At 47.2% G+C, this 144,179-nt stretch overlaps 1 protein-coding gene and 2 pseudogenes across 1 annotated transcript; 1 reads left to right on the top strand and 2 right to left on the bottom strand.

Annotated features, from left to right (window-relative positions):
* Positions 1 to 43,640: 43,640 nt before the first annotated feature.
* On the bottom strand, positions 43,641 to 45,468 carry LOC149337213 (uncharacterized; annotated as a pseudogene).
* A 169-nt stretch (positions 45,469 to 45,637) lies between these two features.
* Positions 45,638 to 49,782, top strand: LOC149337212 (uncharacterized; annotated as a pseudogene).
* A 3,947-nt stretch (positions 49,783 to 53,729) lies between these two features.
* Positions 53,730 to 115,437, bottom strand: LOC149337211 (uncharacterized). The gene is made up of 9 exons (XM_089554350.1): positions 115,419 to 115,437; positions 93,355 to 93,574; positions 88,954 to 89,110; positions 87,894 to 88,000; positions 87,253 to 87,379; positions 80,292 to 80,492; positions 70,303 to 70,422; positions 54,835 to 54,947; positions 53,730 to 53,793 (listed from the first exon to the last, which is right to left on the bottom strand). Exons 1-9 carry the CDS (start codon positions 115,435 to 115,437, stop codon positions 53,730 to 53,732), a joined length of 1,128 nt encoding a protein of 375 aa, XP_089410476.1.
* Positions 115,438 to 144,179: the final 28,742 nt, after the last annotated feature.

Below are 144,179 nucleotides of genomic sequence, written 5' to 3'. Positions count from 1 at the left end.
ATGTAAATCTCCGTCGAGCATGCCAGTGTCGCGTAGAGTAATGCATCGCAGCAGCTCTTTGTCCTACCGCTCGCGTCGAACATATCCTTGATATGGACCAGTTTGCGATACGGTGCGTTTCTTTGCCTTTTTTGTCGCATTTAAGGGATTTTCGCTGCCGTCAATCGAAATTGCATTCCGTCAACAGCGTCGTCTGCGCCGTCGTCTGCTAGGACACCCGGGGATGGGATCACAGGATCGCAGCTTCTACAAACGACATGTCAGCAAAAGTATCTAAAAGCGCTTTGGTACTCGCATTTACTAAAGAAATAAAATGAAAAAATATAATTTGTTTTTGTTGCGAACACAATTCAAATATTAATAATAAAAAAAGCGCATTTGTAGGTTTTTTTCAACGAAGCAAAACTGCAGCCGTCGTCACGTTTTGTGTTATTTGTTTTTCGTAGCATTGTTTGAGTGCTCGTGCGGTGGACGTGTATGAAGAACACAAGTGTGTTTTGGAAACCAACGACGAGAATTACGCCCTGTCAACACTGGTGATTTTGAACGGGTAAAGCCGTGAAGAAAGGTAGCGCTACGACTTCTTGTCATCTGGAGAGGCAACGAAGAAGAATGTGCGGTTTTGCTAAGCCTTGATGAGCCGTCTGAACGGTGAGTCCCGTGTACGTTTCTTTTCTTCTGATCTCTATTCGCACGCGTTATTAGTGTGCGCCTATATAGGGATGGCAGTGCAGGCAGTCTGCGTGCGGTTGCCTCAGCTATAATGCGTTAACGCCGATTCACACGACGGTCCGTTCGCCCGCGGCCCGCGCACTACGTATTCATGCGTCACCACATTGAGAGGCGCGCTGTCGGCCGCGGCAGCGGGCGAACGGACCATGGCAACTGTTGCTCCATAGTCTCTATCTGCGTTTAGTACTCGGGTGCCGCGGTAAATAAAAATGCCACCAGCTATCACAACAGAGTTATGCGGTCACTTGCTAGCGCTGCGAAAAACAACAGACAATGTTTATTACATTCCAATAGCATAGATTTGTGCTACGTAGGAGATGATGATGAGCGTTCAGTGCCACGTTAGAGAGCGCTCTTGCTAGGCCAGCTGCGGACAGACAAGGGAACTGACAACGGTCGAGTTGCCTCGCGGCTGGTGCCCGTCGGATTGATTTGTGCTACTTAGAAGATGACGATGAGCGGCAGTGCCGCGCGACAGAGCACTCGCGTGTCTTGGCCAATCCCCCGCAGTGGGCACGCGCCATTATCTAGAGGACAACAACAACAACAACAACTCGCGCTAGACCAGCTGCCAACAGACAGTGCTCAGTGTGTGTACTCGTCGGATTAGTGCTTACGCCTTAATATTTGTCATACAATTTTTTCGGGGACAATGATCGCGTGTAAAAGGCTGGGGCATATCCCTTGCCTAGTCATTTGTAAATTTTTATCTATGCTTCCCCATGGAACAGAATTTTACACAGTATTATGTCAAAGTTAGATCGTTCTTGCGTCTGCCCTGAGATGGAGATGTAGGTGTCGATGCTTCCTCGCCTTCAGATTTTGAGAACTGTTTGGGATGCAACTGCGCACTTATTTAGGATTTCAAGCTTTTTGCTATATCCCTCGTTTGTGCGGCCCGCTTTCAAGTCGTTCGCTATATCGGTGATGGTTTGTTATTGATTTTCACTTTCTCTTATTTATTCTTGGTTGACTGCCACCAGCTGTGCTGCCGGCAATTCTCCGCGCTCGGAACTATTCCCAGGCACGAGACCCTACCCACAGACCTGCCTTCACCACACTCACCAGTTTTCTTCGGTATTTTTTTCCCTTGCTCTTACTTGCATTGCCACTAGGCAGTTTTTATTTCTGTGCAGATTTGTTAAATGCAATACCAATTTTTGTTTCATGCTGTGATGTGAGATATCGTGCTTCTTGCTAATGAATGCATGCCTTTTCCATCCTCTCGTCATTTGTGCAAAGCAGACGGGTCTACTGGTCGCTACGTTCAATTTAAAAATACCTTCAGTGCTGCTGCAAAGCACCCTAGTAGTAATAATTAAATCCTGTGCATGCTATATTCGAATAGTTACGCTCTTTTCGTCATGCATAAAAATAGTGATATTCCAGCCTGCTCATCTTTCTATGCGGTTGTGACAGTCATGTAAATCTACTGAAAAAATGTAAATCGGTGCATCACATACAATCTGTTCATTTCTTTTGTCATGGGCCATCTCATTGCTTTTTGTGTTCCTATGTTAATACCTTATTCTAATTTATGAAGCAGTAGACAATTTCTTCTCTTGTCATTCATGACATTGTTACGGCCACTGACAACAGTTGCTGGATGGATGGATGGATGGATGATAATGGCTTTACCCTTTGTACCGGGCGGTAGCTTTCGCCACCTAGCCTGTACTTCCCCCATTGTTAATTTAATTTTCTTTTCTATTTCTTTCCCTTTCGCTCTTACAATATCTAATCTGTCTATCCTTTTACCCTCGAAATTCACGCCTCCCTTGATTTCCGCCACCAATCCTCCAACCTCCCCGTCGTCAATGTCACGCTTTTCCCATCCACTCGGCCGTCCTCCCCAGTAAACCCCAGCGCTATCTCTATGGTCGTTGCTGTCCCCTCTGGAAGGGCTGGGCGGAGTTCTGCGCACCTCAGAACCAAGTGTTCTATGGTCTCCATTTCCGTTTTACAAGCAGAGCACAAAATATCCACTTCTTCAAATTTGGACCTATACGTTTTTGTTCTCAGAGTCCCTGTCCTAGCCTCAAAAAGCAGTGAACTGCCCCGCGAATTATCGAATAATCGCTCTTTTTTGATGTCCTGTTTTCGTGTCCTATATATGCCTAGCGCCGATTTTTCCTGCATTCTTTCTTTCCACATCTTTCTTTCCGTCTCCTTTACCTCCGCTTTCACGTTAGTCTTTTGTTGCGTCCCATCCCTCACCCGTAAATACCTCGTTCTTAGCTTTCGGGCTCTATTAGTCCATTTTGTGTTAATACTTTTCATGTACAGATACTTGTACACCTTTTTTGCCCACCTTGTTTCCTCCATTTGAGTTAGCCTCTGATCATATTTCAGTTTGCTGATGGCCTCCCGAACCTCGAACGACGCCCAACCCATATCTCCCTGGACTCCCTCATTCGGAGTGTTCCCATGGGCTCCCAAGGCTAGCCTTCCTACACTTCTTTGTCTGACCTCTAGCCCTGACTGTACTTCTGATTTCATGCACAGGACTGCATTTCCAAAAGTGAGGCCCGGTACCATGATTTCCTTCCATACCCCTCCAACCACTTTATACCTATTATAGTTCCATAGTGCTCTATGCTTGATAATGTCTGAGTTCCTTTTTCCTTTATCCTTCAGAATCCTCTCATGCTCTTCCAGATATTTTTTTCCTTCACTTAGCCATACACCTAGATACTTATACGTTCTCACATGGTCTATCATAGTGTCTTGTATTTCTAGTGGGTCTCCCTTCTCATCATTATAGACCATTATCCCTGAATTCTCTCTACTGAACTGGAGTCCTAGCTTGTTGCCCTCCTCACCACAGATTTTAACTAGTTCCTGCAGATTATCTCGCTTGTCTGCCAGTAGAACAATGTCATCCGCATACATTAGTCCAGCCAACACTTGGTTTACCCTCTTACCATCCTGCATATAACTCACGTCAACTCCTACCCTACACTCTTCCAACCTCTTTTCCATTTGGCTCACATATACCATGAAAAGTACAGGTGATAGTGGGCAGCCCTGCCTTAACCCTCTCTTAATTTTAGCTGGTTTTGTAGTTTCTCCCTCCCAGGTTACTACGACCTCATTGTCTGAATATATACGTTGTAGATGTTCAACCAGATTTCCATCAGCGCCATATCCCTTCAATTGGTCCCAAAGTTTTTCCTGATTCACATTGTCATATGCCCCCTTAATGTTTAAAAATGCCATCCATAGAGGCCTCCGACTTGCCTCAGCTATCTCTATACACTGCGTTATGACAAATAGACTGTCCTCCAACCGTCTGTCCCTTCGGAAACCGTTCTGCAACTCTCCCAAGATCTCCTCACGCTCTGCCCATTCTTCCATTCTCATCTTCACCATCTGCATTGCTAGCCTGTAAATAACTGATGTGACCGTAATTGGTCGGTAGGATTTAATGTTGTCCCTGTTTCCCTTGCCTTTGTATATTAGTCTCATCCTGCTCACTTTCCAGTCCCCTGGAACGTCTCCTCCCTCTACCACTTCTTCAATGATCTGTCGTAATTTCAGTTTGCTTTTTTTGACATATTTATTTGCAGTTGCCAGCTGCCAGTATCTACTGGGCCATTCGTGCTTCCAGCTTTTGGCTGTGCTATCTCTCCTCAGCTGTTTGTGGTAGGTATTGTTTTCAAGTGATGCATACCTTACCTGCCTATTTAGAAAAATTTCGTAGACATAGGCTCACAGCCGGGTTTAGAAATGCATGCAGAGCTCTACGTGCACTTAGCAGCAGTACCTCCCTGTATAATCACATGAATCTGTTCCTGAATTACATAAATGTAATTGCATGATCTGTATGAAATAGTCGCTCATGAAGCTTTTGACTGCTGCTGTTAACATAATGGAGTTTCCACTGCTTCAGGTGCAGTGACTATTTCACACATGTTGCCTGTTATGCATATGTGCCCTCTGAAAGGGCTAACATATTCCTTTATTCCTTTAAAAAACATTGTGTTCTATCATGATGCTTTACCGGTATTTCTGGTGTATAGACCAAAATGTCACTCAGTATTGTAACATGAAGCGGGAACTCAGTTTGTCCAGTGTTTTAGAGGTAACATGAAGCGGGAACTGAGTTTGTCCAATGTTTTAGGGGTCCTAAAACATTGGACCAACACAGTTCCCACTCGAGTTATTGATCACTTCGCTCTCGCCCTACCATAAGCTTGCCGTCCAGGTTGGACAAATTGGTAGAGCGACTGCTCCAGTGAAGTGGTGGTTCTGAGTTCGAACACCGGACCAGGAGGAATCTTTCTTTAACTACGAAGTTTCTGTGAAAGCTGTATAGCTTTCCTTTGTAGCCATTTGGCTGTGCTCGAGTGGATGTCAATGAGTAATTACTCCTTATTACAGATCTTTTGTCAACGCCAAACTGATTCAGTAGCAACAAATAGTAGAAGGGTAAAAGCATGCTGCTCCCAAAAATTTGTTAACCATGTTATAAAATATATGCTGTATTGTTTTAACTGCTGCAAAGAAATAACAGTGATGTTAGATGCCCAGCCCCTATTAGGTAAACATAGCTCGCAATTAACACAGTGGATGGAAAAGAAATATGGACTTCAACCCTCACGACGACCCTCACCCCAGTAAAACAAAAAGTGCCAGTGTTGCCATACTTGAGAGCTTTGCTCTTTAAAAGTGCAGTAGACTGCTACTCAAAGTTGACAAAAAAATGCGTCTCGTTTTCTGCATGTGCATTCCACAGTGCTGGTGCCATTTTCACTGGCCATTGACATTCAGTCGCATGATGTGCACTCCGCTCCTCGAGTTGATTTTGTTTCTCTTGTGAACCTGCCGTCAAAATCAGTGCAGGATAATGCTTCCCCAGTTGATCTGCAGTTAACCTTGTCCTTTGCCAGCTGCTGTCACCCTTTCTCCACAGAGAAGGGCGGTGGGAGTCCAAGCCAGGTGGAGTTGAAATATTTGACTAGTAGTGGACAGGGATCCTGCGGTTTGTTGAGGAAACAGGCAAATTGGACTTATGGAAGAATTTTTTACCAGCCAAAAAAGACGCATACACAAGAGAGAACCGCACAGGACAAGGGCTGGTAAAAGCCGTAGTCCTCTGTGGTTCTCTCTTGTGTATGCGTGTTCCTTGGCGGGTAAAAAAATTCCTCCGTAAGTCTCCAATTTGCCGGTGTCCTCCACAGATTGGAGGATGCCTGTCTGTTACTAGTCAAATTTCACTACTCCACCGCGATTGGACTCCCACTGCCCTTCTCAAACTTTTGAAATCCTGTTGCCCTAGCAGATCATCAGCTGTCGGTTGTATTACTTTCGCTTCAGTGAAATTTGACATGTAGCGGACAGGGATCCTAGAATTTGTGGAGTACACAGGCAAACTGGAGACTTATAGAAGAATTTTTTTACCAGCCAAGGAAGACGCATACACAAAATTCGTTGTCTGTGTTTCACAACTGAAAGTTCTAAATGCGTGCAAAAGTGTATCGTGCATTCGCACGTATTGTGAAAACTCAATTTTTGCAGCGTTAGGTTTTCGGAATTGGAGCTGTAGCATTGCCGCCACAGAATCCCGCTCGTTAACAAAGCGCACACTTATTTGCTAGGTATATATTCGGTATACCGCAACCAGTACACGTCACTGTTTGGAAGGTTCTGTCGCGAAATTTTTGATTGTGCAAGGTAGCTTTTCTTTTAAATTCAAGCGCTCTCTATTTGCTTTTTCCTGTGCATATTCATCGGTTGTTTCAATTCGGAAGCGTTGGTGCTGCAAGACGTGCATACGGAAGCTACGTTTGTGCACAAAGCTCCTGAATTTTTGAAAGCGCAGCTCTGACAGTTCTCGTTGTCATAAATAAGTACAAAGCAGCCTAATCTTTTTGGACACACCATTTCATGCTCTTAGCTGTTTCTGAGAAACAGGCTGCCTTTTTTTCTGTTTTTGGTGTGAAACATTCCTAACAACTTCTTTCTTTGTCCATGCACAGATAGCCTATGCATACACGGGCAGCTTGATTGCAATATTTAGGGCAATATTTATAACAGGTGTAGTGAGCCTTGGTGCATGTGGACAGAAATTAAGCTAGGGTGGGGTGGGGTATTTTCGCACAGGGTAATGTTATGCGGAGGGTTTGGCGTATTGAAACCGAGTCTTTCTGACCTCTTATTAGACGTCCCAGCACCAGGACAGTAGTTGAGGCTTTTTTTCTTTGTTGTCTAGTCAATGGTTTCCATCACATAAAATAGCCTTAATTCTAGCTATCCCGTGGCCGTCTAACAGAACGATGCAGATATACTGAAGTGATGAGTGTTGCATAAAAGTAGTGAGAACATTGCAAATGCAAGACAACTTCATTGGTTTGCAGTGCACTAACGTGGCAGTCATAGAGAATTACACATTACATTTGCAAATCTAAATTGTGCATACTAGTATGGACTGGCACGTAATGTGTGAAGTAATCACAGTTATCTCGTTCATGCCAAATGCTAGTGTCAAACATTGTCAGTATTGCATATTTATAAAGAGCAGACATGCTGCGCCTAACTTGTCGTTGGATAGATTTTATTACTATGAAAGCAAAAAGTTTACACATGGCTGTCGTGTTCTTGCGTGGGAAGTAGTATTACCTTAAATAAGTATAAACACCAAATTTTTAGTTATGTGTGTTCTTTGTAGCGACGTGCTGGGCATTCGTATACATAGAATTGTTGCATAGTATTCGTCTCCAATCGCTAAATAATTACAACCAGATTTCTTTTCTTCCCTGTTTCAATAGCATAGCAATTGCTATGACATCAATGTTCAGTATAGGTTATGGAAGGCACAAAAAAGCTACGATATCGCTACTTCATCATTTTAATTAGTTACAATGCTAAAGCCAGCCTGCCTTAAGAGTCGGAATCACAATGAATGACGAAGCCGCAATTACATTGCAGTTTTCTTCATGCCTCCCCTGGCTTATACTGACCTTTGATGCCATTGCCATTGCTCAGTTTTTAAAAGTGAAGCAGGAGAAGATATTTAATTACAAATTATTTAGCAGTCATAGGCGAATACTGTGTGGTTATCCGTGCATAGTAATGCCTTATGCACCATTAAAAAAAAATGTGCAACTGAAATTTGCTCGGCTGCTGACCCAAAAGACGCGGGTTCGATCCCGGCCGCGGCGGCTGGAATTTCTTTGGAGGAGAAATTCTAGAGGCCCGTGTACTGTGCGATGTCAGTGCACGTTAAAGAACCCGAGGTGGTCGAAATTTCCGGAGCCCTTCACTACGGCGTCTCTCATAGCCTGGGTCGCTTTGGGACGTTAAACCCCATAAACCAACCCAAACCAAACTGAAATTTGTTGTCTGCCTCTTTGAGATGAAAAATTTTGAATTTTTCCTTCACTATTTTAGAGCATGAAATTCAGTTAATGGTATCTGAGAAACAGGAATTGCAACAGCCATTTCTCTTCAGCAAGAAAACTGTCATTGGTTTAAGCGTTTTCCCGATTCAAGGTTACCCTATATTTTAAACTGCACAATGTATTATGTGACAAGAAACCGTCAAGCACAATAGGTGTGGTTTTAGAAATGACTGGAAGTGATAAGGGAATACATTTACTTAGAGCAGGTAGTGACCGCTGATCCGGATCATGAAGGGTAATAACTAGAGGAATGTGAATGGGGTGGAGTGCATATGGCAGGTTCTCTCAGATCATGAATGGCAGTTTTTCAATACCCCTCAAGAGAAAAGTATACAACAGCTGTATCCTACCGGTTTTCACCTATGGGGCAGAAACGTGGAGGCTAACGAAGAGGGTTCAGCTTAAGTTAAGGGCAACGCAACGAGCTATGGAAATAAAAATGATAGGCGTAACGTTAAGAGATCGGAAGCGGGCGGAGTGGGTGAGGGAACAAACGCGGGTGGAAGACATCCTAGTCGAAATCAGGAGAAAAAAGGGTGCTGGGCAGGGCATGTAAGACGAAGGCAAGATAATCGCTGGTCCTTAAGGGTAACGGAGTGGATTCCAAGAGAAGGCAAGCGTAGCAGGAAGCAGCAAAAAGTTCCATGGGCAGAGGTTTGCAAGAACACGGTGGACATAGCTGGCGAAGGACAGGGTTAATTGGAGAACATGGGAGAGGCCTTTGCCTTGCAGTGGGTGTAGTCAGGCAGGCTGATCATGATACTTGCAGAAGAGCTTGCTCATGTTAAAATTTTAATTTGGTAAATATGTGCTTGTTTTACGTGCACACAGCTTTTGAAAGGACTAGCATAGTGATAATTGTATTGGGCTTCATAAAATTGTAGCTCTGAATGAAGGTTTGCAATGAAAGGTGTCTGCACTTGGTCACAATATAGGTACACACTAGTAGCGACATGACACACACGATCAGTACATTCTAGTTGTATTCTTTCTTTTTTTTTCATGGGGTTATATGCAGGATAGTATGAAAAGGGCATTGGAATTGACTCTTACTTGCATTATTTTCATTCATGTTTGCAGGCATCCGGAGAAATGCACGCATAGCCAAAGCTCCTTCACTCAGCCGAGCAAGCTACGGCATCATCCAGCATCTTAGTTTCTTTTGAGCGCTTGCAGCTCACTGCGGTGGATTTGGTAGATGGGTTTACTTTGCTTTTGGTAGTGTTCTTGGCATTTAATGTCAAGTATACCCCAAAAACAAAGCGGGCTTGTCTGCTGCTTGAGACACTAATGGGGCTTGATCCTTGCGAGCGCCTCCCGAGCGTGTTTTGGGCAGCCACAGCAATCACAGCAATGACTTGAGAAATAAAAGTTATCAGTGTTGTACATTTGTGTCATTATTTCTTGAACCATTGTTATTCCCAACGCAGACAGAGCACCATACTAATGTGCAAACTGTAGTGTAGCCATAAAGTAGTTGTATGAGCAAAAATTATTCTACTCAAAGATTATAATCCCTTTTGCTCATTACTCTTTTGTAGATGTAGCGCAGGTTGATACTGCTAACATATGACCAACTTGCTCTGAAGAATATGTGAAATAAGAAAATTAGTAGGATACATTGAAAACACGTGAAACTCCTTTTGAAAAAGTAAAATAAGATCTGGGCTGATACTCCTTGAAGGAGTATAGTCACTCTAACAAACGGAGTCCTGGAACTCTACCTGAAAGAGTAGTATGATGCTGTTTCAATGTGGTAGCTTTACTCCCTCGGAGGAGTGCCTGTACTCTATTGCAGGAGTAGGACAGTACTCCATGAGTAGGTGTTCAATCACTCTTTGTCCAGAGGGAGTAATTTTATTCTGGAAAAAGGAGTGGAATATGGGACAAGCAAATACTCCTCCAAAGTGTGTTCTGGGCACTCCTCTGCACTCCTTTAGTTCTAAGAGTGTCGTCTGTGGTGTAATCCTACTGAGATGGAAGGGACCCGTTTCTTGACACCTCTATCCCGGAGACACTGTTCATCTTCGCATGCAGTGGATGGCGCAACAGCTGGGCATTATCGTGGAAAGAGACCAGAACGAAGAAAAGGCGAATTGCCAAGTGAAAAACCGAAACTGAAAAAGAAAAACCGTGCTAATGTCCCATTTCGTGCACTGCGAAAGGCTGACTTCCGGGACAAGGTGATTTCCGGAGGCTTCATTTTCACGCGACAGATATGTCGTGCCGCACCCCAGTGGAGGTCAGTGGACTATCCTGTTTCAAAGAGGAGCTGCTAGCAACCGCAGAAATCCGCTTCGTTTTTTCGTAAACATCTGCACACACCTGGGGCCGCTGCGGTGGCTCAGTGGTTATGACGCTCGGCAGCTGACCCGAAATACGCGCGTTCGATCACCGCCGTGGCGGTCGAATTTTGATGGAGGCGGAATTCTAGAGGCCCGTGTATTGTGCGCATTCAGTGCGCGTTAAAGTGGAGGGCTACGGAGCAACATTTCGGCGGAAGGCTCAGGAATGATTTCGATCACCTGTGTCCGGTTGCACGAACTCGTTAAGCTGAGCACTAACGAAAGGACTTTATCTTATTGCATGCTCTTGGCCTAAGTGGTTTCCCACGATGATAATAGTCATCAGCTTATCTGTTATCTTAATACAGGAGCATGCGTGCAATTGCAGACGCAGGAATGGGAATTGAGAATATAAGTTACTGGTCCAGTTTTACTCCGGTGAGTAGAGCTATGCTCTAAAATTAACGTGACTAGACTTTATTCCCAGCATTCGGGTTCTACGTTATGCGACGAATCAGACGTCGAGTTGCGTGAGCCGATTTACGGTTGGCTGTCAGCCATGGGGTGCAAGTCCCAGAGGTATGAATGAGGAGGCCAAGAATACAAACACTTTCTACCTGAGGAATCGGTGAACTATCTAGCGTAAAATTTTAAAGGTGGAGCTTTCCGTAAGCCGTCTGTATTACCAATGCGAATAAAAGATGTTTTAGTAAGCGAGAGGCTTAGACGCAGAGGAGGGAGGCAAGATGTCAAAACATCCAGCGCTTGCTGTGGGACCGATTGATGGATGTACGCATCTGGGTGACAGCACAACAAGGTTGTATCATCGGCGTACGCAAGCACATGGATATTTATAATTGCTTTTTTACTTCTTATCGACCGCCCATGTGGTCGTTGTGTGGCTGCATGTGGCCACCTCCGCAAAGAAAAGAAGAAAGAAGAGCACGCGCCGCCAGCTGGCACAATTGAACCATTCCATATGTTGCATTCAAATTTGCACATAATGCCGTCCTCCCATCTTCGATCTCCCTGCTAACAGGTCCCCTTTCGTTGCGTCGTCCAATCTGTCAGCCTATACCCTATTAATTCTCCTTTACCTCTAAAACTCTTAATCATTCCAACAGTTCACCGCCTGTGTCTTGGCCACTCCCCCGTAGTGAGTATGTGCCATTCTACTTGAGGCCAACCAACCAACCAACCATTGCGTTCCGCAGCTCTAGGCTTCCCTCCTGGCGTTCACGGACGTGTCAAGATGAGCAGCTGGCGTGTTTCCTACGTGGACGGAGACGTACCCTACGTCGACCATCCTATCGGCGCCTACAAGGCCGGGCAATTCGGGACCAGCGGCGCCGAGTCCGACACGGAGAGCGGGGGTGCAGAGAGGCGGCACAGCATAGCGCCCTACGTGGAGTGCGAGGTCAGCGGCTCAGTTGGTGATTCCAGCACATTTTCTGGGACAACGGGTGGATGCCGCTCGTCTGCGAGCCCCTATAAATTGGGTAAGCGTTTGCTGCCACATGTTAGAGCCTTATATTCACACGTCCAAAGCCACTGCATGCGATTTGCCTTCCGCATGTGTACGTCAAGCCATAGTAGATTTTGCAAGTAGTTCATGGGTGCTAGTTGAAGCAAAATTCATTTTGAAAATATAGGATGGGGTTTGCAGTTTTTCAAAGACCGACGCGCCGAGGCTTGCAGCCTGCTCAGGTTTGGTTTAATCTGTGAAATCTTAAACCTCATAAGACTTTATGCCTCATAAAGGCGGCATAAGTTCCTCTTTCGAGCCGCCACGCTGCCCAAGAGATAAGGGGGTCATTCGTATGCTTCAATTTTTACTATACTTTCTTTTCTTCCGTTTTCATTTTGCCATGTCCAATTTCTACAGCTTAGCCGCGGAGCAATACTGCTAGCCAGCTATCACGGGGGGCGACACCGGGGTCTTAAATCGTAGAAAAACGACTGGAAGGAAACAACAAAGGTTGTCGATAAAATACGCCTCCTGCCGAGTGCCCTTTCCTTCCATTACACTGCACAACGCAACGTGTAGTGCAGATATCCATACGTAAGCCGTAGCTGTACATTTGTCAGTCTTTGTCATAGACTAATTTTACGCGACGGCGTATACAGCGCGTCCGGTCGAAAAGCCGTCGACGTAGTCGTCACCGCTTGTTGAAAATAATCACGGGCAGTGTAAAGAAAATGCAGTGATGCCAACCGTTTGCTGCAGAATGTTCCTGAAGATGTCATACATATCAGCGTTTCGTGCAGCCTAAAACAACTAGTTAAGTTATAGTCTATCTCGCTTCAGGGATTCGAATAGGTGACCAATAATCGGGGGCTGCGTAAAAAAAATCGTATCGTGGTGATTTGTGGTTAAAGTAATTGATTGATTAGTGTGTTATAGGCGATGACGATTTTATAAAGCCATTGTAATTAATTGAATAATTGGAGAAATGAAAAATTACAAAAAGGGCAGTTAAAAATGTCAAAATGCTCATAATGAATAGCCAGTGCTTGATGATGGAAATCAAGAAAATTTATCTATGTTATGGAACAATTCGTATTGATTAGTGTGTGATAGGCGATGACGGTTTTATAAATCCATTGTCATTGAATAATTGGAGAAAAGGAAAATTAGTAGTCAAAGGTGTCAAAATGCTCATAATGAATAGCCAGTGCTTGATGATGGAAATCAAGAAAATTTATGTATGTTATGGAACAATTCGTTATTTGAAACGATAGACAAAAATGAAAATCGTGTTCGAAGGTTTTTTTCAACTACTGCCTTTCTCCTCTATTTATAACTCTGCAGCCGTTAGTGAAGTACTTGCGCTGGGCTGATTCGGTAACTTCTTTCTCACGCTTCCCTATTTCTCTAGTACTTTTTTCTCTAGCGCAATAAAGTATTATTACTACAAATCCCACGCAGCCTCTTCTCTGGCCTATACTGGGTTAGATACACAGGTTGAAAAATGAGAATAGTTGGCTGAAAAAGGGAAACAAGCTGGGGCATATATGCAGGGAGCATATAGATATAACGGCAATTCACTTGGCGAGAGATACACGGCTTTTTGGAGCTTGTAAAATTGTGTCAATAGATATACATAGGAATGTTATCTCTCAAATTGCTCAATAAAGAAGGATTATGGTTTATGGGGGTTTTACGTCCCAAAGCAACAGAGGCTGTGAGGGACGCCATACTGAAGGTCTGGGGCAGTTTAGACCACCTGGGTTTTTTTCTAATCTGCACTTACATCGCACAGTACACGGTCCTCTAGCATTTTGCCTTAATCAAAATGCGACTGCCGCGGACAAGGTAGAACCCGGCAGGCGCGTTTTGCATGACTCTTTGCAAGAGCTTCAGCCTGAAGATTGAAGAAGCAGCAGCTGTTTGTGTCTTCTCGAGTAGAAAGTTTTTCTGCAATTTATCGCCGGCTGCGAATTAGAGATGCTGTAATGGAAGAATAAAACCATGATACGGTCTTTATTAATTGTAGCCTCAACATAAGAGCGTTTTGCGGGGGCCCTAATTACAACCTTGAAAATTTTATTGGAAGCCTTTCTTGTATACTCCAGATTTGGCGCTGTGGAGAGGTTCTGTTCTCTTGCGCTTGTGTGAATTGAAATCTGGCCTCTGCCGCTGCATTTCAGCGGAAGCGAAATGCGAATGCAATGTAAGCGAAGTGCCAAATTCAAATCCAGTACTGTCGAAAAAGGTTGGCAGACCCTTAAGACTGCGGAAGTGCGTGATTGGGAAAACATTAAACTGATTAGCTGCTATGAAAAGGGCTATGAGTCATTACCATGACTACGTGCAATTATTACGCATACTTTGTACAACCTGTAAACACCTTTTTTGCGTTGCTTTAAAGTGCTGAGTCGTGATATATTGTAAAATGGCTACGAATCAAGAGTTAGGATTATGACAAGAAAATGTGTCTTTCATAGAACATATTATGTTATGTTTCCTCCTTCAAATCCATACATGTTCGCTTACACGTGCTTTGACATCGTACACCGGCGTTCTGGCATCCTCCAAAATTCGTACCATACAAGGCGAACGTAAGACGCCTTCTTTTATGCTAATGCAACAAATTATGCTTTCGCAAAAATAACCCCCATTTGCACAACTTCGGTGTCTATGAAAGGAAAGGTAGCACTTCAAGATTGTTCGTAGCATATCGTTCGGCCATTCCATTTAGCTTTATCGTTACTTTCACGTGTATTCGGTGCGAGTTCAAGCCACCTTCTTCCGTTCGCAATTTATGCTCTCGAACTTTGTACCAGAACACTGTGCTTCATGTCTTTTTAATAACTTCCTGGTATTTAATCTCGCTCATAGCGCTCCTTAGAGACGAAAAACCATGCATCAGATGGTCGTGTTGCGTCCGCTTTCTGATCGCAGTGCTCTTACGGCTGTTCGTGGTCTTTCTGATCGCCACGATGGTTGTACGGGACACCGTGGTCGCGAGACTGTCAGACACCGGCGCCACCCTTCAGCCGGACGTCGTTTCGAGGCCACCAAAGAGAACTGCCGTAAGCACCATACCCGATTATGCCAATTCCGTAGCTACTACAACCAGCGCCGAGAACGCTTTCGCCAGTGCAGGCGACACCAGAACGACGAAGAAAGATGCGCCGAGAACAACCAGCACTATTAGCACTTATTCTACTACAGCCAGTGCTACAACTTGATAGCTACATCGGCAACCATGACCACTCCTGATACGACTAGACTAACACTACCACATCAACGACACCCACTGCGATTACAACCACCACAACCAGTGCCACTACGACTAAAACTACCTCAACTACAGCCCCTGCGGCCACAATCACCACAACACCAACGAAAAGGCCGATTAGCAAAACGAACCTTTCGCATTTCATTTAGCCAAAACATTAATATGACTGGCAATTACGACTTTTTTAACTAGTCCAGATAGTCAGCGCTATTTCTGTCAAGAGCTTCAAAAAACGGGTTATTACTCGCGTTTTATTTTGCATATTTTAAGTGCGCAGTTTCATTTTGTCTACTCGCGCATCTTAGCAGCGACGCCTTCTATTTTATTCTCCACGCTAAAAAATGATAAAATTCAGCGAATGAGCAGGTGAATTTTTGAAGGGTTCGTTTCTGCTTTTGTGAAGCGAGAGCATTCAACTGCCACATCGTAAGTATATTTCTTTGGTCTTCAGACAGATTGGTGGCACTAGGACCACAAGGAAGGACTACTCTTCACTGCTCCCCAATCTGCTTCGTAAAAAATAGCAGACGGCCTGCAGAGTGTACCTCGAATTTTCATTAGCACCCGACAAGAATATATTTCTGCTTCCCGCTAGTACCGTATGGACTACCTCTTTAAACTCGGCTATTTTCTAAACAGTAGTGCCAAACCATGGCTGACGCTCAATCCGCCGTATGCACGGTTTGTTTCTGGGAGAGAGAATTGTTAAAACTGAATTTTTCGGTATGGATATCGGGTCGGCAAGAGTTTAATTGCAGCCTTTGCCCAAATGAAAAAAAATGTATGGATCATGCTCTCTGATCATCTACTTATTCAATGTGAAAAAGTTAATTTTAGCTATCAGTGATGTGCGCGGCTTCGAATAAAAACTTTAGCCGGCCGTTAGTAAGAGACATTACGCTTTAGACATTTCAGAACGCGGGTACCTACGGAGCTTTTGGCTCCACAAATTTTGGCCTTCACAAGTGCTTTTAAATTATCGCCCTTGTGTAATGTACATTCTCATCTCCTCTGTTCTGAAATAAGGAGCACTGGTGAGCAGTGCAACACTCGTGGGAGCAAAAAGATCACACGGCACAACATTCCACTGTAGCCCGAACCCAATGCAGAAAACATAGATATTATAAGTTATCTGCTAAACAGTATTAAAAGCTTAAAACGATTTCCATGGTAAACCTCTGCCCAAACGTTTACCCAAAGCTTAAAAAAAAACAAAAGAAGGGAGTAAAATATGTTGTTCTTAAACAAATCGTCACAACCTTGGAGAGATCTTTTTGATGAAAAACAGATTTTAGCCGGCGTGTATATTCGCTGACATGCTGCTCTGCGTAGGGGTGGGAATAGGGGAGTAAAGATGAAAGAAGGGTACTTTAAAAGTTCCCACCAAGGGCCGTTACCACAGTTGACATATTGCGGTTACGTATGAGCCCGGTGACTACTTTTGGCTCTGGACATCACTGTGTCTACCGGGCCTCTACCGGAAATTTCTCGCAAAGTACTGCAGCCCTTCTGTTGTCCTCGATCGCCTCATTGACGTCTACTACACAATCGCCGCTCTCGCAATGTCCAGGTGGTTCACGAAGCCCGTCTCAAACGCTGCCATCATAACGCTGACTACCTCGCTCGAGGACGAGTTTCGGCTGCGCCGGGTGAAGTGCTACGACGCGCCGCGGCGCTGCGGCACTGCAGTGCACTGGAAAGATTATGATGAACAGAAAGTTGGGCTAGTTAATGTGGATTCATACTTAGCAGCGCAAAAAACAAGGACAAAAGCGAACGAGGAGACACAACAAGAGCACAGACTATCAACTGCGGGTAGAATTACATCCGCCACACGGGTCGATGTATCAATGAGCGCATCAGGAGAGGAAACCAATCCTGTAAAAAGTCCACTCCTTCGTAAATGTCCGTTACCTGAAGCAACATTCGGCTAAAATAAATTCTGGGAGAAACAACATGTTCAACGTTGCGGTCCTGCACGTGCGTTTTCCAAAGGCTTTGAAGTCCAATCAGAAGAATTATATCGGAATGTCGAGTCGGGTTGGTAATGAACAAAGTTGCGCACACTGTAGGAATTTAGGATGAAATCTTTCTGTAGCGTCCTCTGCAGCACATCCCGAAAAAAATCGCGTCTTTGCAGTCTGTAAAACCATGTTCAATTGTTCCAGGCACATTGCACCAGCGGCCGTTTACAGAAGACGCAAAAATGTTTTTCCTATTGAGCCATGTGTTCACAGGTAGAGTTCCGGTGTGTAATTTGTAGAAAAATATTTTGGTGCAAGGAAAAAATGGGCATTTTACGCACTCGCTTTAATACATCATGGCAGCCGGGGTTGCGGCAGTGAACAAGCCCTGACATTCTGTACTCCTCACGCAGGTCCGTTTCACCTTTCAAGAAGCCGTCCACTGCAGCACTCACGTGTGACGATCACAGTGACACAGCATCAAGAAAAGACATCTTTCACCGATAATCAAATCAGCAGACAGCGCCACCGACGTTCAACGTGCCCTCCCGCCCCCCAGAACGACTACTACATAAGGATCGACACCGCACAAGATCGACTATTTGGCAGCCGGGGTTGCGGCAGTGAACAAGCCCTGACCATTCTGTACTCCTCACGCACGTCCGTTTCACCTTTCAAGAAGCCGTCCACTGCAGCACTCACGTGTGACGATCACAGTGACACAGCATCAAGAAAAGACATCTTTCACCGATAATCAAATCAGCAGACAGCGCCACCGACGTTCAACGTGCCCTCCCGCCCCCCAGAACGACTACTACATAAGGATCGACACCGCACAAGATCGACCATTTGGCAGCCGGGGTTGCGGCAGTGAACAAGCCCTGACCATTCTGTACTCCTCACGCAGGTTAGTTAGTTTCATTGATTTCCACGTGCACTTTTGTTTGCCGCAACCACTGCTGCCCATACCAGTCCTTTCTCTGTCACAATGCCCACAAATGCAGAATTGGCAAAAGATGTTGAAGAGCTGAAAAAAGAAGTGTCCGAATTGCGAGACAGCCTTGCTATGTTCAATGAGCTCTACGAGGCAATGAAAATCAAGCAAGCTGACTTGACAAAAGAGAATAAGGAACTTGCTCGTTGCAATAAGCAGTTATCACAGCGATTGCCTGAACATGAGCAATATTCCAGGATAAATAACGTTGAGGTTAAGGGAGTTCCTTCGACTCAGGGTGAGAGCTGCGTCGCAATTCTGGAAGAAATTGGCTCGAAAATAGGTTGTTCAGTTTCTAGCACTGACATTGAAGTTGCGCATCGAGTTCCTGCGAAAACCGACACCAACATCATAGCACGATTTTTTTCCCGCGTCAAGAAGGCATAATTTATTTCCAAAGCAAGAAAAGCACGCATCTCTATGAGCTCCATCGGATTTAAGGTCCATGCTAACAATGACAAGCCCATCTACGTGAACGATCACCTAACCCCAGAGAACAAACGTCTTCTTGGCAAAGCACTGGCTCTGAAAAAAGAAAAAAACTGGGAGTTTGTGTGGGTAGACAATGGCCGTATCAAGGCAAGGGAGACCAAGGATAGCGACGTCTACCGTATCTCTGGAGTTGATGATCTTTCAGTCTTCACGTAAAAGGAGCACTACATATCAATAATCATCATGCACTTCTCACAAGACCACCTTAAAAGCCTCCTCCTTAATTCAGCTGATACCCATAAGTCTATTATTCATTTTAATTCTCGCAGTTTACCAAGGCATTACGATGACTTAGTAAATTTTTTAACGCTCGTTGATCACGCCTTTTCAATCATTTGTCTTTCTGAGACATGGCTGTCATCTGACGATGATAGGCTGTTTGCTCTTCCTGGCTATCACAATGAATACTATCAGAGGTCAGCTGATCGACACGGAGGATCGGCTATCTTTATTTCTAACCCTATATCATACAAACGCCGTCACGACATCGCGTTTCAAACAGAAAAGTGCGAATCAGTATGGTTAGAATTTGACAAAGCAATTTTTGCTTCACACAGAAACACTGTCATTGGTAGTATCTATCGCTCACCATCCGTGTCTTACGAGCACTTTTGCCATGAACTAGAAGTCATCCTCCAAATTCTAAATCGTGAAAACAAGAACATTGTAATCGTAGGTGACATTAATATTGACATAACTGACATTTCTGACAGCTCTTGTTCTGTATACACAAACTGCTTTCTCGGCCATGGTTTGGAGTCACTATTGGCGTCACGAACGCGCATTGCTCATCGAGGCTCTAGCACCCTCATTGATCATATATTATCTAATGTCATTACGCCTCAAATCGCAGGAGTCATCAACTTTGATATCACGGACCATTATCCCACTTTCCTATTAATTGAATGCCCTAATAACACGCCCCCCAGAAAACGCTATAAGCAAACATTTGATAGAAACCGGTTTGTTGCGATAGTGGCTGAGACTAACTGGGAGAGCATACTACAAGAAACATGCGCCAATAAAGCGTTTCAGTAAATTTTCTGCGAAGCTCAAAGAAATAATTAGCTCATGCACATCAGTAACTCCCATCACTCATTGGTATTCAGTTCCCCGGAATCCATGGATAACCAAAAGCCTTTTAAGCTGTATAAATAAAAAAAATAACCTTCTCAAAAAGGTTAGAAAGCAGCCATTTAACGTGCACCTAAAACAGCGCTATCAAAAATACTCGGATACTCTCTCCGCAGAACTTAAACGCTCCAAACAAGATTACTACCAAAATGAAATACTTAGAAATGGAAATGACACTCGTAAGAATTGGGTAACAATTAAGGAATTTCTGAATATAGCTGAAAACAAAACGAGCATAACGAAAGTCTCTGACGGTGAGTGTACTTTAACGGATCAAACTGTCATTGCTAATGCATTTAATTCCTTCTTCTCGCGCCGCGGTTCCCCGCCTCCAAGTAGTTACTGGGGCCCTCGTCGATGCCCTCACTCTTTTTACTTGCGCCCTACTTCACCAGACGAAGTCTTCCAAATAATTTCTAGCCTAAAAAATACCGCTCCTGGGATCGATGAAATTCCTTCTTTCAAAGTAAAGCTGGTGGGTCGTGAGCTGTCTAATGTTCTTAGTCACATTATTAATTTAGTATTTAGGACTGGTGTTTTTCCAACTGAACTTAAAAAAGGTAAGGTGACGCCGATATTCAAGAAAGGCGACAAAGAATGCCTAAGTAACTACCGAACAATAACTATATTGCCTTTCTTTAGTAAAATAATAGAAAAGTTAATTGTTAATCGCATAATGAACTACCTCATTAAATTCCAGCTGTTAGCAGATCAGCAATTTGGATTCCGGCCTAATTACTCCACAGAACTAGCTTTAATCGAATTCACAGACAGTATTAAGCAATATATTGATAATGGGTTGTTTGCCGGTGCTGTTTTCTTAGATTTCACCAAAGCATTTGACACAATTAACCACACTATACTGTACACTAAATTAGAATCTCTAGGCATCTATGGGCCTGCTTTAGCTCTTTTACGCAGTTATCTCACTAACCGTATACAAGTTGTCCAGCTACAAGAAACATTGTCTTCCCCTTTAACTATTAATTTAGGAGTGCCGCAAGGTTCCATTTTAGGTCCGCTTCTTTTTCTCATTTTCATCAATGACTTACCTTTGTCCTTAATTAACACAAGATGTATACTTTACGCGGATGATACGACATTATTCACTCAGGATAGCAATTTCACAAGCCTAATAAACAAATTAAACATGGACTTACAGAATATTGTTTTATGGTGTGAAAATAACTTACTACAACTTAATCCTACAAAAACCACTTTCATGATATTCCGCTCTCATCAAAACCATGTCATCCCGAGCCCAGCCATTTATCTGGGACATGATATTATCACTGCCTCCGAATCCGTTACATTTCTTGGCATCACGCTTGACTGTCATCTAAAATTTCATCTACACACCAATTCTATCAGTAAAAAAATTTCATTTGGAATAAGGGTGTTAATAAAAACTAGACTTTTCTTTCAACGCCATGTTCTCTTATCCCTGTACTATGCTTTCATTAACAGTCACCTTAATTATTGCCTATCATCATGGGCTAATACCTATTCATGCCATATGTCGTGTATTTCTCATCTTCAAAATCAAGCGCTTCGAATTTTATCTTTCAGCCCATACACAGCCACTGCTTCCCCTCTTTACTCTGACCTAAACATTCTGCCATTGAAATGCCTCCTTAATCTTAGGTTAGGTCTTCTTATCTACCGCGCTCGCAATAATAACAATCAACTTCTCTGTTTTTCCGCATCTTTCCTTTCTAATAGCAATAACACTAGATTCTCTGAACAAAACAATATGCTTCTACCAAAAGTGAACACAAATTATGGAAAACAAACTGCTTTTTTCTCCGCCATCAAAACCTGGAATTCATTACCACTAGCAATCAAATCCGCACGTTCGTAGCCCGCTTTCTACACTTTACTAAAAAAACATCTCCTATCAACCCATTCAGCTTCATGCCATGCTTAAGGTTGCCTTCATCTTATTTTTTGTTCCCCACTCTGACAGCAAACGGTCATATTGTTAATCATCTGGAACCTCTTTTTTTTCTTTCTTTCTTTCTCCGCCTGTGTTTTATATCTGCATTTCTTCAATGCCCATTGTTATCTGATGTCTTTTTGTGTTCTTTCTATTGCTCTTATGTTTTGCTATTTTATGCCTTTTTTGTTAAATTATGCCCGCTAACTATTGTATAACTTATTCATTGCCGCAAATTACACTAATAGGTTTTAACTTGATTGTATACTTTTATTCCAGCTCCTCTGCCAAACTTATGCACTTTCCTTATGTATTCCTGATGGGAGGTCCCCCAGACAGTTTTCACTTTGGGACCTCCTACTGTACTAACTTTTTTATGAAACTTACAACTCATTTGTATTTCGTTTTAATAAACCAAACCAAAGCCTTGAGCCCAAAGTAGACAGAACGGTAAAGTAGGGGCGGGAAGACCATTGTTATCAAATCCCTGTAAAAATCTATACGCCAAGAGAATTCATAGATTCAGCGTGTTAGAGGGGCACGAGGTGAATCCGTTGTGGTGTGTACGACGGTAGTGTGTGTTGGTGGTGAATACGGACGTTAGACAACAATGGGTTGCGAAAAAAGTGGCTGGCATTATCCAAGTGTCGCGTGACAACAATGGCTTGCAAAAAGGTTACTGACGCAATCCAGTAGTGACGTGAAAAGTGTCATGTGACAACGGTGGCTTGACGTTGTTGAAGAAGCTGACGGAACTCTTTTCGCATTTCGCGAACGCAGCCGACTGCAGTTCTCGACAGCTTTTTGACGCCCTTTGTTTATGCTCTAATTACCACTACGAATAATGCTGGCTTACTTCCCTGCAGTGCCAGCCAGTGAAGGAGCTTTTCCACTTCTGCGAAAAGAGCAACGCCGGATACATCTACCACGACAAGAAAAGGAAGTGCGTCTCGACACAAGAAGACGAGCACTTCGTGTGCTACGGCAATGGTAATAGGTTCCCCAGCCTCGAACAGTGCCACCAACACTGTGCGCCGGTTCCACGACATATATATATATGCTCAGTGAATCGAGTATTTGCGCCCTGCAAGAGTTCCTTCTTCTTCAGGAAATGGTGGTTCAACAGGGAGACGTAAGTAGAAGCCCTAAAAAAATTCTGGGAGCACTTTGACGGTCCAAAGAACGCGACGGGAAAGCCTTTCCACGCAAATTTGGCTACACGGCTGCGGGCACGCACGAGGGAGCTAAGGGGCGACTTGAATTAGGTAGTCATGAATAGTTAATCATGGCTAACTAGTCAGGATTGGTTAATGACTAACTAGTAAGGATGATTAATGACTAAGCAGTCATGGCAAATTATTCAATGACTGCTTAATGTCTGATCAGTCGTGAATAATTGATGACTAACTACTCATTGACTAATGACTAACTAGTCATGGTTGGTTAATCACCAACTATTCATGGGTAACCAGTCATAACTAACCATTCTTGACCAACTAGTCGTGACTGGTTAACGACTAGGTAGTCATGACTTGTGAGTAGTAATGACTAGTTGACTTTCACTTCAGACGTAAAAAATGGAGGGACGGATGCATGGAGGGATGGACGGTCATACCCGAGAGTATGAGCTATTAAAGACTTTCGCCTTAATAAGATTTTTCCCACGTAGCTGGATCTAGATGAATGTTCTCAACGATTTTGATACGAACACTGGAATAACTCTGCCTAATCTGTCTTTCCTAATGTTGTGACCTTATTTCTATTTTCCTTGTGTCGTGTTCTTGGCAGCTCTTGGATGGCGCAGCAGGTAGCGAATTTAGTTACATGTTTAACGCTGCACTTTATTCAGTGCCACGGTCTGTATAGACTGCGCACTGGTGCACTGCCGGGAGGAAACCTGGAGTGTACCATGAAAGCTTCGGTTGGACTTGGTTGGCTCGCCTTGTTTTGGTTCCGCCTGCTGTCAAAACTAGAGAACAGGTGGCGGTGTTACCGACAGGCATGCCTAGTTTCAATCTGGCACGTTTCTGATTAGAGAAAGCACTGGAAAACATTCCAAGAACAGCGAGTCGGGCACCAGCGCAAGGCATATCCGTAATTTCTGCTCCCAACAGTGCACATCGTACATCGCTCCTTTTATACCGACCCGCGTTAACTGCAGCCTTTGACGCTCATCACTCAAAGCATTTCATGTTTACTTCTGAAGGCATAATGCACGGGGCAGCTCTCGCCAGGAGCAAAATTTGCCCCTTTGTTTGAAAAACACAATTTAGGGCTGCTAGTGAATGTTTGAGTTTCTCATCAATGGTGCTTAGCCACAGAAATATTAGCTGCGTAAAATGTCTTTGCATGTCAGTGCGCTGAATTTCATTCATTTCTCGGTGTTTCAGTGCCAGATGCGAGGAATGGGACTTCAAGAATAGCACCTGCCCTAGCAACACGAAGGGCCATCATCAGAACCGAAATGAGAGAGAGTGCACCGAAAATTGCGTAAATCGCCGCACCCCGTTGCCGGGCTGCTTTCCAGAAGGGCCCGGCGAAGTCTGTCCCCATGAAATCTTTAACGACCCCTACTTCGTGCACGTTCACTCTGACGGGGTGAGGCGGTGCCACAAGTCGGAGTTCCAGCATCTCAAGGCGCACCGCTGCGTCGACGAAAGGAAGAGGTAATTTCTTATTGCGGCTACATACAGCCCTGTTCTATGCCAAAAAAAAAATGATTCATTCGCAAAACTACGTAAACGCATTTTGGCGTCCAGTTTAGACTCTGTTAAGGTCAGTTCAGGAAATTATCACTTTCTCGGGTAATTTGGGATCTACCAATCAGGCAAACTGAAAATCGAGCTAATCTTTGTTTCGGTTCGCGCCGAGTTTTTCATGGAATTCCAGAAATTTGATCGAAAGTTAGGAGAATTTTTACACCTTGAGATATTTGTGGCTAGCGATTAAGATCACCCACGGCAAAAGGCTAAGAAAGGAATAAGCGCATAAGAGGGGGTGAATGGCGTAGTCGATAGAACTGCAGAAATGATTTCCTTACATCCGAAAGGGTAAACGCGTAGCGGAGTAAGACGAGGACTCAGAAAGACAGACACAAAGGGGGACGGGGCAAGCCACTGTAGCAGTACCCACCTAGGGGAGCGGACCCGAGGAGACTCCCCTGATCTCCACTTCCGGTGACTATGAGGTGAGGATGGGTGCGGATGGGCTGCAGGGAGCCTGTTCGCCAAATGCAGCCGGTACAGCTAGCGATGACAGCGCCGCCCACCGGCAGGTAGCAGCCACATTAAGGCTGGTTATAAATATTCATTCAGAACGACGGCTTGACATCGCCGTTATGGCGCAGTGGATTAGAGGCACGTGTTGCGTATGGAAGGTCGGCCGTTCGACTCCGCTCTCTGTACTGTAATTTTATTGTTTTTTATTTTCATTTTTTCCATTTTTTCCCTTTTAGGTCGCAAATCGATATGCTTAGTGGCATATAACGCCGTTTAAGATTTTCAAAACATTTTCTGCATACTTTTATACAGATTATTCAGAGCGCTGGAATATGAGTTTTGATTTTAAACTAAATATTACATGGTTAGTAACAATAGGTTGGCATAGACTTTTAACATTATTTAAAGATTTATTATCCCTTTTAGGTAAGCCGTTGTGACAATCTTCAGTCACCGTGATCGATTCACCGTGGTTTCAAGCCTTGTGGCTGCACAGGCTGCAGTTGGCGAATACGCCGGTCTGGGGGATATATGGTTGTCAGGAAACGGGTTATGCGAATTTAGACGGGAGTGGGGACAGCAATTTTTTTGCTCTGATCCTTCAATTGTCTTTACTTCATTACTAGACTGCCTGGTCAGGACAGGGAGGGCGTCAATACTGCCCATTGGTGCGCCTCCACCTCACGGCATGCCCGACCACGCACCAAACGCAAAGTTCCCCGCCCGCCTCAAGCAGGAGAACCCAACGCGGGGTTAGCTACCTGTGGTCCCTCCACGATACCTGGTTCCGCAGTCCGTTCCGACCGCAGACTAGGTCGTCGTTTATTCCGACTCGAAGGGGTGTTTCCAACCTGCCAGCTACTAGCCGTCGAGTGCTTTTTGCGTTTCTTCAGATACCGGAAGTATGCGTGGTGTGATCCTACCAACAGATTCTGAGAGGAAGAGGGAAGAATGGGTTCAAGAACAATTGCGGGTTAAAGACATCTCAGTCGAAACTAAGAAAAATAAAGTAGCTTGGGCAGCGCACGTAATTCGAAGGCAAGATAACTGATGGTCGTTAATTGTAGCATACTAGATACCAAGAGAAGGCAAGCGTAGCACGGGGTGGCAGACAGTTAGGGGCACAGGTGGAATACAGAAGTTTGTGCGGATGAGGTGAAAGCAACTCCCAAAGGAAGGGGTTAATCGGAGAGGCATGGGAGAGGGCTTTGTACCGCAGCGGGCGTAGCCAGGCTGGTTACGAAGGTGGTGAATAATGCTGGCGTAGTTCGGTTCCAAATCCTGGCATAGTAACCTGTGCATTTCTCTGATGATTTATCCGGCGCTTTCAAGCCCTCTTCAGCTCCCGGCTGGAGACACAAGGGAACGCGTGGCCTGATGTCCTTTAGGATGTTTGCAAGCAGCGAAAGGGAAACACAAAGTAACCAAATGAAATAATTGTCATTCTCTTCCCGGCAATGCTCAAACCTCGCGAGCTTGTGTTATCATGTGCATTTTTTTTTTTGATAGCCTGGCACAGCATTGTGTAGCCACTGTTTTTGATGTTGCGTCAATAAATTGCAGATTCGACACAATGAAGGAGTGCGTGGATGCCTGCGAAATCAAAGTGAAGCGCCCCTATCACCTGACTGGGCTGTCAATGAGGCTGCACAACAACGGCTCCGAAACGTGGACTAACATCAGCTAGGGCGTAGCTGTTGTCCATGCAGACAGCTAAGCGCCAGCCAGGGTGCTGGTGCGATTTATTTGCCTGCGCATGGAGTAGTACGCGTTTCAAGACAGAAAATCGTGAAAATCACATTACTGAATAAATCGGGGGGGAGGGGGGGGGAGCGCAATTTCAATTGTGAGGTTGGGTGTGTTATACGTGCCGCATAATATAACTTCCATCGCTGTGTAGCGCCCTAACACGACAAGACAAAGCCCGGACAGGTACGAACATTGAGCAAGGCCATAAAATAGGTGTGGATCGACTATTAGCAGAGCAGGTTGCTAGGCGGAGCATTTAACCATAAAATTGAACTACGAAAGAACTGTTGTCAATTGAATGAGTGTTGCTCAGAGAGCATATGAGTGAAGTGATGTGTTACTGGAATGCTTTTGGACCTTTGTCGTATTGCTCTTTGAATTGGGTCTGAACCCTTTCAAGCGCTTTGTACAAAATTGTGTAAGCGGCAAACTTACAGCTTTTTCTGAGAAACTGTAGCACTTAACAGTGATTCTATTATTTCAGTCAAATTGAGCACCCTTCTTCTTGCAAATAAGTTGCTTTTTTGTACCATGTAGCGAATGCAGTAAATAATATTTCATAATAAAGTGAGCTAGGTAGCACTTTGTCCGCCGGTTTTGTGCCGACAGATCTTGCCGCGAGCCAGAACATCGATGGTTTTTGCTCAATTTGGAGCGTAATGTGAGTGTTCGAAACACAAATCGATTCAACGATCCCTAGGATGTTTACTTGAGACACGAGAACATTTCGATGTTGTTATTTCTAACAAATCTGACACTTTGTACGGAATTCTCCACATCGTTGTAAACAATTACCGGCTGTCTTTCACGTTCAAAAACTGACAAATTCCCTTTCTTGAGGCATGAATATATTACTTAGGATAAAATTGATTTCAGTAAAAATGAAAAATGGCGCCTGGAAGGGTTAATCACGCCCGAAGAGACTTCCCTGCAAGTAATGTCGTAAAGGTACGTTCAGCGCCAACTCAAAGCTTCGAGCCTTGATCTATCACGGCTAAATTATGCTGCTTTCATCCAACTTCTTTTACAGGTATTACGCTGTCCAGAATTTCGAAGATAATCATAGCTGTCTGACAGAAAACACAATAAACGTGCATTTTATGCTTTGCGTAACAAGGTTGTCAAACTGACCCCCCTACTTTGCGGCAAAATACATCTGCATGTTTTTCTGCAAATGTGCCTACTTTTCCTTCATTTGTCTGCTTTCAGCGGCTGATTACGATTGTATGATGGAACCAAATAATTGCTACTGCAACGTCATTAAACCTGTTCAGCCCTGACGACCCGTTAAGATGTCTTCTTCTCTGGCAGTAGCTTCTTTCGTTCAAAACTGTTAGAGTTGATAGCTTCATAGATATCGGGCACGGTTGATTGTACTCTGGTTCACAAATAACGATAGAGCTGCTTGCACAGAAAGCAGGAGTGTGCATCGTGTCCAGTGTCGCCCCTGTCTTCAGCGACATTTTTTAAATGCTTTTGCAAGGTTTTTAAAAAAAACTTGCCGGGTCTTCACCCTAAGACCGTCAGGTATGTTGACGATTATGTGGTTTTTGTGGAACGCGGGTGTTTCAGGCCTGCATGTGCAACATTCTAAAAATGTCAGGAAGTGTGGGGTAAGGTTTACAGTTCACCTTCGAGGCGCCACTGGACGAGAAACTGCGGTATTTAGACCTGCGGCTGCGTTTCAAGCACACGCATGTATATTGTAAATACAACCCCAGATCGACGAAGGCACTCTCAGTTCCCACTCAGGCCATTCAAAGCTAATAAAAAACAGCAATATTAGTTCCTATCTGCGAAGTAAATTGACCAAGTCGTGCACAATGCCATTGGCGACAGTTTTCTAAGAATGCCGGGCATCGAGACCGATTTATAACCGGGGTGTGTTCTCGATTACTACAGTCATTAAATTCTGCGTAAAGATTCCAGGAGAGGCACAGAAACTGCTTAGCGGAAATATGGAATCAGAATGTAAAGGTAGTTAGTATTATCTTTTGCTTTATTAGTTTACGATACAGTCATGTTCAGTAAGGAAAATGGGACAACGAAATAAATAAGGCAATGTAATTCTTCCCTAGAAGGGATATTTCGAAACTGCCAGCTAAAAATAGCATTGACATAGCAGCGCTTCCTTTTGTAGGAGAAGCTCTCATCGCCGGGACAAGATGACAATTTTTCTCTCTCCGTAGGTCGGAGCTGAACAGTAAGGTCTCCCACGGGCCCAGGTGCGCGAGCCTCTGAAGTAAATTATGGCGGGGTACCTGTCGCGCAGTCCCAGAAAACGTGGTCAACGCTGGCTTTGCCGCTGCATGTGGAGCACTCCGGTTCAAGTCTGTTTGAGTACACATGGCTTAGAAAAATGGGGTTAGAGAGAGTTTGTTTCATAAAATCTCACCATGTGACAAGATCCCAAGAGGTCGCCGCCAGTCTCCACTGACGGCCACCAAGCAAGATTAACGAAGCCATTCGTTACACAAGCCGATGATAAGTTTCCAGTCAATAAAAGCATGTCCATGGGAACCTGCAGCTAGGATTGTTTTAGTAAGTGACTAGTGAACTCCCTTCGCAAATGCACGGCGCAGCAGCTGATGCAAAGATTTCGGATGTTCTGGCTAGTCCTGACTACATCCACTGACTGAAAAAAAATTTGAGGGGACTAAATCTGCTTTCTAGGAGGAATGTGAAAACATGTGTTTTAAGGTAAGGAACTGCTCTTCAGGAACGGATAGGGCGCAGTAGCTGAAATCTCGACATTTCGATAGATGCGTCATCCGCGCTTTCTTAAAGCATACAACGGTAGGTGCATATGTCATTGGTCAGCTCCCCTGTCGCAAGCTATCCTTAAACTTCACTGAAACATGTAAGCAATAACAAAAATTCCACGACACCACCAGGAATGCTGTGCTACGAACGGTTATTGTGAATACTTCCTCCCAATTACGGTCAACCAGTGATGACACCTCTGCTATTTAGTCTGCCCCTGCAATATCTGTTGCTCAAAGCAGCGTCGTCGCTTCGGCCGACACAGTTTTGCGCCGAGCGTCTCTTGCCATCATCCCTCCTCAGTAGGCAGGGATTCTGACTCAGCGGAAATCTGTCGTCATCACACTAAATTTCGCGTCATGCTGTCATGTCATCTCCCACGTCAGCGGTCCGGGTTCGATTCCCACCTGGAGCTAAATTTTCTCAATTTTAGTCTAATTTATCATGACGTCAAATGACCTATGATGTCACAGAGGACCAACTTCCAGCTTCAGCCACCTGATGATTCGCATTATTAAAACAATGCAAAACAAAAAAAATCGCTTCAAGAAAAGGAAGTTAATAGAACAGAAATCAGGTCCTCTTCACCACGTATTCAGGCGCAGTCGCCGTAAAGGCCAAACCACAAAGTAGCGTTTCTTCAGCGTCGTGCGTTCACCGGTGCTCTCGCTCGGAGCCCCAAGAGAGGGTAATCAAACACATGAGGCCGTACGAATTGGCGTCTCCAGAGGGGTTTTAGGTGTGTTGTGTTTCGCTCGTTGTTGTTGTGTGCCGCTTGAGCACGAGTTGCTCCTTCCTAGTCGCATGTACAAAGGTTTGGTTTGGTTTATAGAGTTATACGTCATAAACCAACACAGGCTATGGGGACGCCGTAGTGATGGGCTCCGGAAATTTCGGCCACCTGGGGATCCTTAATGTGCACTGACATCGCACAGCACACGGGCCTCTAGAATTTCGCCTATCGCAGCCGAATCTCAGCAGATACGGCTGGCAGAAAGCAGGACAGGAAGGGACGCACTGCGTAAACAAGGGCTCCCATGCATTTGGTCTACGCAGGACAGAGAGGACTTGGGAGGTCAGCTTAGCAACGAAATCAAGGTGCAGCCCACTCCGAGAAATGCACGCCGAATAACATAAGGAAAGAAGAAAGGCTAGGGCTAACGCCTTCAGGAGAACACGGGGCGCGGTGGAAGAGACAGTTAACGTGGACGCGGCAGGACTGGTCAACAGGATATCAACGATTGCATGGCGGACGCGCGAGGGACATTAGTTAATGGGGCATCAGTTCGATGCTAGGGAATCGCCCGGGCTGAGGAAGCAGCGATAGCTTTCGCGATGGTTTCCAGGAAGGTCTTGCGTATATTTACCGACTGCTACACTGCACATCTTAGCTATACAAGCGGAAGGATTAGTAAACACACAAACTGAACACTCAGAACTAAAGAAGATGCAGCCTTCAAATCCACAGTCATATGGATTCCAGGATAGTCTGCGGATGTTGGAAACGAAGGCGCTCACGCCGGTGTCGCACGCTATTACCCCAGTTCCCCTCTACGTTTACAGGAACTTAATTATTCTGAACCCCTATTAAGATGGAGGGATTTACTCCAACATTTGAGACTAACGAGCAAAGTATACGCCGAACCACATAAAATTTGAACAGGGAGAAAGAGGTCATTTTAAGGAAATTGAAATTGAACGCTTATATCAATCCAGTCAAATTCAGCTATAGGGTTCCAAATTCGTACTATCCGCATTGCGTTTTCTGCGGTGAAGTGGCTGACTTATACCATAAGAAGAAGAAGAAGAAGAAGAAGAAGTTTATTTACATCACATTACATGATGCAGGAAGCCTGCAGAAGAAGCTGCCAGGAGCCAGCTTGACAGGGCCGCAGCCCCCTTTCATTGGCAGTTGGTGGAATTTCATAAAAAAAATTATACACATCATATTTTATCACAACATGCAAATAAACAAAAAAGTGAAAATACAACATATTACAAGATACGCTAAATCATATATTCTGTTACCACATTTCAGTGTAACACGTACTCACAAGGTACGGGCATGCCAGAAAGACCCAGCTATACAAAGAATCAATAACCAAACAACTGAGGACTGGGAGGCGGCGCTGTCCATCTCACATTCTGAAGACAAGCTTTCGCTGGAGAACCAGGCAAGAGCGGCGGCACAAGCCAATGGGCTCCTGGAATGAGGGCCCACCAAACCATTTTATGCCTTAAATATTTCTTTTCTTTCTCTCTCTCTGCCCATTGATTGTCTTCTTCTAAGTGCTAATAATCTCCAGGTTCAGAGCGGAGAAAAATTGTCTCGTGGTTGAATATCTCCAAGACGCACCAGCGCTCAGTCCCGCTGCCCTACCAGCTCACGGTATTCTGCGTGGCATAAATCCGAGTTTTCGTTATGATTCTCATGTAGTAAATATTGTCTGTAAATTATCAGCGTCTAAGACGTCGCTCTTTCTATGTCTTGCTGCATAAAGTTTCTTTTATCCTGTTCGATTTCGTTCGTTTTACAACGGGATTGCATCCCACGTTAACAATTTCAGCGCCAATCTTGTGCGTTTCTTCTCTCCTTACACTCAGCAAAAACCTTTCTCACTAGCCTATCTTTAAATTTAGGTTATGCCTTTACCTTGATTGGGAACCCGAGACTACGTTCAGGGTGCGTGGAAAATAACAGGGTGCTACAGAATGGTGTCATATGGGTATTCTTTTTCGAATTCTGGAGTGTGTTTTATGCGAAGCATATTACTAGAGCTACACTACAGCCCGTCGAGCGTGGCGGTGGAGCTACCATTGACGATTGGCGTGACCACGTGACACCACGTGACAACATGACGTCACAGCAGAGGAGAGATGGGCTGCCGGCTCGCGCGGTCGGCCGCGGCGGTGGAGGCTCCACATCAGAGGCGCTGCAGCTGCTACAGCAGCGGTATAAAGCTGAGCTTGCCTCGCTCTCCGGGCACTTACGAGGCGGCCAGGTGTTGGTATGCCGCCTAGAAGCTGGGCTGATTTGAACGAGAAGCGAAAGCTTCAGCGTGCCACAGAGACCGATGAAGAGCGGGATGAACGTCTGGCTAAGCGGCGTGCTCAATATGCGGCTCGGCGACAACGTTCTACAACAACATGTATTACCAAGCCTAGCCATCAATATGCTTCGCATCTGACTAGGCTTAACCTTAGCTAAGCCTCAGCCATTTTTTTTCCTCTGCTGGTCATGCGCGCTAATAATCAAGAGCAAGCGCTCTACAGGAGGGCTATTTAAACCATACCCCTTCTGGTAAATAGGAAAGCTAAGCACATGTCCTCTAGTCAATTTCGTCTATGCGCATCTCTCTACCGCGTTGGAACAGGACGTCGGCAGGTTGGGTTGTCACACGTCAGCAGCGTGCGAGTACAAAATCTTGACCAGCTCTTCCGGTTATTATCGAACTTCAAGTGGTCCAGTTGGGTCACCGACACTTCGCTTGGGACGTCCGCGGATCATCGACTTGCGGCGCCATCTGGGTAGACCTTTGGGCCCGAAGACGGAGACGGAGTCTCCCTGTAGTTTTCGCTACCTTGTCGCCGTACGTAACAGCGTCTGAAGGCTCTCCAGCGATCAATTTATCCGGACTATCTTCGACCATCGGCTGGCCATGGCAATCGGATTTGCAAGATACTGCGCTCCGAATGGCATCACCAATCCCGACTGCTTCGACAGCATCTTCAGTGCATTGTGTGTGTTCTGTGCGTATTCTTTCTCGTCCGTTATCTGCCAGCGCTGTGTTTCAAAAGAATGCTCTACCAACTCGCAGAGCATCATACCTTGCTCAAGTTTATTTCAACTACAAAGTGCTCTTTCTTCTTGTTTTGTGTCGATCCTTGCCGTCTTGTGCCCCTGATTTCATCCGCCACGTGCAAATCCATGGTTCTTAGATTTTGCATCCGACATCAGATAGCCTCGTCCAGGTTGTTTATCTCTTGGCAAAACGCTTCAATCCTGTCGAGGAGAACATTGCTCTCGGGACCGATCAATTCTAGTTACCGTCTCAACATTTCCACCGCTTCTGCAAGAATACCATCCAGATGGCCGGCGAGGCTTTTTCATCGTCGCAGGTAGCGTTCCATATTTAGAGCAGGAGACTTCTTCGCCACTGTCGCATGCTAGACCGGTCTTTTTACTAATTCCGCGCTTTGCGTCGCTGAGAGTGGCGTCGTGCGAGCCTTCCGAGTTTCTACACCTTGTGATGGACCTCAGGGTCCATCTTTTATTGCGTGGAGGCCTGGAAGGAGCGGAGCCGAGACGGCTGGTACAGAAAGGAAGGCGGCATTCTTTTTATTTTTTGTGAATATTAAATGCTGCTGGGTGAGAGCAGCAGCTCCACGCGAACTTGCAAATGATGATGACATCGTCAACCGTCCATTAAGTTGTAACATGAACTATTGTCGAGTAGCCTTTACGAAAGCCTGTCTGATGTGCGCGCGCGCGCGCGCGCGCGTGTGTGTGTGTGTGTGTGTGTGCACACACATGTGTGTGTGTGTGTGTGTGTGTGTGTGTGTGTGTGTGTGTGTGTGTGTGTGTGTGTGTGTGTGTGTGTGTGTGTGTGTGTGTGTGTGTGTGTGTGTGTGTGTGTGTGTGTGTGTGTGTGGCAATAATAGTTTCTAGTGCACTGAAAGAGAACGAAAATGACGGGTGCAGGCCCTTTCACCGCGCGACACATTCATGGCGCCCTCGGAACGTAGCGGCCCTAGGATGGATGGATGGAAAAAACTTTATTGTTAATAAATTGGTGTTCTTGACCCTTACGGGTCACTGGGCGCCGTGGTCGATCCTTGGTCCAGGATGCCGCACTTGACTGCTGCCATCGTGGCTCGGCGCACAAGGAATCGTTGCGCTTCCTCGTCCTTGCTGGCCAGCAAGTGCTCCCACTGCATCACACTCGGGTTGTTCATTCTTGGCTCTCAGTCTACCTTAGGGCAGGTCCATGTGACATGTTCTAGTGTAGGTTTGCCCTGACACCACGGACATTCGTCTGCATATTGTGTAGGGAAAATACTGCTTCCGGCGACGTCACAATTTTCATGACGATAGGGGCCACCGTGGAGGAAGGAAAGAACACAGAAGAGGCGCTTACGTCACATTTTGTTGCGGAAGCAACACTATGCTAAGTGTGAGCAAATTCGAGGAGTTCCTGAGATCCCCAACTAAGCATGCGCGAGGAGCGAGTGACGTCAGAGCAGCGCGGAGCCGCCGCCGATCCTCCGTTGCCAGGGTGACTCAGAGATGACCTAGCCGCTGCGCCAGCAGTGCATTCTCCAGGAGGAGTGACGTCACACGGCGCACAGCTGTGGCATTGGGGACACCGCCGACTTCTCCGCTACGCGGGTGGCTCAGAGGTCCCGCCGCCGCTGCGATTGCCGCGCCGTTGCTTCCGCAATTCTACTCGGGATGGCCATTGGTCAAACCCCTACCAATTTTAGAGCGCAGCTATAAGGCGCCCGTTTCTGCGTTTCGCGTTGTCGCCGTCGCCTTTGTAACCAGCAGAGAGTAAAAGCGCAACGACCAGCCGTCTGTGTGGCTTAGAGCTGCGCCCGGGCTCAGGCCGGCCCGAAAGCCCGTACCCGGCCCACGGGCCGGGCTCGGGCCTTGCGGAAGTCTATTCACCCGGTCCCGGGCCGGGCTTGGGCCACGGTATATTTGTCTCGGACGGGCCGGCCGGGCTGAAGGCCCGGAATGTACTAGGAGGGTAGAAAGTACAAATGCTAACAAAAAGCAAACAAAAGCTAGGTGGGGCTCGAAACGCATTTTCGTTTTTAGCAGGTACCAATGCTGGAAGCCACTAGTTGTGGGAGCCTTGCAGTATGAAGGGTAGTATGAAGCGAAGGTGAGGCTGAGTACGGCGCACACGGGGTCGCCCTTGCAACGCATACAATTTAGCCAAGCAGTGGTGGCAAGGGAAGATTTTCTAATGAACTGCGGTATTGCTTGAAGACTGGCAGCAGTGGCTTTTGACGGGAGGTTGTCAAACGGAACGTCACTGCCAGCGCAAGAGAGGTCCTTGTTTTTTGCAGCAGTGTCCGGGGAAAGGATTAACTTCTTTGACTCGCCGTTGTCGGTATCAAGCGAAGGGAAAGATGGGACGTTTTGTCCAATTCTCGGGAAGACGTGGGACGTTTCGCGGTTTTCTCGGGAAGACTATTCGAACACACCTCACGCACCGCGGCAGTGATTGCATTCTCTCTTCTACTTCCGACAGACGCTTGGTTGTAGTGCTTCCCCGCATTTGCTTTCCAGCGAAGTAAATACAGGCCCTTCCTTCCTGTGAACAGCAGAAGCAGGAACATAGCCGCAACGTCGCCGTTAGCAGGAAAAAGCCATGCTGCAGCTTAATTATTGGCTGGCTTATTCTGACAACACAAAGAGCGGCCAGTCGCGGCACGGCATCTAAGGCTTACGAGACCACGCCTCTGTCATTCCGCTTCGTACTTCAGAACAGTCCGTTTATTTCGTACACGTTATGAGCTTGAAGCATTCAGGCGTGTACCATGGAGAAGTGCAGTGCCGAAAACCTTAGAAGCGGAATTTCCAGCGGACGCTTTAAGCTTAATCCCAAACCTGATGCTAAGAGCGCTGTATGGGACAAGTTCCTTTCTCGTCGTCAGTGAGTGTGCAACGAATTCTCCCGTGGGTCTTGTACAGTGCAAGATGTGCAACATGTTCTTCGTCTACGAGTCTTTTAAAACTGGAACATCGCATCTGCAGAGGCACCGGTGTAAAAGCAGCTCAGCCAACGCAAGTACAATAACTTGTTTTCTGAAACCGTCAAGCTCACAGCTTCCAGCATCGGCGAAGGAAAAGTTGACTGCAGCTTTCGCACACTTCCGTGCTAAAGATATGCGTCCATTTGACATAGTCAGTGACAGTGGCTTTGCAAAAGTAGCACAAGAGTTAATCAGCATTGGTGCTCGCCATGGCAATTTCCATGTCGGTGATGTCCTTCCGCATCGCACCACTGTCTCCAGAAATGTAGCCGACCTATCAACGCAAATTCGAGGCAACTTAATGCCGAATGTTACCACAGCTATGATCGAGAGTCGCTGTGCGATCACTACGGATATGTGGACAGACGATTTTCGCAAAGTGGCGTACACGACGGCTACGGCACATTACATTGACAGCGAGTGGTGTCTGCACGCCCACGTTCTTTTTACTTGTATTTTTTGTGAGGAACGCAAGACTGGGGAAAATATTCGGAAAGAGTTGCAACGCTGCTTTTCTAAACTGGGGATTGACAGGGATGCTCTGCAGAGGGCTACGTTCGTGACTGACCAGGGTGCGAACATCATGTGTGCTCTCCAGTCCTACATCAGAATGAACTGCTACGCAAATTTTCTCAATACCGTTCTACGGAACACATTCTCTGAAGATTTCATTCAAGCTGAAGCCCCATGTGTTAGTGAGACACTGGAAAATATCAAATCAGTTGTGAAATTTCTGAAACAAAGTGGCCTAGCCGGCAAACTCAATCAAACCGTACACCAGGAAGTTCCGACAAGGTGGAATTCTAAACTTTCTATGCTGAAATCTATATTCGGCCAAATTAGAGAAATTGAAGCTGTTCTTGAAGTGAGGAACTCTTCCACCATGAACAACTTGGACAAGACGGTTCTGAAGGAACAAATCGCATTTCTGCAGCCGTTTTCAGAAGCAACGAGAGCCCTGGAGGCGGAAAAAACACCAACGTTGCCTTTTGCCTTACTGCACATTGCCAAACTTGAAAGAATTCTTCATGACCAAGTCCATCCATCAAATTCCCCAGAAATGGCAAAAATTCAACAACGTGCCCAACATTTCCTGAAGAAAAAGGTTATCCTGACCATGGAGCACACGATAGCAACGATGTTCTGCCCACAATTTCGGCACCTTAGGATGCTTTCCGCCGAGGAGTGCGATGAAGCGTACGGGCGCATACGAGAGCTCGTCGCGTCGACACCACAGGAGTTGCCAGAAACTATGCAGGAACAACCTCGTGCGAAAAAGCCGTGCATGGATTTGTTCAGCGAGTGGAGCGACGAAATCAGCAATCGGATTCGGAGTGCCGAAAGAGACGAGCTGAGCGAGTACTTGGCCACAGAGTCGACCCCTTGCTCAGAGTTTGAGCTATCACAGTTTTGGAGAAGCAAGGCAGCGACGTACCCAAAGCTTTCTCTTCTTGCCAAGAAAGTGTTAGCCATTCCGGCTGCCAGTTCAAGCAGCGAAAAAAATTTCAGCCGGCTGGGTTCATTATGCAGGAGCGCCGCACTTGCCTCAATCCGTCATCAATGGATGATTTGTTGTTTTTACATAATAACTTGTAGTGATAACTCTCTACATGCGCCGTGTTTGCATATACTCACTAATTTTCATCTAGACCATGAGAGCCGAGCATTTTAAAAACATTGAAATAAACTGATTTTCCTTAAATTATCTCTTTCTGTTTCATCGTCACTTCAATGTCAGTTTTGCAGGTCGGGCCGGGCCCGGGCCGGGCCTTAACTCGGGCTGGGCCTGGGCGGGCTTAGGTTTCTTCAGTGTCGGGCCGGGCAGGCCTCCGTCAGTAGTGTAGGGCTCGGGCCGGGCACGGGTTGAAATTTGCGGCCCGTGCACAGCTCTAAGCCTGTGGCTGCCCCCTCTCCCACCGCTCGCCGACGCAGCGCGTGGGGAGTTTGCCGTCGATTGTTCTAGACTGTCCGAGTCGTTTCTACGCGATGTTGACGGAGAGGGTGTAGCCTTGCGCGCGCTAAGAGGTGCCCTCCACCTCTTTACTCGTGCGATGGCAGCGGCGCCAGGACAGAAAGTTCCAGATGCTCCTCCAAGCCACTCCCGGCCTTTTACCAATGAGGACGCGCGCCCAGCACGAAAAGGAGAAGGCGACTGCACAGCCGACACTGTCTGTATGTGCACGCCTGCTTTGGCGCGAAGGACAGACGTGGAGAGAGCTTATGTTGTTAAGAAGAAGATGACGAAGAAGCGGGCTGTGGCGCGGGACGGAGCGCTCGCGCTAGGCCCGCAGCCATTAAAATCGTAATTCATCGGTGATCATGTCGTTCTGTTCCTTGGCTTGCCACCACGTATCATTTGGTGTGAGGTGCGGGATACATCACCATCCTGGCCCCTGGAGCACCGCCGCCTTTTGCTCGCCTTGGTCGTCGGCCTAGGGGACATGGACTCCACCACCCAGCTCGCCCCAGCTCTACTTGACCAGAACTGACCAGCCGCTTCCCCCCCCCCCCCCGCCCCGTCCCCAGCACCGAACATGAGGCACGGCGACCAGGACCAGACCCGTTATGACCCGACGACGACAAGAACCAAGACGGCACCCCCGCCCAAGCTGCCCAGCGTGTCCATAGACCATGACCTTCGGCTCTGGGCGACTGACCGCTGGCCCTGAAACTCCGGGGGCAACTCTTCATCAGACCATGTCATCCATCGTGGTGGCAAGCCTTTCATCTTCTTCTATCCTTTCTGACCATGCACACTGTCAGCTCAACCTTAAGAATTCACGTAATTGATCGGGACGATCGCTCGGTGGCACCGGGCAATGTTACGGAAAAGATGACAAAGACGCGGGATGTGGCGCGGGACGGAGCGCTCGCGTTAGGCCCGCAGCCATTAAAATCATAATTCCTCGGTCATCATGCCGTTGAGTTCCTTGGCTTGCCACCACGTATCAATATAAGAAGGGCGCTGACCGCCAGAACCACCGTTTAAGCTTCAGTGAACAAATTCCTTTGTTTGTTTGCCTCTCTCGTTTGTGGCAGTGCACTTTAAGTGCAATAATTCTTCTGTATTGGAATCTCTCTCAAGTGTAACTTTGCACCAGTTGCATTGTTTTGTTAATCACTTTGTATGTGCTTCTACTAGTGATGGTGAAATCCTCTCTATGGTCTCATTGCTGTACAAACTTTGTGAAGCTTTGGCTCCGACCTATACTCTGACTTGCGACCGGCGAAAGCTGGAGACCAAACGACCGAAAACCTGTTGTCACTTGGTAGCTAGTCCCCGCTGAGTTGCCACGCTGAGTAGAGGGCATCTGCTTGTGTCCGAGACCGCTATCCCCCCTCCCCCCCCCCACGCTCTAACGGCGTCTGGCAACGCGCGCAACAAGCGGGCGAAGTTGGGTGACAACCACCCGAGCTGAAACGCGTACCTGCCGCCGTTTGTCACTGCGAACCACCTGCCTATATAAATAGTTTACTCTCTGCAAGTTCTATGTGATTCATGAGCGAGGCAACCAGTGGAAATCCTTCGTCTGCCGCCGCTGCTGAACGAGATGCCAGAGCAGAGGCCCAGCCAGCGCCTTTGCCGCCAGAATCCAGAGGCGCGTGCCGCGGAAGTGGAAGGTTCCCGTCGCCGCCGTCGAGATGATCCAGGAGTGCGCGTTGCTGAGGCATAGGCTAAGCGCCGCCGCCGAGAATACCCTGCCGTTCGCGCCAACGTTTTTAGATCCCTTTCAGTTTGAAAGCTTCGGTGCGCGGATTGTCGCCTTTCCGTTTCCTGCCGCGCGGTGGCGCTCGCCACGCTGTTTGCCCGACCAGCGTGGCCCTTCGCGTCTACGCCATCGTCGCCGCCGCCTGATATGGAGCAGCCAGAAGATATCAGCATGGAAGATATCAGCTCCCCTGTGCCAGTTGTTGGCAGTGACGCTTATCTTACGCTATACAAAAGCTTCAAGCAAGGGTACTTAAAGCATCCCACCAAAAAGATGCTAGAGTTTACCAACATTGTAAACAAAGCAATCTCGATTTCTTTGAAAGAAGGTCCCGTTTTTGGGGACGTTTTTTGAGAGGTGTAGACGAGCTGGAATTGCAAAACGTTGCTCGGCTTGGATGTGCAGAGCATATGGCCACTTTTACGAGCCAAGTGCTGCATTTTGTCATAGTGACACGCATGCACTTCTATGCGAGAGACGTGAACCGTCGGCTGGAGAACAGAGAAAGATCGTCACTGCAATTAAAAAAGCTCGCCTTCTGCAGCCATTCCCTCCGTGCTTCCGACTTAGTGCGTCTGCATTTAATGCTTGTCTGTGTTGAACGAAATTAACATTCTAAAAATGAAAGTGCAGGATGCTGCTCGATCATTGCAAATAAAAAGCTCTTCTATAGGTTATTCCCTCCCTGCATCCAGCTAAGTGTGTCTGCATTTATACTTGTGTTCACTGAAATTGGCATTGTAAAGAATGTGCCAAATGCTGCTCGTTTGTGCGGTGCTTCGTTGATAATATAGCGCGGAATTTCGTGATTGATCTAGAAGCGGAACATCGCTAGTTTTAACCTTTCATTAATGTTTCGTGCATTCTCCCGAAAAAATATTGATAGCTTTACTCCAACACACGCATATCATCAGCGCTAAACATCGCAAACGCGATGCGATAAAGCGCAATGCAAACGATTGTTTTTTTTTTGCGAACTGGCATCAGCCTGCTCTTTATCTCAGCCTTACTAGCCAGGCGAAACATTTCTTTAACCATGAGACTGAAGTTTCAATGTGACAGCTCTAAAAGTACAGCAAATTTGAGTTGGACGTGTTCGTTCCCAATGCTATCGCGGATGACAACGGGCTGTCACAGCAACTGGCAAGCGCAAGCGCTCCGGCGGTTCCGGGCCGACAGCGACAGCAGCGCCGCGTGGTGAGTGCAAGCGGACGGGGGCCGCTTTCTCGGGCGCGGCCCGGGGGAGCTTGCAAACTGAAAGGGATCTAAAAACTTTGGTTCGCGCCGCCGAAGTGGGGACTTCAGTGTAGATATAAAGAAAGTCGAGAATTTCTTACCACTTATGCGGGAGTACGTCCCGTTCCTCTCGCTAGTAACGGCTCGCGCAGCTGTGACAACCTCGCGAAATACTTGCGTAGACCTCGTCTTTGAGGACCAGCCTTTGGTGCAGCAAGTCGAGCATATATACATCTATTTCTCCGTTCACAAAACGTCCTTCATGACAATCAAGAACTGTTAGGGCAGTGTTTGTTGAAGAAGGATTATGTGTGAAAAATAACTCTTTAAGTGTACATACATGTCTTGCTCGAAATCTTTGCCTTAATCGATCGAAAAGCGGAAACAGCTGAAGAGCTGCGCTCAAATTTCGTATTAGGAAGGAACGCAATCGTCGGGAATTTTTTTTTTCCTTCTTTGCACCTGAACGAGCAAGGGCGGAATGTTCAAGCACAAGCCTCGCCACCACGTTCCTTTTTTTTTCTTCCCCACTTGGTCGGGCCACAAGGGAGCAGCTGTCCAAACCTGGCCACCGCTACTTTTTTCTTGTGTATTTTTTCCCCACTTTCAACGCCCAATCCCCCTTTCTTTCTTGTATTCCACCTCTTTCTTGCCGCCCCCCCCCCCCTCTTTTTAAACCCATGTGCAATACCTTCATCCCCAGACCTGATGAAGGCTAACTTCTGGCGAAAACTTCGGCCTAATAGATTTTTCGATATGAAGCGATGTTCCTCCTTTTATTTACCTTATATATATATATATATATATATATATATATATATATATATATATATATATATATATATATATAGCAAACAAGAGAGGGGGGATGAGGGGCTCGTTATAAGTAAGAGAGAAGCCAACAGCCACAGAAACCAAGGGACACGAGGGATTTCTAATTAATTAATTTATTTTATGCTGTTGTTCGATTTAGAATATTACTGAACATGTTTTCGATTAAAGCTAATTGATTAGAAAAGCAGGCGAGAAAACAACCACATGCCGCAGGTGCGATCCGAACCCACGACCTCCGAATTACGCGTCCGTTGCTCTACCGCTCAGCTACGGCGACGGCTGTTAATTCTTCTGCTTTCGGGGGTATTTATGTTTACAAATAATTTAACCTTTAGAATGTTCACCAGCGCCACCCACGCTCCAAAGCGGCGGACGTAGCACGTCCTAAGGTACCGCTGGTGTGACGTAGAACGTCATCGAACGGCGAGAGTGGAAGCTGTGTGAGAACCCTCTTATGCTTCCTATGGCGTCAAGGCTGCCAGAACCGAGGCCCTTGCTAAGCAATTAAGCAAACAAGAGAGGGGGGATGAGGGGCTCGTTATAAATATTAGGGAAGCCAACAGCCACAGAAACCAAGGGACACGAGGGATTTCTAATTAATTAATTTATTTTGGCCGTTGTTCGATTTCGAATATTACTGAATGTTTTCGCTTAAAGCTAATTGAATAGAAAAGCAGAAGAAAAAACAACAACATGCCGCCGGTGGGATCCGAACCCACGACCCCCGAATTACGCGTCCGGTGTTCTACCGCTGAGCTACGGCGACGGCTGTCAATTCTTCTGCTTTCGGGGGTATTTATGTTCACAAACAACCTAACCTTTAGAGTGTTCACCAGCGCCACCCACGCTTTCAAGCGGCGGACGTAGCACGTCCTGAGTTACCGCTGATGTGACGTAGAATGTCATCGAACGGCGAGAGCGGAAGCTGTGTGAGAACCCTCTTATGCTTCCTATGGCGTCAAGGCTGCCAGAACCGAGGCCCTCGCTAAGCAATTAAGGAAACAAGAGAGGGGGGATGAGGGGCTCGTTATAAATATTAGAGAAGCCAACAGCCACAGAAACCAAGGGAAACAGGGTATTTTAATTAATTTATTTATTTTTCGGTGTTTATAAATTTAGAATTTTACTGAATAGGTTCTCTTAAAGCTAATTTATTAGAAAAGCAGAAGAAAAAACAACCACATGCCGCCGATGCGATCCGAACCCACGACCTCCGAATTACGCGTCCGGTGCACTACCTGTGAACCGCGGCGACGGCTGTCAAATCTTCTGCGTTCGGGGGTATTTATATTTACAAGTAACCTAAGCTTGAGAGTGTTCATCAGCGCCACCCATGTTCAAAAGCGGCGGCCGTAGTACGTCCTGAGTTACCGCAGGTGTGACGTGGAACGTCATCGAATGGCGAGGGTGGAAGCTGCGTGAGAACCCTCTTATGCTTATTATGGCGTCAAGGCTACCAGAACCGAGGCCCTCGCTGAGGAATTAAGCAAACAAGGGACCCTATTCCTCTTCCCATATATATATATATATATATATATATATATATATATATTATAAAGACAGACACCGAGACGTGCTGAGCTGAGCGTCCGCTCGATTGCCTAACCTTTCTTTAATCCCACTTCCTCGTCTTCCTCCGCCTGCTTCTTTCATCACGACTTCGTCTTTGCTGTCTCGGCATCACACGCGGCCACTCGTCTCGCCCCGCTTCAGCAGCCGCTCCTTCATGGTCTCGTCCTTCACTTCGACGTAGAGCAGGTTGGTGCACTTGCACACCTCAGCCTCGAAGCGGTCACCCTGCTCGGTGTTCCTGGGGTAACCGTCAATCAGGAACCCTTGGCTGTCGCCACGCTCTTCCTCATTGCTCCTTTCAGCAGCTGCAAGACCGTGACCAGTGGGACGAGCTCACCCTTCGTCATGATCTCGTTCATCTCCTTGCCCAGGTCGCTGCCGGACTGCACCTCCGCCCGCTGCAGGTCACCAGAAGAGATGTGCGTGAAGCCGTAGTTGGCCGCTATCTACTCGCATTGGGTACCCTTGCCGCAGCCGGGGCCGCCGAAGACAAACACGATGGGGACGTTGAGTTTTGGAGGCCCGTCCATTGGCATTGAAGTAGGGGAAGGAGCAGGGGAGCAGGCCTGGCTGGAGGCGGAACTTCCTCAGCCTTCTCATCTGGTTCTTTTCGCCTCCACTTTCTTTTCTTCTTCTTTCTCTTCTTTCTTCTCGTCCTTCTTCTCTTCCTTCTTTTCCTCTTGGCCTTTCTGATCATGAACAGGCCGTCCATATCATCGTCGGCATCCCTGACATAGGCGCCGCGAAGTCGTCCGCTGGTGGATCGGCGTGGAGGGCCGCGGCAGACCAGGACAGTACCCGGACAGTTGCAGGCTCTCGACCGTGTCCTTGCGAGGTCGTCATGCAAGGTGGTGTGTTCGAAGCTGCGTCGACGCATCAAGGGCGATGCCGGTGGTGGGCTATCTTCTCGATTCTCATCAAGCTGCCTGCCCTCCTGCAGCCTCTCTCTAACGGGAGGGGACGTGGGAGCATCCAATCCTCGTTCGATTTGGAACATTCGGAGGCGCGATACTGATGGCCCGCTGCCAACCCTGGAACCCGGAGAAGGCGGCAGCCGCGAACGGCCTACTGGTAGCCCGCGTCCGGAGCGGGACCCGGAAGTTGCTGGCTGCCGAGCAGGTGGCACTGGAGGGGTCCGCTTTCCGCTGAGGGCCTCGTAACCCTAGTCGATGCGGTCCTCTTCGCGGAAGTCCTCGCTGGAAACAGGCTGGCGCCGGATTTTGTTGTCTGGGAAAATTGGCTCATGAAACTGACGTCCCGGCAGCAGGGGACGCGGTTGTCCTGGAGTGGCCGTCATCCGTTGAGGCGGCAACCCAGGCGACCGCACTCCAGGCGGCATGCTACCCAGGCTATTACTGTTCGGACTTGAGCATCCGATGACGCTGCTGATAGCCACTGAGCCCGGAGCCGCCGTCACCGAGCTGGCGAAGCACGGGTGCCGTGGCGAAGGTGGCGTCATGAACCCAGCACTGCCTGCAGGAGGCGGCTGCGCCGCGGGCCGACCAAAGCGGTGTCCATCATGCGTCGATGCCGGAATGTTGGGATGCCTCATCGGTCCATGAGACGGTTCCCGAGACATCAGCGGGGACGGTGGCACTGCTGAGACGGAGCCCGCGCTCCCGATGGAATTGGGAGGAGCGCTGGTTGCATTTTGGCCGGGAACTGCCGACACCTCGGCGAGCGAGGCGGTCATCTGAGAGTGGTGCACCACGGAGGACGCGTATCCGCTCGTCGGCTGCGGTGACTGCGGTGGCGGACTGACGATTGTGTTGGAGCCGACCCGCAGGAGCTCGGATGCTTCCACCGCGGCAATGGGCGCCTCAGAGCCCAACGCCTGCTGCGGCCACGTGCGGCCCCTGCAGGCCTGAAGAATGCGTACCTTATCTTGATTGTAAAGGGCGATGTCTTCGTCTGGAGCCTGCCGCCGCGCTCTCATCGTCGTGAGTTTGGCGTCGTGCGCAGTGGCCAGGCGTGTAAACGCGGCAAGAAGTGCAGAGGTCCAGGCCGGCCAAGTGGTGTAGCGGCGGAGGAAGTGGGATTAAAAAAGAAAGGCTAGGCAATCGAGCGGACGCTCAGCTCACCGCGTCTCTGTGTCAGTCTTTATAATGGCGCAGTCGACCAACGTCGAGCCCGGCCCGGACCTCCACGACCCGTCGCTCCTCCTTCGAAGCGGCCGGGCAGTCCCACGGCCGGCTCCCTCGGCGCCTGGAACCCCTCTTCCGCCCGAGAACGGCGTCCATGCCTCCTCGGCGGATTCGGCCTTGGCCCTTCTTCCCGAAGCCCTCTCCATCATCCGAGAGTTATCTGCTTCTTTGACTGCAGCGCTTGGCCGCTCATCACTGTCCTCTGGATACCCAGTAACCCCGATACAAATTCCGGAGTACCGTGGATTTTCTGACGACGCTGAAGCGTGGATTCAAGTGGTCGACGCTGCTGCCCGGCGTTTCACCTGGTCTCCAGCCACCACGCTCGCCGTCGCGGAAGACCATCTCCGTGGTGCCGCCCGCGCCTGGCACCAGTACGAAGGCCGCCGCTACACCACTTGGCCGGCCTGGACCTCTGCACTTCTTGCCGCGTTTACACCCCTGGCCAGTGCGCACGACGCCAAACTCACGACGATGAGAGCGCGGCGCCAGGCTCCAGACGAAGACATCGCCCTTTACAATCAAGATAAGGTACGCCTTCTTCAGGCCTGCAGGGGCCGCACGTGGCCGCAGCAGGCGTTGGGCTCTGAGGCGCCCTTTGCCGCGGTGGAAGCATCCGAGCTCCTGCGGGTCGGCTCCAACACTATCGTCAGTCCGCCACCGCAGCCACCGCAGCCGACGAGCGGATACGCGTCCTCCGTGGTGCACCGCTCTCAGATGACCGCCTCGCTCACCGAGGTGTCGGCAGTTCCCGGCCAAAATACAACCAGCGCTCCTCCCAATTCCATCGGGAGCGCGGGCTCCGTCTCAGCATTGCCACCGTCCCCGCTGATGTCTCGGCAACCGTCTCATGGACCGATGAGGCATCCCAACATTCTGGCATCGACGCATGATGGACACCGCTTCGGACGGCCCGCGGCGCAGCCGCCTCCTGCAGGCAGTGCTGGGTTCATGACACCACCTTCGCCACGGCACCCGTGCTTCGCCAGCTCGGTGACGGCGGCTCCGGGCTCAGTGGCTATCTGCAGCCTCATCGAATGCTCAAGTCCGAGCAGTAATAGCCTGGGTAGCATGCCGCCTGGAGTGTGGTCGCCTGGGTTGCCGCCTCAACGGATGACGACCACTCCAGGACAACCGCGTCCCCTGCTGCCGGGACGTCAGTTTCATGAGCCAATTTTCCCAGACAACAAAAGCCGGCGCCAGCCTGTTTCCAGCATGGACTTCCGCGAAGAGGACCGCATCGACGAGGGGGCGCTCAGCGGAAAGCGGACCCCTCCAGTGCCACCTGCTCGGCAGCCAGCAACTGCCGGGTCCCGCTCCGGACTCAGGCTACCAATAGGCCGTTCGCGGCTGCCGCCTTCTCCGGGTTCCAGGGTTGGCAGCGGGCCATCAGTATCGCGCCTCCTAATGGTCCAAATCGAACGAGAATTGGATGCTCCCACGTCCCCTCCCGTTAGAGAGAGGCTGCATTAGGGCAGGCAGCTTGATGAGAATCGAGAAGATAGTCCACCACCGGCGTCGCCCTTGATGCGTCGACGCAGCTTCGAACACACCACCTTGCATGACGACCTCGCACGGACACGGTCGAGAGCCTGCAATTGTCCGGGTACTGTCCTGGTCTCCCGCGGCCCTCCACGCCGATCCAACAGCGGACGACTTCGCGGCGCCTATGTCAGGGATGCCGACGATGATATGGACGGCCTGTTCATGATCAGAAAGGCCAAGAGGAAAAGAAGGAAGAGAAGGAAGAAGAGAAAGAAGAGAAAGAAGAAGAAAAGAAAGTGGAGGAGAAAAGAACCAGATGAGAAGGCTGAGGAAGTTCCGCCTCCAGCCAGGCCTGCTCCCCTGCTCCTTCCCCTACTTCAACGCCAATGGACGGGCCTCCAAAACTCGACGTCCCCGTCGTGTTTGTCTTCGGCGGCCCCGGCTGCGGCAAGGGTACCCAATGCGAGTAGGTAGCGGCCAACTACGGCTTCACGCACATCTCTTCTGGTGACCTGCAGCGGGCGGAGGTGCAGTCCGGCAGCGACCTGGGCAAGGAGATGAACGAGATCATGACGAAGGGTGAGCTCGTCCCACTGGTCACGGTCTTGCAGCTACTGAAAGGAGCAATGAGGAAGAGCGTGGCGACAGCCAAGGGTTCCTGATTGACGGTTACCCCAGGAACACCGATCAGGGTGACCGCTTCGAGGCTGAGGTGTGCAAGTGCACCAACCTGCTCTACGTCGAAGTGAAGGACGAGACCATGAAGGAGCGGATGCTGAAGCGGGGCGAGACGAGTGGCCGCGTGTACGACAAGGAGGTCTGGGTGCGACGCGGCCTACAATCAACAGGGCGTCCGCAGTCGTGGCCGAGTGTGATGCCGAGACAGCAAAGACGAAGTCGTGATGAAAGAAGCAGGCGGAGGAAGACGAGGAAGTGGGATTAAAAAAGAAAGGCTAGGCAATTGAGCGGACGCTCAGCTCACCGCGTCTCTGTGTCAGTCTTTACAATATATATATATGGGAAGGGGAATATATATATTCTTTCTGTACATAACAATGCAGAATAAATACAATGAAAGAAAAAAGCTGGCGTGGCGGAGTGGAGTGGTTACCGTGCTCGTCCGGTAACCTCCGGAGAACCTGGTTCGATTCCCCAACTCGACAAATTTTATTCTCGGTTTTATTTATTAATGCTACTGGGATTTTTTGCTCACGGCCAGCGCCGCCGAAGCCGGTGGTGGTGAAAAAGATTTATGGGAAATTAAGTTTTTTTTACAGAATGGTGATTGGGGTAGGACCCTATTGGCCCTTTCCCCTCACAGTACTGGGTGGAGCCCCTATTCCGGTGCCCCATTGGCAAGCAACGCCGCCCGCGTCTGTTGAACCAAGGCCTTTTGGGCCTTGAGGTCTTGACAGCCGAGCAGGGCCGCCTCCAAGTCCTCTCTGGTGGGGTTGGGGGGGATAGATGGGTTTGATTGCCACGCCTAAACCATGTGGAAGGTGTCAGCCACCTGCCCACAGAACTTGCACGCGCCATCAAAGGATGTATTGAAATGTTTAAGCACCGCCGGGCACAGTACAGTGTTAGTAAGAATTTTGATGAGGAGGCGCTCGTCAGCGCGATCCAGACCCTTACAAGGGGCCGGGTAGCGCCGGTGCTCCTCCTTGTAGTAATCGGTGATTTGTTTGAATGTAAGGGCCAGATCGTCTGATTGGGAGTACCCTTCCAAGGACAGGGAGATAGCCCGGGGAGAGAGTGCGCGGGCGGCCTGATCGGCCTGTTCATTTCCCTGGAGCCCCTGGTGACCGGGGGCCCAAATCAGGTTGCGTGGAGTTGGATCTTCGCATCGACAGCTATATTCCAGGCCGAAGCCGACGACGACACCGGCTTTTCTGCGACACGGGGATAGGGGTTAAACGTCCCAAAGCCACTCAGGCTGAGAGGGACATCGTAGTGAATGGTTTCGGACATTTCGACCACCTGGGGTACTTAAGCAAGTTAAATCGAGTAGACTTGCGAAAATTTCTGTTTAGCCTCATTGTCTAATGATTTCGATTAGCTTGATCGTCGGCACGTCAGACAAAGATATTATAGAGAGGTTAAGATCTTAACTAGGTTCAGCTTATGTGATCTGTTAGCGCCGCAGATGCGACTTGATAACTCGACGATGTCCAGTGCAAAACGCGAGTGCATGTTCCCGTATAACACGACGCCTGATCGGCGGCGCTAATAGCGCAGTGCTTTCGTGGTGTTGCCAGCGAATCTGATCTGTTCTCGCCGCCACGGGTTCCAATCCGAGACGGAGCAAAATTTATTTATTCAATGTCAAGGGGAAATGTTCAGCGACAGTCCGGCTTTTTGCGGCTTTGGTAGCGGGGTAGAGCTTTCGTTCGGAAATACGTTACGAGGTGAGTCGTCAATAACAGTGCCTTGCGGGTGTGCTGCGAGCACTGTGGAGAAGCGTCGTCACCAACATGTGTTCAGGCATACTGTGAGTGTTTTTCAGCTGTGGGGTAAATGTATCACCTTCCCAGCTGCGGGCTCGACCTGTACCTTCATTTCATGTTGCCTATGGCTTATTAGTCTTGGTAAGGGACTGTGACACGGTACCCTACTCGTAGCCGCGATGAAGTGATGCTTTCAAGGCGCGGCTGATGTCCGGGCTTCCAAAGGACTGAGTGAATTACAGGCGCCAATAAACGGTATGGATTCTTCGCTCCCTAGGCTGAGCCTCCTGCAGACTGCTAAACTATCTGCTGCACCTTTCACTCAATACACGTAGCATTAGGTAGGAACAACTGCGTGTGCTCTTGACCCTCCGAGTAGGTGCAGCTATCCTGTTTGAGTGCGTAACAGTGCTTGCAGCGGTCGCGAATATTGCCGATCGCAGTCCGAAGGCTGGGCCGACTAGAACATTTCACGGTTTTGAAGAAGGAAGAGCGCACAGCTAGTTCATTTTGTGAAAAATGTGCGCTCCACGAACGCTAACTACAAGCTTGGTAACTAATGCCCGCCGCGGTGGCTCAGTGGTTACAGGCTCGGCTGCCGACCCTAAAGACATGGGTTCGATCCCGGATGCGGCAGTCGAATTTTGATGGAGGCGAAATTAGAGGCCAGTGTGTTGCGCGGTGTCAGTGCACGTTAAAGAACTTCAGGTATTTGAAATTTCCTGACCCCTTCTCAACGGCGTCCCCCATAGTCTCAAACCCCCTTAAACCTAATCATGTTTTAGTCGCCGGTGGCGAAAAACCTTTAATATCCACTAAGTATTCAGAGAGAGGTGATTCGCGTAGGGTCAATTGGCCCCTTCCCCTTACAATAGTAGGTGGACCCCTATTCCAGGGGCCCATTGGGAAGCAACGCCACCCGTGTTCGTTGCACCAAGGCCTTTTGGGCTATTGAGGTTGCACTGCCGAGCAGGACCGCCTCCCAGTCTTCTCTGTTGGGGTTGGGGTTGCGGGGAATAGACGGGTTTAATTGGCACGCCCAAACCAGGTGAAAGCTGTCGGCCGTTTCCCGATTGAACTGGGACGCGCCCTCAAAGGATTTGTTGAAATGCTTAAGCAACGCTCGGCACAGTACACTGTTGGTAAGAATTTTGATGAGGACGCGCTCGTCATCGCCATCGAGTCCCTTACAAGCTCCCGGGTGGCGCCGATGTTCCTCCTGGTTGTAATTGTGATGTTTGGTTTAGTTTGGTTTATGAGGTTTAACGTCCCAAAGCAACTCAGGCTATGAGAGACGCCGTAGTGAAGGACTCCGGAAATTTCGACCACCTGGGGTTCTTTAACGTGCCCTGACATCGCACAGTACACGGGCCTCTAGAATTTCGCCTTCATCGAAATTCAACCACCGCGGCCGGGATCGAACCCGCGTCTTTCGGGTCAGCAGCCGAGCGCCGTAACCAGTGATGTGGTTGAATGTAAAGGCCAGATTGCCTAATTGGGAGTAGGCTTCCATAGACAGGGAGTTAGACGGTGGAGAGAGTGCGGGAGCGTTCGTGGAGCCCTTGAGGCGTCCACCGACGAAGTGAACTAGCTATGTGACCTCTATCCTCGAAACCAAGAGAGGGCTCAGTGGCTACCCGACGCGGTGGCTGAGTGGTTAAGGCTCTCATCTACTGATCCAGAGTACCCGGGTACAAATTGGACAACAGCAGCCGCATTTGGATGGAGGCGAAACACAAAAGGCGCCGGTGTGCTGCGCGACGTCAGCGCATGTTAAAGATCCTGAGGTAGTCGAAATTAAGCCAGATACCTCCACCACGGCCCCTCTTTCGTCCTTTATTCTTTCAATCCCTAATTTAACCCTTTCCTTACGGCGCGGTTCGGTTGTCAACCGAGATGTGACAGTTACTGCAATGTTTGCTTACCTCAAAACCAATTTTCAGCCGCCGCGGTGGCTCTGTGGTTATGGCTGCCGCCTTATCACCCGGAAGATGCGGGTTCGAACCCAGAAGCGGCCGTCGAATTTCGATGGAGGCAAAATTCTAGAGGCCCGTGCCCCCGGCGATGTGAGTGCGGCGGTCGAACTTTGATGGAGACGAAATTCTAGAGGCCCATGTACTGCGTAATGTCAGTGCACGCTAAAGAACCCCAGAAGGTCGAATTTGTGCAGAGTCCTTCACAATGGTGTCCCTTCATAGCTTGAGTAGCTTGGGACGTTAAAGCACCATAAACCATAAACCAATTTTCATTTTCAAATTTTACACCGCGATTTAGACTGCGAACAAGACTGCCTTATTTGCTTCGACGGAGCTGCTCTGAAGCATATTAAAGCTCGGAGACGGTGGCGATGCTGCGTCGTGTGTCTTTGCAGATGAGAAGGCGGAGCGGCCTCATTGAACGCCGGTGCACTTGGCGTCGCTTATAAAAGTATAGCAGGGGTAAGCAATTGAAGCGCCCCTATTTCGAATCCGAATATCTCCGCAAATCGGGTGCCATTTTTAATGCGAACGCATTTCTTGGCTAATGAGTGGCGTGAACGGAATCTTTGTACTGGCGATGTGGACGGAAGTTGTGGACAGAAGCTGCTGTCTCAGCGTGTCCAAACTGAATAAAATTGATGAAAAAAACGGCGGCGTACGTGAGAATCGAACACGGGCCCCCGGTGTGAGAAGCGAACGCTTCCAATTGGCCAAATGTTTAAGGGACCAGGAAAAATTTTCCTTTAACTCCGAAGGTTCTGTGAAAGCAGTATAGCTTTCCTTTGTAGCCGTAAGGCTGCGCTTAGGTGGATCTCAGTGAGTAATTAAACCCTTATTACGAACGCTTTTACTAGGCCACGACAGTTAAAGGTGTGACCTTTAATAAAGGGGAGTATAGTGAATGCAGATGTCTCGCAAACCTATCTTTGAGACATGTACTCAGACGTACATTACTAATTATGAACACCCAAAGGAAAAATTGAAACTCGGCTTTTAAGGAATGCAAATGACGCAGCAACTTTCTCAAATATCTCGGTGGACACCCGAACCGCGCCGTAAGGGAAAGGATAAAGGAGGGAGTGAAAGGAAGGAAGAACCAAAAAGGTGCAGTATGGCAGGGCTTGGAATAATTACGACCAGCTGAGGATCTTTAACCTGCACTGAAATCGCACACCACATGATGTGTCGCCTCCTTCGAAACGCCGCATCCATGGTCGGGTTCGAACCCGGCTACTTGGGGTCAATTCACGAGCGTCTTAACCAATGAGCCACCACGACGGTTAAGCGTCTTAAGTATATGTACTTACGTTTCCGATAAATTTCCTCCGTGCTTGGAGCTAGGGCGCCTCGATGCGCGCGTCCCCGCTTGGAGCGGAGTGGGAGCGTCATCATGCGGGAGCCACTAAAACTGAAACACCCCTCGCAATTTGTGGTGCTTGTCCAGCAGATGGCGGACGTGAAGGCGAGTTGGCGGACGCGCGTGAGCAGAGAGGCGCGTAGTAAGAGAAATGGTTTTGCATCACTGCACGTAAGCAGATTGAAGTGCGTATGCAGAATTTTTTTCTTGCCTATCCCATACTGCTTTCCTTGAACACTATGCAGCCCAAGGTTTTTAAACCTGTTCATTTTTTTCTTCATTTTCTATATGGACTTTGCCATGAAGATCCTGTTGTGATGACTATGAAGCTAAATTCATTTGGTTACTTTGACTCGGAAGCCATAACGCCACCTAGAGTAGAAAGGTGAGATTCCGTGAAATATTGTGCTGCCACATTCTTGTGCCGTAAGTACATAGCTAAAAACATTCGCGTTTCTACTGAACGCGGCACTTTTGTACTGCACTACACAAAATAACATAATTGCATCAGTTTCGGTCTCTAGATACAAGATTGTTATAGACTGTTTGTAGCAAGTGGTGCGAGAATACCTAGCGTAGGTAAGAAACTATGATTCGTCAAGAAACTTCGCTTACCTGAAAATATAATTGGTAACAAACGATTCAGTTGCAGATGTTATCCAGGACCAAATTTCTCGCATGAAAAATCACAAAAGACAACTCATTTCTTATTTTACTGCCATAGAGTAGCGAGACAGAGAGAGATGAATAACAAATAAGAGCACCCGTCAAAAGATTGACGGGGATCAAAGACGCAGTTCGTTCCCAGGCACGTCCTCCCCCTCAGCCGTCGACCGGGATCTCCTGGATCTAAGCAACGGCAAGGGCGAGACGGGAGACTTCACACTGTCCCGTTTCTGCCCTTTTGAGAAGCAGTGCCTCCCAGGACTCGCTTCTTCTGGCAGGTTCTCCAAAGCTAGGACACATCCATATCATCTGGATCATGTTCGCTATGCCTTCGCAACGTTTGCACCTGGGCCTGAAAATCCCCGTGCGCCACTTGCTCTGAAACAAGGGGTTGGGGAATACTCCGGTTTGTAGGTTACGCCACACAAACTCTTCGCTTTTGGTGAACTGCTTACAAGGTTTTGAAAGTACCGCTCCGCCTAATTAGAAATGATTTAGAATTTTTTTATATGTATTAAGATCGTCATCGAACTGGAAGGGATTCTCATCGCGCGAGGTAGATGGCGTTGCTTACCTTCAAATGACAAGTAACAGAGTACAACAGTTCACTGTACAAACACTACATTCACTAGCATGGTAAAAGGCAGGGTGCTAGCGTAAGCGGACGCGGAAAGTGAAGCAGGCACAGAATGACATGGAGTCATAACTTTCAGCTCTATATCGACCTTAGCTAACCGCCGTAAGACAGCTTGAGGGCTTTGAGTAATAGATTGGCTTCATTTCGTTGCACGTTACACAAGCCAGGACAACAGTATGAAATGAAATCAAGATTCAGCCGACCAAGAACCATATACAGCACCCGTCCTGTGTTTTTCGTGTTCCTTCGGTCCTCGTTCCGTAGCGCTGTTGTGAATCTGTTTATTAAGCATGAACCATCCAGCCCACACCACAATCCTCTTAGAAGAGCCGAAGCCAGACTACATAATACAGCTGTGCGGAGAGTTGATGAAATCTATCTTCTACCCGGAGTGCATAAAAATATTCACTTTTATACTTTCATCACAGTGAGTTTTCCATGAGTTGCAAAGCCGAGGGGCGCGTTTGCTGTGAAGATTTCTTTACTCAGAGAACGGGCGTGTCACATAATTATGTAAACGACATTCATGACGTGGAAATTGGGTGCATTCTATCATATCTGGTAGGGTGGTGGTGTTTTGGACGCACAGCATCAGCAACCACAGGAATTGCAGTTTGTCGTAGTATGGGTGCGAGTAGTCGATGTCCATGGCGGCTAAGGTGTATTTTAGCGACATGTAGTTCTTCTTGGCTTCAGACAGCTGTTCATGTAGGGAAAAAAAAGCTATTAGCGATCGCTGTACCAGGCGTTAAACGCTAAGACGCAAGTCACTATTGCAGAAAGGTACACGAGGAACAGTGTGTGCAGAAACCAAGATTCATCAGGGCGATCGTAATATTGTGTAACGAAAAAGAGGCGCGTGTCTTTCCTGGCCTTGGCTAGTACGAAGAAGTGTTCCAGAGCAGGAAATTGCCATATGAGGCCCAAAGGGGTAGGACTTGCCGGCATGGTGCTTGTTTTATTTGAGTGCAGACATCAGCGAGAGCTTGCGGGGAGACAGGGATGACTTGCAGCTAACGCAGTTGAATGCCCTATCGGGCACAGGGCTGTAATCATGAGAGTATTGGTAAAAAGCCTTCCGACCGGAAGCAATAAATCCTTATTTACGTTTCTAACCTGATTGCGGTTACTATCAAGCACCACGAGGGAGTCACATCCGCGTATCGATAAAGATGGAGGAAGTTCGCTTGCTCTGGAAAAAAAATGCAAGGCAGGATTTTATATTTTTATAAACTGGCGCTTTATTATCGAACGTTCTTTAAATGGCTCAGTACGGTACGAGAACCATTTGTACACCTTGTACGGGATCAGATGAGTTGATATTCGCGCGAATCTTTGTAATCTCTTTTTTCCATTCTTCAAAGCAGCTGGTACACGGCTTTGTCGCTTTATGTGTGATGCAAGACGCGGCCAGATTTATCTCGATTGATCGTATACAGGCGGAGGTGATTCTACGTAGTTCAAAATGTTGCCATTTTAAGACGGTTTCAAATTGGGCTAGTAAAGACTTGGGACTACGCAGGAACGACACATATATTGCTGCGAAAACTGTCAAGTGAAGTTCTATTGTGAATAAGAATAACCCCAAGTGTCCCCTGATTAAGTTACCTGGAAATCTGGCAGCACGTTGCGCCAGGAGATAGCTGCAAGCGCTACTTAAAACAGACCACAGTTGTGCTGAAACCCAGAAATACGACAGTCAGGGAGCTGTTAAAATTTGCTTACTGCATAGAATCGGGAAAAAGGGACTCGTATGAGTCAGTTTTGAGTTTCGCTATCCAAACGAGAAAAGCAATTCTTGGAATAGTATTAACGATGGTAAACCGATCTTCTGGGACAGTCTTTTTTTGATGCTTGTTGATATGATTGCAAAGTTAATAACTGCGTTTTTTGGGATTTGTTATTTCATGTGAAGTTCACGTATGCGTGCACATCGCGTTAAAATTTCACTCGACACTTTGCGCACCATTGTTGGTGTCGTCCCTGTGTAGTCGCAAGCCTTTTAAAAAGCGCAATTATGTGTGACCATGTTGTAATTTTCTCAATTCAATATAAGCATTAAATTCAGCACAGCCGGGTATGGAGGCCTCCTGTTCGAGGACAGGCGATCACACATGTTGCTACGCTTCCGCCGAGTCATTCAGTTCTTCGCGGGCGCAAGTGAGCCCAAATAAAGAGTTTTGTTTAGAAGCGATTTTCGCTAGCCTCCTGCTCCCCGCGCTGCACTCATAGAGAGAGAGAGAGAGAGAGAGAAGGATGGAAAGGCAGGGAGGTTAACTAGGCGATGCCCAGTTGGCTACCCTACACTTGGGGAGGGGAACAAAGGGGAAAAAAGGAAAAAGAGCGGCAAGGAAAGGAGTTGTCTAAGTGTCCAGCGACCACTATGTCACAGAGACAGAGGGCGCGCACTGAAAACTTAAAGATTATAGGCGGGAATGCAACCCCGAGTCCCTTAAGAAAGTCATGAGCGCTTTCACCGCTTTCCGTTGTCTGGAAGGTTGTGTCCAAGGCCCCAGAGCGTTAGACTCTGTTAAAGGACGCGAGTCCAAGTGGAGCAGAGAAGCAATTAGGAAACCGCGCTCTCGCTCAAAACGAGGGCAGTCACAGAGGAGGTGGCTGATCGTTTCGTCACAACCGCACTGGTCACACGCAGGAGAGTCAGCCATTGCGATGAGATGGGAATAGGCGTTTGTGAACGCCACTCCCAGCCACAGGCGGCACAACAGCGTAGTATCACCGCGGGGGAGGCGGAATGGTATATGATGTTGGAGCAAGAGGTTGAAGTGACGCGAGCGGGGTGTCCAACCTCCAGGGGCAGACCACGACGTTACAGTCAGGTTTCGGGCGAGCAGTTGAAGGTGGCTTGCTGCGTCAGCTCTTGTCAGTGGTATGCGTACAGTGTTGGTTGTATCGTGAGCCGATCGAGCAGCATCGTCAGCTAAGGCGTTACCAACAATGCCGCTATAGCCTGGTACCTACTGAAAGATGATTTCATGATCTTGTTCGATTGCCTGGTGGTGCAGATATCGTATCTCCGCTGTAAGTTGCTCATGGTCTCTATGTAATCTAGCAGAACTTTTTGCTGGGCTAGTTGGTCCATTCTGACATTGGTGAAAACAGCGCGAAAGAAGAAGGCCGAAGGCGAAACGAGGAAGTGAGTCAGCGCTCTTTCCTGTCACTTCCTCGTTTCGCCTTCGGCCTTCTTCTTTCGCGCTGTTTTCACCAATGTCTCTACGTCTCAAGGAAGATTGAAGACATTGTAGGGCAGCTTTTGAATCACAGAAAACAGCCCATTTTTGAGGTGATTGTTGTGAGATATACTGTACCGCCGCAAGAAGTGCGGCCAACTCTGCTCCAGTAGAGGTAGTCCGATGCGAAATTTGTTGGTGAATTTGAGTCTGTCACGCAGGAACGACCACAGCGCAAGCGGAACTAGTAGAGGTTACTGACCCATCCGTATAGACGTGAGTACGGTCCGAATATTCGAAGTGGAGCATGGACAGTGTCAGTTGCTTAATGGCTGGCGTCGATAAATTTGACTTCTTCGCTATCCCCGGAATAGCAAGGCGCACACATGGGAGCCGCATACACCACAGAGGAGAGGGAGGTAGTGCTGCCGGGGTGAACTGTTGTGGGATCGACGACTGTTGCGTCGTTATCACCTTTGCAAATGCAGAATGTGGTCTCTGCAGTGGCAGAGGCGCAAGGTGATGCTGTGAAATCCTTGAGATATGATGTATGTGCATTCGCAAGCAGTCTAGGACAATATAAGTAGAGATCGGGTGGTCTTTGGCGAGTGCAATGCTCCCAGTGTTGATGCGCTCCGAGGGAGACCTAGGCATGTGCGAAGGGCCTGACCCTATACTGACTGGAGGGCACGCATGTTAGTTTTGCACGTGTTTGAGAGTACAGGTGTACTGTACCGCAAGCATCCGACAAATAGAGCTCTGTACAACTCCAGCATTGACTGGACCGACGAGCCCCATGATTTTCCACCTAGAAATCGGAGTAAACGAGCGATAGATGTTAGCTTTTCTTTCAGTAGAGTGCAATGCGGGCTCCATGATAAATTGCGGTCAATCGGGATCCCTAGGAAACGATGAGTTTTGCTGTAAGAAATGACTTGACCGTCGATGCGTACCGGATATGGAGTCATACATTTACGTGTAAATGCCACTACCGCGCACTTTTCCGGTGAAACGCTGAGACCTTGCTTCTGGAGATAGGAAGAAGTGATCGATGCTGCCCGCTGAAGTCTTGCACGCACCTGGGGACGCGTCACAGAGGAGGCCCAAATGCAGATGTCATCGGCGTACATACACACCTGGACGGTGTTGGGGAGGTTCTCAGGGAGGGCGATGAGAGTCAGATTAAACAATGTAGGGCTAAGGACACCGCCCTGGGGCACGCCACGGTAGGTGTAATGCGCAGGCGTCGGGCCATCTTCACATTGGATAAAAAATGATCTTTTGGACAGATAGCTCTCTATCCACGCAAACATCCGACCACCGATGCCCACAGTTTCCAGCGCCTCAAGGATGGCCTCATGGGTCACGTTGTCGTAGGCACTACGTGACATCTGGAGGAGGTGATAACGGATGTCCCTCACACCCTCACCCCCTGGGAGCCTCCAAAGCAGTGTGAAGCGTCCCGAAGAAGTAGATCACGTGAAAGCCGCAGAAGCCGTCACTACCGAAGACTAAGTGCGAAACAGCCATCGTCTCATGAGGCGTTAATCTGAAAGGACTCCTGAACGCCGCCGTCGGCTGTGGCTACGAACGCGGCCCCATTATTTTGCACCATCCCCGACTGAAGCCCACGTTAAACGGCTCACCGGGGAAGGATCTTGAAGAATGGCTGGAACAGTTTGACCATGTCACCACATTCAACACTTGGGATGATCAGACTATAGTGAGCCAAGTTTTCTTCGTCTTGGAAGGAACAGCCAGAACTTGGTTCGAAAACCACGAATCTTCTATAGTAACGCGGGGATCATTCAAGTGGGAGTTCCTGAAGGCATTCACAAACATCACATGGAAAAAAGAGCTCAGTTCTCTGTACAGTCACGCATCCAGTACCCAAACGAAACAGTGACGGCATACGGCAAAAGACATAAAGCGTCCATATCGATTTGCCGATGCTGACCTGACGGAAGAGAAGGTGGAAATTTTGATGCGTGGTGCTAGGAGGCACTTTTGGCTGGCCTGAACCGCATTCCACCGAAGACCGCGGATGAATTTACCAGAGAAACAGTCACTATTGAGAAAACCTTTCAAGCTCGAGTCCGCCATTTCTTACGACCGCTCCAAGTGTTCAGCAACCTCATCAGAGGGCACGTGGGGAATGTCATCCGCGAAATTGTACGGGAAGAGCTGTGTCGCCCGTTACGATCTTCTAACCCGCCTCTACTAGCTACCTTTGAAGAAATCATCTGCGAAGAAGTGCAGCATGCGCTTGGCTCTGTCATCGTTGTCTCCAAAACAAGCCCCAGCCTTGATCTGCGCCACTGCAATATGCAGTCCTCAGCCTCAACAAGACCAGTTTAGCCAAACTATACGACGTAGATTATAGAGATCACGAGAAGACCACATGCATCACTAAGGATGGGCTCTTCGAGTTCAAGGTGATGCCATTTGGCCTCTGTTCTGCACCAGCGACGTTTTATCGAGTAATGGATACTGGATTGGCAAGCCTGAAGTGGGAAATTTTTCTGGTATATTTACATGACGTCGCCGTATCGCCTTGACCCTTGAGGAGCACCTAAAATTGTTTCGAACAATACTAGACGCAATAGACTTCCGGCCTAATTTAAAAGCAGACAAGTGCCACTTCGCCTATGAAGAGCTGCTGTTTCTAGGCCCAATCATTTGCAAGGAGTGAATACGCCCTACCCACCAGAAAATAGCTGCTATCGTGCTGTTTTCATAATCGGCCGATAAGAAAGCTGTGCGCAGACTCCTCGGATGATGCATGTTTTAGAAAAAAAAATTTAAGAACTTTTCGCGCATCGCCGAGCCGCTGACCAACCTGACAAAGGCAGATGTGTCATTTAAATGGGAAGTGCCGCAACCGGAACCCTTCAGGAATATTCAGCGTCGTTTACAGTCCCCACCGATCAGCGCGCACTTTGATGAAAACACCGGCACTGAAATTCATGCCGACGAAAGGAGCCTGGGTCTAGGCGCCGTCGCTGTTCGGAAAATCCAATGATTGAAGGAAGTAAACTGATACGCTAGCCATTCCCTGTCGAAGGTAGAAGCACAATATTCGCCAACTGTGGACTGCCTTGCAATCATCTGGGCTACGTCGGAATTGCGCTCCTAGCTATACGGGCGACCGTTTCTGACTAGCGAGTTGAAGGACCCCTCCGGCCGCCTCGCTTGATGGAGCCTGCGCCTCCAGGAGTTTGACGTCACCGTTGTTTAGAAGTCCGGATGTAAGCACTCAGACATCGACTGCCTGTTGAGAGCCCTTGTAGATGGACCGCCTCCGGACGGCGACGGCGGTGGTGGTGAAAATTTTTCTTAATGTTCAAAATGAGGGTTTTGGAGTCAGAAGACACATCATGGTCGGCATCCTTTATCTGAGACTCACCACAACGAGGCCCTGTCTCGAGCCCGCTTTAACCCAGCCCCTTGGGACTCCTGTGAAGAGCAGTAGAAGAGGGCAGTCTCTCATGCTTCTCGGGGAGGGGAAGGAGGAACTTGAGGAATCTGAGTACATACCCATACGATGTGAAAGGTGCCGCAGATCTCTCCACAGTGCAGGCAACGCCCATCTATGTTAGAATCGAAGTGCTTGACTACGGCTGGGCAGAGAAGACTTCCTGTCTGCAGGCGCCGCAGAGTTCGCTACGCCTCCTTAGTGAGCTCTTTGGCAGAGACCGGCTAGAGGCGGTGGCCGTTTTAGTAATGGATTGAGATGTCGCGGAACCGTAGAAGTGGTTGATGAGCCTCTGAGCCAGGAGAGCTAGTATAAGGAGCCCGGTGTGTAAGCGCTCGGGCCGCCGCATCAGTGGCCTCTGCCTGCTAGAACCTTGTAGCCAGGAGGTCAGATGATGTTTGAGTTGGATCTACGGCAGCACCTCTCAGAAGTTACGAGCCAAGAGGTGATATTTACGCTGAGTGTTCGCCGGCCATGAGAGAGTCTGTGATAACCGTTTTAGATATTGGATGCGCGGGAGCGAAAGCTGCAGCAGCTTTCTTTCTCCACGTTGCATATAGGACCCGAGAAGATAGCCCACCGACATTCATTCTCCGGGGGACTACGGCAGCAATGTAGAATCCCGCGGTCGATGGCCCTCTACTGTCCACGTAGTAGACGCCCTGTTTAGACCCGCATTGCCTCCCAAACGCGAGAGCCCGCGTTGTCTGCCTTTGTGTGAAGTCGTATCCATGTTACGCGGGAGCAGAGCGACTCAGAGCACAGGGCGCCAGAGCTCCGAAATGTTATCCGTCCCCTTTGATATTCATGGGTGTTAAATGTATGAGCGGTCTTGGAATCGGCGCCCAGGAACCGTCTGCGAGAGCCGCGTACAATGGTTAACGATTTCGGCTTCCTCCAGTTCCACAATTCCCGCAGTACCCCCAAAGCCTTCAGTTTGGCTTTGGAGGTAGCCATCGAGAGGTCCAGTTCTCACTTCGTCACCTTCCTGGTGATCGCGTCAATGCGCTCGTCTTCCTGTTTGGTGATGCGAACGCACGGCACGGCGTAGAGGATCCGGCTCGCCACGAAGGCATGGGAGAGCCGTAGCGCATACCTTCCCCGCAAACCTCCTCGCTTGTTGGAAACGCAGTCGATCTGTAGTGCAGCTGGTGTCCAGATGAACTCCAGGTTACCGTAGTGGTCATGAATGTGTCCAGGAAAACCGGTACGAAAACTTTCTACTGTCTCTCCCGAAAACACTAGAGGACATTGGTTTTTGGAAACGGGTATGCTGCTCTTGTGGTGCAAAATAACTTTCTCATGCACTAGTACAATTGTTTGATATCCGCCTTAATGACACCCAAGTATTTCCCCAAGATTTTTCTCCTGATCAGTGGCGTAAATCGCGGGGCAGTGAGGGGAGTCCTGACCCCACCCCCCACCTTCGCTTAGGACGTGGGTGGTGGGGGGCACAGCATGTGAGCGGCCCCTCCTGACATTCGTACCGGGGCTGCTGGGTGCGCATCGAAAAATACGAGCAGCACACTCAACACGGGGAAACCACGTGAGCGAGGAGGCCTCTTGCCTTGCTCAAGAGAACCAGATGTTCAAGAACTGTGCTGCCATGATTACAATCTGCCAGAAATGAGACGACTTGCCTTGAGTAGGTATGATTCTGTTTAATTTAACTTAAAGGCTCTTTTTCTGGCATCCAATCAATCTATGATCGAGACAGACGAGTTAGAGGTTAGTCCTGCGCGTTCTAGGGCCGGTACAATGCAAATCCTCGAAGCTTTCTGCCGGGTCTTTCTTTTGTTCAGGCTTGGCGACCGTTTTATCATTCCGCGAGACAGGCGCTGATGGATGCGACTCTCGCCTTGGCGGCCTGCGTAAAGTTACTTCATATCAGGTAGCTATCTTCCTTTAAATAAAGAAAATTTAAATAAAAAGAACTAAAACACATTGAGAAGTGTCTATCGTCGTGCCGTTTTCAGTTCCTTAGAACTGCCTGTCCGAGTAGCAAATTGCCAGCGTTCCTTCCACCATCTCGGGCCCATGCATCCAAGGAGCCAAAAATAATGGAACATGGATGCTGTGGCTATAAGGCGAGAAAGCGATGGTGATGAAATGCTCTAGAAATACCAAACGGTCAACTGGAACCTTTAAACGGCACAACACATGGATTAGATTCCAGGAAAGCTGGGAAATCTAACTTTATACTCGGCACTAGATTGCGCACAGTGGCCGCTCGCGCGCACTTATTTTCGGGTAAAATTTGGATATTTGCGCAGGAGCGGCGCGAACTTGATTACTTTTGGTATCTTGTAAATAGTGCACGAAGCTCTCCCCTGTCCTCTATTTCTACCGCTCCCTCTATACATCCCCTGGCTATCCTCTCTCTTTCGCTTTCAACTCCGCAGGCTCCAGCTCAGGTGCTTAAGATTTTTGATAGGAATTGCCGCGGCCTGCAAGGCCCCTTTTTTGCACCGTTTTTTCTCTTTAAATAAACCACTACCACCACTCGATGGTATAAGTCTGCACGGACTGGTATCTATACTAGGCCCGGCCCTACTCCCAATACGTCAGTCCAGGCTCCGAACCCAACCGCGGCCTTGTATCAATTTCTAACCACCCGCCCGGTGTGACCCGGGGCTCATTCAGTTATGCCCGTACAGGCCAGTTTGATTTTCATGAGGAGATTTCGCACTTGAAAAAAAAAGAGAGAAAAATACATTAACATGCTATAAGCAGACAACTGTGCAGGAGCTGAGAAATGCGGCCACCGTGTGGAACTTTACTAGAATTTATGTGACTGAGATTAAAGCACGCGGCCGGTGCTTGTGACTACAATGTAATGTACCTGGTGCTACACGTCTCAACGCAGATGTGCTGTTTCCTACTTGCTGCCACAGATGGGGCTGTGATCTCAGGGCGGTAGCAGACCAAACGAAATCTCTAAACGTGATGAGTAAGAGCTAACGGTCTTAAATGTAGCAGTAGAAAAGCAACATCGGGTTCATACCAGCAACGAGCACCAAGTCATGCTTGCACAACCGAAAAAAAAAAGTTCAATAAAAAGAGCCCTGCGTGTCAACCTTTTCACCTTCCCAGTGGGTCCTGATTGGTTTATTGCTTTATTGGGGTTTATCGCCTCAAAGCGACTGAGGCTATGAGGGACGCCGTAGTGAAGGCCTCCGGAAATTTCGACCTAGGGTTCTATAACGTGCACTGCCACCGCACAGTACACGAGCCTCTATGATTTCGCCTCCATCGAAATTCGACCGTCGCGGCCGGTATCGAACCCGCGTATAGTGGGTCAGCAGCCGAGCGCCGTAATCACTGGGCCACCGCGGCGGGGCCCAGTGGCTCTTGAGGCTGCACTTTAGGAGGGAAATTTCTAAACACAGTACTTTTAGAACAGGTGTCAGCTGTTCAACTCCCAAGCGCACTAAGATGCTTAGAGCACTAACGCAACATAATGTCACGTATCATTTTAGCGTCCGTTCGTTCGCGGAAGGCCGCAGAAAAGGGGTGTTATCATTTTTGTTCGTGACGCGAGAAGCGACCGGACTAATCTCGATTGTTCACAGCGATGAACAGCTGCATCTACGTGTTTCCAGATTACTCTAGATGATCACGACCTGTTATCTCGAAGTTTCCTTGCCGGCTTTAAATTGAACGATGCCGCGAGCAGCGGGCATTCGTAGTTCGACGATTGACGAGCACGCCTGTTGCTTACGCCGCCGCCGAGTGATTCAGTTCTTTTGCGGGCGCAAGTCAGCCCAAATAAAGAGCTTCGTTTGCATGTCTTTCTGGTGTCTTCCTGACCGCTGGACTGCCGTCACTACAACGTGACAATATGAGCTCATTGTTACGACTTAGCTTCGCTTTTTGGGGAATGGCGAGTCAGGGGAAGACGCGGACGAAACAAAGAAAACATACACACATAAGCGCTTTTCTTTCTTTCTTTCTTTCTTTCTTTCTTTCTTTCTTTCTTTCTTTCTTTCTTTCTTTCATTCCTTCTTTGTTTCTTTCTTTCTATCTTTCTTTCCTTCTTCCTTTCTTTCCTACTTTCTTTCTTTCTGTATTTATTTCTCTCTCTCTCTTTCTTTCTTTCCATCTTTCTTTCTTTCCGCCTTCCTTCTTTCTTCTTTCCTTTCCTTCTCTTTTTCTTGCTTTGTTTTTTATCTCTACTTTTTTCTTTCCTTCTATATTTCTCTCTTTCTTTCGTCCACCAGCTTTTTTTTTAATGGTAAGCAGCTTTTTTTGCATGGTAAGTAGACTTCATACAGCAGTGACACATATGAAATTATATCATTTAAAAAAAGGAGATAGCACCTCTTCGAGCACGGCTGGTAGCTTTATGAAGTCCGAACACTCTCCATATCCCAAAATGGTGTACGCAACCGCAAGGCCGCATACGCACAGGTTACACAAAGTTTCTGTGAAGTTTTTCGTAGCTCAGGAACGAAGGGGAAGGTAAAATTCCGCTGAAATGAAAGCATCCACAGCGAAACATTGCGGGTCACTGTGATGCATTATTAAACAGTGCGCATGGGGCACTATGCAGGGTTTGTGCACTCGTTTTCATGGATAGAAAGCAACGCTGCGGAAGCTGCGGAAGTAGTGCGTTCGCGAAACCGTATCCCTCCCGCACGTCCCATTGGCAATTCTCCTAACCTCGGTGTGTGTTTGTAGAAAAACAAAGCGTGGTATGATAAAATTGAAAATTATGGTCGAAGCTGTGAAGAGTTGAGTACTCGCACACTCTGGCTATAAATATCCCCCTCTGTGAACTAAATTTCAGGCGCGGATGGAATAAGCGCGATTCGCCCTGCCAACCGCTTATCAGACCATCAAACTGATTCTTACTCATCGATGTCTCGATAACTTGGAGGACGAAAATTTGGCAAGAGGTAAAATGAAGTCTGAGATTGCAGTTAAGATCAGCCGCAGCAAAATGAGCTTGCTTTCACTTCGTAAAACGACCTACCTTTAGCCTGCGCACTTAGCCTACGCAAACAAACACGATAGCGTTCGCAGCGTTGTGCTCTAAATATGAGATGGAGTATAGACCTTTTTCAGGTGCGCGCGGCCATCTTTCGATAGCAGCGCCGCCTTGTGTCTGGCCGATTTCTCCGCCATGTTGGCTTGGGTGGCCGCCGCCGCAATACAGGCAGCGAGTACTCGCCGCGCTGTTAAGCCTTATCTGAGTGTTGATTTTTGCATGATTTTGACCTGAAAAGTGTTGCACTCTATGCACTGAGCAGCTGTGAACAAACTGGCCCGTGCTTCGGCGAGCGGCGACGCAGATGTTTCCATGCAAGTTGTGCTGAAAATCGACATTGGAGGCGCGCTTCCACGCCAGTGTGCGCAATTAATTTAACGGCTTTCTGGTATCTATAATGGAGACATTTATCAATGCGATCACGAAACTTGTTGAGCACTTCTATGTTGTAGTTTTAATTATAAAAGAAAAACCGCTCCGTTCCGAGCTAACCGCAGTGTTGCTTCAAGCGCTCAAGCGGTCTGCTCTGCGTTGCGCCGGTGACACGAACAGATTGAAACTGCGTTCGACCGCGTCTTTCACTAAATTTTCCCTCTGCACTGTCCTAAAAAACGGTACTCTCTGTAGTGCTACATGGAGAAGGCACCGCTGGAGCGCATAAACGCACAGAATTCTGTTGGCTTTGCATAAATTTCTTGATTACTTCGTACTAACGGTAAAATAACTGGTGAAACGTGCAAATGTAGGGTGGTCCACTCTTACAGGGTGAACATGCGAGTGTGTGGCAGCACTCTTCGCAGCGCCAGTGCATCCGTCGGCGCCGCGCGCGTCGAAGCAAAGTGTCGCAGGAACAGAGGAAACTGGATTTGGAGCTTCGCGTCGTCTGACATTTCGTTAAACTCGGAAAAAGATGCAGTAGAGAGGCATCTGGTCTTCGAACGCGATGTAGTTTATACACTCGAAACTGGTGCACCTGCTGTGACAGTTCCTGAGCGGCGTATCTGCTTGGTCCGTCTCTGGTGTGGCCTCATGATTTATGCCGAAAGGGCGAAAAAGCGCGTGCGTGTGGTCGGGTGGGCACTGCGCGCCTGCTGATTGCACGTCCCTAATAGGCACATTTTTTTTTAAACAACCGGCACTTTGCATTTTGACGTCGGTTGAAAATAGTATTTGGTCAAAGCATGAGGTGTAATGATGCAAGGTGGACACGTCAAAGCTGCGGCCTTCAGTTTTTTAAGTCCTGCTGGTTTATCGATATTTACTGCAAGTAAACAGCTGTGGCATTTGTGCAATGCATCATGGCTTTCAAGTACTGTCAAATAGCTAAGTTTACAGTGCCGTTGTCGTTAATAATCAGTCGCCAGTGTCGGCAGTTATAACAGAAATGTTTTACGAAACCCGCAGTGCTGCTGCATCATTTACCCGAATTATTACTTATGTTTTGATTTTGCAAGGGTCACAGACGACACATATCTTAGCGACATCAGCAGTAGGTTCTCGCGTGTAAGGCATGTGTAGCTGAAACAGCCCGCAACCGCACTGCCGCCATGGCTCTCTGTGTTCTTTACACTGCTCCGCTTCAAGCCGCCTTCGCTTCCTGTAGTTGTTTGAACCGCAGACAACTGCGCAGTAGTTTCCCGAAGACCTCGTTTCAGCTTTAATCGCACATACACCTAAATCGGGCTACTACACCTAAGCAACCGCATACAGTAAACACGGAGAACCGCACAGAACGCACGGGACGCACGGACACCGCCTTTCCGAACCAGCCAGAGAGGAGGAAAGCAACATGGCGGTGTTCGGCGCGCTGGAAGCGAGGCTAAAACTGAAAAAGGTCTATAGCTTGACGGTAATGGCCTTTCGGTAGGGGACGCTCTGGCGTCTTCTCTGGTCGACTTTTCAAATTGCTTCTTTGCACTGCCCCGGTCCGCTAGGCTTCTGCTGACGGTGGCGGTTTTGTCTGTACACGCATTTGGATTTTATTCGCTCTGTAAGAAGGGGGAGGGGCGCTATACAGCAGAGTACCCCCGTGAAATTTTCGTGGACTTACGCCCGTGCTCCTGTAAAAAAAATTGGGTGTGGCTTAGCTAAGGTTAAGCCTGGATAAGCGAAAAGCTCTCGCTGCTTTTCAGCCAACTCCCAAGCTACCACTTCTGGATCGGTGTTTCTGCGCCGTCCGACGGTTGCTTCTCCTTCCATGGCAAGTGTCTGCGCCTGTTCTATGGTCAAGCGCGCCTTACATACCCCGCCTTTCAAATGTGCACTGCGCACGGCTGCGGCAAAACGTCAAACGGTGAAGAGAATGGCCGCCTCTTCTATGGCCGCCGCCACCGCTCACGCGTTCTCGCAACACCTTGCGAAAGAACCTTCTCCTCTAAGGACGGCGGCGGCGACCGCGGGGGAGCGGCGAAGGGTAAAACGGTGGCGAGGAGGAGGAGCGGCGACGCTCAGACGACGGAGTCAGCGCGCGGCGGCACCACGGCTGCGGCAGCAGCGGCAACCTGCGCTCCGCGTGACGTCGCTCGCTTTCGCGCATGCTCAGCTGTAGCTAAAATTGATGAAGGCGCACGCCAGACCCGGTGTTGACGAGCCTAGTGAAGCTGTTCGCTTCAAAAATGCAGTGGCTTAGCTCTGATAATCCAGGCTATTCATAGCTTGAGGTAGGGCGAGGTGTCCACATCTCCGTGGACACCTGAATCAAAGGGAAGGCGCATAACTGCGCTCTTGAAACAGTGGACACCTCAAGCGTGATTTAAGCTAAGTGGCGCTAGTGACAGGTTTGGGTTGCATGCGTTGGCATTGACAACGTTGTGCCAGAAACGCGGCGCTGAAGCCGTAGGCAGTCGGCGTTCGTTGTGTTCATTCGCGTTGGCGTTGACAACGTTTTACTCTCCGATCATTTTAAGGAAAGGAACTGCGCATAATGGCTCCTTGCGTCAGTGAATGCCGGAATTGTGCTTATATGCACGTGGGCTGATGAAAGAGAGATGTGGGCTGCTGCAGGCATTGACAAGGTTCTGCCAGAAACATGGCGCTGAAGCCATAGGCCGTCGGCCTTTATTGTGTTCATTGCCGTTGGCGTTGTCGGCGTTTTACACTCCGATAGTTTGACGGAAAGGAAGGCGAGCGCTTGCGGCGAGGCACGTCAACTGTGCGAAGTGACGTCACTTGCTCCTCGTGCATGCACAGCTCTCTAGGAGCCACGCGAAACTGCTCAACCTCGGCCAGTGTAGCTCAAGCTACAAAACAACTATACACTTCTTTTGCACACGCAGCTTCCCATGTTGGCAGAAAGCCTCAGGAATTGTTACTACAAATTACAGGAGTGATGAAACCTATACGACATGTTTACAAATGGTTGTAGTCGCATAGCTGTGACTTTTGCAGCATGGCGCTGAAGATTGAAAATTGCTGTTGGACACTGGAATGTTGGGAACAGCACACTGGTTTTTCTTGGCCGCGGAAACTTGCCTGTTTTAGAGCAAGAACTGTCTTTTCGTCTCGATTTTTTTAACGTATTACGAAGTGGCCTCAGTCATCAAAATATTTGCACAGCGTCTCACTACATTTCGTAGTCATTTCAAGACTGCAGTTGAAAGTTGGCCAATCGTGTTACGCAGAGTTTATCACTGGCTGCCCACAGATGGATCTACCAGAGAATGTCCAATAAAGCTGGGCTTGTTATGGCTCCTGTTTCAGCCATTCCGCACTATCGAAGCTCATTCCTCGTCTCCCGAGTTGCAGTTGTGCGCAGGGACAGCCCGCGTTATCAAGTTGGGAGGACTGGGAGGTCGTGCTCTCGTCTCCGGACCCGCCATCGCAGCTTGCTGCGGTGCTTCGGGGTGCCGACGTCATGGACAAACACCGCATGAACGTTACGACGTAGAGTGGGACCGTGCGGTGGTCCAGGGACCCAAGGGGGGTCTAAACACACTTGCCATGATAAAGTTTTTCTCTCTCTCTCTCCAGCGGCATTTGGGTCTTCGTATATGAAGCTACTGTCGAAACAGTATGACGAGCAAGAATGCATTCGGCTAAAGGCTTAGCCTACATATTAAAAACATGCATGCCACTTCTGCCACTCCGGTGCTAGTTTCTCCGAAATATCCTTAAAACGTTTTTAGGCGGCCAGATTGAGTACCACTGCACTATGCAACGGGAGTGTTTGCTTCATGGTGCCTTGGTGTGCAGAAGCCGGTTAGAAGGCCTGAAAAATGCCTGCGAGCTTCATTGATTTTAATTCACAAACGGGTATATCTAATGAGTGCCTTCATGGCATAACGTTATGGCAAGAACATGGAAAGGCTAAGGAGCCGTGGCAGATGCGCCAGCACTCAGTAGGAGGCAGTAGGGGAGAGGGTGGAAGTGGCGGAAGACTACGCTGCGACGAAGGTAACCTCACCTTGTATCGAAGCGACTCTATTCCGTCGTAAGTGAACAGCCAGCCCCCATTCTTGTCGAAATAGAATTCGCTCATGGTGGCCACGTCCCACGTGAACTCCCGGCTCCAATCATTGCAGACCTGCGCAGAGATAACCCGCGCGGATTTGGCTCAGGAGTGATGTGGTAATAAGCAGAACTCCTTTCAAAGCGCTGCCCAATGGTCGTACGTGTACGAGGATGAATGGCCAACAGTTCAGCGAGCCGACATGTTTGGCGGGGGTTGTCATTGCAGCCAGGTAAATGTTATGAATTCCGATGAACCGAACACTGAAGACGAAATATTCGACCACACGCCTATTCCGGTAGGAAGAAAGCAATGCAGACATTGTAGTCCTAAAAGCCACCGAAGCCATGTTCCTGAATAACTTGTTGATAAACGTACAGCTTTTGCTCGCAGGCTGACAGCAGCATTGTTAAAACGATTTTCTTTGGTTTATTGGGGTTTAACGTCCCAAAGCAGCTAAGGCTATAAGGGATGCCGTAGTGAAGGGCTCCGGAAATTTCGACCACCTGGGTTCTTTAACGAGTACTGACATCGCACAGTACACGGGCTTCTAGAATTTCGCCTTCATCGAAATTCAGCTGTCGTGGCAGGGACCGAAATTGCGTCTTTCGAGACAGCAGCCGAGCGCCGTAACCACTTAACCACCGCGGCGGGTGTTAAAATGACTGTTGCAATCCTCAGAGTTCACCCAATGGGCTTTATTCATGATAACAAATATCTGTTAAGCGTCAGAACGGTACGCGTCCTTAGAGGTTCACCCATTTCGCTTTTAGAGCTCTTTCGTTTAAATTTATTGTAATAAATCAGAAAAATATAGATATTCCCGTGAATAAGACGTTGTTTAGAAGAACTCTGAAATAAAGGGACACGTGAGCGAGCCCGCAAACGCGTGCAACAACTCAGCGAAGGGGCTAACAAGGAATACTGCCGTCGTTGGGAACCGTAATATGCGTAGATACTTGCATCAGCAGTCGCCTAATTCCTTCAGAATGAAGGTACACATGGAAATCTGCACGAGACAGCGGTGAGAAATGCCGAAGGAAGGAAGGAAGGAAGGGAAAACTTTATTTACACTAATGGTTTTTCCTGCGGTTTGGGGGCATCTTCAGAGACGTCTTGGTTCTACCCCCAGGAGCCTTCTCTGTCGAAGTCGTCCGCCTCTAATCAGTGGTCGGTTGCCCTCAGTCCAGGGCTCCGCTGGCCACTGCCGCCCGTTGAGCTCGCTGTAAAAGACCTTGTTGGTCTTCGCAGCGGTCGCTAGACAGCAGAGTCTCCCACTGCTCCGCACTCGGGTTTTGTATTTTGGGGACCACGTGTATATTTTGGCAGGCCCATGTGATGTGGTATAGAGTGGGTTTTTCGTCGCACCAGGGACATTTGTCCGTGTATATCGTAGTGTGCATTTTGTTTAGTATATGTAGGTTTGGGAAAGACCCTGTTTGTAATTGTCTCCAAGTGACAGCTTCCTCTCTGCTGAGAGATTTGTGCGGTGGGGGATATCGCATTCTTCTGCCTCTATAGTTTTGTAGTATGGCCGAGTATTCCCTCGGTGCTGGCGCGAGTTCCGCGGTCTCGTCGGAAGCTCGGAAAGTAATGTATCCTCGAGCTATCCTGTCGGCCTCTCGGTTCCCTGCCACACAAGTGTGCCCCGGTACCCACACAATTTTGTGTCGGATCTTGTCGTTTTGTTCTTCCCGGTTTTTAATTCTGTCACTCGCTGCGAGGAGTATACGGAGCGCGTGACGACCTATCCTGCCATTCATGTAATTTCGGCAGGCTGTTTGAGAGTCCGTGAGTATTGTTAGTGACCGCCCGGTTCTATAGCCCTCCGCCACCGCTAGAACAACGGCTACTTCCTCGGACTCTGCAGCTGTGCAGCCTCGGAGAGACGCGCTGGTCATTTCCTGTAAAGACGAATCGAACACCGCCGCTACAGCGATTTTGGTATCTCCTCCTCTCCAAGACGCGTCTGTATACACGGTCGTGTCTTGAGGAGAGTATGTTTTCTCGATGAAATCGGCCCTCGCTGCTCTTCTGCCTCCATGGAGGTTGGGATCCATGTTTTTTGGTATTGGGGCTACCATGAGGGTCTTGCGAAGCTCGTCGGGGATCGTTGCCGTCCTCGACATTTCTCGCATCTGCTCGCGGTATCCGTGCCTCTGCAGGAGCGCTCTTCCTGTCGTTGTTTGCAACAGCCTGAGTTTTTGCGACTCAAGCTGCGCCTCTCGTAGCTCCTCAAAGGTGTTGTGTAATCCCAGGGCCATGAGTTTTTCTGTAGACGTGTTGCGTGGTAGTCGGAGCGCTGTCTTATACGCTTTGCGTAGCAGGGCATCCGCTTGTTGTATTTCATTTTTGTTGAGGCACTGGTAGGGTAGGCTGTACGTGATTCGACTAACTACTAGGCTTCTGACTAGTTTTAGTGTGTCTTCTTCACGCATGCCATGTCGCCTGTTGGTGATGCGGGTGATCATGCGTGCGACTTGTAGCGTTGTTGCTTTCAGTAGGGTAAAAGTGTGAGTACTGCGCTGGTTGGATTGAACCCACATGCCCAAAATTCTTATTATTGTCTTTTCGGGTATGGGCGCCCCTTCTAGGTAGACGTTGAGTTTTAGGTCCTCGTTGGTTGGGACGGTCCGGTTTTGCTTGCCTCTCCAGACTCTCAGCAGTTCCGATTTCTCGGTCGAGCATGCGAGTCCTCTTTCTGCGAGGTATTGCTCTACACAAGAGGCCGCTTGCTGTAGCCTGTCTTCCTTCTCTCCGAGACAGCCCGTGTTTGTCCAGACTGTTATATCGTCAGCATACATTGCATGCCTGATGCCTTCGATGTTCTCTAGTTTTCGAGCTAGGCCTATCATAACTATGTTGAAGAGTAGGGGTGAGATAACTGACCCTTGGGGTGTTCCTTTGTTTGGAGTGCGAATTTTTTCCGATCGAAGGTCTCCTATGCCGATGGTGGCAGTTCTATCGGACAGGAAGGCTTTGATGAAGCCGTGGATTCTGCGTCCGCAATCCAGGTTGTCTAGGCCCGTAAGGATCGCTTCGTGGCTGACGTTATCGAATGCCCCCTTGATGTCCAGGGCCATTATGACATTTTCTCCCGTCCGAGGTACGTTTCGCAGGACATCTTCTTGTATTTGGAGGAGAACGTCCTGCGTCGAGAGCTTCGCTCTGAAGCCGAACATGGTATGTGGTATACAGTCGTTGTCTTCCATGTAATTTTGCAGTCTGAAAGTTACAACCCGTTCGTAAAGCTTGCCAAGGCAAAGTTGAGGAACTCACAAAAACAATAAAGGAACAACAGCGGGAACTGGACACGACTAGAGCCCTTCCAAAACGGCAACCACAGACATCGAACGAAGGAGACCTTGAAACACGAATGCAACAGATGGTGCAGTAGATGATGCAGGATATGATGCAGCAAATCCGATCGCAAATGCAACAGATGCAAGTACAATTCCAAGGCCAAATCTCAGAGATCAGAAGCGCTTTTCGAAAACAAAAACATACCGAAAACATTAGGGAAAGGGCGTACAACCATCCAGCGCTAACAGCTTTCGCAAGCGAACAAGGCAACAGCAGTAACGCGTAAACATGATCAATACGTATCGGCAAGAACAAGAATACTTAGATTTTTGGCAGTGGAACTGCAGAGGCTACCGCAAAAGCAGGCCCTCTTAAAACAATATATAAACACACAACTCACACCTCCTGATGTAATTGCGCTCCAAGAAATGCCGAAGATTTGTTTTTACCACACTGCTGCGTCGCCCGAAGACCTGGCAAGAATGTTTCAGCTTTCTCCTCGCCAACTCACTGCGAACGGCACAAATTTACTGACATAGACCACACCATGGTTTCGGGCCGGTCGCTGTCTTTACAACCTCCGTACATGTGCCGAAGCAAAAAGCATTGCGACGTGATTATTGCCCGTTTTTGACGTCAAGTTTGTTGTTATTTCTTATCGAGAGAGGGGAAGATGCTCACTGACCACTCCTGAAACACTGGGCAAACGGACTCTGCTGCGATAACACAGTCCACGCCCCGCAGTTCTGGACAAATTAAGCACACAAGTGACTGGAAATGAGGCGGTCGTTATGGCATCGTTATGGCATGCATGGCAGGCAGCCTTTAATGGATCATACTGAGGTGACGCTGACGTGTTAGCAAATTTGTCCGCGTTTCAGATTGGTCGAAATGGTCGTGACGTCACTGCGCGCGAATTTTGACGGGTGTCCATCGAAATATGTGAGAATGTTACTGCGAACTTCCTTTCCTCAAGTACAATTGTCGACTGGTGTGCACCGAGATATGTGAGACAGTTACTGCTTATTTTTCTTTCCACAAATACAATTTTCATTTTCTTCATTACGACCCCTCTTTCTCTTTCTTCTTTCACTCCATTTCCTCCCTTTCTTCCGCCGCGGTGGCTCAGTGGTTATGGTACCTGGCTGCTGACCGGAAAGACGCGGGTTCGATCCCTGCCGCGGCGGCTGAATTTCTTTGGAGGAGAAATTCTAGAGGACCGTGTACTGGGCGATGTCAGTGCACGTTAAAGAACCCCAGATGACCGAAATTTCCGTAGCACTCCACTGCGACGTCTCTCATACCTTTAGTCGCTTTGGGACGTTAAACCCCATAAACCAAACCTAAACCAAACCATTTCCTCCCTTCCTGTATGGTGGGGTTCAGGTGTCCACCGAGATGACAGAGAATTACAGCGCCATTTCATTTCCTCAAAAAGCGTTGCGTTCAAAGGGCAACGCATCGCGGCTACACATCAAACATAACTACCACATTGAGGAAAGGGAGAGAGTGCCAGAACCCTGGAGACGCGCCCTCCGGGTCCGACCCCTTCCCCGCAACATGTCCAGAGAAGACCATAGCGGTCGTCGCCAGGCGCGCGCGGAAGCGTTGGCGCGATACTATGGTAACCAAGAACACGTGTATTACGTGGACGTTACCGGCCCACACCACGGGGGGTGGTACACGGCCGCAGTCGTACACAACACAAACACAGTTAACGGGCTGACTTTCAAAGCCTACAACGCAACACACGCGGAGGAGATTGCCATTGCTTTGGCTCTCACGAATCCCAAGTCAAAACACATCATCACCGACTCGCGAGGGGCCTGTCGGAACTACGAGTTGGGCTGGGCTCCCCCGCTTGCCTGGCGCATATTGGAATATAGCTGCCGATGCGAAGATCCAACTCTCCGCAACCTGATTTGGGCCCCCGGTCACCAGGGCCTACAGGGAAACGAACAGGCCGATCAGGCCGCCCGCGCACTCTCTCCCCGGGCTATCTCCCTGTCCTTGGAAGCCTACTCCCAATCAGACAATCTGGCCCTTACATTCAAACACATCACCGATTACTACAAGGAGGAGCACCGGCGCTACCCGGCCCCTTGTAAGGGACTGAATCGCGCTGACGAGCGCCTCCTCATCAAAATTCTTACTAACACTGTACTGTGCCCGGCGGTACTTAAACATTTCAACGAATCCTTTGATGGCACGTGCCAGTTCTGTGGGGAGGTGGCTGACACCTTCCACATGGTTTGGGCGTGTCAATCCAACCCATCCATCCCCCCCAACCCCAACCCCACCAGAGAGGACTGGGAGGCGGCCCTGCTCGGCTGTCAGGACCTAAAGACCCAAAAGGCCTTGGTTCACCGGACGCGGGCGGCGTTGCTTGCCAATGGGGCCCCGGAATAGGGGCTCCACCTAGTATTGTTAGGGGAAAGGGTCAATAGGGCCTACCCCAATCACCTCTCTGTAAATATTTATTGCACTATAAATGTTTTTCACCACCACCGCCGAACGGATGGTGACGTTCCGTAGACTCCCTGGGAGCGCAGCAACACGTTGTCGCGTTCTATTTCTAAAGGCAAAGGCTTAAGCGTCATTAACCCATTATGGACCAAGGAAAATCTAACAGAGGGATTTTCTTCATTTTTAGCACATAATACTCTCATATAAAGAAAAAGAGATTGCTCAAATTTCGTCACGATTGCTTTATTCCTTCCAGAGGTTACACAGGTGTACTTTTTATAGTACACTGGGTCTTCCCCATAGCACATGTGGCTACTTCACTGCACTCCTATTGGTGGCGTGAATTTTGTTATTATGTCTGCGATATTTACGCAGGGTGATATAACACTTCTTGCAGGCCCTCATGAATATTTTCTGGCTATACTGGCCCCGCAGTTATCCTACTTTGCACGGAAAGCTTTCTACATTTCAAAGAAGCATCACATATGATTGAGCTAGAGTGTCTTCGAACCACTGGTTACTGCATGTGAAGGTGTAGATAATAATGAGTAATGTTCTTACCAAAGCAAAAATAGTCAGCAGGCTCGTCTCTAGCAATTTGGCAGATTGTTCAGGCTTTCACAATTGCAAAGTTGAGCTTTGGTGTCAGCAACCACTATCACTTTTTGTCCCTGATGCTGATATACTGGCAGTAGATGGCTTGATGCGAATGGTCAACACCTGCCATACCACTGTTGTAAAAGGAAAGGAGTTTTCGTTTTAAAAAATCTATTTTTCTTGTGCTATAGGCGACCACCACTCTACAAAACACGTAGGCTCACTGCTGTTATAATTGCAAGCCATAGTTACTATACTGTTGATCGTGGACTTCAATAAAAGCATGTAACCTATATTACTGAAGCAAGAATCGATGTTTCATGGCTCCTTCTATTTCATCGCTTTCTTTGGCCCGAGTGGACACTTCCTAATCCCGTTTTGGCGAACGGTTGCTCTAGCCCCAAATTCCTTCCAGTGGAGCGTTACAAGAATGTCTTGAGAGGTAAAAAAATTACAAAAAAAGATGAAATGGTCACTAAGCGTTGAAATCACCTCAGGTGACGACAGGACAACACGCGCTTCCAAAAGTTTCATTTCTGAACTCAAGTACTTTCCGCAGACGGTGTGAATGGCATAACACTAACGGTCTCCTCTGCAGAACCTTCAGTTCTTATAACCAAACTTTACTACAACCAATTAAAATCATACCATGATCATACTCAAGACCGCTAGCGGCAAGTACAGCAGCCTCCAAGGCCTTGGTGAACAGACAAAGTGATTTTTCCGAAAAATTGGAAGCAACCATAAGATCTATGAACTGGAATAAATAGGCGCCGTTCTGCACACAGGAAGACCCAGTGTACTATAGAAAGTACAGCAGTATATAAATCATAACAGTGCAAAAAAACGCCAAAGGTGCGGGACATTCAAAGCATCCGTTGTTTACTTTCGTCTTTCGTGCGGCTCTATACTTGAAACTAGCGTAATGTGTACATAAATGCGGCCGTGAGGAAATTATAAGCAAGCAACTACCGGTGCAGTTCGTGGGAAACAAACATCCTGAAGTTTCACCAGGAAAGCTGAGATACTGAGCAGAGGAAGTGCGCCAAATTAGTTAAGGGTGGTTTGCCAATCCCCTGTTGACAAAAGCATGCCCTACTTGAAAAGAAAATTCCAGTCTTTGGTGGTGAAATGATAAAAAAATTAACTGTACTTTTAAAAGTACGCTGGGCGCTAATGTGTTAAGTGGTAGTTAATGAATGCACCAACATAACGTGAAGTGAACAATCGCGTAGCAGAATGCAGCACTCAGGCTTTCGCCTTTCACCACTTTAGCCGCTAAAGTTCCTCGTATAATTTTTTTGGTTTTTCAAGTTGCTGTTTTTGGTCAATGGGAGAGTAATAAAAGCAGAAGAAAAACAACCATGAGCCGCCGGTGGGATCCGATCCCGCGACCTCTAAATTTCGGGCGCCCTACCAACTCAGCTGCGCCTACGGCTGTTCACTGTTCTACTTTCGCAGGTATTTTTGTGTAGTGTGAGCGAATCTTGATAGTGTTCACCAGCGCCAACCTCGTCCATAGCGGAGACGTAGTACCAACGTTGCTAGAACAAACTCATTGGGGCCTCTTCGATTATCCGCCTCTGGCTGCCCGCGGGCTCCCATCTGAATGAACTTTTGTCGCTTTCTTTGATTGACTCAGACGCCTTTTCCCATACGGCAATGAGAACAGATTTGGTGTCTTTTGTAGGCGTGATTTTAAGCTATACAATCTTTCCAACTGGTCGTCCAGAAAGCCGTCCACTTTTGTACTCCAGACCCATTATATAAAAGTAATCTTACACTATCTACAAGAAATGGCAGTTCGTCAGCGTTGATTTTTATATTTTTATATAATTTTGAACCGAGCAAACCTTGTCAGGTGTTATCACTCAATGTTTTAGTGACAGGCTTCTGACTTTTAAGTGCTAAGTTAAGTATAAAGAATACAAATATTTATAGGTCTCTGTCATATCGCAAAAATTTGCCACTACATGCCCAGTGGGTCGTGTGCATTGAATACTATAATCGAAAATGTTGCTTTTCATTTGTTAACAAAAGTCGTGTTTATTGTAAACACTTTGCCGGTAACGCACATTGTTTCTTGAAACTGAAGCTGGATACTCTGGATAACGAATAAACTGATCAGCTAAAGTTAGCGCAAGAAATAACTGCTCCGCAATCCCATCGCTATTAGCGAAATCAGTGACTTCCAAGAATTCAAAAATTATCGAAAAAATCTGATGAAGAACTGAACGCTGCTAAAGCAAGTTACTTTGAAAAGTGGTCATACGATTGGCAATGACAGTTAAGGTTTGATTAAACCAGTTAAACAGTCTCTTAAATCGGTAAACAGCATTCAACTATGCGGATGACCGTCAAAAATGGTGGAACGATTTTCGCTGCCGATTTGGAGATTGGTTGGTTTAGTTTGGTTTGGTTTGGTTTATGGGGTTTAACGTCCCAAAGCGACTAAGTCTATGAGAGACGCCGTAGTGGAGGGCTCCGGAAATTCTGACCACCTGGGGTTCTTTAACGTGCACTGACAGCTTTACTGATTTTACTCTCGATACAATGATTTGTGATTAACTTATGTTGAAGGATTTAGGAACATTCCTTTCACCAACCCTTATTGTGGTGCGCACACTGCAGCGGGCAGGTTTTGAGGGCATCTCATTTTGGCTGGCGAGAATAATAAAACGCAGCGCGAAATGTTCTAAAATTTTTTTGTACCCGTAAAGGAACCGTCTGTTTACATCAATATGTCACCTGAAAAGAGAATACGATTTGCTTCCTCAAAATTTGTTGGTATAGAGCATGTGCGACTGAATATTGTCTGGCAAACAATTCTAACAAAACAAATCGACTCAATTAGTATGCCATCCGGAGCAAGCGACAGGAAAGTGGCGGCACAGATTATCCAAGTCCTAAACTGACGTTCATGGAGTGTGTTCTAGGCACCTGGGCTAATATGCTAATGTTCGGGTGGCCAGGTTTACTACTAGAATGCAATTGGTAGACAGGTTTAAAATGAGCCACTTTTCTGCAGTTCTGTCCAGATGACGGTTTAGCCAGTTGATCAAAGGATAAATAAAATCCGCCAAAGATACACTTGTTCCGGAGACCATTCCATAATGATCATTGAAACACTCATGCGTAGTTCACTAGATGACCTGTAATTAGAATCGAAGAGACAGTAGCAGGCGGCCAGAAATATATTCTTAGAAGATATAGCACTGGGAGCTGTCACAGTATGACGATTTCAGGCAGTATAAAGTAGGTGTAATGATATTACTTTTCCCCTTGCTAGAAGACCATCACAGGTTTTTTCAAAGGTACGATCATACTTTACTTTGAAAGTGGCGTTAGGCTCCTAGGTTACTATTTTTAAGTGTTATTAAGTCGCAGGCTGTTATAACATCCTCATCTTAAATCAAACATAGCATGTACTACGTGCAATGCACAGAAGTAGGGGGCTGCATGACATTCATACGCGTAGTGCTTTGAAGGTCCCTATCTAGCGCTTATTTCCGCGCTTATCTGTATATGTATGTTTATACGAGCCTACACGTCGAATTTTACCTTTCTCCAGTTCTTACCTCTCCGACGTCTGCCAGTTGAGGTCCCTGGAAATCCGTGCACGGATCCATGATTGAGTAGTTCCGTTGTTCACTGACGCCCTCAGCGTATGAATTTAGGTCACGGGGTCTGTACCGGCGAAGCGCCATTTCCACGGACAAAGCAATTGCCGTGGGCAGCCGGGCCGCGGCAATAGTCTGGAACATCTTGTGCCAGAGATGCTGTGCCATTGCCCACGAAGAGGGAAAGGTACAAAACAGGGGATAAGCACAGGCGATTTCTCAGATCACAGTTCTGTTTCCGCTTGTATACCTCTTATATTTTACCTACATATTATTCAATCCAGACACGACGCATAGACCCACTTTACGTTCAACATGCAAATCACACCACAAGTCTTCAGTGGAGCTTTACTCGTGATGATTATTCCTGTACTTCCAAGAAGGGACTCGTTCGTTGCCAGGGGTGAACATACAGCGCCGATTGCGGTCACTATACCGCACCGCGTAGCTGCCAGGAAAGATGGCCACAACTGATAATAGTGTTACATTAGGCGGTGCAGGCACTGATGTGCGCATAAGGAAGGAAGAAGAAGAAGCTCGTTAGTTTTAGAGAAGGCGACGGTCGAGCAGTGTCGGCTGATACCTACAGAAAACGCCTGTTGTTTGAAGCCCTGTCTTCCGTGTCCGCTCTCTGCAATCCCAAGCGGAACTGCCCCATAACACCTTGGTGGAGGCGCTTTCGATCACCCTGGCCACAGCTCCTTGTATTTCCGCGCCAGACACCTGGATTTGCGCGGTGGACGCCATCTCCCCGAGCTCACCCCACCGACTGCCACAGTACGCATGGCATCCCAGGACGCATCTTCCGCTACAGAAACTCCAGCTGCCACCATGGTCTTAACTAAAATCCGCCATCCGCCTATTTTTACCGGCGAAGATAAGACGGATGTTGAAGATTGGCTCGATGAATACGAAAGGTGCAGCAGAAATAACCGGTGGGATGCTAGCATCGTGCTTGCAAACATCATCTTCTATCTAGCGGGAACGATCAAGACCTGGTTTACCAACCACGAACAGGAGATGCCTACTTCGGACATCTGTAAGCAAAAACTTCAGGACTTGTTCGGAAAGCCAATTCGGCGAGCTCTAGCTGCCAAAAACGACCTAGCTACTCGCGCTCAATCCTCAACCGAATCATACCTCGCCTACATACAGGACGTCCTCGCCGTGTGTCGAAAGGTGAGCCCCTCCATAACAGAAGATAATAAAGTGGGCCATATACTTAAGGGTATTGCCGATGACGCATTCAATATACATCTCTGCAAAGACTGCTCTACGGTGGACTCAGTCCTGCAAGTGTGTAGCCTTTTCGAACAGGGGAAGCAGCGCCGCATCGTCCATCGGTTTGCGCGCTTTCTTAACACGGAGACTACATCCTCACGTGACGATCTTCCCACTTTGCAGCAGCCTTCAAGTCAGAACAACCTCACTACCATCGCCCGCAAAGAAATCGAGGCCTTGACTCCTGTTACCCTTACATCACCTCCTGCAGAGGCAACAATAGCTATCATACAGGCTTATTCTTAAGCCCTGATGTCAGGAAGCATGGATATATATTTCCTATAAGTACTTTTTGTGCGCAGCGTAGAAAGTAGGACACTGACGCCTCTTTGTATCCCCCCACTTTAATTCGCACGACATAATTTCTGAGAGAACCGGTCTGGCTCCGTCGAACGTAAATATTAGTCGTCCCATCTGTTTAAAGTCAAAGCATGCTTAAACTGGTCCAACCATTCCTGGGCGCCTTCCTGCGCTAGACCACTGTATATAGAAGGATCAGCAGGCTGTTGAAGATCCAACAGTAATGGAGGAGCGACGCTCTTTACCTTCGGGAGCATTGCAGGTTCGTGGTCTAGCCTCTCCGCCATGTGGCGGGGGCAGCAGTCCGGCAGACAGGAATGTAGCGAAAGGCTTCCAAAAGAAACTCCTTATTGGGTTGGCTTGATCCGACAAAGAACTGAAGAAGTAGGCGGAGGTAAGAGCAACAAGTCTATTGTGTGGTAATTGAAGAACAGAGTCCCCACTGCCATCCGCTGTACGGAGCATCAGGCAGGCTAAAGTGTGCGGGAGTAAGGCGCCCAAAGAACCCGAAATAACCTCTATAGACGCAGAACCATTGCGCACGTCTGGAAAGAAGTCACAATACCTCACCGCCTCTCTTATCACAAATGAATGCACATGGTGGCGCTTATGAGCATGAGAAAACGAACAAAGCAATGCTATGTTGAAATCCAATGGTATGAAAAGGGGTTTTGTTTGAACTTCGGAAACAAAGTTTACCCCTCTGCTGTTTTGTACGGGAAATTAAACGCCGCCCTCATAAAACGTGTCTCCAAGCAGCGGCTCAAGGAAACGCTAAGAAAGCAGCGCTTGTTTCAAACGAACGTAGCTGGTTCACAATATTGAAAACACTGCCCGAGGTTGATAGATGAAGCCGTCAAGTGAAAAGCCCGCAAGATTGCACTCAGTATGAAACACCCGACCTAAAAATTGTGCCGGTCTATATTTTACATCACAATCGATAATGTAAAAGGTCACAGAACATGAGGGCTTGTTGTTGTGGAAAACCTGTTTCCCTCCATTCGTGTTCGACGCGGCCGACCATCACCACCGTGCGTCAAGGCAGCACCGGCTGGGCGAGGAGGAGATCTTCCTCGTGGGAGAAGCGGAAGCAGCGACGGGAGCTCCACCTCGAAGGCTACGCGGAGCTCCGCACAGCCGTGGAGAGCACTCTTCGGGATCCGGCCAGCGTCACGAGTGGTTGCAACCGCACGCTCTCGTCACCTTCCTCGGCGTGCGCTCGGGGACCCGTCTTGCTTTGCCGCAGGACTTCTGGTTCCAGGCAGCGAAGCGAGCGCAGCAAACGCGCGCTCTCCTCACCTCCCCCAGCTAATGCTCCGGGATGGCTTTGCCCCAAAGAATGCGGGGCGCACGGGAAAACCCGGCCGCCATTGTCACCGCGTACAAACGTTCGCCGCCCCAGCCGGTAAGTCAGAAATTGTTCTTACGTTAGCCTTCTATTTCCGAGGAAAGCCTCGTTGATGTTTTGTAGCTAGCTGGCCCGCTCAGTGTATTCATTGCAAATATAGTAAATAGCATATGAGTGTTCACGCTTTGTCGTGCCTCCCTTTGTCCCTCGAGCACGAACCCCTACGCGGTCAGCGAGAGGGAACGCTGCATCCGCGTGGTGGTAGCGCGGGGCGGAAGGCTACACCCCCATAATTGCACATTCTCTATCAATGAATTATCAAGATTACACCATCCAAGCGGAAGCTGATTTTCCTGCGGTTATGTGCTCGATTTTCTGAGTATGCACAAAGGCACGCCTGTACAGAGGCACAGATGGAAACCCTGCGAGGAAAACGACAGTACTGTATGCTGGTGCTTGGAATTTGATGTTTGATTTCAGCTCTTCGGTGTAAACCCCACGGCGTCATCATGATCTGAAAGTGAAGCTGACAAGAACTGGTGTGCGTGAAAGTTAGCTTTGAAAGGAACAGCGGCTGTCAAGTGGCTTCTGCCGCCTTGGGAAGATGCGTGTGATTAGAGACTCGAGCTTGATGGCATGGTTAACCATTTTTGATTTATATATATAATAAACTTTTTACTTTTGGTTATAGAGACTTTTGTGCCTAGAGAAGTATTAGAGAAGTATTTTCTTTTTCTGCAGAAATGAATCGCATTCTTCTGTATATATACGGCTTCTGGTATATACGGTTTCGTTTTATTTCATATGCCTGTAATATGCCATAAGAATTATACTCTCATATTTTACATAACTTCCCAGTTAGGTTCTAAAACGTTCGGTTCCTCGCAGCCGTTAAGCAAGGTTAATCCTGAAGGCAACGCGTGAAAACTAAGGGTCAGTGAACATTTGGGGTCCAAACAATTGAGATATACGTTAAAAATTGCTTATTTGCTGATTCTTCCACGCCGTCAAAGCTAAAACGCCCATTTTTTCGCGCATTTCTGACGTCCGAATAAACCTTGCTGTGCAAACTGCATGAACGTGGTCTCAAACGCAGCGCCTACACAGAAGCCCAGATGCAGACCTTGAGTGATCGTTCCGAAGCTGGCTGTCACGCACACCACTTTTCGACAGCTTAACTTTGAGGTTACGATGTCGCTGTTGGGTTTACTCAGCAGAGCTGAATTTAAATATGAAGTTCCCAGAAAAAGCATACAGTACTCTCCCTTTCCTCCCGAGGTGTCCATCTGTGCTTCTGTATAGGCAGTGCCGTACAGACCGCATACGTGCAGTCTGTGCTGCATGGCAGAGACTTCAAAGAGTTGGGAGCAAGCCTCGTTGGAGCAAGTATATGCCGCATCCTGTTGTGTTACATAAAAGAACAGATCATGAACAGAAATTAACAGCGAGGTTCGGAGTCGCCGCGGCGCGAGCAGAGCGACTTCGCTCGTCGCTGCATAAGTCCATTTCGGCGTCACCGCAGCCTACCACCCTGCATGTTTAACTGCCAATTTCTCCCGCTGTGCTTTGGATGTCGTCCTCTTCATCAGTTTTCGTCCACTTCCAACTGGAGTGTCCAAAATAGCCACAATGAAACTGCATATTTAGTGCATGGGGGTGAACCGAGCGGCGGAAGATTTGAAACAGCGCAGCCGGCTCGCATCAAACAACACGGCACACTCGCCATTGCGCATGCCCTCCAGTCATTTGCCCTCCTTCCTTCTCTCCAAGAGTACACAGTCTATTCAGACTCAGAAGTCGTTATACACCACATACAGAAACGCACCCTGACCGCTTCTCTACAACAGGAGGTCGAACGAGCGGTCTCCGCACTGCAGCCTTCCATCGTTTTCCTCCGCTGGGTACCTGGGCATTCAGGGATTGACGGCAATGAGCTGGCCCATCAGCTCGCCCGCGACGCAATTTTTCGGGCACCGTTAATCCCCTGGGCCAAGCCCTCGGAGGACGGTGGGAGATTCACCCTTTGCCGCACCATAAAAGAGGTCTACCTTGAGCTCCACATCGACAAACGCCTTTACCCTACCCCTCATCCATCACACACGGTGCCGGAGTCTCGCCTGCTTCGACACATCCAAATGAATGCAGTTATCACCCCGTCCCGCCTCTTTCTCTATCGCTATCAATCGGACCCTTCCTGTCCCAACTGTCCCTGTATATGTGCGGACCTCGCCCATTGCCTCTTCTATTGCCCGGCTACTCAGCAGTCGGGTTCCTACCTCCAACCTTCTCTATACATCACCACCTGCCTCGACTGGCTTGGCGCTGAAGGGGAGGAAGAACTGCGATTTCTGGTCGCCCAGGCGGTCGACATGCTCGGCCTATATATTACGGTCGAATAAAGGCCTTTTACTACTACTACTCCACGCAATTTGTCCTCCATTCGGAGGTGCTGTGATGCATCAATTACACAGATCGTCAACATAAGTTTTAGGGAATATTAATGCCAAAGCGTTATATCGTTCATCGGTAACGAGTCACGGTGTGGCGGTGACCAACAGCGGTGGTCCCAAAAATTCAAGATGCCGTCACTGTGGTGTAATTAAGGAAAACAAAATTCCTTCACGAAACGTGCAGGGAATTTAGCAAAGGATTTTCAGATTGCGAGGCGAACACTTAGCCCTCAGCAATGAAAGTGCGTCGCTCCTTGGCGAAAAAGTGTGAACCTTGATTATTCTTTGTTTACGACAGTATTTTATTTATTAAGTGAGCCAGTAGAAAGGTAGAGAACAAATAAACTAGACAAATATGAAAATAAATAGAAGCAAAATAAAAATTATAATGATTTTGTAATAAAAGCATTTAAGTACTCTTAACTGCTCTACATGCTTTTGCACACTGAAACTGGATGAATACTCTCTTTAACTTCCTTAGGTAAAGTTGTTGAAAGCCTGTTGTTTGACGGTCATCTCCTGTACTCAGCAAACATTCACTTTGCGGTGCAACTTCAAAGCATACAAGAAGACAACGAACAGAAGCACAGTTTGAAGTGTAAATAGGTGCGCTGACGCAGTTCTGCGAATGTTTCTTCCTTTCTCCATTATCTCTGCGCGTCAACAAAGACTACCTCCATTTTGATATCTTTCTTCTTTGACTAATCAAGTACAAATCAACGAATCACTTAAACGTCCTGAGTTGCGGCACAATGTGGCTGACCAGAAATTATGTAACAAGTGGTATGCACTTCACTCGTGAAGAAGCCGAAAGTGAAACACAACAATGCAGTGCAGCGAGCGGGGCAGCGAAAGCAAGCCATTTTTGCAGTACAGTGTGCAGAAAAATGTAGCTGTTTGCTCGGCTTTGCTAATTTTTTTTTTATGAAAAAGAAAGTGCAGACGCTATCCTCTTAGGGTTGATGAGCTATTACTGGGACTAACCTAAAATAAATAACCTGCGAGCTACTTTAGTAAACAATCCGATATATACGCAGCGCCCATCAACTTTATTCAAATTTCAATGCGGTGTCCTAATGGTATGCAACAAATCTATATATTACAAAATGCAACCCTAGACTGTCTAAAAATTCAATATATTAAATCATTTTAGAAAGGAACAAATTGTTGCATATAAAGGGGCACTGAATGTGCTGACTGACTTGATTGCGTTGCGCGGTGCCTAAAAAAAATCTAATATGCAGCGCAGAAATATTGCGCTAAAATGAACGGAATGCTGCCTAACCGCTCCAGAAAGGGAGAAAAACGCTTATTGCATGTACGTTAGGAATTTCCTATGTACAAGTGTTCGTGGGCACGGAATGGCCTTCTGATAGGAACAACAAAAGTTGTTAGAACTTGTCACGCTGCGCTGAATGCCGTTTCTTGTTCAGGAGCAAGTAGCGCTATCCCAATAGACTCGCATCTCATTCCAAATGTCTAAGGAAGCTGAAAAAACTATATTCAAAAGAAAGGATTCCCCTGACATTCGACGACATACCAGTGAAAGTGGGTAATCATTGCTGGGGCTCTCCACGAATGATGGTGGCATCATGAGGCAGTTGGGATTCTTCTTGTCCTCGGCCACCTGGTGTGCCAAGCCAATCAGATAACCCACCGGGGCCTTCCTGTGCCGAAACGACATTTCAAAATTTATTGTGTTATAAGATCCACACCTGCATTCGCTCTCCCCTTCTCCTCCCTTCACCTTCTCCGTGTTTAATCCCAGAATAGGGTACATTTTCTTCTGGTCGACCTCTTCTCCTTTGCTCTCAATAGCCTAAATTTTATCTCCCTCTTACACATGATATAAATTAGAGTAAGTCTGCTTAACAGCAGCTGATTTTACCAAACTTTATGCCTTTTACAAATAATAACAGTGTTTACGTAAATGATAAATTACTGATGGAGTAAAAGTATTCAGAGGGTGTCAGTTTACTAAGCCCATTTCGACGTGTAATGGATGCAGCCCCGGCAGCGTTCGCACCTAATTCTTCACCCAGCAAACGACTAGGCAGTGTTCACCCTGTGTCGCTAACTAAATAAACAAGGGCATTCCACATTGGAGGAGATCTCCAAATGATTTCTTCTGCCTTCGAGAAGACGAAGTCGCGGAATTTGATCGAGATTATTCGCTCTCACCTCAACTGCTCCACGATGAAGTCGGCAACATCTGCATTGAGGACTGGTAGTGCGACTGCTGTCATCAACAATCCCTTGCCCATGTCGCTCATCAAGGAGGCAATAGCCTGTGGGAAAATACAAGTAAAAATCGCTAGGAGTCAACTTCCCTCCCGTCTTATTTCTGTTTTCTCAGTATGGGCAGGGTTACGGGAGCTGACATGTCATGTATGGATGGTATGAGGTACAACCCGCCCCGGTGGCTCAGTGTTTACGGCACTCGACTGCAGCCTGCTGATCCGAAAGTGGCGGGTTCAATCCCGGTCGCGGCGGCCGAATTTTGATGGAGGTGAAATTCTAGAGCCCCGTGTACAGTGTGCTGTCAGTGCACGTTAATAACCCCATGTGGTCAAAATTTCCGGAGCCCTTCACTACGGCGTCCCTCATAGCCTAAGTCGCTTTGGGATGTTAAACCCTAATAAACCAAAAACCAAACGATATCAGCTACGTTGTCTGATTATTAGTCTAGTAATATGTGCGACGGCAACGTTTCCGATCGAGTGTGAGGTCTGCGCTGTTCCAGGGCAAAGACCGAACACACAACCCTGGTCTTAATGCCATGCACTGGAAAGTGAGAAAATTGACTTTGTAGTTTCGCGTCGCACAGCGGCTGCGGATTCTGCGGTCGGGTTTGAATATGTCTAATTGTGCTCAGGTGGGGAAGCCATGTCTAGTGAATAAATAAGAAAGCAAACTAGTTTTTGGCCGTATTTAGAGAGTGCGCGTTCTAATTACAGGCACACCATAATAACTGGAAACAGAATTTTTATCTGCCAGTAAACAGGAACATGATAAATACGGGCTCAACATTACCGGCAGATTTCACAAATGAAATGAATGCTTTGATCTCGTTGTTTAGTACAGTGGTCACAGATGCTATGTTAAACCGCCTTTTACTTCAAAATGGCGGGAACCGGTTGTTTTCGGTAAAGAGTGTCCCTGAAAATGTACGTGTCAAGGAGGCGATAGTTTGCGTAGTGGCTTCATGAGCAAGAAATTGCACGCGAGCCGGGAAACTTACCCGTACACTTTTTATCAAATCCGCCATATCGCTGAGCTCGACATCGAAACTTGGAGTATTAAGGTGGCCGTAGTGAAAAATGCGCTTGAACCAAAGCGTGTTCAACAGCGTCTTTGTTTCATTATAAGTAATGACAGCCGTAGTGTTTTTGCGCAGCCTGTGAGAAAAAAAATGTAAAAAAGAACGACGTAATAATAGCAAGCAGAACAGACCGCAAAAAGAACGAAGACGACTTATAAAGGGTTAGAACGAACAATGGCTAGGGAAGACTTAAGGTGCTTGTGTGTCGTCCTGCTGCGTAAAAAGCTACAAACATGAACAAGTCGCCAGGATTTCCACACTCATAAGTAGGATTCCGATATTTAGCATATTTGAGCGTCTGGCTCATGTACAGCTCGATACCACTACAAAAGTATCGTGATCGTGTGGAACAGTTTAGTATGGGTGCACGCGAATGTGCCTCAACGTTCGTCTTAGTTAAGTTTGGGTAGACGGGAAGGTGCCTCAACGTCGTCTTTGAGAACAGCGGTAGCTAGGGGCCTTGTCGGCTTCCTGAAATGTTGTCCTTCATTTGCCGGGTCTGTGGCAAAGAGAATAACACTATGTTCTCTAGAGTTGGTGGCTACCGACGTTATCCACATACATAAAAATCGCCTTAGTCGGGAGATGAGAGAGGCATATCTGATCCCCATATCGCACACCCCGTGTCTCCCACACCGTCGGTGGCGTTACACCCGATCGATTTAGATTATCTTGCCGGGAGTGTTGCAACTTCATGACGTTATTGCATGCGTGCCCTTTGAATTGTTCTTGCTTTTTACGCGTGTTTTCTATGACTCGTGCGCCCGCGCCATTGGCTGTCAAGCCTTTATAACCTGGAGTATTTCCTAATAAAAATTCAGCTGATAGTCTGCACTTCGTTTGTGTGCGTGTTTCCTTCTTATTATTCGTTTCTTCGTGCTCTTTAAATATGCTAAACGTTCACCAAGTCTCCCATTTTTCGCTCCTACTGACGTTTATCTCAGACGTCGCGGGGCTTGTGTGGTTAATACTGTGTACAACTGGATCCAACAGCACTTTGAAGTGTCTTCACAACTATATAACAGTACACGCCTAGTACTCGCAAGGTTGAAAGAAAGTCAAAAATTAAAACTATCTCCTCGAAGGGCTGTTTCCTCATGGTGTACTAAACCTTTTTTGAACCACTGGTCATGTCAAAAGAATAAAAGTAAGTCTTATTCCTTAACCTGTTTCTTGGATCTTTGTAACTGCACTGGATAACGGGGCGCAGTTGTCTGTGATTCTGGTTGGCACTTAAAAAAGCTTCTTTGCCCTTTCGTATCGCGCATATTGGTTTTATGCAGACTGGTGCTCCAGGGCTTAAACACTTAGACCCAACTGTGTGCAAGCTTGTATATTGTGTGTTTATGGTACGTATACATACCTGCATATGTTTGACTCTAGCGAGTTTTGAACTTTCTGTTTCATTCTAAAACAATTCGCAGCACAGATGCACTTGTAGCTGGCTGCGTTAGTGGATATTTAGGAAAGACAGAGGATTGCAAAAAAAAAATACGAACACAGGGGCAGTGCGGGATCAGGACAAGCATAGTATTTTCAAAGAACTTTATTGGTAACGTGAATGTTTCCTGTCCGCGACTTAGAGCTTGGTGCGCTTTGGCGCAGTCAACACTCTTCGTCCAATAAAGCGCTCCCCTCGCTTTTATACTAGGTCCGTGTTCATATCTTGTGCGCTACAGCGTCTGCCCTGCATTTGTAAATCAACGACCTGAACGGCATCAGTGTAGCATGGCTGCGAAAGGTGAAGAACTATTTATTTCATATGAGAAGACTCGCTCCCAAAGACTGCCAGTGATTTAAGAATTCTTTACATTCATCTTAATGGCGATTCGAAGCAAAGACAATTTTTCAAGAGATTGTATATCGAAGCTTCATGCCCTTTCAGACGCGTTTGTAACGGTATGCATCAGGTCCTTTCACCATTGTCTCACAGCAGCAGCCCGCCGGGCTGGAAGGGCTTCAGCAGATCCATGATGAACAACGGTTATCGTACATATGATACAGGGAAAGGAACGTGACGTATTACTGCAAACTGCTGGGCTGCTCCAAGCTTCACTTCCAAGTGATTATCTTTCGCATTCTCCTGAGTGCAAAACTGGCTGGCTGGTTTGTCGACACAGCTCGCAACGTTTCATTGAGCATCTTTATTGTGGTTGGGGGCTTTGTGTGGTGCGGTACCTTGGACGCGACATAATCTGCCAAAAATTTTAATCTTATTAGGGATGCACAGGGTTGGTGTTTTACAACCGCGGAACAGGGCGCCTGCTGTAGCCTAAAAAAGGCATGATAATTTCTCGAGAAGGCGCAAAGTGCAGAAAGCTGAGTTTGACACAGTGATGACTGGTACTTTAGCTCGCAAATTTAGTACATCTGCTGACGCCAGCCCCCTTCGGGCAAAGCACTTCAGAAATGATGCGTCTTTAACTCCGCGCCATTGCAGCAGACTCCACACCTCGGGAATGGGCTTTTCAGTTATTCCGTATTAGTTCATACAATACTCCGTTGTACTAACCGGTAAGATGGCTGGTTAATTTTAAAAGGCTTTCCATTCCGGATTAGCGTATGTCAGTTGTCACTGGACAACATTAAGGCCTCATTAATGAATAATGACTTGGTGTGCCATATTATTTCCAAGTTCGCTGTGGCACGGTAGAATACCGTACATTGAGAGAAAACGGAAGAGTTGGGTGCATTTATATCAAAGGCTAAGGAAAATCCCCCCCCCTAATTAGTCACTAGATAACTGGAAATTTCCGGAATCCTTCAATACGGCTTCCGCCATAGCCTGAGTCGCTAAGGGACGGTAAACCCCATAAACCAAGCTTCGGAACAATATGTGTATGTCGAATTCAGCGGGTGATTTACGCTTTAAATGTACTGCAAACAGTTTGGTGTCGGAAAAGAAATTGCGCTGAACAAAGCTAATTCATTCCAGCAAATTAAGTAATTTATTCAGGAAGGAGTCGCATGAAAAAGCCCCCTATATATCGCGTATTTTGCAGCTTCGTATGATCATCTGGTCGCTGCGAGATACTCGGCCACCTTAAGTGTGCGTCCTGACCTCTTAAAAACAGTGTCTGCACATGAATTATACTATATTATCACGTAGTGGTGACTGCAGTTCGGCGAACAGGAAAACAACGAGGGCGTCTACGAAACGGAACTCTCTATTTGGGCTGACTTGCGCCCGTAGAGAACCAAATCACTCGGCGGCGGCGTAGCAACAAGCGTGCTCGGCGGTCGTCGAACAGAATGCCCGCCGCTGTAAATCTGATAGCGAGCATTGGAGATAAAGCTTAGGAAGTTACTAGAACCTTCTGGCGCAAACTAGAGCCGGCTCCGCCTGGATGCGATCAATCGAGATAATTCTAGGCGCGTCTTGCGTCAGAAACAAAGCGATAAAGCGGCGTGCCGGCAGCCTTGAAGCATGAACAAATAAACAGAACAAAAAATGCTACAAAGATTCGCGGCAATATTGTATTTGTCGCGCGGGGAATTGTGTTTTAACATGCAGAAGCATACAGAAGGTTTCAGCCTGATTGCCGGTTGCGCAAAGACCTTTCAGACTCTTTCTCACGGCAGAAACTGTGTACCACATTTAAATTTCATGATTACTTTCAGCATGCTTACTTTTATAAAAAATCGGGGTAGGCCATTTTAAGCACGCACTAGTTTATCCAGAAGTGTAAATAAAGCTGGGAGCCTATTTACGCTATGGTAGCCCCTTATGCCGCAACTAACACTCGAGTGAAATAGATGCACCCGCTACGTGAAGAAACGCATCAACGGTGTGTGATGTCTTTTACTTTTTCCCGAGGAATCATATATGCGAGCTTACGTGCAATCATGCAGAGCCCATTTTTTTTCCCAGATGTGCAAGTAGCACTTCTGGGCGGCGGGTGTGTTATAAATGCTAGTAGGCTCTGACTTCATATGTCGGCGGAAGAGCAGTTAGTTTAAAAACAATAAGGCTAAAGCAATGCCAAGTTAACGGCACGCCCGCCACCCAGCGTTCTCTTTGATGTTGCTGTTCTTTTTATTTTTCGCCACGGCACATTGACCACGGACAGTCACAGGTACACGGAGAACGCTCCATCAACATTAGCCTCCGTCTATCTCTTGATACACTCCGTCTTTGACTCTTATATTTTTACAATTTTAGTATCGCGGTCGTCTACTGCCCCTTCATCCTTTGTTTCTTGTCTAACGGCGATTTATACACGTTTTTATGATGCAATAATACTGAGTCCATCGACATTGGGGAGTGTTTCACAGTCTGTATGGGAAAAGGGGCCATTGCGCGGCAGTCAAAGAACTCACCCGTAGTCAAAGCCGATCCCGAATTGAGTATTTCGGTACTCCTCAGTGGCGTTAAGGAAGGCCTGGAAGTTTGCTTCGAATGGCTCACTGAGTGTGCTTCCGCCTGGCTTGTACAGCGAGTCGTAGAAAACTATGTAGCATAGACCATCTGGCGGAAGCCTTATGTTTTCTGGAATCTGGTGGTCGCTCATTGTGCAGATGATTAATTCCTGCGCATTCACTGCAGAATGAAAATGGTAGAAATAGAGCCTTTAATAGGTTAACCGGACGTCACTGATGAGAACCCCGCTCATATGTCGAATCGTTTTATACTGCATAGCGGGGTAAAACCTTAGACCCTACATCAACAAATGAGGCACACGATCTAGTGGTTTTGATACTTATGTTTGAGGGCGCGTCCAAATTCCTGATTCCGCTTGTTATGGACGCAAGAATTTCTTGGGCATACACAATGTAATGATTATGATAGTTATGTTTAAGGGCGCGCCCAAAGCCCTCACTCCTCTTATTACGAATACAAAGATTTCTGAGGCATTCTTTGGAAATCAGGCATATAAATTTAAAACAAACAATTTCAGTGACATCCTTAGTAATAATTTCGCTGTTAAAAAAAGTGAGAACTACAGATGTATTTTCAAAGTTCTCACAGGTCCAATTTATTAGCCATTTTTGCACACTTATGAACGTGTGCGATAAATAATATCTAAAATTTGTTTTTTGGGGCTCTTCGTATTTAGGACCACATTGTCTGCGATAGATGTTTACTAAAAAAGGAAAGCCGCCAGAAATTACATGCCATCCCAATTTCGTGATTGATTTCTTTTCGCTGTGACGTTAAAAAAAGCGAGATCATAATTAAATGTCAACAAAGGAAAAAAAATTCACGGGCACTAATACTCAACAGCAAAAACAAATCCAAATTTTTTTGCTCAGATAAGAATATCACTACCAATAGAGCATAGTAGGTATCATTGCGTTTTTTTTTGATGCCCTCACCATGGCTTAATTTTTTTTCGTGTCGCATGCAGCATCTCGAAGATCATCGCACGCGACTAAAAATAGCTATTGTCTTCTCGGGAGTTTCCGAAAGCTGTCATTGAAACAACGTTAAGACAATGCACTTTAAAAAAAAAGAATATCTTCGCTTTAAAATGCATTCTCTAATCTTAGTGCTTGCGTCAGCTGGATTTTGCATGATATTCGACGTCAAGTTTTTGCTGTGAAAGCAACACTACGCTAGTCGCCGAGCCATTTCGCGGAGCTCTGGATGCGCGAGGAGCCGGTGACGTCACATGGCGCACAGTTGCTGCGCCGGGGCCGCCGCCGGAGCCGCCGCCGCCGCGCGCTCTCCATCGCCTCGCCGACAGTCTCTCTCTCCCTCTCTCTCTCCCTTCCTGATGCGCAGTGGCGATTACGCATCGCCATCTGCGTGGTTTGTGGTGTATATAAAATTGGCTGTGGCTTAACTATGCTATGCCAGGATATACGCAGCCTCAGGTGAGGGCGAAGTGTCCACATCTCAGTGGACACCTGAACAAGACGGAGACGCATAATTGCTATCATGGCACAGTGGACACCTCAACCATGCTTTAAGCTAAGTGGCGGTAGGGACAGTGGGCGCTGCATGTATTCGCATTGGCAACGTTGTGCCAGAAACGCGGCGCCGAAGCCATAGGGCGTCGACGTTCGTTCTATTCATAGGTGTTGGCATTGAGCACGTTTTACACTTCGATCATTTAAAGGAAAGGAAGTGCACATAATGGCTCCCTGGGTTAGTGGACGCCTGAAGCGTGCTTATAGGTACGGGGGGTGATGAGACAGAGAGATGTGAGCTGCCGCCATTGACAAGGCTGTGCCAGAAGCGCCTCGCTGAAGCCAGTGGCCATCGGCGGTCATTGTGAGGCACGCTAGCTGTGCGTAGTGACGTAACTTGCTCCTCGGGCATGCGCAGTATGGTCGTGCAAGAAAACAGTGAGACTGTGCGCAATGTAGCTCATGCAACAAAATAGGGCTATGTTGCTTTCGCAATCCTCCATGTTTAACCAGAGCTAAACCACAGCCAATTTTTTGGCGCTCTGTGTCACTGTTCGCCTCGAAGCAATAATTATCCTAGAAGATGAAACTCCACTATGCTTCGAACACTTGTTTTTACTACAGCACATATCCAGAAGCCTAAAAGAACCTGCCATGCTGAGTGGGCCGAAGCAGCATAAATGTTTCCGTCGAGAGAGTCTGCAAGGTAGCAAAACCAATACAGGTGAGGCATCACTGCTGATAATAAAGCTACAGAGATGAAGGGATTGTGTACTGACTTTACCAGTTTGAATTCGCTGCGTGAACTTTGTAAAAGAACTGCTCATTCTGACGTCACCAAATTACGCCCGAGCTATCGACGGCAAATGAGTTTTCTGAGGGCAATTTGCAGCAACTCTGTCAATAACTTTTCCACTATAGGACTCTCAAAGCTGGTGCGGTTTTAAAATCTTGAAGGCGTTAATGAAGTAGAAGAATTTTGACCTTCATGTTCAATTTTGTGTGAGCTGTAATTAGGTCAATAAAGCTCGTCATAGTGACGCCGTTCACGTGCACCTTCTTTTCATCACAATAATGGCACTGAAAAATACAGTTTTGTCTGCACATCAGGGAACCATGTTCTTTTAAAGACGAGGCGATATTCACATTAAACTTTATAAAAAATTACTGAGTTAAATCTCGGCACCACATCGTACTACTCTGATTAACAACGAAGTGCAATATAAATGCCAATCTTTTATAACCTTTAAATTGTGCGGCCTGTAGAGGATAAAGTTAGAATGTATTTCATGATTCGCTGCTAAGGCAGGACTACTCGCTCTACACTTAAATACTAGCTTACAGAATAATGGAAATCTGCCCTGAAATTTAAACAAAACGTTTTATTCACAGAAGAACTTAAGGAATATACTGATCAGACAATCTAAAGTAACTGCTCTCTTCAAAAATCCATTCGAAAGCTCTGTGCTAATTCCACCCCCTTCCACCGCAAGAGTAATACAACTCTACTTGTTGGAGACGAAGTGGGCTCGGCCGAGGTATCTGGAATGAGAGAGAGAGGTAAAAAAAAAATTGAGGGGGCACTTTGACTTTCTAAAGTGCGTAGAGGCGAAAGCGTTTTCCGCACCACTTTGACTGCTTCTGTGGCACTGGTGGCATCACATGTAATTGAGTACTAATTACTAAGTGATGACAAATCACTAATTAATGTTTAATTAATGCCTGAATACTGATTAACTGCTAATTAAAGACGCTTAAGCTTCGCCTTTAGGAGTGGAACGCGACAGCGTGTTGTAGCGCTGCCAGGGAGTCTACGGAACGCCACCACCCATTCGGCGCGATGCGTTGCCGTTTGAACGCAACGGTTTTTGAGGAAAGGAAATTACGCAGTAACTGTCTCACATATCTCGGTGGACACCCGTCAAAATTCAGCGGTGGGGGTGGTGGTGGTGGTGTAAAACATTTATTTCTACTATATACAGAGGTATTGCTTGGACCGTGCCTGAAGGGCCCGGCCCTCACAATCACTAGGAGGGATCCCTAGTCCGGGACCCCTGTGGCCTCCGCGGCGGCCCGGGCTCTTGTCACCAGGGCTCGTTGGTCCTGGAGAGTTGAACACCTAAAGTGTGGTCACTGATGTGTGGATAAGATGTTAAGCTTCGCCTCTAAGAGTGGAACACGACAGCGTCTTGCAACGCTGCCACGCAGTCCTATCGTCCATTCGGTTCTACGCCTCGCTCGTTGGTAAATTGTTTTTTGAGGAAAGGAAATGTATGTCTCTCATACCTCGGTGGACACCTACACCTCGCCGGAAGGGAAGGCAGGAGGATGGCAGTGAGCGAAGACACCGTATTCACTAGACGCGCCTTTGTTCATCCCAAACCATCGAGCTGGCATGGCGGAGTGGATAGCATGCTCGTCTCGCACTCCGAAGACCGGGGTTCGATTCCCAAGCTCGACCAATTTCTTACTCGGTTTTATTTATTTACATGGCCTGACTAGCAAAGTTAATTAGGCTAATTGGGTAATTAAGCAATTAACTAAGCTCAGTCCCACTTGGCGCATCACTATATGATCTCTTCAATTGGTTGCATGGTTACTAGCCTAAGTACAATTGGCCCCGATTGAAATTGGCGCACTGTGACGTCACGACCGTTTTGACCAACTGAGAAGCGTGACATTTCTGTCGACAACTGCTGCTTACAACGATGAGACATTAAAGGCTTTCGCCTTAAAATGTTTGAGCGCAAGACGCTCCACTTTTTCCCTGAATGGAGGATAGTTTTTAAACGCTTATTTACGTACATGGTCCCATGGGGCGGCGTCTCACGGAAGGGCTCTTTTTAATGAGCAATAGTGCTTATTTTTCGAACAACGGAATGTTCACGGTACGGAAGGAGATGATTATAGAAATACAAAATCTATTGTAGACATATGAGTGCCAGATATGCTTTGATACAACGCAGCAAAGCATTAGTTCGTAAGGCCCACCTCAGTTTCAGCACTATTTTCATCCGTCCCAACGTCCAAATGATACAAAAGTTGAGGCTACAGGGTCAGAGGGGCTCACATATCGAGCAACTACAAATTACTGAAATGGAGTCATAAGCCGGAGGTGTTTATACAGTAGATCCAAAATTGTAAATTGCGGCACTGCACCGTCTGTAGGTTTAATCTTTTTTAGATTTCTCAAAATAAGCTTACATTATAAAATTAGTAATGCCTGAGATATTGGCAATATTGGTTTTCTCTTGACGGAATCGGATCCTCAACTTTCGCCACTTTGAAGTGCGAACGAAACTCGAGGATTAAGCGTTCGGAGTGCGAGCTTTTCCCGAGGACTTGAAACCATTGAGATAAAATAGCTGGGTCTTGAAATAAGTGGCATAGAGTCGTACTTAAAACAGCGCGAAAGACGCGACAAAAGAAGGAGACAACACAAGTATCCTTCTTTTCTCCCGTCTTGCGCGCTGTTTTATGTATGAAGTTTCACCTACGAGGGGGTACCCAAAAGAAACCGGACTAAATTTTTTGGTCGGCAAAGCTTCTGTGGTACCGCGTTTTGACACTAGGAGCGCATAGAACGAACATTCCAGAGTCAGTAAGCCAAGTGCCGTCGTTGAAGGAGGTCAGACTAGTTTAGGCAGAGTTTTAGAGTGACGACTGTTTTGTGTGAACGTCGTTTTTGCAATGGCTGATTTTCGTGCACAGCGTGCGCCTGTGAAATTCTGATTTTTGCTCGGAAAAAGTTGAATGGAAACTCTTGAAATATTAAGAAAGACGTACAAGGACGATGCTGTGGGGACAACTCAAGTGTTCCTGAATCGAATCCTGAATCAAAGCAACAACCATGCCAATGGAAAACTTCAAATTCACCTCGCCTCAAGAAAGCTCGTCAGGTGAAACCAAACCTCAAAACAATGCTGATTTGTTTTTTCGACGTGAGTTGAGTCGTTCATTGAGAATTTGTTCCGCAGGGTCAGACAGTTAGCTAGGCTTTCTACTTGGATGTTTTGAAAAGATTGGGCAGCAGTGTGCGGTGGAAGCGGCCAGATTTGTGGCGGTCGGGTGACTGGTTTTTCCATCATGGCAATGCCCCTACTCACACAGCCCTGTCTCTACGACAATTTTGGACCAAAAATGGCGTGACCCCTATTCCTCAACCCTCATACTCTCCCGACCTTGCCCCGTGCTACTTTCTTTGTTTCCTAGAATGAAAAAATAGGTGAATGGAAAGCGTTTCGCTGATGTTCCTGAGGTGAAGAAAAAAACGACGGAGGCAGTGTCAAGCATCACAAAAGATGAATTTAAACAATGTTTTGAAAAATAGAATGAAAGATTCGACAAGCGTATTATTGCAAGTGGGGAATACTTCGAAGGAGAGTAAAGGTCTGTGCTTAAAATGTGAACAAATAAGTTCAAACAAAAATAAGTCCGGTTTCTTTTGGGTACCCCCTCGTACATCCCCAGTTCGCCACACTTCCCAGTTCGCCAGAGTGTCGTATGAAGGATCATTCAAACCCGCCCATGGCAAGCGCCAGAAGTAAGAGGCTAACAACTGCAGCTATCTTCCTAGAGGTCGGACTCCATCGGTAGATGATGTCGAATGTCTCCAAAATAAGTGCAGGAAATCGGAGTGCTCCTGCCGACCTTGCATTTAACAACGAATAACGAGCAAGGTATGCGGTTCACAGGTGCCCACTCAATTAGTACCATGATTAGGCGCTTATAACAGCGTTTTTCACAAAACCCACAGAATCAATATTGAAGCAGTTGTTCGATGACCGACCACTGCTTATAAAATTTATTGGTGTTGCCCTCCCGTCAAACATCGCACTGTTAGGCGGTTCATGTGTTGAAATATGTTTGGCCAGGTGAAACATTGCGCTGAGCTTCCCGACACTGGCTGAGCACTGTACTCAATTCCTTATTGTGCGCGCAGATTCCGCAATTCTCCAGACATTTTGTATGAAAGTACTGCTATTTTGTTCTCCAGAGACAGGCGTTCTCAACCATACCTAAAGAGCGCTTCTAATTCAGTATAAATATGTAATCCAGTTTAAAATATTGTCGGTGCTGTCATGACAGCCTCCTCAGCGGGCGGAGGGTTTGCAGGCGAAAAGCGTCTCCAGCTAGCGTTAGTACGCCCAGAATTTGATGCTTTTCTGCTTTGAAATGTTTCATATCTTTGTCAGAGAAGGTTGTTTCACATATTTTTTGTCTAAAAACCTAAAGTACTCCGCCTACCGAAAATATAACTATAACAAATAAGCGCAAAAGATTGTTAACTTATGACATGTTATTTAAAAGCACATGTTTTAAAATGGATGTGTGCGCCCTGCCATTATGAACATTTTTTACTATTTCGAAACGACTTATTGCATTTTGTTAAAAGGGCCTTCTCGAAGGAGACGAAAAATTTGTGTTAAATAAAACATGAAACATACATTCTCATAATAAGCAGCGCTAAATGGAGGTCTGGCAAACAATGACATCGATCTTTGCCTCCAATTCATCGGAAATCTTGGCGCCAATTATTACACCCACTCTGGTCATGAAGCTTTTATCAAATTATCCAAAACCTCACCGGGTGGAGTCGCTGTCTCAGGCCACACGACTGCAGGGGAGAAAGAAAGCGAAATTGTTCAGTATATCATATAATCTAGAGATCTGATCGTTTTTCTTGACACGTGTTATCTCAGGTTGCAACAGGGCTGGACATCTCTGGAGAGGTTTTTTACATTTTCGCCTAATAAGCCAGTAATGGTTCTTTGTTTATGAAAACAGCTCTCACAGTTGCGAGAAGTATAGAGCTAGAAGAGCCATAGATTATTACTAGATTTAATGCCACATTTCTCAACCGGTATGCCGGCCTTTTAAGTCCCGCCTTCGCTGCAGAATGCATGGTATTGTAATATTCCTAAATTTGAAAATTTAAGTTGCGGCCAATTTGTCGCAATATCCGCATATCCGAAAGTTGACTTCACAAATAACAGGAACAATGAACTACCACAGTATTTGATTGATACCAATTTTATATTCAATTCAGCATAGATATGACAGCATCACCTACTTTAGCTTCTGTCTATTGCTCGCACAGCTTCAAAGAATGGAATACAAAGGAACACCTGCAGAACGTAAAACTAGCAGCGTACTTTACAATGACGGAGAAGACTTGAATTCTGGTGATACACTGGGTATTCTCAAGAAGCCAGCACACTAACACCAATACTTGCGAACTCTGGTGCACTGTTTGCTTCATTTTTTCTCATTATTCATGCCATTCCATAGTTCCGCTACTAGACATCATTCTACTGTCACCCAAATACCTCTCTACGGCAACCAAGCGCACTGAGGTTTTTTAAAAATATAGTTACAATTCTTCGCACGCATTTCTTGCAGCTACCGCCTGCAATTATTGAAAAGGGCCGTAATTGGAGAGACATGGGTAAGGCCTTCGCCCTGCAGTGGACTAATCAAGCTTAAGATGATCATTCCCTGTCGCGGGCATTCCTTACAACAAAAACTTCATCTGCTGCCGTCTCAATTGTGCAAATGCCGCTGCGATGGCTCAGCTATTATGGTGCTCGGCTGCTGACCGGAAAGAAGCCGGTTTAATCCTGGCCATGGTGACCTAATTTCTTGATGGAGGCGAAATTCCAGATGTCCGCGTACTGTGCGATATCATTGCACTTTAAATACCCCCTGTGTTCGAAATTTCCGAAGCCCTACAATATGGCGCGCCTCATAGACTGAGTCGCTTTGGGACGTTAAATCTTCATAAACCAAACCATCAGTTCTGCTACATCATTCACACCACCCACTTTCGTACATTGAAATCACCTGTCACACACCTCGACACAGAGACCTTGTACTCTAAGTCGTTACCATTTTTTAATGCTCGTTATTCCTTTATGAACTACGGTAATTTTCGATACAGACTACGCACCTGATGCAAAGTCCGGCGGTATAAATTTGGTTTTAATATATTTTTTAGACGGTCCGCACACAGGACATCACCCGGCATACCAACCTTTGCCAAAAGCGCATAAACATACATGTGCATGAGCAACGCAAGTATGGCACCACTGGCTGACAGAATAAGTGTAGGGAGTTTCGATACGTATTCGGCAATATTTAAGAAAATAAACTTTCAGCCCGCCACTAGTATACTCTCCGAAAAACGCAAAATTTAGAAGCCATTACGCTTCGAGCCATTTCAAATTTTTATACCTTCCCTCTATTTTTATCCTGCCTAATTTGGGCGTAGCTCAATTGTTTAAACCTAACTCCTTTGTTTAACTATTTGGTTTGTTTTCTAAATACCTTCTACACCGCCCCGCTTTACATTTTTGTATATCTAAACTGCTTTCTTCGAAAGAATATATTTTTCAGTTTCAACGGAATATATTTTTTTCTGCCTAGTTCCATTTGCAGTTTATTGTTGTAGTTTTTTTATTGCTTGCGCTGCCCTTCCTCTAAGGTCCTCGCACACTAACAATCATGGAAGACACAGAGTAAGATCTCCATTTCAATTGCGTAATGACCCTTAATATCTGTGAGGATCCATTCGGCCCTTGCGGTGCCGATATTGCGAGATCTCGCGAAGCTTCAGATTCGTAGATTGCCTACGAGTGCAGATAATACCACTTGGGCGTTTTTACATGATAGAAGGTGTGGGCAATAAATATGAAATATTCACTGTCGGCACGAAGAAAGTCGTTCAGATATCGCCCCATTGGTCAAGAAAAAGAGATTGCGTGAGAGCTAAAGTACATATGATATGCGGGGATTGCAGTAAAGCTTGAACCTCAACTGTTAAGTCGTGATTCGCTGCCAAATTTTCAAAGCGGTTCGGTTCGGTTTATAGGGGTTGAACGTCCCATAGCGACTGACACGTACTCTGACTTCGTACTGTGACATCTGACAACGTGCTCTGACATGGTACACTACACGGGCCTCTAGAACTTCGCCTCCATAGAAATTCGACTGCCGCGGCTGGGATCGAACCTGCGTCTTTCGTTTCAGCAGTCAAGTACGATAACCACTGAGCCATCGCGGAGGTCACCATTTTCAAAATTTCCACTTCCTTGAACGTTTTACATGGAGCTGAAACTTAGATTCGGAGAAAGACGGAAGTTCTTTTTGGTATATGTTTTTTTTTATAGACGTGCAGTAATAATGTGGTTTCACAGGTCGTTTCATTGCTTTTTTTTCAGCAATGTACTCCTTCTGGTAAATTTGGCGTTTCTCCTGTTAACTCTAGCGGGAACTTTGTAAGGGGAGTAACGACTGATCTTGCTTCAGTAAGGGCACATTAAGGGTTTACTTTGAAGAGCAGGCGAACACATAGCGGGTAGGGAAGGTCGCCAGTCGATGTCACCGGCGGATGCAGCCACACATTTGGCTGGACGTCCTCAAATCAGTGCTAATGGCCCTCGAGTTCATCTTCTGTATTCGACTATAGGTCATTCCGAGCGCAATCAGACTTGTCTCTACCCTGCACTTAAATAACATTTCATTATTTTCCTCCCAATAATCAGTCATATGTACCGAGCAAATAGGTAAGCAAGGTGACAAGAGAGCATGGTTGCTATTACATTCCTCAGTAGGCTTGACTCCGCTGAGTGGCTACAGAGACGACACGAGACCAAGACTCTATGTAGCGCCGATATCAATGGATATTTTCGTTCACAAGATAGAATGTAATAAAAGAAATGGATGGAATCACGGGGCATGCCTGTCACTTTTATACATCAGCTGTGTGAGTAATTTTTCTTGGTATGTCTTATCACCCAGCGTTAGCACTAATGGAGGCATGCTGACACTACATTCACGTGTGTTGACGGTGAAGGAGGCCAAAAGGATCTCTGTGCCCCCTTGGTCCGCATGCGGTCAGAACAGGGGTTCTTTTCCAAATGGAACTGTTAATTTCTTTGCGATGTTTCCTAATTTTGTAGTTATCTGCAAGCCCACCTACTACGCTTGTGTCTCCCAGGTTTCTTAAATGCTGCTACCTGACATTTAAACAGCTACCACTTTGTACATTTCATTTTTTTTGCCGAGTAACGCGTAATGGGACGCCCCTTGTTCTGGACATCATTTTTCATTGGCGATGCAACATATCATGCTTTCACGAAACCAATTGTTGAAAAACCGAAAAAAAGCCATCTTTTGGTATCTGCTGTAATCGTCCTGCTTTCTTACGCTACTTCAAGCATCGACAATATTTCATACGGCTCGATCGGATGCTTCATTAGTGCCAAGATCGAATATTCTTTCACGCAACTGAAGCATTTGGCAACCTTATGGCTCCTTAGCTCTTGTTTGAACATCCTGTCGCCATGTGTCCGCTGATAAATCACATCGAAATGCTATGCAGTCATGCTTCTTGAGGCCGAAAGCACAGGGAACCGTTCGTGCGTAGTCAAACGGGAGTAATCTAAAGCATTCCTCGGTCTTGCGGTGACATTTGGGTTGGACGAACTGGTCGTTGTATAAATGTTATGCTAAAGGAGTATTGAAGAAACCTGCGACACATCTGTGTGCAAAGAGCGCTTCAAGACCACTGCCATAATCGGAAACCTTTCAGAAAACGCCAACCACATTTGGAAAAAATCTCTGCCTCTTCTGTAACCGAGAGTAGAGTAAGCATGAAATGTTTACGGGCATAACACATTGGTTGTAGATGGTACTAGTCAAAATCTTGAAATGGGTCTAGTGTTCAACACACCACACCACAGCACACCACACCACACCACACCACACCACACCACACCACACCACACCACACCACACCACACCACACTCCTCTTGTCGCGTCGAAGCGATCGCCTGCAATAGAGAGGGCTTAGGTAGGCAGCCGCGAACCGTGGCGGCCTTGACGCTTTTGGGAGCGGCCGCATAATCATGACGCTGTCGGCAGGGGCAAGCAGTCTTCTGCTGCGGCGTATCACTCGCAAAGCGATCGCTTTCCGCAAGACGTTTCCTACCTCTCCTTTCATCAGGCTCCATTGCTCGGCTTTAAGCAAGCAGCTGTGACGGTGGTGGCATTGAAATGCAGGACGATGCAGAAGCGTACGCGGGCACGAGACGCAGGCCTGTCAAGAATGTATATGCAGCGCGTCTGAAGGCCAAGCGGCCGGTCTTTTACATGCGTGAGTGTGGTACCGCAGCGCCATCCTTAGGGACGGCGCGGAAGCACCTTCTTGCTCTCGTCTTGTCTCGTTAAATCTCGTGCGGTGCCCGGATGTTCGCGTTTCAGTGCCCGGATGTTGGCTCTCGGTCTCGGCGGGACGTCACCACATTGCCGACAACGGGAGCTAAAAGCATTTCATGCTTAAAAACTCCATTTCTGGTGACAGACAAGATAGAGTCGGCAGGTAGATAGTGGCTGCTTTCTGTATAGACAACATGCATGGCGGTTGTATCACCACGCCTTCAACAGCGCTAACGTCGGGTAACACGCCATTAGTAGGTGAACAACGAAAGCAGTTGATAATCGAAAATCTGACACGTGTGGCACCTTTTTCTTTATTATGCTTTTCCTTCTCAAATATTATTTCAGTGGGTAGTTGCTCTACGTAGAGTTGTCTGTATACTATGGTAACGAAGCTATGTTCACTAAATAAATTTTTATATTTTATTATCTACTTTTATCATGCTTTGCTATTTGGTTTTATAAATGCACGTCGAAGAAGATGTCCTAAATTTAATAGATGTTTTTCGAAGAGGTGGCAAAATAGAAATTACCATTCTCTAAAATTTGTGCACGTGTTGTGGCAGCGTGGGAAGCATTGGAAATGTCGGTTAAAATTTCAGACAAACTGGTTAATTCCTTCGGCATTAAGGATGCATTTGCAGGAACAAACGAAATTGAAAGGGAAAAGTTGCTGCACAGGCGCACAACTCTTTCTAAAAAGCACTTGTAAACTTCTTTCAAATCTTTGCTGTAGTCGCAACGCCCACCCTTATACTAGCGTTTTCGGTTAAACAAATAGAACACATCACCGGATGTAGTCGTTGTCGACAGCTTCAAGGGCCCTGGAAAGAGCAAGAGAAAGAGTGCAGCCTGGATTACAAGAAGGAATCTTGGTCTCGGAGAATGCAGCACTTCTTCGCTCACAATCAGTCACCAATTTAACTGACCCTTCGAGTTTGATCTGCTCTTTCATAAATAGGGTAGTCTCTTTGTAGCAATGCAACTTACGGGCTCTCAGGGGTGAGCATGTTAGAAGCGAGTAACACCGATGAAAGCTGCAAACACACGTACACCTACAACATTCTGCTAACTGAGCAGCGAAGACATCGGCTGTCCACGGAAGGCAATAGCCGTCACATCCAGTAGCCCTCACATCCAATTTTAGCATGTGGTTCGAAAGTACAACCCCAAAGCAGTGACCTATAAGCTGTCGTTTTAAGGAACAGTAAAAAAAAAAACACAAAGAAGAAGGCATTTTTTTCGGTCGGTGTTGTGCCTTCTTCATGTACACCACCGACCAGACGGGTTTCCGTCCAACCCTCAACTTCAGTAAAAAAACAGTAGCCGGTAATGTGTTCCACTGCTTACAAGCACAATACTTGATTTTATGTTTGCAAAAGCTGGGTCCTGGCTATACTGCCAAGTTTATCTATTTTGGGAGTGTTCAATACAATATTTTAAATATAGAAGCTACATAGCTAAAAGAAGAGTGACCTAGCAATATAGGGCAGTGGAAAAAGCGATGGTGTCGGCATTATTACATCACGAAGCCCGCTAGAAGCGCTGGTGTGATCCTCCCAAGGAATGAACGCCGACCGCTGGGTACGACGCTACGCCGTGCACAGTTCTTTGGAGCAGTAAACTACTGATAAGTTAATTTCTTAGAGATCAAGCTATAAACAGTACAATGCTTCAAAATGCATTGTCTTGGTGATTGCCTCTTCAGGATTCAACACAGAAAAAAAAGAACATGCACTTCTATTCTCCCACATGCGAGAAAGACTGCCCGGATTTTGAGCCGTAGTTCGAAGTGAATTTTCTTTCTTTTGCGCAATGGAAGTAGTACTACAAGGAAGTTAACTGCTGCTACTTTGGCGGCTACATGTTACACACGAAATTCCATGAGCTAGATTGCTAATGAAAAATTTGATACGAAGTGCACAATGTCAACTGCGGTCTGAATGTGACAGAATTGAATGTTTACAAGCTATAAATGGGTCGTCAACGAGCAAAACATGCAGAATGAAATAGAACTCATTCTGCGTGAAGTTCGATAAACAATCTCGTTGTTTTACCATTTGAATTGGCAACCACTATATGCGGACACTGAGCACGACTTCATCCAGTTATGTTTTTTGTAAAGATCGTTTCTTTGGCGCTTTCTGGCCATGTTGTTGTTTGTGGAACGGCAAAAAGGCATTTACCGGCAAAAAATATAGTCTAGAGAAATTATTTCAGCTCTGCATTCAAGCCTTCTACATTATGACCAAAAAGGATGGGTGGTCACCGTTTCCACGTCTATGGTGATACGCCGTACTCATTGCGGTCCGCGTCAAACACTAACAGCAATCTATTTGAGAAATCGGATGAAGATGGTTACAATAAAATTTGTAATTTGTTATTTTCCAGCTTATAATAACGCCGGTTGCGATAGCAGTGGTCTAATTTTGGTGCAAACGCTAAACGCTATGGATACAGGCGAACTTCTTTTCGTGACCATTGCTCTTTCAGGAGATATACAATTTTAATGTAAATAGGTCCCAGGTAAACTCTGTATGATTAATTTTTACCCATGCGGGAACGTTTCTATGCTTGCAAATCTTTAATTTCACGATAGATTTTCTCGGTTATTGCCGCATTACTATTATTAGCCTGCATCACCACCTAATTATTACACTGCATTATTACCGTGCTCATTTCTCTTTACTCCCAGGAAATTCGCATTTCTTCGAGAGCACCCAGTCCATCATGTAAATAAGCAGCTGGTGACAGATAGAACGAAGTTACTAGTCATGAAAAATCGATGAAATATGCTCGTTTTATGCCATCTATAAGCGTTAGGTACTGCATGTAGTGCAGCCTGTATTTATAGTGCATATCTGATGCAATCTTCATCATTGCATCGTTGGTCAAAGATGGGTCAGGTCATGTATTCATGCTGTGAGGCACGGACACCGAGGCACGGAAACAAGTAGTGGCACCGAGAAGGTTTTCCCAATAGCCATCGGAAACATACATGCAAGCTTGCTGTTGCCTTCTACTGTCGTTTTCTTGGCTTTGGACGACGCTAACTACTGCGCAACACCGTACACAAGAAAACCTAAGGCTGGTCCATCGGTAGGCCACGACACAGAGGAACTAGGCCTTCCAAAAAAAAAGTTCCAAAGTGTCGCGCCTCGATTTTGTATTCCTAGAATTCAACTTAATTCATATCGTCAGACAGAGATTACAACTGCCATGGAGGGAGGGGCTCTGAAGCACGGTGCTTTTCCGAGCGGCTGGTGTAAATCCAGGATTCCTGGACATCGATTCCTGGACATCGTGAGGCAACTGCGGATTATTGTATTATACCTCTATGAAAATAATGAAGGCGATGGTACAGGCTTGCGATGAGTAGCAAAACCTTTCATTTATAGTGTGCACCACTCGTATCGAATAGTTACGACTGCCATAGAAAATGAATGGCGGACGCTTTTGGCGGTAGAAAAACATCCAAAGCAGAAAATTAAAGCATGCCATGTGGAAATCTCGGGATATGTTTATTGTTAGAGTGCAATCTTATCACATATGAAAAAATTGGATCATAAAGAAACTGAACATAAACTCAGCTTTCGGCACCCATCACATCGTTAATTACATACTTGAAAACTGTGCCACGTCAATTGCTCTATTTGTGGCAATCCTATTCCAGAAATTACTTGACCTCGGCGTCTTATCCAATTAATCGCAAACAGCAAATGAGGTCTCGATTTACAAAAGCGATGACAAAACAAAAATAAATAACTACAGGCCAATGTGCGCACTATCTAAGAATACAGATTCTCCACTTGGAACTCTGGAACCAAAACATACTTTGCAGAGTTTGAGCGTGGCCAAAAACGTGCCGAACGGCTTGTATCATCAGATTACACCTTCACTCACTGAGAGCTCCTCTGACATGGAATAAACCTGGGATGGCCGCTTCTACAAGAGAGGCAGAAATAACGGGTCTCCCAAAAATGACTGATGGATTTTGAAAATCAATAAAAAAAAGACGGAATGAGATAGAATTGTATTGTTTGCGGCCTTACGCTTTGGAAATCAGGGAATTTTATCCCTTCAAAATTCAAATTTAGTTTACATTTCCACCAACGGGTGGCGGGTATTTTCTTTGGAAACTGCGACTCGTTTCAACAAAACTGTCTTCCAGGCGGTGGAACTCTAACACAATAAACTCCCGCTCTTCAACGAAATAAACCATTTTGGTACAGCGGAATATCAATCTCAATAGCGCATGTTATCAGTTTGACGGCGAACTACCGAATGAAGAGCTCAAATATGCTCTGTTTTAGCTATACCTGTATGGATGGATGGATGGATGGATGGATGGATGGATAGGAGCGCCCCCTTTGAAACGGGGTGGTGGCAATTGCCACCATGCTCAGCTTTTCTTTCTTTATTTTTGTTCAACTCCTGCAGCGCCATGTGTTGGTGGAATTGTAAACTAAATTTGAATTTTGAAGGGATAAAATTGCATGATTTCCTAAGCGTAAGGCCGCAAACGATACCATTCTATCTCATTCCGTCTTTTTTTATTGATTTTAAATATCCATCACTCATTTTTCGGGCACCCGGTAAGTGCTGTTAAAATTGTTCCACAATATCTAATGCGCTACGGGTTTAAGAAAAGAAACATATACCTGTATACTTGTGATTCTACCTTCAGGTCGAGCCGAGCGGACTACTTACGAAGTCAGAGATTACAAGTGTCCGGGAAATATAATTAAGGACTCCTCGTTTTCTAAAACCATCCTTGGCTGGAACGACTTAACAGACGAGATTGTCCATGAACCGACATCCTGTTTTGACAATGCTTTATCACAGCTTTTTTTTTTAACAATGTGTCCTGTAACCTTTTTTTTCTGTATGCTTCATTACCTGCTGAGACGTGTGTATTATTAATATACACATTTTCGTAAACATGTTGCAAGGTTAAACTCCATCACAAATGCACGCTCCAGGAGGATAAACTGCATTCCGATGTGACGTCTTTAACATTCATGTTGAAAAAGCAGATAAACGGGTCCAACAAAATTCTTCGTATGTCTGGCCTGAGAGGAAAAATCGCCGAAGTCCTCCGCACGCAAGGAGTATAACACCTCCTACCTTACTGCCTAATTCCTGGTACATTATGCTAAAAGCTAATTAAATAACGAAGCTATGAGCTCTAGTTGTTATCTTCCAAAAAGAACATTATAGCTTCTTAATGTCGCTGTCCTATGTATCGCAAGGCTGTGTGATCATTTGCGGTTGCATTGCATTTTAATTGCCAACTCAACGTTCCTGCCGACAAACACGTCATTTAAAAAGCTGTTCGACATAGCACAATTGATGCTGGGGAGAGAACACTCGTGCAACTGAAATTAGTATGTATTTAAAGACTGAAATGTGAGCATGCACACTTGGTGCGGCTGCGACTCTGATTCGAAGGTCGTTGCCGCCGGAAAATGCCTCAAAGCTGGTGGTTGGAGCTCCATATTTGAAGCAGATAATCCGCCTCTTTCTCGACTTTGCTTCTAGTTTCGACTTCAGTGATTAGAGAAGTTCTGATATGTTTAAATTATTGGATTCAACATTAAAGATTAATTGACGAGTTTATTAAATTAATAATAACCGAGGAAACATGAAAGTTCAGACGAGATACCTCAGATCAAATCGTATATGCCATAAAAAAAGCCCATTCTGTCTGTATTGAACACGCCATTTTGTTGCTTAGATTAAAAGGCAAGATTTCAACATAAATATCCACAATAAAGATTGCAGTTGTCATTGTAGGATGTATGTTTGAAAAGCAATGTGCTACCCTCCTAAAAATCTTTGAAAACCGTTGTGGGCGTTCTCTTTGCACACATTGATTTGGTATCTGTAGTTTGCTTTCGGACGACGAAGTAGAACCTCTTTGCATGAATGGAATAGCTGTGAGGGCTAAGTTCACAGTCAAATCGAAATATATAGGTTTGAATAGGACAAAATCCTAATTAATAGCAGCTCAGGAGCACCAATATATTGGCCGAGTACTCGAAAGTCTATTGGAAGAGGACAAGCTGTATGACTAGTTAGTATTGTCTTTTGGGTTTTGTCGTCTTGCTGCTACGCGGTGCTGAAAACGCTCATTGGAGCACTTTACACCTATCGCAGTGTTTATACACATAGCAGAGCATACTGAAAACGCAATAAAAATCCTCACTGGCTGTAGGCGCGGTATTCCGAATGAACAATTCTGGAAAAAAGAGAGAAATAAGCATTTTTCACTGCAACATCGATTCCTGAACTTGAAAACAAGGATTGCTTGTGAAGCTTGAAATCATTTTCTAGTAGCGGTGAAGGTCGGAAAAAAAGCTCATATTCATTGGACAGTGCAGTCTCTCTCCAGCAATTAAATCGATACGTCACTCCAGGTGGTGAAGCTGGATGAGAGTAATACCCAGAAAGCTGCCGCACATACACTTAAAACCTTGATATGTTTTCACAGAGAGCACAGAGCACCTTGTCCGTAGGGAGAGTAAAAAAGGGCCTTCAGCGTTGCCTCAGTGTCCAACTGCTACAAAATTGAGGGTTACATGTTCCGATGTGCCCGTCAATCACAAAGCTATAAAAACGCGGCAAATACTAAATTCATATTAGAGATCTTCTCGAACCGCACACCCTATATGCTACCCGCAATAACGTGTACTGCCGCACGACAACGATAATTTGGTTAAGGAAACATCTCGTGCTAAAAACTTTAGACATAAAGGGATAAAAACTTGAAACAGCAATTTTCCATTCTCCCGGAATACTCGGTTTCTCCAACATAAGCAGTGTTACACCTAACCGGAATCCAAGCTTTAACCTTGTCTTTTTAGCCATCTTGGCCTGGATCAGTAACCATCTTTAAACGGAGGCTAGTAAACCGTGGCAACTTGCTTTAAATTAATCCCAGTTTCGCCTGACGAGGCCATTCCACGGTATCCCATGGAGGGCTCTCACAGAAAGAGTAGAGCGCCGTCATGGGCCTTCTTTAAGCTCGCATTGTATCGTGACGCAATGTGAGGAATGCTCCCAAGATATACGCCGGATATTTTGGGGGCCGGGATATCAGAAAGGGGGGAGGTGCTCCGGTGCACCGGAAGCAGCCATCGAAGGGTAGTAGCTCAGGAGTGCAAACTGCTGGGCTAGTTGGTTTATATTGCATTGAAAGGGAACCAGCGAAAATAAACGCAAGACAAGAATAAAGAAGGCACACACCACAACGCTGGACTTACAACTAATTTATTGCAATGAAGAATTCCTCATCTTAAAAGAATTTCCTGCCTGCGCACACACCCCACAGACTTCGCGCACCACATGCTGACATGGCTACTATAACGATAAAAACTTGCACTCCTTTTAGGTGACAATCACAGACGGCCCACTGACGCATTTCTGCTTATTCTTTCTGATCATGAATGCCTCCAATAGCTCACGCTCACGTTTAGATTTCCCCCGCCCGATAATGCTGGTAGTGTGAAAACTAGGAGAAGATTTGCAGTCCTTTACATGCAAGGCTATCCTGCTGCCTATGCCAGTGCCCAAAGTCGTGCGATGTTGCCTCAGGCGCTCATTCAAGCATGCTCCAGTTTGTCCCATGTAGATTTTTCCCGGATGACAATGGGATTGAATACACCACGCCCACTGCGCATGTGGTGAACATAGTCTGGTGTTTCGTCTTGCCAACACCAGTTCTGCGCAGGTCTCCAGAGGTTTGGTGTGTGCCTTCTTTGTTCTTGTCTTGCGTCGATTTTCGCTGGTTCCCTTTCTATGCCATCAAAGGAGCATGTACTGTGCACGGAGCGCAGAGAAACAGTTTATCAGGATTCCCTACTACTCATTATTAGTCATGGACCATGGTTTTGACAGCGAACGAGTACTGACGAAGTTTTAAGGCGTTGATCGTCACGCACCCTGAAATCCGAGACACACCATTTCCACAGAAGTGTCTGCGCTTGTCACAATAGCGTTGTGAGCAACGGCCGCTTCTGAACTCGAAACTTACTAGACGCAATGCAAGGAATCAACCGTCATCTGCCGGTTTATTTTGATTTCCGGAGTTAGAAGGAATCAAATTAAGTTAAACAATTCACCGTAGGCATTTATATAGCATAGTTTCATAATACGTTCGTTAGCAGCGTTATTATGCTGAGAATATCTTCTACAGGCCGTAACCGCAACGGGCATGCTTGAACTAATATTTTGAATGCTCATTCTAGGGCGGTGGGCCAAAGGCGAGCCAGGAGTATTGCTTTCGGGGATTGCGGTCAGGCGTGGAATCCAAAACAGGTTATCCGAAAGTGCAGCTATCCACTGGACCGAAAAAATTACAGCTACACACAGAAGTGCCTTTTTTATCTTCAAACGGCTGCACAGATGTCACAGCCATTTTCAGCTGACCTATGGGGCACATATCTATCACGGACGGTTAGCGAATGATTTTTGTCGGAACGCTCTCGCGTTTTGTAGTTTGAGTTTGAGTAAGGGCAGAGATAGGAAAGTGTGTACTAGCGACGTGCTAACGGCCACGCCATCGCCGGCGACGCCACTAACGCGACCAGTTGATATTGTGGTAACATCAAAAAGGCAAGAAATGAGTGCTGTTGGGACTAAGTGAACTGCATCCCCATACATTGTGACAAAGGAAACGTAACAAGGACGAGCATAAAATTGACAATAAACAGGCTCCTCTCACCAAAATTGCACCGCGCTAGCACTTGACTTTCTCTGACAATTAGCTCTCTTGAAAACAGGTCCTAACGCAAGCTTAGGGTGGTTTCCGCTACGATGTATCCACAAGGTGCAACACACTTAGCCTTGCAGGACCTTGTTTCATTCCTTGGTCTTGCTGACCTTATACAATAGCCTACGTATTCCTATAACGCATAACAAACTTTATGGGGTCATAAGCTCCCACGAGAGGCAGCCAGCTTTGCTACTCTGTAGTGTCTGACGGCCAGGTGAAGATCAGGCGAAAATCGTTAAGGTTACCTGAATGAGGCTAAAAAGTGCGCATCAAGAACTGTTTTTTACTCTTACTGCATGCCGTACCGGATGTTTTTACAACGAAGACTGCACTTGAAGTTTGCTGTGTGCACGAAGTGGATGAAACGCCCCTTCTTCTAAGCGTTCCCTGCCGTAGAAGCCAAACGTCAAGCGCGCTGAGCTGTTCCGTCTATTGAAAAATACGACGACACCTTACGCCAGTGGGGATTTTATTCCAAAGTGTCCTAATATGAGCCGAAAGCTAAATCAGCAGGACATGACCGTGCAACAGTGACCTTGACCTTGAAGACTGTCGACTTTCTACATTTTCTTATATAAACTTTTGAAACTATTTTCTAAAATCAGTCTGCGATTTCTATGACCTCAAAGCGTAATTGCTTTGTCTTGACGCATTGCTCGCAAAGCGAAGAAATATACTTTTTGCGTGATTGCAATAACCAACGCGGGCGACAGCTTTACAAGATCTGTAACCGCTTCCCGGCAACTTCGCGCGCTATATAGGAAGTATTTCGTCATTCTTAAATAGAACTTAGACGAGAGCAATGTCTTTGGTACTAATCATCTCAGTTTAGGCGAGCACCATTTGGTCCTGGCTTGCGTGTGTTTTTAACAGGCACAAATTGGTTCCAAAAAAGCTTGTATCAGCAACCGCGAAAGCGCTCGCTATGCGCATTCGTCGCCCTGCCTGCGTCTCTTTCGTCAGCTATGTGTACTATTTCGGGTAAGTGCTCGAAAGTAAAGGTTTTTTTGCTTGTGTAGGACCACTTTTGTGTATTGTCTAGAGGGCGCTCCCTGGAGGGCCATCAGTGGAATGTTCTGGCAGGACCGAGTATCGTTCAGACACCCAGTAAATATCAGTGGCAAGGGGCAGGATTGCATACGCGGAGCTCCAAATTGGAAGTGTGCCGATGAGGGGTTGAAAGAATACATCGCCTTTAGCGAAGATCGCAATGCAGCACCCATATCCCCGCTGCAGTTTTAGCCACTAATTAGTGGTTTTGATTGTTTCTTCACAAAAAGGAGAAGAAACAGGTTTTGTAGCCTTGAGAAGAAAAGGAAACGAGAGGTTATTAGGGAATATGCACATTGTTCGTGTATCTTACTGATAGCAAAAGCTCTGAGGATGATGCACCGCTGATCAAAATTTAAAGAAAACGAGTTTTTTTGGAAGGAAGTGAGTAAAGTGGATTAAGTTATCTCGTCTGTTGAATTGTTCAATTTTATAATTCAATAACTCTCACAACCTAAAAGTGTCACAAGCAGCAGAGATACTCACCTCGAACAATGTAGAACATGGTGGTTAAAAAGATGAGAGCGACAACTACGCTGATGATTCCTAACACGGTCCATACTCGCACCGGGTCGTCGATACTATTGAAAAATGGGTCAAGATGTACAGCATTAGCCAGCTTTTATATCATGTTTATTGCACTGAATATAAATCTCGTTATGCACACTTTTCAAGGAACAACTATAAATTCATTTTTGCTTTTATTTAAGGATGCAGCTCTATACCATGACAGCTCTTCTGCTGGCTCAAGCTTCTTCCTCGCGGACAGAGAATCTGTAGTCTTGTCGATTCGCGAGAGCTGCTTACTAACATCGTTCTTAGAGATTCTGACGGCATCACTTGCGATTGCCGTGCGCTCATTGGTGCCAAAAATGGCCACAAAGTGATACCTGAAGTTTTAAAGCTGAATCCGGGCGGCCTAAGCTGAACGGAAGGCACGAGGAATGCTTACGAACAAAAACATTCATATTTTCCTAAAATTATTGTTCTAAAACTGAATAATTGCTAATTTCCAAGAAGTCTGTTTGATAACTGCAGAGAATCCTGATAGAACCCATCACCTTTTTTTTTCCATAGCTCGCTGCATTGTCCCTACTTCACCTGAACCCTTTTCGATAGCCTCGACGTTTCTACCCCATAGGTGAGTACCGGTAAGATACTAGTGTTGTATACATTTCTCTTCAGGGATATAAAACACATAACTTCACTTTTCGTTTGCTAACGGACGCTGGCAGCTGTTGCTCGCATGGCGCTTTGCTTTATGAATTCCTCATTTCTAGGTTTGCTCAAGGGTCAGTTCAGGCGCTGCAAGTGGGGAAGTTTTTCAGTGCTTTTATTATTCAAGATAGTGAGCAAGTGTCTTGAAACGCTTGATTGCCTTAACACAAAGTTCTACCATCAAATACTCGGCGCCCACATTCATGCCAACCGACCCGGGTCGTGCCACATTGAGGAGTGCTCCCTACCTCAGGCCATGTCGCTCGCACTACACTGCGAAACATTGTAGGTTTATTGCCCAACATCTGCCCGCCAAATGTTACGGTTACGAGAGGCACATCTACAACGTATGAGCTTCTTTGCAGACTTCACAGTAAAATATGTAGTCGAGTGTACTCCCGCAAAACAGAAGCGAGTTGATGCGGTCACCTCTACACTCCTCGTCCTCTCGGAAGAACACAGGCCAAGAATTGTATTGAGTGCTAAAGTACCAATTTTCTGTGCCATGCCTTAGCCAAGCCAAATGCTGCAAAGTCCTCTTTTGCTCTGAAGCGAAGTACAAAAGCACCGCTCCTCTGAGGATCAATAGGAAGGGTAGTACTTACTGGCGTACTTCGTAGTCTGTGAAAAAAAAATGACTGAACGTTTCTTTTGTGTATGTTCCTCATATTTGCGAGAATTCCCACTTTTCAGGACAGGGTCAGGAAACAATGTACAATCTTTTTCAAGCGTGCTCTTTTATAAATTTTTTTTGTAATAGCTAATCGTAGCACCAGCCTGAACTGATCAAAAGGACAACTCAGCTAAATATAGCCCAGAAAACTCGTCCCTGCCCTCGCCAGCCTCACTTGGAGAGCTTCCGTGTTAATAAAAAGGCGGGAAAAGGACACAGCAGTGTTTAGTATTTTCTCTCCTATAGGCGGGAAAAGGACAAAGCAGTGTTCAGTATTTACTCTCCGAAAAGCCGTTCAATAAAACAGACGGTTCGTAGCCTTCACATCACTTCGTCTTATGTCGCTAAAGAGCCACATACGAATGGGTCTATGACGGTGATTCCTGGAAAGGATAAACGTGTCGGCTGCGTTTTAGTCACATTCGTTCGCTATGATTTTTGAAGTGAAAGCTTCACTAAGCAAGCTGAAGCCATGGTCGCCATGCTTGTAGATTTTACCTTGATTTGACCGTCAGTTTGAGCAAAGGAAACGAAAGTGCATAAGTGGCCCCTGGGAGAGTGGGCACCTTAGTCGCTCTTTAAGATATATATATATATATATATATATATAGAAAACCGATGAAGAGCGGGAGCTTGGAAAGCAAAGGAAAGAGGCATAACTGACCCCCCGGGGGAGTAAATACCTTAGTCGTGCTTTAGGCTATGTGGCAAAAGTGATCGATGTGCGCTGTATGCGTTGGAATTGATAACATTGTGGCAGAAACGTGGCACTGAAGCCGTAGGCCGTCGGCGTTCATTGCCTGATTGGTGTTGGCGTTGCCAACGCTTTAGACTGATGATTTCAAGGAAAGGAAGTGCGCATAGCTGGCTCCCCATATAGGTCAGCGCACGCCTGAATCGCGACTTGGAGTACGTCGGGTGGTGAGAGAGAGATGTGGCCTGAATGCGTTAGCGCTGACAGCGTTGTGGCAAACACGTGGCACTGAAGGAATAGGACGCAAAGTTCACTGGGTGAGAAAACTTTCGCATTAACCATTAACTGCCACCTGGCAGGGTGGACGCGCTGCCTATCTAGAGTCGGGAACGCACTGAACATTGCAGACATCAAGCTCAGCCTAGTTGTCCGATACGCCATAGCTTTCGCTCTCTACGGGTTGAGCAGTATGTAAGCTGCACCTATATTTTTATTGCGTTCTATTGGGAGCCTATTCTCTCTTCGGTACAGTTCTGTGTTATTTTATACGCGGTCTCTGTTTTAGACAGGTACTCCGCAATCCAACCTATTATTAAGCCATCTTGTGTTGGGCAACGCCATTACATCGTATTGACACCATTTCTCGTGTCTTCCAAAACTTCCCAAACGTTTCAGTTTTCACCTTCGTTTCATTCTATTAATCATACCTCCATATAGTTTTGCACTACCAATGGATCATTTGCATTTGAGTTCTTCGTTGTGTATCTGTAACTTTCACAGCCTCTCGAATGTCATGGTTCCGGGCATTGTATTTCCATTTTGTTGTACGAACCTATCTTCTAAGCTTCATGGAATGAGTTTGCCACGACGCAAAACCATAAACGCTTAATGTACACAAAACGTACCTCTGAGAATTTTTGGCGCCGCAGCCCAAGTTCGCTGTTCCATTTTCTTAATAAACATATCCCCGGCGAAGGCCTACGGCCAAACATGCTGCAACTATCTCGAGTTACAATACTTGTGCACTGATGCGGCCCTAAGTAAATGTGTTCTAGTAAGCACCACATATTCAGCATGACAAGCGATGTCACAAAGGAATCATATTCAGAGGGCAAAACGTACGCATCCGTTTTTTTTCCTTTAGCGGCACCAGTTTAACAAAAAAAAGTAGCGAATGGGCCATGTATTTAATCACTGACCAAGAACACGTAACATCAACCAGTGCAGAAGAAAAGGAATCTTAGTATTGTTGCACCAACGCCTTGCGAATTTAGGGTTTCGCGGCGAAATACGGTCTTTTCCCTGCACTCAACTTGTTCTAAATACCATTATGTTCCAATCCAGATAACCTCAGGCAAAGATATAGGCGTGTCTGCCCCTGGTGCAGCGGAAAGACCCTGCTTAGGACATTTCTGGTTCAAGCTTATGCGCCCAAGTACGTAAGCCGGGAAGGCAAAATAGCTTGCTTTTCTGCACCACTGAAGTAAGGTAATCAGTCCCCTCAAATGAAGTACTAGAGAGTAGTGCGGCATAAAGCTAAAAGGAACACGTTACACATTTCAGATATAAGCAAGGCATCGTGACAGCTTGCACGATTAAGTTCTTCTGCCGTTCGTTATAACATACCCGGGCGGGCAAGATCTCCACTTTTCTTTTTCCTGGCATACTGTATTCGTGGAGAGGGATATAACCTACAATAAAATTCCTGGCGAGGAAACTCTCAGCGCTTAGAGTAGGTCCTAACCAGCGCTCAAAATTGCACCAGTGGGACCAGGGTGAAAAATTAAGACCATATTTGGCTGCTTCCTTTAGCACTGCAAAAATCACATCAATTGGGGCAGAGCGTCTCCTAAGATGCAAAATTATGCTTTTGTAAAAAAAACAAAACTGCGCGCAAAAACAGAAAGCCACGAAGAAGAACTGCGTTCCTAGAACCCGTGCTCATTTTTCAGCATAAATTCCTTATAGCTGAACTCTTCATGGCATATTGGTTTCCATAGCAGTGTCCACTCAGGCAGAGCGTTCTTCAATGAAATTAAACAGCATAAATTTTGGTGAATGTGTCGCGACAAGCCATCCATCCGCTGATGATACTCAGAAGTCGTCTCGTGGTGGTTGTGATTGGCTCTTTCCTCAGAGGTGCTTCTAGCAGCGCGCAGCTCAAACATGCCTGGTAAGCCTGTAAGACCAATTGACGGACGATTACCCTACTTGGTAATGATAAATTTGAGCGCAGATCTTCTCACGCCACGTGCAATCGGTGGCAGGAGGCGTTTTACGCTGCTAGCCACTCTATGGGATTTGCGTTCCCACGTTCCAGTTTTCCATTCCTTCACTCCCTGCCGTGGGAGGTAGAGCTCCAATCAGCTAGTACCTGCCACCAGGCAGCACCTTCCTCATAGCGTTTCCATCTGCTACTTGGAGAACCAGTTAAGCTGAAAAATCCGACTAAGACTGAAAACGCAGGGACGGGTGACTAAGAGCTGTGCTATATAAAACCAGCATAGGAGCACAGCACCCGGGCGCCTAACGTAGTCCCAGGAATGATAAGGTTCGCAGGGAAACTGAGCTTGAGGGTGACCCTACCACAGCCTTCAAGGACACTCAAGTACGCATGCACAAGCTTACTTCTGGCCTCGTTTTCGGAGCGGGAACCATCGGAAGAGCCAAGACGTTGCTCTGAAGTAGAGTGAGAAAGGGTTAGTCCGCACGTTTTCATTCCCACAAAACAATTTTCGCAGAAAACTGATTCAGTGAAAGTGTGCAATGAAAAACCTCATCTCTGCACAGAGGCTTGCGGAAACGCCAGAACAAAGCATGAACGTGAGTGGGAAAAATCTCACAAAGCTCGCTTCCATCAAAGTTCACTATTACGCATGAAGTTAGTTAAAAGTAACCGGAGCCCGTACACTATGCTTTAGACGGAAATAGTACTGGGGCATAGCACTCAATATGGATTTCAGCTTTAGCATTACAGGTGCTCCGAAAGCGCATGGAGGGACAGCAATTATCTGACAGAACAAAATTTTGTGGGGCACGTAAGCCGTGAACAATACTACGCTAACACCTCCCAGCTATTTAAACATTTATGCGTAACTAATGCACATCTACACTTTCGTCTCTCGAAAATAGTTCGATGTGACGACGCTGGAACTGTTCATCTTTTCTGACATCTCGAAGTAAAATTTATTAACTTGCGCCAACGGTGCATGCGCATGAAGAATAAATGGCGCAGCAGAAATTGTGTAGCATATACGCTGTTGCATTCATCACATTATGAAAATGTAAAGAACTTCCAATTAGCTATGCTGGCAAATGATTAACGAAGAAAATTAGCGAAACGTATCAGTCTGCTGGTTAAGAAATCGGTCTGTTAGTTCGATTCTTTTGATTATTTGTTTCGAAAACTCCAAATTTGCGAACTAAAATTTTCTCAGCGAGAAAGATTCAATATGCTTCCCATTCATGTATTAACATATGTGGGAAATTTTCACACGGAAACAAAGAGCGCACAAAAAGAAATCAGATCGTGAATTATGCTTCAAACAGGAGCGAATGAGGTCTCCTGCTGTCGACTTTTATCCACCGTTTCGTGTGACGACATCAAAATGGAAATTTCTCGTTTTGCGTACATCCCACCGATGGGAGGATTGATCGAGAAAAAGAGAAAATAACCTTAGCAATAACTCATGCCATGCAAAACTAGCGTTGCAACCCGTATCCGCGTGCTCTAAACTACGAAGAAAGGACGGCGTCTTGCTTTTTTGTACAGCAAAATCACTCGACTTTGTGCGGCGGTATGTAACCATTACGATTTCGCATGATGAACATCCTCACAGCACGCGGCACCGAAGGCATGCAAACCGAACTGGATGCTTTTAAACAGTGGCACTGCACTACAATTTCCAGTGGAAACGCGGGCACCTATAACTGAGCCTAACAAGGCAAGAAAAGCAAGAATAAATTTTTATCTCTTTCATCTCCGTAAAGCGGAGAAAGAATACCACGCACCTAAACCTCTCCATTCAACGATTCATGTTCTGCCACAGCTTTGGGAAGCAGCAGTGCGCACAGCGTCAACTCCCGGGACGGTCTTTTCAACGAGAGGCCTGGGTATTTTGGCTGTGTGGGAAGTCGCGATGAGGCCCCGTTTGTAAACCACTAATCTAGCGGGGTGTAAAACATGGTACCTAAAATAAATTTGGGTACCGCTCCAGTGTGCGGGAGAAGCCCCACAGCCATGAGGTAGGCATTTCTTCCCCTGCAGTCACAGCATCAAAGTGAATTTGTAGGAATGAGTAGTGTTCAAAGGCTTGATTTGTGCAAGTAACGATAGACGGGTTACCAGTCTTGGCTAAGGTCGACTTCAGAGCGTAAGATTGGGCTCTTCCGTCCAGTTTGCACGTAATACCTTCGCGCTTACAGCATTCAGGAGCAGTATTAACGGGGGCAAGAAGTCAGCGCCTTTGCTTGGAGGAAACTTTTTAGGCGGATGCGCTCTGGAAGCAGCAAACCACACAGACACACGCTTTATATTGTACATTCTGACAGTACTATTCTCTAGGGGCTACCACCGTTTCAGGCGATTGGTGTGGCTATTGAGCTGCTTGGCACCTAAACTGAGTTTAGGTACCGTGTTGTATGCATGGCTTTAAGTATTACATTCCAAGAGATTTCTCATCCCTTATGAGTGCACGGATTCTGAGAATCACGTGGAGCTTTTCAAATTCGCGGGGGAAAATCTTTACTGCGGTGCTTAAGCCCGTTATTTTACAGGAACACATGGGCGGTGGTTGTTTTTGGGCCCAGGAGACGGCGGGATTGTTCAGTTGATGCCTGTGAACCAAGTGAATGGATCGCACACAACGAACGACGTACCAGGCGGTCGACCCAGCCAGTATTTATCCCGGCAAACTAACCATGCACTCTCACTGCTCCTCAAAAACGCTTTTCGTCGAGTAACGACATTTCCAACTCACCCATTGCAAGAGGCCCGAGCTTCTGAAAGGCAAACCGAAGAGCAAAGAAAGCGCAGACTTCCTCGTCGCCTTGGTACTTCTTCTTCTGTCCCAGTAATGCGAATGCGCGGGCGCCTCTATTAATACGCAGCTGCTTTTCTCTTCTTTAGCGTGCAAGTAGGTATGAAAAAATGCATTGTGATTTTTAAAATGCCAATGCGTTCCAACGAGCAACCACTTTGAAACGAGATGTAGTTCTTAAAAAACAAACAAAAGCTAACAGTCAGCGACCTCCTGCACTTATAACGAAATACGCAAACGCGCTTCCAAACATAAATAATATCCTGCGGAAATACCACCCCATTTTAACTGGTAACGACCGTCTCAAGAAAATATTTCCCGACGCACCAAAGGTAACATACAGACGCAACACAAACCTGACGGACATCCTGGTGCATGCTATAGGCTCGGTAAGAAAGCACCACCGACAGTAACTTCATGCTCTCGACCTAGATGCAAGACATGCAAACATTTATAAAGGGACACTACGGTTAAAAGTACGGCAAGCGATTTCAGTTTCGATATAAAGACCAGTTTTGACTGCACATCGCCAAATATTATCTACATGCTCCAGTGCTCCTTCTGCCAGAAACAATCTATCGGAGAAACCGGGCGAACAATGAGTGCCAGATTAAACGAGCACCGGGCTGACAAAACACGGAATGAACAGAAGGCTGTGTCGACCCATTTTAATCAACGCCATCACAAATTGGACGAACTCAGATTGTTCATTCTTCAGTCAGGCTTCAAATCAACTAGGGACAGAAAATACAGAGAAGCATTCCTAATCCACAAATTTAAAACACTGCAACCAACAGGGATTTACATGTCCAGAGGAAACCTGGAATCTCTCAGGTACATTCCAGGGTTAGCATAATTTTAAATTAACAAATGTCTTGGACGTGGTCAGACCATTTCTTAGAACCTTGAATAAGTATATTATCGCTCTTTGCACCCTTCCCACGTCATATCTTCCACCCCATTTCCGGCCTTCTCACCCTCTCCCTGTGTTCACTTTTTTTTTCTTTTCTTTTTCTTCTCCTAATTCCCTACTATCAGTTCTCAGAGACCATGACATTCCTGTTACCCCCTCCGCCCCCACCTTTTGGCTTTCTCTGAACTCGAGCCATTACCCCCCCCCCCCCTTCCTTGTCTTTCCTTGGAAATACCCTCCCCTTTCTCTCTCCTTCCAGTGCCAGCCTATTTTGTTTGCCTTGTTCTCATTTCCCTGTACCATGCTGACTAATCCTCTTATCTGAGTTTTACAGGTCCACCCAGCGCCTCCCCCCCATCGCAGCCCCTTCAAAGCATTTGTTCATTACACACCCCCCGGATATAAGTTTTTCCATTATTGCAGCTTAACGAATCAAGATTCACCTCCCTCCCTTCCTGACACACATCCCCTCTCACACCACTTTCTTTCCCTACCCCCGGGGCCTTCCTCCTCGGAGCGAAGGCCCTATTTAATCCCTGCCAATGATGAACGCTTTGCCCAGACGAAGACAAGTCCCCTTGTCGAAACGTTGGCTCAAGCAACCTGAGGTTTTCCCCTCCCTTGTTCATTTTGTGATCGCCAAGGACCATCTACCATACCCTCTCTCTACCATGGAAATTTCATACTTGCTGATGCAAAAATTTCGCGAAAAATTGAATTTGCCAGTGTACGCAAGGAACCCAGTGGAAAAACTGCAAACCTGCAGTCATTGTTGATCACTATTACAACCGTGCCTGCCGCGCTCACTGCTGGATGGTTTTGATCTCCTGGAAACAACACATTTGAGTGGCAAGATAAATAGACCTCCAACAACTATTTTTCTATTCTATTTTTTATTTTCTTTCTTTCGCCGCTTGATAAAAGCCACCGGACGCCTCTGATTCGAAGGCCGATGGAAAAGTTTCCTCTCTTGAGCTATCGTGTCGAAGCGAAACCGTTACCAATGGCTTACTCCAAAGGTCAGCGATACCTTAGCCAAGCCCTCCGACCTGCGACAAGACAATGTGCTACAAACGCATGCTTAAGGGACGCTACACATTGCTTCGTGGTATCTTCCAGACACTCCCCTAACACATCCCTCCCCCCAAACTTAGCATCCCCCTTACTCATACTCTCCTCCAACTTCTCAGCAACACGCTTCTCACCCTGGCTTGCCTGCACCTCTTTTGCATGTGGTCTGACCCGTCCTTCCCCAACTGCCCTTACCTTGTGCCAATCTGAAGCACTGTCTCTTTCAGTGCCCAGTTTTTCCTGCTAACTGCGTTCTTTCCCTCCCTCTCCCATGTAAACGAAATATTGTTTTTCTTCTAGATGTTTGCCATTGGGCATAATGAGAAAGGGAGAGAAAGTTACAAGGAGTGTAAACAAGCCTCTCTTAAAAAGTGGCAAAAGTGCATGATAAAGCGATTATCATATGTGTCCACATTTGATAGCCGCCGGCAACGTCCTATCGCAGGCCTATCTTTCTAAGGAAGCGTAGTCTCACGGAGGCTGTAGCCTGGCAAGTCCACAGCAAGTGTTTTTCGTCTCACGGTTCTGGCGTAGCACCACAATGGGGACACTTGTCACTCCCTTCTAAACGTTTGTCACGCCACCGATGACTCACAGAGGGTGTCAGAGCCGCTCCTGCCGGAATCTGGCGCACAAATACCTCCTACAACAGAGTAAAACTACGGGGGAGAGGGTACGAACACGGAGGTATTAGACCACGTGTTCGCTGACCCAAAGCCAGTTTCTCGCAAACATGGGACTGGACCGGATCTGGAAAAAGAAGTGAAGGTGGCGGGATGTTTGATGTGTCAAGGTGTGCCATTGTACCTACATGAATACTGTGACGTAGTGGTGACTGCAGTCCGGCGAAGAGGAAAACAGCGAGAATGGCTTCTAAGTAAAACTCTTTATTTGGGCTGACTTGCACCCGCAAAGAACTGAATGACTTGGCGGCGGCGTAGCAACAGGCGATCTCGACGGTCGTCGAACAGAATGTCCGGTGCTCTCGAACGTGCTATTTTTAAAGCAGATAGCGAATTTTTGAGATAAAACTGAGAAAGTAAAAAGTACATTCCGGAAAAAGTAAAATTGGCTGCGCCTGGAGGCGTTCAATCGAGATAAATCCAGGTGCGTCTTGTGTCACGAACAGAGCCATAAAACGGCGTCTCGGCAGCTTTGAAGAATGAACAAACAAACAATACAGAGATTCGTGGTATTACTTCCCTGTCAAAGAGGCATCGACCCGATGCTTTAGAACATAAGGTGGCAATAAGCAATTAAAAACGGATTGTGGAAAAATATGCACCGAGTGAAGAAACTCAGCGTTCATTAGCGCGCTTAATATGGCTTTAGATGGACGACATGGACAACTTCTGGTAGTACGTGGCGTCGCTGGGATGCAGTCATTTGGCCAGGGACGGCTTCATAGACCAATTCACCTAGCCGACGAAGAACCTTGTATGGGCCTAAATAACAGCGCAAAAGCTTTTCACTCAATCTGCGGCAGCGAGTGGGCGGCCAAACCCAGACTGTCTCCTGGGTTGTACTCAGCCTTGCAACATCTTAGGTTGTAGTGTCTGGCTTCGGTCCGCTGCTGGTGTGCGATCCTTAATCGGGCAAGTCTTCGGGCTTCTGCGCATTGGAGGCAGGCGGCGACGTCGACGTTATCTTATTCAGTAACGTTGGCCAGTATTTCGTGGCCTGCCTTTAATAGACGAGCCTCAAAAAGGCGCAATCTGGTTTTTCTCATCATCATCATCATCGTTTATTTTCCATTAAGGACCCCTAGGTGGGGCATTACATACGGGGGGAGCAAAAAAACGAAATCGCAAACAATAGGAACATTTGAAATATAAAAGTGAAGAAGGCAAAACAATTGTTAAAAGAGCATTGCAAACTGAAAAAGGGAACAATCACAGGTACACTGTGGCCATCACGCTATATATACAGGTGGAAAACGGGAACACAGATTAGCAGACAAGGGTTCAACAATGTAACATGTTCAGAGGTGGTACTGAAAAGTGTCGGGCATTACACTCTAAGTGCGCTAAGGAAAAAGATAAGATAAAAGCAGGGTTTTGAATTTAATTGGATTTCGCTCAGTTACAACTACCTCAGGCAGCTCATTCCACTGTTCAATAGCGGATGGCAGGAAGATTTTTGAAAGGCATTGGTGGAACCATGTAGACGCTGTGGGCTCAGACTGTTAAAAAGACGACGAGATGTTCTATTGCGAGGGAGTAGAAGTGTGCAGTGCAATTGAGGAAAACTGTAGTATAACTTGTGGAAAAGGCAGGGTTGGGAAATTTTACGGCGAAAAGACAGTGGCGGTAAGTCAAGCGATGATTGTATGTCAGAAACACTGGTTCTGCGATCATAACATGAAGTAATAAATCGGGCTGCACGACTTTGCACTGATTCTAATGCTTCAATTAGGTGTGACTATTGCGGATTCCAAATGGGTCAGGCATATTCTAGTTTAGTACGAATGAATGTTTCATAAGCGAGTTTGCGGAAGAATGGAGGGGACACAGCTAGGTACCTTCTCAGTCTGTTGAGCGATTTCGAACTTTCAGCTACTATTTTTAAGATATGCTCAGACCATGAAAGTTTGCTAGTGATTGTTATTCCTAAGTACCGGTAGGACTCGACTTCTGTTAGGGGGATTGACCTTAAAGAATACTGGAGTCCATGGTAGAGAGAGGGTGTGGTAGATGGTCCTTTGCGATCACAAAATGAACAAGGGAGGGGAAAACCTCAGGTTGCTTGAGCCAACGTTTCGACAAGGGGACTTGTCTTCGTCTGGGCAAAGCGTTCATTATTGGCAGGGATTAAATACTGGTAAAGAATACTGGTAATTTAAGCTATTGCGTTTACGTGATACTGTCATGTACTTGCATTTTGAAACGTTTAATGCCATCGGCCACCGGGTGCACCAGTTGGTTATTTCGTTGAGGTCATCGTGCACTTCGGTGTTGTAGGCGAAGACGATTTAAGGCAGGATGACGTCCCGGGTCTTGTGTCCTGCATTGACATACATGGCGACCATATCGGCGATGGTTTTGTTCAAGCGCTCGGTCAGTACGTTGGTCTGCGGGTTGTATGCAGTTGTCCCCCAGTAGCTGGCTTGGCTGTAACGCAAGATGGCTTGGGTCAGTTCCGCCGTGAATGCTGTTCCTCTTTCCTTGGTGAGTAGAACGGGGGCGCCGGGTCGCAGAAGAATGCCCTCCAAGAAAAAATTGACGACTTGTGCTGCTGTTCTGTTCGGTATAGCTTTTGCATCGGCGTAGCGGTTCAGGTAGTCGGCCGACATAATGATCCATTTATTTTTCAGATGTTCGTTTCGGGAAAGCGCCAAGCAAGTCCATGCCGATCTGCTGAAAGGGCCTTGAGGAAGGCTCAATGGGGCTCAGAAATCCTGCTGGTCGAGTTGGAGGGGCCTTTCGTGGCTGGCAATCTCGGCAGGTTTTCGCATAATGTGCGAAATCGGCAAACATTGAGGCCAGTAATATCTGTCTTGAATGCGGCTGAGGGTGCGAAAAAACTCGAGATGTCCAGCTGTCTGCTCGTCGTGTGAAGCCTAAAGAATTTCTTTGCGCATACATGCAGGTACAACAAGGAGGTAGGCTGTTTCATTCGCTGCAAAATTCTTTACGAGGACATCATACTGTACACAGAACAAAGACAAGGGGGGGGGGGGGGGTGAAAAAATGTAGCCTTCCCATTACTCGATGAGGCGTTTTAGGTCTGGGTCGATCCCGGCCGCAGCGGCTGAATTTCGATGGACGCGAAATTCCGGAGGCCCGTGTACTGTGCGATGTCAGTGCACGTTAAAGATCCCCAGGTGGTCGAAATTTCCGGAGCCCTTCACTACGGCGTCCCTCAAAGCCTGACTTGCTTTCGGACGCTAAACCCCAATAAACCAAACCAAACCGAACGTTGCTGCTGTGCAAAATAGCTGAATCTCATGGGTCCCAGGAAGGCGTCCTCATCGTCGTCCGGCGGAAGTGCATCTACAGGGGCTCGTGACAGGGAGTCGGCGCCAGAGTGCTTGTATCCGGGCTTGTGAATGACGGTGACGTGAAACTCTTGGAGGCGCAGGTTCCATCGAGCGAGGTGGCCGGAGGGGTCCTTCAATCTGGCGAGCTAGCACAGCGCGTGGTGGTGGCTGACCACCTTGTACGGTCGTCCGTATAGGTAGGGACGGAATTTCGACGTAGGTCAGATGATGGCGAGACACTCCTTCTCAGATGTCGAATAATTAGCCTCGGCCTTGAACACGCATCGGCCAGCCTATGCGATTACCTTCTCCATTCCGTCAGTTTTCTGAACGAGGATAGCGCCTACACCCACGCTACTTGTGTCGGTGTGAATTTCCGTCTCGGCGTTTCAATCTGACTGCGCGAGGGTCGTTGGGGACTGTAAACGTTGCTGAAGTTTCTTGAATGCTTCTACTTGCGGCGCTTCTCATTTAAATGGCACCACTACCTTTGTTACGTGGGTCAAAAGCTCGGCGATACATGAAAAGCTCTTGGTAAATCGTCGGTAATGGCTCTCGCATACTCCGACGTTCTCGGCGCGCGCTAGGGCGGAGGATGTGGTCGCAAACGTCACATTGGCGACGCTGGGCAGGGCTGAAATTCGACCCCGTATACAACAGCCTCGTCGATGCGAGACAGAGCTGAGAGACAAGCGGTGCGCATGCGCAGAAATCCATTTGTCCGGCCTGCTGCCCCCAAGTAGCTGCTGGGCGCTCCGCAGCCGACGCGCGCGGTGCATTCTGGGTTAGCGGCTTCGACCCGGCGCAGACTAGGCACACGTTCCATTTGGACGCCCGCACCGTCACAGCGCGCCGAAGCCGCCGAACACTTCGGTGGTCAAGCGGCGTCGGAGTATAGTGGGTCTCGCTATGGCCAACGTGACGTGGCAGTGCCGCGCGCGTGTTCGCGTCCGCATTACGTCGTTGTATAACAGAGCCTTAATACGCGCACAGTTTGAGGAATCTCCGCATAGCTTTCTTATTGGCCGGCGTTGGAAATAGTGCGAGAGCAGCTCTTTTCTGCGGGTCTGGGCGCACTCCCTCCTTGCTAAAGATGTGGCCTAGAAACAGCAGCTCTTCATAGGCAAAGTACCACTTTTCTGCTTTCAAGGTTAGACCGGAAGACTTGATTGCTTCTGATACTGTTCTAAGCCTTTTTAGAGGCTTTTCAAACTTCGGGGTGAAGACAACAACGTCATCTAAATATACCAGACACATTTGCCACTTCAGGCCTGCCAGTAGTGTAGCCATTACTCGCTGAAATGTCGCTGGTGCAGAAGAGAGTCCAAAAGGCATCAACTTGAACTGGATGAGGCAGTCCGGAGTGGTGAATGCTCGAAGAGGTCATCCGGAATGATTAATGCGGTCTTCTAGCGATCTCTTTCATCTATCTCAATTGGCAAGTAGCCGTTCTTGAGGCCCATCTATGAGCAATACATAGCGTTTGCAAAACCGATCCAGTGTGTCATCGATGCGGGGATAGGGAAGACATAATTATTTATTTTGGTTTTCAAGCGGCGGTAAGCGACGCAGAATAGAAGCGCGCCATTTTTCTTGCTAGAGCAACCGGCGCTGACGAGGGGCTCTTTGAAGGCTGTATAACGTCGTCGCGAAGCATTTCTTCCACTTGGTCCCGGGACTTGTCGTTCTCACGGCGACACACGGTAGGGCTTTGGCGGCGACGTCGCACGTAGCTGGTCGGGTATAATGCGATGCATGGCAATCTGTGTTTGTCGAACCTTCGGCGATTACGTGACACACTTGCTGCAGCTTCGAAGCAGATTGTGGATCTGGTCTTGTCTGTTCCATGGCAGGCCTGCGTTGATGTCAAAAGTCGGCGTGTTCTCATGCATGTCAGGCGAATCTTCTGCAGATGGGTCGGAGAGGGCGAAGGAGCGTCGTACGTCGGACATTTCGTCAAGAAAGCAATTGTCACTCTTTTGTTGGCGTGCCGGTATTCTTCGCTGAAGTTACTCAGCTGTACTTCGGCTAGACCTTTGCGGAAATGTGCGATGCCTCTTTCGATGCCGATTCCTCGGTCGAGAAGCAACTCAATGTTCCCCTCGATAATGGCTTCGGTGTTGTTCGCTTCCGTGGCGCCTACGGTGACGATGACTCTTGAGCTGGGGGGGTCACTCACTTGTTCCTCCAGGACACTAAGTGCATGGTGATGTTCTCGAGTTCTGATTGAAGGCATGCCCTCGCCTGTGGAAAGTGCGATCAGCTTGGATCGCAGGTCGATGATCGCCTAATGCTCATTAAGCAAATCCATGTCCAGGATAATTTCGCCGGAACATTGCTCTAGCACAACGAAGGTCGCGCGATAGGTTTTCATTTCATTTCATTTATTTACCTTAAAGGCCCCTTTCGTGGTATTACATAAGGGGTGGGTTAATCAAAAAATTGGTACATTTTTTCACGATGACATATGAAGTTCAATGTTGGCGTTGAAGAGTGACGGGCAGGTGATAGCAGCAGCGGAGTGGGAGAGGCCGTTCCAGTCTGACGCGGCTCGTGGAAAGAAGGAAGTGGAAAAGGTTACGGTACGGGCACGTGGACGATTAACTTGAAGGGGGTGACCAGTGCGATGTGATATGCGCGGCGGAGGTGCGCAGATGTATGGTTCATGGCCGAGTGAGCTGTAATAAAATTTATGAAAATGAGATAGGGTTGCGACGCGACGACGGCAAGAAAGACTTCGTAAGTTGGACAGTGATTTCAGGGATGACACACTGACTTCGTATGAATATTGGGAGTGAATGAAACGGGCGCCGCGATTTTGCACGGCTTCAAGTGCATCGATTAGATATGCTTGATGGGGGCTCCAAATGGGGGATGCGTATTCTAGTTTTGGTCTTACCAATGATGTGTAAGCGAGTAATTTGACCTCTTTTGTTGCGTGACGTAAATGGCGCTTCAGGTATCCAAGGGTTCTGTTTGCAGATGAAATAACATTAGTAACATGTTCCGGCCAAGCTAGATCATGACACACAGTGATACCTAAGTATTTATATGAATGAATGTGCTCTATTGGATTGTTAGAAATTCTATAGGAAAAGGACAACGGATTAAGTCTGCGGTGAAACGAAATAAGCTTGCATTTGTTAGGGTTATGTGTCATTAGCCAATCATCGCACCATTTTTCAATGCGGTTAAGATCATCCTGAAGGGCTTTTTGGTCGGAAGTGTTAGTTATTGAGTGGTAGATAATGCAGTCGTCGGCGAATAAACGGGTATTGCATGATAGATGTTCTGGCAAGTAATTTATGTATATTAAGAAGAAAAGAGGACCTAGGACCGAGCCCTGAGGTACGCCTGAGGTTACGGGGGCAGAAGGAGATGACTAGTTGTTAACAGCAACTGACTGAAAGCGACACGTTAGAAATGCTTCAATCCATTTCCAGTTACTCGCGCTGTGCTTCTTCCTGATGGCGCAGTGAGGTGGTCCCCTTCGGTGCGAATTTGTGGGCCGTCCCAAAGCGTTGTTACTTTCCTCAGCTGCGCAGCGAATGTTCCATTCATCACCGAATAATTGGGTCCTGTGTTGACTAGAGAATCAACTTTCCGGCTGTCGATAACCACTTCTAAGTCGGATGTCCTGGCTCTGGCGTTGCACGTCGTCCTCGGCGTCGGGTCACGTCTTCGTCGGGTATGTGACTAATAGATGGGGCGTGTGGTCGAAGCTTTACTGGATGGCTGCGTCGGTTTGAAGGCGTTTCGCGTCGTGGTCGACGTTGCTATTGCATGCGGCGTCGGCGTAGAGTGTGTGGCGTCGTCATATGGCGTGGTCACCAGAGGAGATTCCTGCACCGGTTTCTTTGTTCAGTTTTCCCTTCCAGGACTGGGAGACTTTACTCGGACAGCAGTGGTGTAACTGCGGCCCGGTGATGCAAAATGTGTGGTGGACAGCGACGGGGAGCGGGAGAGACGGCTTGACGACATGGACTCTCCTCTGAGCAGCTAGTCGTCGATTTCCCGCTGACCGGGGAGCGCTTGTGGGGCATCGATGGCGAGACCCCGCAGGCGGATGCGTCTGTACGGGCAGTGGCGAAGTGTATGACCGGCTTGCGCTCTCGCAGCACATAGAACTTGTGCGTTGAATGAAACTCCACTTACCGTTTGTGTCTGCCGAGCTTTCGAAGTTAAAAGACCGAGGTGTACAAGGATGAAAGCATTCCTTTCTCCGTGGATGGAAGCAACCGACGGCGCCATTTGCAAGCAGACGCCCGCAGTGGCGTTCCTCCGTTGTCATGACAACGAGGACTGTGTTCCAACATCTACTGCTTACAAAATATTTTTAGCATGTAAGAAACATAACTTGTGAAAACAATCCGCAACATTCACAAGTTTTATTGACAAAGGCGACAAAGCGCCGGACATGACATGTTGGCGCTCCCAGCCAATCCCGTGTCCCTCTTCTCTATCCACAAGCAAACGGAACACCGCTTCCGGGTTTCGGCACCATGCGATGCACCTCAGGGTCCATCATTTTTTTGCGTGGAGGCCTGAAAGGAGCGGAGCCGAGACGGCTGGTACAGAAAGGAAAGAAGCGTTATTTTTATTTTTTTAGAGCATTAAGTGCTGCTCCGCGAGAGGAGCAGCTCCACGTGGACTTGCAAATGATGATGAAATCGTCACCCGTAGATGAAGAAGTTGAAACGTGGTCTGTTGTCGAGTAGCCTTTACGAACAACAACAAAGCTTGCGTGATATGCGTTTGTGTGTGTGTGTGTGTGTGTGTGTGTGTGTGCGCGTGCGTGTGCGTGTGCGTGTGTGTGTGCGTGTGTATGTGTAAGCTATCACACCACGAGGTGTGCAGGACGCCACAAAGAGGCTTCATGCAATCAGACAGACAAAAAAATGGACACTATATCTGCTGGTGCACTGAAAGAGGACGAAAATGACGGGTGCAGGCCCTTTCACCGCGCGACACATTCATGGCGCCCTCTGAGCGCAGCGGCCCTAACTGCTTCTGGCGACGTCACGATTGTCATGGTTTCGCGGAGTCTCGGAGAGCACCAACTGCGCAAGCGCGAGGAGCGGATGACGTCAGAGCAGCGTAGAGCCACCGCCGATCCTCCACGGACAGGGTGACTCAGAGATACCCTCACCGCTGCCTCAGCAGTGCATTCTCCAGGAGGAGTGACGTCACACGGCGCACAGTGGCGGCGCTACGGCCACCGCCCTATACTTCCCTACGCGGGTGACTCAGAGGTGCCGCCGTTGCTTCCGCAATTCTACTCGGGATGCCCATTGGTCAAACCACAAAAAATCTTAGAGAGCAGCTCTTGGGCCCCCGTTTCTTCGTTTCGCGGCTTCGCCGTCGCCGACGTCGTTGTCCGTTGTAAACAGGAGAGGGTAAAAACACAACCTCCTCCCCTCCTTAGCAAGAAACAAAAGAAATCAGCTCGCGCGAACGGAGGGGGAGATGGAACCCCTGGAGAGTGACTAGCCATGTGTGTGGCTGCACCCTCTCACACCGCTCGCCGACGCAGCGCGCGCGGGGTTTGCTGTCGATTGTTCTAGACTGTCCGAATCGTTTCTACGCGGTTTTGACGGGTGTAACCCACGTGGGATCCGAACCCACGACCTCATTCGGAGGTCGTAGGTTCGGATCCCACCGGCGGCATGTGGATGTTTTTTTTCTGCTTTTATAATCAATTAGCTTTAAGCGGTAATATATCCAGTAATATTCTTAATCGAACAACAGCACAAAATAAATAAATTAATTAAAAATCCCTCGTGTCCCTTGGTTTCTGTGGCTGTTGGCTTCTCTCATATTTATAACGAGCCCCTCATCCCCCCTCTCTATATTCTTTCTGTACATAACCATATTGAATAAATACAATAAATGAAAAAAAGCTGGAGTGGCGGAGTGGTTACCGTGCTCGTCTAACATTCCGGAAACCCTGGTTCGATTCCCCACCTCGACCAATTTTCTTCTCGGTTTTATTTATTAATGCTACTGGGATTTTTCGCTCACGGCCAGCGCCACCGAAGCCGACGATGACACCGGTTTTTCTGCAACACGGGGATGGGGGTTAAATGTCCCAAAGCGATTGAGGCTGTGAGGGACATCGTAGTGAATGGTTCCGGATATTCTGACCACGTGGGGTTCTTTAACGAGCAAGTTAAATAGAGGAGACTTGCGAAAACTTCTGTTTAGCCTCATTGTCTCATGATTTTGATTGGCTTGATGGACGCCACGTCAGGCACAGGTATTATACTCAGGTTAGGGTCTTAACTAGCTTCAGGTGATTAGCGTTTAGCGCCGCAGATGCGACTTGATAAGTCGACGATGTCCGGACATCGTCCGGATATGCCTCCTGTGGAGTCAGTCGAGGCGATACAGCCAGTGAATGCTCGCCGATCCTCCTCTGTTGCTGATTCTGCTTCGTCGTTGGAGCGTAACGGTGAGCCGTGTGTGGCGTCGATCTCTGGCGTGCCTGGTTCTCTCTCGGCTGTCAGTGTTGCAGCGAGTGATGTGCTCCCCTCGGGTTCGTGGGCCGAGGCCTTGGCTGTCTCAGAGGAAGACATGGACAGCACCGCACCTTTGAAACGTCCAGCAGATGCTAACGAGGTGTGTATCGATGGCGCTGACCACAAGGCACAATGTGTAGAGGCCACGGGAAAGGTGGCGTTAAAGAGGAGGGCGATGTCTGCCCGAGAGGCCGCCAATTTGGAGGCGGGCCACCGCATTCCAGGGGTTGGCATTTGTTAAGACTGGCACCAAAAATGACGAGCGTCGCAGCATATCAACTCGCTACCCTTAACGTTAGGGGTATGCGTAATCGTAGGAGGCAACCGCAGGTACGGCATCTCTTAAAGAAATGGAGTGTGTGTGTAGCCGCTATCCACGAAACAAAGTTGTCCTCTGATGAAGAGACAGCAGCTGCTCTCGAGCCTTTTTGTCGGAATACAACATTGTTGTTAGCCACGCGAGAGGCTTATCCGGAGGTTGTATGCTATTCCTGGCGAACACGCTAGAGATGACAGCCATGTCTTATTGCATAGATGACGAGGGGCGACTTATATGCTGTGATCTCACAATTTCAGGTGTACAGTGGCGGATTATTTGTGTTTACGCCCCCACAAAGCAGCGCGATAGAAGGCTTTTCTTTCTGTCAGTAGTTGAACATTTGTGCACGGACCGCAATATTATATTGTTGGGAGATTTTAATTGCGTTTGCAGGGATGAGGACCGATCAGTGGTATGTAAGAGATACGACCCTAGTGCTGCATTACTTACCCACTTGGTTTCTGAATATAGTCTTGTGGATGTGGGACAGGAAAAAGGCGACAGTATAAATTTCACTAATTTTCAGTTTTCTTCTAATGCTCGCCTTGACAGAATTTACGTTTCTGTAGACGCGTTAGCAAGTGTGTTTGGCTGCTGGTGCGGCCCATCTTCTTCAGTGGCCACTGTATGGTGTCTCTTCAGATAGGGGGGTACACTCGGCATGTACTTCACCCTCGATGGGAGTTGTGGAAGATGAATAACTGTGTGCTCTCAGACGAAATCTTTCAGCGTGCTGTACCTACTTGTTTGAAGGACGTATGGTCACGCCGTGATCTGTCCGTTTTTCAAAAGTGGGACTTGTTTAAGCAGGAGATCAAAAACTTGGAAATTGAGGCCTCAGCAAGAATCGCTGTCCTGAAGAGACACCATCTTCGTGAGCTTGGGCGCACCCTAACGGAGCTACATGAGCTAGAGAGGGTAAGCCCGGGTGCCTATCTCGAAGAGATTAATAACGTAAAAGCAGAGCTTCAACAATTTGCGACAGAAATATATAAGGGGGCCTTGATACGATCTAGGTCCCGAAGGTTTTTTGATGAGCAACCTTCTCGTCGGGCCCGGAGTGATGAAAGGGAGAATGCTCTTGCGAAGGAAATATTGGAAATTCAGTATGGTGATTGCACATACAGCGATGCACCTGGTATTCTTGCTGCTTTCTTCGACTATTATCGGAAGCTGTTTGGCAGTTTAGGCATAAGGCTGTGCTATAAGAACTCCTATACAAGGGTTATTGTTAATCAGGAGCTAACGAAACCAATACCACTAGAAGCATCTGTTTGTCAAGGATGTCCACTGTCTCCATTGTTCTTTGCCCTATATCTGGAACGCCTCTGTCTCAGTATAATTAACAGCGCAGCTATCCGCGGTTTCTCTCTGGCTCAATGTGAAGTTAAAGTTTTAGCCTACGCTGATGATGTCGCCCTCTTTTGTTCTGACAAAAAGAGTGTACTTGAGACTCTAAACTTGACTAAACAGTTCTGCGATGTATCAGGCGCGGCTCTTAATTTAGAGAAATCCAAAGGCTTTTGGTTGGGTTATTGGGGAACTAGGCCAAGCCAGTTCGGTGGCATATGCTGGGACTGTAGCCCTCTTGAGTACCTAGGCGTTCCGCTGCACCAAGTTCGCAACAGTACAGCCTACTGGGATTCACAAATTGTAACTCTACGGCGGCAAACATAGGGTTGGATGGGTAGGGAACTCTCAGTGTTTGCGAGGGCACAGGTCTGTAACATATTTTTGTTTGCAAAGCTCGCGTATGTCCATCAAGTCCTGCACTGTGCGAGGAGGAAGGTGCAAGCAATACACAGAATATTTGCAACATTCGTGTGGCGCTCTCAATGGGAGCCCATGAGGCGTGACAACTTGTTCCTTCCCTTAGAGGGCGGTGGAGTGGGCCTTGTTCACCTGTTGGTGCATCAACTTGTTTCCCGTTTTTTCTTTGTCAAATCGGCAAACCACCCGTTTCTGGTAGCTGTGCTCATTAGGCGGCTTAGTTTTCATTTGCCTTACTTATTCGCACTGACTGTGCAGGCTCGTGAGGGAATTTTATGGGCATTCCTTAAGGAGGTTGCTGACACTTTCAATTTCCTCACTGTGCGCTTCTCTTTAGATTACCTCTATAGCCTCTCGAGAAAACAGATGACCCAGGCTCTCACTGAGTCTTTGTTACCTACACCATTGTATCGGCAGCCTTATCTGTGGACTTTGGACATCAGTGTTCTAAAGCGTGTTAGGCGGATGTGCATTCAGGCAGCTGCTAAAAGGTTATTTTTCAAACTACACTAAGCTACGCTGTCTGTCAAGACATTTCTTAATGACAAGGGGATGTTTGTACCCTGGAATGTGAATTGCCGTCTGTGTAACGTGCCTGAGACAATTGATCATTGCTTCATCCTGTGCCGTGATGCCATGTTCTTTTGGGACATACTACAACGAACTCTTAAGAAGGGCATTGAAAGTACACCATACACTATTAGATTTCTGCCTGTTGGCAAAAACTGTGTTGTGCTTTATGATCTGTTTGTGTTGATGGGAATATTCAGTCTTTGGAAAAGCCGTATGATGGATAGACATGCCGAGACACCAAGATCGTGCAAATATGTGTTTCGTGAACAGTGTGCTTTGGTGAGGAGTGTATGTGCTGCACGCGAACCTCCAAGCTGGCTACCGTGCCTAGATACATGTGTGTGCCTCCATGAATTTTGATGTTTTGATGGGGAAGCAGTGTTGAGTTAAGGCTATGGCGGGCTCCTATTAAGCAGCCCGGTAACTTGAGACGCGAACCAGTCTGATTGAAGTTTTCCTCCTTTCTACGGAAGTTCTTCCATGCAATAAAGAAAAAAAAAGCTGGCGGGGCGGAGTGGTTCCTGTGCTCTGTCTCCCACTCCGAAGACCCTGGTTCGATTCCCCAACTCGGACAATTTTTTCCTCGGTTTTATTTATTAATGCTACTCGGATTTTTCGCTCACGGCCAGCGCCGCCGAAGCCAACGACAACACCGGGTTTTCTGCGACACGGGGATGGGGGTTAAGCGTCCCAAAGCGACTCAAGCTGTGAGGGGCATCGTAGTGAATGGTTCCGGACATTTCGACCACCTGGGGTTCTTTAACGAGCAAGTTAAATGGAGTAGACTTGCGAAAACTTATGTTTAGCCTCATTGTCTCATGATTTTGATGAGATTGATCGTCGGCACGTCAGGCAAAGATATTATACTCAGGTTAAGATCTTAACTAGGTTCAGGTGATGTGATCTGTTAGCGCCGCAGATGCGACTTGATAAGTCGACAATGTGCAGTGCAAAACGCGAATGCATGTTCCCGTGTAACACGACGCTTGATCGGCCGCGCTAATAGCGTAGTGCTTTCTTGGTGTTGCCAGCGAATCTGATCTGTTCTTGCCGCGACGGGCTTTATTCCGAGAGGCAGCTAAATTTATTAAGCATGAAATGCTTTTAGCCCCCGTTGTCGGCAGTGTGGTGACGTCACGCCGAGACCGAGAGCCATCATCCGGGCACTGAAATCCACTCATCCGGGCACTGAAATCCACTCATCCGGGCACTGAAATCCACTCATCCGGGCATTGAAATCCACTCACCCGGGCATTGAAATCCACTCATCCGGGCATTGAATTCCAGTCATCCGGGCACTGAATTTCAGTCATCTGGGCTCAGAAACGAGAACATCCGGGCACCGTACGAGACTTAACGAGATTTAACGAGACTCTGTAAGCCCTCCTACGCGACCGGCATGCAAGCGCCGGCTGGTCTCCAAAGGACTCACAAAAAACTGCTGCCAGTGCCTTCTCAATGTTTGTCAAGATATCAGTCGCTGTGCGTTTGATAATGCACGGAATTATAATTTCCGATTTCTAATAACCGTGCAAAAAGCACATAAATGCCACGATACACTTCGTTGTCATACGTGATCTCTTAGAGGCTTCGCGCATGGAAGCAAAGCCGCGCAGGCGCACAGGGGCCCGGCGGAGAAGCGCTGCGTTCAAAGGGCAAGGCATCGCGCCGAACAGGTGGTGGCGTTCCTCCCTTCCATTACGGTGCGGTTCGGGTGTCCACCGAGATGGCAGAGAATTACTGCGCCATTTCCTTTCCTCAAAAAACCTTGCGTTCAAATGGCAAGGCATCGCGCTGAACGGGTGGTGGCGTTCCTCCCTTCCTGTACGGGGCGGTTCGGGTGTCCACCGAGATAACATTAGGCCGTAAACATTTAATGCTTACTCTACTCTCGGTTACGGGAGAGGCAGAGATTTTTATTCAATGTCAAGGGGAAATTTTCAGCGACAGTCCGGCTTTTTGCGGCTTTGGTAACGAGGTAGAGCTTTCGTTCGAAAATACGTTGAGGTGAGTCGTCACTAACAGCGCTTTCCGGGTGTGCTGCGAGTACTGTGGAGCAGCGTCTTCACCACCATGTGTTCAGGTATACTGTGAGGGTTTGCCAGCTGTCAGGTAAAAGTATCACCTTCATAACTACGGGCTCGACCTGTACCTTCATTTCAGCGTGTCTCTGGCTTATTAGTCTTGGTAAGGGACTGTGGCATGGTACCCTGCTCGGAGCCACGGCGAAATGGCGCTTTCAAGGCGAGGCTGATGTCCGGGCTTCCAAAGGACTGTGAGAATTACAGACGACAACAGACGGTACGAATTCGTCGCTCCCTCTCCTGAAACCCCTGCAGCCTGCTATGCCGTCTGCTGCAGCTTACAATCAATACACCTAGCATTAGGTTGGAACAACTGCGTGTGCTCTTGACCCTCTGAGTAGGTGCAGCTATCCTGTTTTAGTGCGTAGCCCTCCTTGCAGCTGTCGCAGATATTGCCGATCGCAGTCCGAAACCTGGGCCGACTAGCACCTCTCTCTGTTTTGAAAAAGGAAGAGCGCACAGCCAGTTCATTTTGTCAAAGAAAGTGCGCTCCACGAACGCTAACTAGAAGCTTGGTGACTAATGCCCGCCGCGGGGGCTCAGTGGTTACAGGGCGCGGCTGCCGACCCGAAAGACATTGGTTCGATCCCGGCTGCGGCAGTCGACTTTTGATGGAGGCGAAATTCTAGAGGCCAGATTGTTGCGCGATGTCAGTAGACGTAAAAAAGCACAGGTAGTAGAAATTTCCTGACCCCTTCTCGACGGCGTCCCTCATAGCCTGAGTGGCTTGGGATGTTAAACTCCCATAAACCAAAACTAATTTTCATTTTACAATTTTACACCGCCAATTAGACTGTGAACTAGACTGCCTTATATGCTTCGATGAAGCAGCGCTGTTCTGTTTCTGCGAGCTTGAAACGCGGAGACGGTGGCGACTCTGCGTCGCGTGTCTATGCAAATGTGACGGCGGAGCTTGCGACCTCATAGAACGCCGGTGCACTTTGCGTCACTTGTAAATGTATAGCTCGGGTAAGCACTTGCAGCACACATATTCGAATCTGGATATCAGCGCAAATCGGGTGGAATTTTTAATGCGGACGCATTTCTTGGATAAATAGTGGCGAGAACGGAATCTGTGGACGGGCGCTATGGACGGAAGCTGTGGTCTGAGCCTGTCCAGACAAACTGAATACAATTGATGAAAGAAATCAGCAGCGTAGGTGAGAATCGAACCCAGGCCCCCGGTGTGAGAGACGCGAACGCTTCCAATTGGCCAAATGTTTAGGAGACCAGGAAAATTTTTTTCTTTAACTGGGAAGGTTCTGAGAAAGCAGTATAGATTTTACTTGTAGCCGCGTGGGTGCGCTGAGGTGGATCTCACTTTGTAATTACACTCTTATCACGAATGCTTCTACTAGGCCACGATGGATCAAGGTGTGAACTTTAATAACGGCGAGTATGTGAATGGTTGGTTGGTTGGTTTATGGGGTTTAACTTCCCAAAGCGACTCAGGCTATGAGAGACGCCGTAGTGAAGGGCTCCAGACATTTCGACCACCTGGGGTTCTTTAACGTGCACAGATATCGCACAGTACACGGGCCTCTAGGATATGCACACATGTCTCGCAAACCTATCTTTGAGACATGTGCTAAGACGTACGTTAGTAATTAAGAAGATCTAAATGAAAAATTGAAAATTGTCGTTTCAGTAAAGCAAATTACGCAGTAACTATTAAATATCTCGGTGGACCCCCGAACCGCGCCGTAACGGAAGAGATAAAGGAGGGAGTGAAAGAAGGAAGGACGATAAAGGTGCCGTAGGGTAGAGATCGGAATAATTTCGACTACCTGAGGATCTTTCACGTGTACTGACATCGCACAGCACATGGGCGCCTTTCTGTGGCGCCCCCTTCGAAACGGCGCGTCCACGGTCGGGTTCGAACCCGGCTACTTCGGGTCAATAGACGAGCGCCTTAACCAATGATCCACCGCGGCGGTTAAGCATCTAAATTACATGTGTACGTTTCTAGGAAATTTCCTCCATGCTTGGAGCTAGGGCGCCTCGATGCGCCAGCCCCTGCTTGGAGCGCAGTCGGAGCGTCATCATGCGGGAGCCAATGAAACACCCCTCGGAATGTGCGTGCGCTTGGATCAAGGAAAATTTCATGGAGGAAGGAAAGAACTAAGGAGAGGCCCTGACGTCCCTTTTTGAGAAGCCGCCTCGCAACGGGAAGTTGGCTCGCCTCTCTTCACTAACTTCCTTCTCCGCCAAGCTTCGGGGCGGCGGTCGCGCGCAGCTCGGGCAGCTCGAAGAGGAACTTCGCTCGAAGAGGAACTTCTGAATGTGTTGTGCGAAGTTGCGTTCGCTGCGTCGTCAGAGTGTTTTTGAGTCGGCCGTGCCTCGGCAGTGGACTGTCGTAAGTCAGGTTTGGTGTTTCACGCGGCAAGTCGCGTGCACGACGTTTCAGTTTCTGAAGTGAACTTTTAATCGAATCAGCTGCTTGCGCCAAGCGAAACGTGCTGCGCAGCGTTCACTTGCGCACTTTGTTGAAAAGTAAGCGCCGTCGAAGGAAGTGGGCTGACACCGTGCACCCTTGGCGTCGTCGCATCTAGTCCGACTTACGAGTGGTGCAATACTTACGCTGTTGGTGAGGGACAAGCGTGACATCGAACTGAAGTGTAGCATGCATCTACCGAGTATGTCATTAAGCACAGAATTGAGAAGGCTATTAGTAAGAAATCTGCATGCTGATAGTGCAGTACGGAACCTCACGATGCAAATACGTGCATTGTAACTCGTATAATGTCCTGTTTTGCTAGCGCTACATAATAGTTGAGCAATATTGATACGGGCAGCTCGAGGAGTACATGCACCATAGTAAAAAACTGGATAGCAATTGCTTATTGAAAATTTTCACGAAAGCTTACCCAGTTAAAGAAATGTATATATTTTGCATTAATTTCCAGGCTGACTCTTACAAATAAATTCATCTGTTTGCAAATTATTCAGGTTCTTCATTGAAACCTGAAAATGGGTATCTTACGTAATTTGCCCATGTTGCTCGTACATTACATAAATATTGCTTTGTTCATATGTGTGCATGTGTGCTTTGCGTGTTGTGCTGGAGAATACTTGAAGAACACAAGTACATTCTTTTCAGCTCGCATGGCATGACTGTGATCATCACAAAGTCATTTAGGGAGGAAAGAGCCTTAGGGTTCTTGGGAATTCCAATGCTTCGACAAGAGCACTTGTCTTCGTGTGGCGAAGACAAGCCCTCTTGTCTAAATGCTGGCAAGAACCCTGAAGCTACAGCCTCCCTTGTTCACTATGTGTTTTCAAGAAACACATTTGATCTGTGCACAGTTGTGTAAAGTCCTTTTTTGTGCAGTTCATATCCTGAAGCTGTGTGGTGGCTATAAGAAATGCCACACTGAACACCTGTCACCAATTGATGTCGCCCATCTGGGGTGTTTAACACTGTCTCTCAGCACATGGACATTTTTTACTTTTGTTGCCAATGAAATGTGAATGATACAGCCGAGATAATACTTGCAACTCATGGTAAACAGCTGAATACTGTAGCCTCTGCATCACTACAGCCAGTGAAGAAGCATTTGGCTTTCTTTAACAGTCTTGTGCAGCATTTCGAGCAATTAAGGTGAATATAACCAGGCACGTGCACTTTACTGCTTTGCTCATGTCTGAAAACGTTTATATATTTTATCACAGTGCTACTTCGTTCCCTTTCTCTGTATACATTGGCTTGGTTTCTGTCTCTTGCATTAGTAGTAGGTGATCCTGTGTTTGCAGGTGGCAGCAAGATTTCTTCTGTCAAAGTCGAGGACGTGCATTTTCATGTAGAGTAATGCATTCATGTACACGCCTTTTGAGAGATTTTTTTCTATACATATTTTCACTCTGCACTATCATTGGTTTAGTAGGATGACTGTACACTGCACATTTAGCTTTAGTGCTTATTTATGGCCTGTCTGCATCAAACATACATGGTCTAGATTTTTTAACTGCATTAGCAGCAGGGCACCCTGTGTTTGCAGATGGTAGCAAGTTTTGTCCTTCAAATTATGAAATGTCTGCAGGCCGCTCTTGTGAACACTTTGCTGCCAGAACGGAATATTTCCAGATCACAGCCAACAATTAACATTCATACTTGCATATTTTACCCGAAAAATTTGTTCTACTTTGAGGGCGGGGGACCAGTGTTTATAGTGATATACTGATATTGTAGCACTACACTCAATATGTGTTCAGTGGCTCCTTATGTTGGTCGAGAGGGCCTTAATAAATGTTTTTGTCCAATATGCATTCGTGCTCAATGCATTACTTTGACAACTGAAGATATTAAAAACCACTGCATTGAAAGACAAAGACTTTCCGTATTATGTCGGCCACACTCGTTAGACAATAACCAGTAGAAAATAGGTGACCATGCTTG

This window comes from Amblyomma mixtum, chromosome 7 (assembly GCF_055824585.1).
Source record: "Amblyomma mixtum isolate Tamu chromosome 7, ASM5582458v1, whole genome shotgun sequence".
NCBI classification, from domain to species: Eukaryota; Metazoa; Arthropoda; class Arachnida; order Ixodida; family Ixodidae; genus Amblyomma; species Amblyomma mixtum.
The sequence above is the reverse complement of the archived record's forward strand: the minus strand, read 5'-3'. Positions and strand labels throughout refer to the sequence as shown.

Bases quoted from the DNA above. Each gene is read 5' to 3' on its own strand.
- LOC149337211 (XM_089554350.1), bottom strand. The intron at 88,001-88,953 runs GTAAGTTTCCCG...ATTTTCCCACAG, and splicing joins ATTTGATAAAAAGTGTACGG to GCTATTGCCTCCTTGATGAG. The intron at 87,380-87,893 runs GTGAGAGCGAAT...GTTTCGGCACAG, and splicing joins TTCATCGTGGAGCAGTTGAG to GAAGGCCCCGGTGGGTTATC.